Source organism: Acomys minous (assembly GCF_964271855.1).
Source record: "Acomys minous genome assembly, chromosome: 17".
Lineage (NCBI taxonomy): Eukaryota > Metazoa > Chordata > Mammalia > Rodentia > Muridae > Acomys > Acomys minous.
The window spans coordinates 43,918,626-44,062,804 of record NC_140500.1 but is presented as its reverse complement, the minus strand read 5'-3'; the positions used below and the strand labels follow the sequence as shown (position 1 = coordinate 44,062,804).

The window sequence follows — 144,179 nt, the reverse complement described above, 5'->3', positions numbered from 1 at the left end:
TTGGAAACAACCCAAACACCCATCAAGATGAGAGTGACGAGCAGATGGTACCTATCCATACAGCAGAATAAAGAAGCAAAGCACTGATTCAGTCAGGGTGGAGGTACACAATATTCTTTGGGGACGAAGATGTGGCTCACAATGGTAGAGCATCTATGTGTACAATGTGCTGGGTTTCATCCTCAGCAACAGACAGACACACACACACACACACACACATACACACACATACACTGAGAGAGAGAGACAGAGAGAGAGAGAGAGAGAGAGAGAGAGAGAGAGAGAGAGAGAGAGAGAGAGAGAGAGATGAGAGAAGGGAACAGACACAAAAAGTCACATAGTGTATGACTTCTTTTTTATGAAATACCCAGAACTGATAAATCTTCAAAGCCAAAAAAAGGAGATTAGCAGGTCCCAGAGCCTGCAGACAGTGGGGAACAGGAATGGGTAACTGCTTAAAAGGAGTTTGATTTTAGAGGTTGTTACAGATATGAAATATCCCCCGCACCCCGACAGCTTAGTATGCGGTGAAAATTCAGGAGGCTGTAGACTCCTTGGGATGTAGGCTATAGGGTGATAGTCATCTCTGCAACAGTATAACCTCTGTGCTCCCTGACCTGCAGGGGTGTGAACAAATGCCCGGCAAGCTTCTACTGCCACACAGCAGAGCTGCCATGCATTCCGTGATGGGCTGTTCCCTCTGAGGACAGAAGCCAAAGTACACCTCCACTCCCCTAGGTTGCTTCTTCTGTCAGGTATTTTTGGGAAGCATGGCTTGATGCAAGGCTTGTGGAAATGTTCCAGAGCCAGATGGAGGTGAAGGGTTCACAGCAGATATCAGCGAGCAGTACGCTTTTCCTAATGGTTAATTAGGGGCACTTGAGATGGCCAACAGGCAATGATGCTTGATCCCTAGAGCCACATAAAGGTGGAAGGAGAGAACCAATACAGCAGCCTGCCTCAGCCAAGTAGCCCATGAAAATATGAACAACTGTAGCTCTGAAGCTCACAACTCTCACCTACTTTCCACAGGCCCTGTTCTCAAGAAGCCTCAGAGAAGAGTAGGGCAGAAGACAGGCTGGCTCCATGAAGGCTGTGTCTGGACTGAGCCCAGAGACATCCCTCCCTAGAGCTGCTAGGGAGTAGCTCTTTGTCTTATTGCTAAGGGAGTTTTAGTGGCAATAAGATAAAGTTGAAAATAGATGAATCGACCCCAGATTAATGAGGGAAACAGGACACAGTGAACTGGAAACCGCTTTCCTCTTTCTCATTTCTACCCTAAGCAATCACCAGAGTCCCAGACACCACCCTACAAGTCCTCAGTGGGCTCTGTGGTCCTCCGGCATGTGCAACGTTCCACAGGTTTCCGGAATGTTCTCATGAGAAATTGCCAATAATCGGATGCCATAGACTATGTTTTGTTTAACTGTGCTTAGATTTGTTTAAGAAACAAAATTAGGAAGGAAAGGGACACTTTTTTTCCCCTCATTAAAGCTTGTGGGAATTGTTGGTATTCCAGCCTGGTCTCCAGAGACCTGTTTCTGCTCTGAGGAGTGTAAACACAGAACAGTCCAGCCAGCCACAGACAGACAGCCCAGAAGTCTGTCACAGCCTCCACCTAGGAATGTACAGACCCCAGAAGGCCTGCCTGCTCCCATATGCTGCCCAGGAAACTGCCCACAGTTCCTGGGCTGTGGGGCAACCTGTTTTTCTTTACAACAGCATGCTTTTTCTTCCCTGACACCAAGGAATTCTACATTTGAGGTCACAAAACAGAAGGTAGGTTGATCCACAGAGCTTCTCTGACTGGTGGAGAAAGTAGGGACCCTGACTACATATCCTTAGAATTTGCCTTTGAAACCACCAAGGGGGTCCCCATAGCACTGTCTGGTAACTGTCTATCTGCCGCCCCCCATCTTCAATATATATATGTAATTTTTCCAAAAGTAGGGAGATGATTCAGTGTGTAAAAGTGATTGCTAGGCCGGGTGTGGTGGAGCACGCCTTTAATCCCAGCACTCTTGGGAGGCAGAGGCAGGCGAATTGTCGAGAGCAATCTGGTCTACAAAGTGAGTCTAGGACAGCCAAGACTATACAGAGTCTCGGGGAAAAAAATTGCTGTGCACGTGTGAGAACACAAGTTTGAGTCCCTAGTTCGAATCCACATAAAATGTAGGCATCCAGCTCAAGCTATTGTGAAATCCCAGCATTCCTACAGGCAGAGAGGAAAAGGAAACAGAAGACTCCTCAGAAGTTCAAAGGTCAATTAGCCTGAGGTTCCCAGCAGAAAATTAAGGAAAGCCTGTATCAAACAAGGTTGAGGTGAAGGACCAACACTCAAGTCATCCTGTGACCTCCACATATGCACAATAGTGTATATACCCACATTCACACACATGAATGTACATGTACACACACACACACACACACACATAGGCACATAGGCACACACACATACATACAACATACACATAGACACACAATACACACACACAAAGTTCCTTTGTTTTTGTTGTTTTGTTTCTGCTTTTTGAGACCATGTCTGGGCTGGCTTGGAACTCACTTTTATAGACCAGACTACCATCAAACTTGCAGAACCTCCCACCCACCCACCCCGCCTCTGCCTTCTGAGTGCTGGGATTGGAGAGATTTCTTCAGTCCACCAATATAAGAGCAAGCAGGGTGGGGTAGCCAGTGTGAAGGGCTCAGAGCAAAGTATAAGACATGGTGACAGGCAAAATAAATGCTAGAGAATAGTCTTGGAGCTAGACACCGTGGTGGCAAACTCATATTCTTGGAGGGCATCGTTTATATCAGACAGAAATCATTTGCAGATGATGGGACCAAATTATCTGCACGTTATCAATCTTCCAAAAATTAGCACTGCATGTTCCTGAGCCCAGGCCCATACACCAAGTAAACAGTAAATCAGATCACAGTGTGGGGTCAGCAGGCATGTGTGGCAGAGGAGCAGTCAATCATTTTCAGCTTCCTGGGCCATATGGTCCCTGTTGCCACCATTCAGCTCAGTAGCAGATGCACCAGTTGCCACGCACACGAACGGGTGTGGCCGTGTTCCAACAGAATGCTATTGACAAAACATCCGCATGCAGCCCATGCCCAAAGCTTTGATGCCATCAGGCAGGACACTTGCAGGATGCTAGGGTAGCATCCAAAAGATGTGAGGTCATCCTTTGACTGTTTCCAGGTTTTTCTTAACATACAAATATGGAAACCAATACTCCTGCCCCACCCCCACCCTCCATTCTACAGGGAAGTGGGCCGAGCAAAGATGCCACGATCCACAGAAACAGCAAGAATCTTTGCTTTCTTGCCCCAGAGAAGATACACACTCCAGCAATCATTGGCCCGCCAGCAGACCAGTGAGCTGTCCCTTTTGATACCAGCAACCATGTGATCAGAACCAGGAGAGTGGGGGGCAGGCCCGAGGGGGAAAGGAAGGCAGCTATGTGGCCTGGGAATGTTTCCTTTCATTCCATGGGGATGAAAGACTTCATTCTTTTTCTCTCTTAGATAGAATGATTTTTCTCCCCAAACCCAACATAGCCATCTCTCAGGGCATCACAGCCATGCCAAGAGCGATGTAAATGAATGCCACTCCATACACAGCCCTGGCCCTTTAAGCAAGCTGTTGACTGTCTCTGGGGCTTGTGGCTGCTTTGAAATGGCACCTACAGCCAAGTCCAGTGGTGGCACACGCCTTTAATCCCAGCAATTGGGAGGCAGAGGCAGGCAGATCGCTGTGAGTTTGAGGCCAGCCTGGTCTACAAAGTTAGTCCAGGATAGCCAAGGCTACACAGAGAAACCCTGTCTCAAAAAAACCAAAAAGAAAAAGAAAAAGAAAAAAAAAAAAGGCACCCACTAAAGGTGTAAAGGGAGAATGTATGTACTTCTCTGTAAAGCAGCTCCTACTATGTGCCAGATGCTTGGTACCTTTCACCTCATTTCTGTAACCTCAGACCCCTGGGCACAAGGTCAAGGGCTAAGTCGGTTATCCAAGATCTCTGAGCAGAACATACAGTTCTCACTATTGAACCAGGCCCAATCTGAGCTCTTGCCATTTGGGGATTCATTTAACTCTCTAGCTACCCTGCGATACAGGGAGCCTCGCAATGAGTAGGCATCAGAATTGGGGGTGGGGTGGGGTTAAGCCCAGGCACTGCGCTATAGAGAACCTACATTTAATCCTCTGCTCACCTGTCTCCAAGAGCTTCCAGACCAGTGGGTTCTGGGTAGAACAGCACAGGCTGTCCACTCATAACAGGCCAGGAGCAGCCAAGCTGCCTGCATAACCTCCCCTAGATCCCCAGCATCCTGGCTCCCCTAGCCTGACCTTTCCAGCTCCACCCGACAGCAAAGCCCTTCCTCTGCCTTGGTCCCCTTCACCCTCCCTCTAAGGCTTCCCTGAGCCTAAGGGGGAAAGGTAGAGGGTAGATAAGAGACAGGAAGGGGAAAGAGCAGGGAGGGAAGAAAGGAAAGTAGGTGAGGAGAGGGAGGGGGCGGGGCCCTGAAGCAGCTGCCAGCCCTGCAGCCTGTAGGCGCAATGATGCTCAGAATGGGAGGGGACTCTCCATGTTCTCCAAACTCTTCTGACCCTCTGCAAGCTGAAACAGGCTATGTGATTTAAAAGGCTCCTAGTTAGTCCTAAGTGAGTGCTGTCCATCATGCCGCCAGGGTGGGACAAAAGGGCACGGGGGCGGGGGGCGGGGGGGGGGGGAGACGTGGAGATGGGGGGGGGACGAAGAGAAGTTGGGGAAAAGGAGGGAGGAAGTCATGGCAGAAGAGGAAGAGCTACATCTGAATTCAGCTGGAGCCCAGAGTCTCCAGCTCTTCCCTGCATTTCCTACAGGCCTGCTGCTCCGGCCCAGAGCACCCTGAACTTGCAAGGAGAGTCTGTGAGAGATGGGCAGCGGGGTTATTTAGAAAAGTGTTCCCGGACGGACACACCATGCACTCACTGCGCATCTCTGCCCTCCGGAGCCAGAGCTTTCCCTCATTCTGAAGGTGCGCCCCTCAGCCTGAACGGCAGGCAGATGCTACATTTCTAGTGCCCCAGGCAGTGAACAGTACAGCCAACTCACACCCAGATGCACAAGCCTCGGGCAGCACCAATCTAGCCAAGGCCACTTGGCCAAGAGCTGGTGGAGCTGGGGCTCCCGTCTGGCTCTCACTAGACACTGCAAAACCTCTCTTCCGCCAGGGGGACGCAGCCATCTGCTTTCCCTTCTGCCCTTGTAGAACCTCAAACGCTGGCCACTGGCCACGTACACAGCCTCCCAGCTCCAAGATCACAGGGCAGCAGCCGGGGCAGCCACACGTGGCCACGGGCTCCCTTCCGGCCCATCAACAGGGAAGTGAAACAGACAACCTCGGTTGTACCCTCTGGAGGAAAGGCAGCTTAACCCTGCTCCTCCCTTCCTGCCCACAGCAGGAGGCTAAAGAGAAGCCAGCTGGGCAGGGCCTGGACTACAAGCAGAGAAGGGGGCAGCTGAGGCCCTCGATCTAAGGAAACATTCTCTCTGGAGGCTGCAAGAGAGCAGCATGCTGCATCTGTCCCGGGGATACCGCTCAGCTCCTCCTATTCCTGACCTTGCATCTTAGACAGTGAAACATCCTAGAAGAAACCTCAAGAGGCATGTGTGAGCAGGGTACCAGTTGCGTGGCTTCCCACTGAAAAGGACCAGTGCGGAACTGGGAGTGGGCCAGCAGCATGCAGGGTACAGGGAAGGCTGCATTGCCAGGGGTGGGGGTGGGTGGGGGATGTAAGGTCCCTATGTGTATTCCCTGCACACACATACCCCTTCCCAAGCTGCAGCTGAACCACCTTTCCCAAATATGATGCTTAACCATTGTTCTCAGAGTGACTCATGGTAATAGGACGCTGGAAAGGCATCCATCCCTGGTGGTCAGTGCTGCCCCATGGGGCCCCTCCTTCCTCTGTGACCCAGCCACCTTGGTTCTGAGCTCTGGGGGAGGTTTTGCTTGCAGCATATGGTGTTTGCCTGGAGTACCCATCTCCCACATTAGATGTCACCTCCTCAGGGACACCTGTCCCAACCCTGTGGCAAGTCAGCTTCCATCTGCCCTGAGCCCCCTGTGGTCTCTCTCCTCCCATAGCTCTTCTCACAGATATCACCTTTCCTCAGCTCAGCTGTCAACCTTCACTGTCTCCCCTGGAGACTTTGTCACCAGAGCCATCGAGGAGGTCACATTCTGCCTGTAGTCCCCTAAGCCCCGCACCAGAGTCTGCCTTGCAGTGAGGATCAGCAACCACGAGGTGAATGAGCGACTGAAAGAGATCCCGGGACAGCATGGGTACCTGAGAAGCGACACGCCAAACATGGCAGGCAGCAAATGTCAAAGCTGAGCTTCCAAAGATGGATCCTGGTGCAGGCCGTGCCCTCTGACCTCTAGGTCTGCCTCTCGATATGCTGGCTTTGAGAAAAATCAAAGGAGTGTCACAGCTTGCCATGACCTTCCTCTATTTCAAGTGGACAGCTCATTAACTACTTCCCTGCTATGGGCAAGTCACACAGGCGCTCTGAGCCTTGGCTCCACCATCTGCAACGTGGAAGCATCCGTAGTTCTGCCCCTCTTGCAATCTTAAAAGATTATCTTGAGCTCGGGAGTGAAGTACAAGGAACTGTGTAATTGATTAAAGGTCTTGGCCATCTTTCCACTGAGAAGTGAGTCTATTTTATTCTTTCCTTGCTGTGCCTGTGGCTCTGTTAACTCACATGATATAGAAGACATGGTGAAAGGGGGGGCTCCAGGCTCACCTTTCAGGGAGGACAGCTTCCACTCCCTGTCTCCCAAAACTTAGTGTCCACTCTGTGAGGAAGCCCAAGAGCCTTAAGAAGGGATCCAGGTGGCAGAGAGCAGAGAGGGGAGAGCATGGCCAGTGCTGAGCCCGCAGATGGCAGCCATCACCAGATGGTCTGCTTGGGTGCCAGCTGTCCCAGGACACACTTCTGTCCCCACTCTACACCGCTCATGCCTGCAGGTTAGAACACTGAGAGTGAATTGAAAGCAATACATTTTAAGCCAATCAATTCTTGGGGGGAGGGGGGAGAAAGGAAAGGAAGCAGTGCAGCAACTGCAGATACTAACATTTCTCAGACTCATAAAGTTTTGTTTGTTTTTGAGTCCAGATCTCCTTAGGAAGCCCAGGATGGCCTTGAACCTACAATTCTCTTAGCTTCCTGAGTGCTGGGGGTACAGACGTGTGGCCCTACTCCCTACTCCTTAATATTTATTTCCAACTCAAGGCATTAGTGCTGGGGCCAGGCATGGAGGCACATGCCTTTAATCCCAGCACTCAGGAGGCAGAGGCAGGCGGATCGCTGTGAGTTCAAGGCCAGCCTGGCCTACAAAGCAAGTCCAGGACAGCCAAGACTACACAGAGAGACCCTGCCTTGGAAAACAAAACAAAAATAAAACAAAAACAAAATAAAACAAAACCAAGGCATCAATGCTCTCCATCAGGTGTTCTAGAAATACGGTGTGTGTTGGGGGGGGTAATAAATACTCCATGCATTCTATCTATTATGTTCCTTTAGAGAACCCTAACACACAGTTTGTATGTGTGCATATGTGCAATATAAGTTGCTGTCTAAAGAAAGAAAAGCATGATTCATCTCAAAACCATTTTTAACACATGAGGTGGCTGTCCAGAGTGGGACAGTTATGCCTGGAAAGTTATATTGAGGACGCCTTGGACATACATGCATGGAATCAGCAACGGAAGTGGTGCTGTAATCAACAAGTGATGTCTGCTAGGGAACGGAAAGGAGGGCAACTCTCTTTATATGGAGAGTGAGCAAATGCTTTACCCCAAGCTGGAACTCTGAGTAATAAACACAGACATTGGGATCATTGTGTAAACAATGGGGCTGTCCTCAGATGAGACACCCTGGTCATCTCACTTCCAAGCCACAAATGGAGTTCCCTCTGATACGGAGCTTAGAGGTAACCAAAATACGGGCTATCTGAACCCACAAACCCCTGAGACCTCGAACATTAATTCTTCTTTTAAGTACTCGGTTGCAGCATGTGGTTAGGCATGAAGAATTGTTCTGAAGAACACATTAAAAATTAATTAAAAGACTTGCCTCTAATATTTAATCTTTACCACCATGCACTCTGAGTGATGTATTCCCAGGTAGTGTGTCAGGTCCTTAGTAATTAAAAGAGAATGAGGGTGTGACTCAGCCCCTGGCTGAAACCTAGTCAGGAAACAGAATCAACTCTGAACCCAACCAGCCTGGGGCCAAGTTTTACCCACCCAGAAGAGTCCCATCCAGGTAGGAGGGCAGGTGCAGTGTAAGCCAAGGATAGCTTGGAGGAACTGAAGCTAGGACCAGCTCTGTTCAGTCATCCTTCCCTCTTCCCTCCAGGGATGGAGGTTGGGGAGGCAGCTGTGAGTTGTGGAAGGCTTCCCCAGGCTCTGTCATGGACTGAGAGCTTCCAGATTGTCTCACCCTGGGCGCATGTTTCTTCATGTGATAGTTGAGAAATTGAGGCCCAAGTTACAAACCAATGGGAGATTTAAGGTGGGCCTTCCTGGAAACTGCTTATGAACAGCATACTTGGCCATACACTCCCAGCCTGACCCCTCAGACATGATTCTGTGGGGTCAATTCCACTGTGAGGCCCTGACACATGCTCTACACTGTGTTTGGATCCCAACAATAACATCTGACCTGTACTAATGGGAGAAAGTACTTGGGCACGATGTCTGGCAAACAGTAAACGCTCAACACATGTTAGTTTGGCAATTCTTTTTCTGGATCCTCTGCACACTGGGAGGACTTTGCTAGGGTGTTAGACCCAGGCCCCCTCTTCAGTGTGCTCTCTGTACTGTCATCCTCTGGGGGAGCTCACACCATAGAAAAGTATCAGTTACTGCCTGTTGGGAATGCACTGTGCTGGGGAAGAGTCCTAACCAGAGACAGCTTTGGTATGGTCTGTAGGAAGAGAAATGTGGAGAAAATTGTTTCTTCCTAGCTTTCCTGCTCCTATATTCCATCATATAATGCACTGAGTTGAGGACCTGGGCATGGCTTTCTTTTATCTGGAGATGTCCATCATTAGGAAAGAGGGGAAAGACAGAGGACAGTTTTCATCAGGACACTTTTTACATGAAATACAGTTGCATGGGTTGGAAATATGGATCAGTTGATAAATGTTGGCCTAGCACACCCAAATGCCCCTGGAGCCATGCCCAACCCTGCATGCACGCTGTGGAATGGCGGCTTGCGCCTGTCATCCTAGAATGCAGGATACAGAGGCAGGAGGACCAGATGTTCAAGGTCATACTCAGACAATCTGAAAGGCACAGACCTTGTTTCAAAAAACTAGAGCAGCAGCTGTCCACCACCACCGCCACGGGGACATCGAAGGCTTTATGTGTCTAAAGGAAGGTGAAACCCTCAGCTTTGGGGTCAGTTGTCCAGAGCTGGCCTCAAGTGCCCACAGAATGTGGCTACAGGAGTGGCCAGCTGCGTGGTGAATGCTCAATGACCAGTGCCAATTGCTAAGACCTATATGTCACCGGAGCCCTCCTCAGACAGGGCTTGCAAGCCAACAGCAGACATTCAGGCTTGCTTAAGCAGAAAAGAACATGGGGGATTCAGCTTGCTCGCTTGCAGAGCCCCTAAAGGGATATGTCAGGAATCAGCTCACTCACAGAACCCCTGAAGGGATATGTGGGTCGCTAAGAAGCAACACAGGCAGCCACACGTGGCAGGGATGGCAGGGGTTGTCATTGTTCCCTGTCATCTGCTGGAATGCCCAGAGCCCAAACGAAGAGCTCAGCTATGCCTCCTACAAGGAGAGAATTCGGGAGCTACAGAGATCCACAGACAATCAACCTGATTGAAGTTCGAGGGGAGGATTGCCACATGGCATCTCATCCTTTAGCCTGGTGATGGCTGCCCAAGTGACTTGAGTCTGCTCCACCCAATTCTGGTCTTGGTTTAGACACTAAGCCCAGCTGGAGCGTGACATCAGGCCCCATCCCACAATCTCACCCACTCACCCGCCCTACTGCTCCGTCCCTCTGTCTGCCCTGCCAGCTCAATGTGGACTGAAGGACTCCCAAGGAAGAATGGCCTACCCCACCCAAACTCCCCTCACTACTGCCCTTGTCTGTGTTCTGTGCTGTCTTATAATGAGTCCAGGCTCCCACTAGGAACCCTGCCTCAGGGGTATAGTGCCCCACTCTCAAGCCCAAGCAAGACAGTGCAGCCTTCTCTATCATTTTGTGGGGAGTGGTTATTCCACATGGGCAACCTTCCCAAGGCTTATGCCCAAGAATTGTAGCTAGCAACCTTCCTATTCCTGTTCCTATTGTCCCTGCCATCTTTCCCCTTCTCCCAAGATATCAGAGGTGTGTGGGTGTGGGTGTGGGTGTGGGTGTGTGTATGTGTGCGTGCGTGTGTGTGTGTGTGTGTGTGTGTGAGCTCAGTAGTCGAGTGTTTATCATACATTTGTTTACAGAAGGGATATGTGCATATAGAGCTCAGAGCTCAGCAGTAAGTGTCTTCCTCATTCACTCCCCAACTTATTTTTTGAGACATGGTCTCTCCGTTAACCTAGAGCTTACCAAACCAGCTAGGCTGGCTCACCAACAAGGTCTAGGGATCCTTCTCCCTCTGCCCCCTACCTTGATGTCCCCAGCATTGGGGATTACATATGTGAGCTGCTACACCTGGCTTTTCCACGGTGCTATGGATATAAATGCCTGACCCCACCAAGCCATCTCCTCAGCCCTGTGTTCTGTGTTCAAATAGCTCTGTAATCTTCCAAATGTCCCTTCTGTTTGAGGTCTCGATACGGACCCATTATTGCTCAAGGATGCTGGCATTTGGTTTTAAATAACAAGGTTGGTGAGTTTTTACCGCAGGTCATCCTGGGCCCCTCTTTCTCTTGGGTCTCTGCCATGGTAAAGCTAGGGACTGGACCTTGGATATAGGCATTGTACATACATAGCAGGTGATACCTGGATGAATTAAGAAGAAAATAGGAATGACAGGTGGCAGTAGCCAGGACATAATTAATGGGTTGTCACTGCGGGCCCCTGGGGCTGAGTCCTGAAAGATAAGGATCTAGACAATTATCTATAAACTCCCATTCCTCACTGCCTGAGGGTCATTCTTTCTTTCTTTAAAAAATAATTATTTTTATTTTTAACTGGGGGGAGGTGGGGTGGTCACATAAGTACTGTTGCCCTTGGTGACCAGAAAAGGGCATCAGATCCCCCTGGGCTGGAGTTAAAGGCAGTTGTAAGTACTCCATTGGATGCTGGGAACCAGACTGGGGTCTTCTGCAAAAGCCGTAGGAGCTCCCAGACAATGCATCTCCTCTCCAACCCCACAGCATCCATCTCGACACTCACTGCAGCCTGTTCTGTCCCAGCTGGTCTGGCTTCTGTGTTCAAGCCATGGACAAGCACAAGGACCCCAGGACAGCAGCAAGAGCCACACTGTGTACAGCAAGCATGTGGCTTCCAGGGCAGCATGAGAAAGAGGACAGGGTTGATAGCACCTGCCACCCCAGGCCCTGTCCTCACACTCCAGGACTGTTGAGACACAAAACACACAGCTTCCAACAGCAGAGGCTGCTTCTCTGAACCGGAAGCTCCAAGGGCAGAGGGAAGACCATTTGCTGGGGGGGCCTTGATCCTTCTGCAGGCACCAACCGGAGACTACCTCACCCCAGCTCCGATGTTGCTTAGCACCCATGGTGACCCCTTGCTTGTAGGGATCCAACTCTACTTGTCATCACTCTGGTCAAGACTACTTATATCCAGATGGTCCCATTAGTAAGGACACCACCATACGGGTGGAGGGTGGAGCTCAGTGGTCCAGCGTTTGTCATGCACAAATCCCTAGGCTCCATCCTCAGACTCACATGAGACTGGGTGTGGTGGCGCACATCTGTAATTAGCACTCGGAGGGTGGAGGCAGGGGGATCAGAAGTTCTCAATCACTGTCTGCTACAAGGAGCAAAGTGCTCTAGCAAGCATGGCAAGCCTTGCCCTTCCTCCCTTCCCTTCTAAACCAGGGAATACATCTCCAAAGCAAGGTGAGTAAGGTCTATACCCTTATTTGGTTACTTTCTTAAGCCAGACTCATCCCTGAGGCTGACTACCAAGGTCCAGCTATCAAAGTATTGAAACCCAGCAACCAAAAGCCACCTTTGGGCTGCCCTAATTAACATGCCCAATCAAAACACACCACTACACCCGAGCTTATTCTTACAGACCTCCCGGTTGGTTTTCCTCTTAAAAATCACACCTCCAGGGCCATTTGCTGCTGTCTCCTGCCTGATAGAAATCGGCCATCCCTGCTTAGTAAAGGATCTCTCTGTGAAAATAAGTGTTTGAGTGTGGTTTGTGCCTAACCCAGGGTCCAGGAAGGAGCATCCCACTGTGTGGGGATCCCTTCATAGTGAGTTCAAGGTCAGCCTTGGGCTATAGGGGATGGCGTTTCAAAACAGTGGAAGGACACTGATCATATTGGGTCAAGGGCCTATGCTCAAAATGCCACATCTACGGAAAGGCCTTGGCTCATCCCTGACCCCTTGCAAGTCTGTTTCTTCATGGGAACACTGGGAATTGGGACAGAACCCTCACACAGACCTATCATGAAGATTAACTGTAATCACACATGGAAAAGGACTTAGCAACAGCACAACCAGTAAGGCTGCCGTCTCTGTCCTTACAGTCATACCTAATAGTCCTGAACCCTAAGACATTCATCCACACAACTCTCCAGGAAGCCACATAAGGGACTGCAGGGCTAAGTCGTGCCAGACCATCACCTCCTTCCTCTGCACCCCCCCCCTGCATTATACCCCCTCTCCCCCACCCCTGCGCACACCCTCATCTCCCTATCTCCCGTGCTTACAGGCGTGTAAAAGCGTTGTAAAAGCATTGGTAAAAAGCGGTTCCTAATTGCCGCCGGCTGCACGGGGAGGCTTTATCTCAGCCCTCCTCTGTGGGCCGCAGAGGCTCCGGGGGAGACGCTCAGAATGAGAGCAGCGTTCCCACACGGCTTCTACACTCACAAAGGGACTCTGCCAACAGACTTTCTCCCAGCCCCGCTAGGCGAGGCAGCCGCGCGCCAGAGGAATGCGCGGCCTCCCTGGCATGGCAGACATTCAAGCCAACCCACAAAGGCCTGTTAGGAAACCCGAGGAAGTACCCATCAGCCCAGAAGGAAATCTCATCACAACTGGGCTTGAGCGGATGCTCTGAGCCCTGCTCCGCAGCAGAATACAAGCAACCACACCTACACAAGTCTCATGGATTCACCTCACCAGCGGTTATTGAAAAGACCTTCGCAGGGGGTGAGATCCGGTGCAGCTGCGGGTCTCAACAGGTTGTATTTCTCTGCCTGGGGCTCATCTTGGCTGAGAACCAACACATCAAACGCGGAGGCTAAAGGGCAGGAAAAGATTGTGCTACTTTCTGCTGAAGCCGGGCCCTGCCAGCTCCTGCCGGGGAGTGACTTCCCAGGTGGCCTTTCTCTGCCTGCATTTTGTGTGGTCTTTTCAATATCTCACACAATTCAACTTTTTCCTGCCCAAAGTTAGAGGTGGAGCCGCCGAGCAGTAGGGCACTTCCCAGCAAACCTCAGAAATCCTAAGGCTTAAGGACAGGTTTGGGGGGCAGCTTGGAGATAGTGAGGAAAGTGTTCCCCTCCCCTAAGCAAGCTGTGAGGAGGGGAGCAAGCTGGCTGGCAAAAAGCTTACCCCTATTGCCCAGCCTGGTAAAGATACCCAGGCTCCCTGCAGCAATCAGAGAGTCCAAGAAGAAATTGAGGAACTAACTGCTATGGCATGTTCTAGAATATGAAGTATTCTGGAGGGTCTGAGGGAGCAGGTGGTAATGACTGTTGAAGAAGAAGTAGAGCGACAAATAAAGCCCAAGGAATCATGGGTTCCTGAATTTGAGGGAACACTCACTTCATTATCCTCTCGCCGCAGATACCAGCTGCCAAAGGGTGTGAGTTCATCTGAGTTAACTTCACCTGATGGAAAGTAATTTGTATTTTCTTTCATTTGGTCGCCTCTTTGGTTTGGTTTTTGGCTTGTTTCAGTTTTTGTTCTTGTTTGCTTGGCTGGTTTTCTTGTTGTTGTCTATTTGGTTTTAAGACAGTATATTATAGTCCAGGCTAGCCTCAGCCTCACACTGTAGCTGAAGATAACCTTGAATTTGTGATTTTTCTGCTTTTATCCCCTAAGTGCTGGGGTTACAGGTGTGCACTACCAAACTGCATTCATGTGGTGCTGGGCAAGCATCCCTAGGCCTCACTCAGCTGTGTGTGATCTGAGGGATTACCATGTGTTGTTAAAGTGACCCAGAGGACACTTAGCAGTCACAGGTGTACTGCACACTCCGCTCCACCTGCCCCTTTGAGGGGTATCGTCTAAGAGCGCACGCTGTAACCAAAGACCGGTGTCAACTAGGCGCATGGTGAGGAAGAGGTAGGGAGATGTGGGGAGCGAGCACAGAGAATACAGAGGACAAGGACGGGAACAGAACAAGGGGAAGGTGGTGACAGCCTGACAGAGAGAAGACATGTGTGGAGAAAGAAGAGGGAATTAGGGAAGAAGCCAGTAAATGCAGAGGTGTGCAGGCAAGAGACTGGGGGAGGGAGATGGAAGCAGGACCATCCACTGCAACCGAGAGACAGACAGACAGACAGACAGACAGACACAGTGACAAACAGAGGGAGACAGAAGGAAATGGCAGACCCAAGACTAAGGATGACATTTTCAATCTCATGTACATCAGTGATGCACCAGCTAACTTCTCTTCTGAGCACAGATCCCAGGCAGCAAAGATCTGGCCCGGCCACTACTCCAGATGTCCCACCGTCATACTGGAGTCAGAACCAAGAGTCAGGATAAGCTAAGGTCTCAGGCAGGACCCCAAGAATCCACCCCCTTTGAGGGGGCCCCAATGAAGTAGCTTTCCACCCCTCCTCAGATCTCCCATCTAAGTCCTCCCCAGCCAGCCCTACATATCTGGCCAGGACCTTCCCTGCAGGAATACACCAAGCTGTCTGAGGAGTCAAGATCCCTGGGAATCCTCCTAAGCTGGCCTGTACAGTCTCGCCATGGAAGCCAATGAAGAGATACAACAACAGCAGCAAAAACAAAACAAAACAAAAAATAAAACAGGGTCCAAAGCCACTGTGTTTGGAGCCCCTAGGATGCCAGAAGCCCCCAGATGATGGCCTGGGCTTACAAATGTCTGAGCCAGGCCCATTAAGGACATAGCTATTAAATCTTCCCAATCAGACTCTGAATCCCACCGCACAGCACAGTAGGAGCCATTAGCCTATTTTATAGTTGTGAAAACCGAGGCCTGGAGATGTCAGGGACTTGTCTAAGGTTCTAAAGCCAGCAGGCATAATTAGCAAGTTCACCCGCCACCGTGTTAGGAATCTGACATTCATTATCACAAGACCCTCCAGGTGAACAATAGGAGACCGCTCTTTTTTTCCTTGTGTGTGTGCAAATGTGCTCCTGTGTCTGTTGACATCAGATGGCTTCCTCTAGTGGGCTCCAGCTTATCATCTTAAAAGATTCATATTTGCTTTTATGTTATATGTGTGGCTCTGCATATTTATCTGTTCAGCACTTGCATGTAGAACCCAAGGAGAGGCCAGAAGAGAATGTCAGATCCCCCTGGAGCAGCCACGCAGGTGCTGGGAATCAGAGCCAGGGCCTTTGGAAGAGCAGCCAATGCTCTTAACCGCTGAGCCGCCTCTCAAGGTCTATCGCCTTATTTTTTATGACAAGGCCTCTTGTCGGTCCTGGAGCCCACCAACTCAGCTAGGATGGCCAGCCAGTGAGCCCCAGCATTCCTCCTGTGTTCATGTGCAGCACCCAGCTTTTGACATGGATGCAGGAGATCAGACATTGGTTCTTATCCTTCTGCATCAAGAACCTGATTAACTGAGCCATGTCCCCAACCTAGGACCCCTGTTTATAAACTGAGAGCAATAACAAGGGTCGTGACACACATCCAAGGGACCTTGTCACACTATACTCTGAAGTGTAGGTCCCTTCTCTGCATACCCCAAGCCCTAGGACATCCACATTTCTCACGGGGTCTCAGCCCTCAGGGCCCTGAGGTTCAGGTATGCCTTGGGTAGCAGAACCATCCTGGTCCACTTTCATTTTCACTAGCACCCACAGGCCAGGCACTCTGTATGTGGACTCTTTTGGGCCTCCTTAACAATTTTGGGACATTGGTGACATTATTAAATGACTGGGAGGACCTGTGCTGGAACTTCATGTGTCTGACACAAACAACCTGTGCTTCCACACTTGGGACTGCTGAATCGGCTACAGAGTCTCTGAGGTTTACAAGCCTCTTCAGCCCCAGTTCTGTTCAGACTTGGTAAACAGGGGGTTAATGGATCATGCCACCGCCACCACCCTTAAAGTCTGATGTTACTCAACTTGGGTCAGCAAGCATCAAAGGGGGCTTTGGGACCAGCATCTGTCCCAAATGCAGTGTCTGTACCAGGTGGATACTCATGGCCAGGGCACCTTCCTCCAGCCCATTTCCCATTTTGATACTGTTTGCTCTCTGTGACCTCCCATCCTGGTCAGCGACAGACTTGTGAAGCTGAAGACTCTCCCAGTCCCAGAAGAGCCCTGATAGGCCCCAAGGTAACCACTGCATCACCGCATGCCTCTGCCATGTGCTATATAGCTCAGGATGGACAATGATGGCTAGCCTTGATTGTCAATGTGAAGAGGTTTAGAATCACCATGGAAACAAACTCTGGGCATCATCTGTAAGGGGATTTCTGATTTAGGTTAACTGAGGTAGGAGGGCCCACTATAGGTAAGCAGCATTCCTTGGGCTCTCATATTGAGTAACATGGAGAAAGAGAGCTAATTACCAGTCTCTCTCTCTCCTCTCTCTCTCTCTCTCTCTCTCTCTCTCTCTCTCTCTCTCTCTCTCTCTCTCCTGACTGTGTATACAATGTGACCAGTTGCCTCAACCTCCTGTCTCCAGGACTTCCCTTCCATGGTGGACTGTGCTCAAAATAAACTATGGGCCAAAAATAAAACTACAATTCCTTAGGTTGTTTTGGTGTTTGTTTGTTTGTTTGTTTTTCCATAACAATGAAAACAGTCACCAGTACAGACACTTAACCCGAACAAGTGGGACACCAAGAGAATGTCCTCCTCCTCCTCCTCTCGTGGGCCTCTTTTCTCTGGCAGATGTAGGTTAGGGGTTGAAAGCATGAAGCTACACCACCTGCTTGCCTCCCTTCATAAAGGGAGAGACTAGAGCTAGAAAAGCATTCTAAAACCCAATGATGGCAGGCCAGCCGATCAGAGAAAACAGGCTCGATGTGGGGGCATGTGTGAGGCAGACAGCAGGCAGATCAGAGAAAACAGGCTCGCGGAGACATCCTTGGAGCGGCCGGATCATCCCTGCCTGACACGCACACTAGGGTACCAATTCGCCATGGCCTTTCAGTCTCTGACTGTTTACTGACCCCAATAAATGAGGGTCTGTGCCTTTATGCATCGGTAGTTATGATATACATTTAAATCTCAGCTCAGCCCCTCTCTGGCTGTGCGAACTCGTAGAAGCTTTGTGACTTCTCAGAGCCTGTTTTCTTTATCTATAAAATGGAATTATCCAAGTAGCTAAGGAAACCACAAATGTCCAAACGCTTGGCATATATACACACATATATTTAAATGGTCACTCTTATAATCAATCCACTTATTCCCATTCCAAAATCTATACATGTATACATGCTCACAGTTTGCTCCCAGCTTTGAGGGGGAGATGGGGAGGGGGCATGCAAATGAACCTAAGAGGAGAAGAGGCCCCTCAAGGGCTGTGAGTAACACTGAGAAGAGAGAAAAACAGAAGACTAAACTCTGAGTAACTAAAAGAGATGAGAAAGCATGTCTTGGCAGGGAATGCAAGGGCGCCCAGAGCCATAATTGACTGGGTCACAGCACACTCAGACCCTGGCTCCAGCCAGCAGGGCGCATGGAAGCCACGCTCTGCCTTTCTGGACAGGCAATATTCTGACTGCCTTAGCCTTCCTAATTGTGTTGTGTTCACAAATATATTTGTTTGAAGCAAGCAAATGTTTTACAGGCAGGAAACAGATCGCCTCCAAGAATTTATTTTGCTTTTTGGCGCTGGTGCACAGAGCTTAGCACTCATTATGCGCCCGTGTAAAACAGTATCAGAGTGCGCTGGCCTGAGTTAGCTTTTTAATTATATTTATTTTTTTCAGCTGCATTTCAGATCATGAACGAACTTGCTGGTGGCTCAATAAACCTGATTGGGTGAAACCTACCTCCCCTAAAATCCCTCTGTCAGGATTAAATGTTCTGAGAGAGCAGACAAACCTGTGATGGTGGGGGAGGGGTTTGAGGGCCATTATCCCTAATGGATGAGAGATGGGGTTAAGTCAGATCCCTGCTCTGAGGCCAGAAAAGTCCACAGAAACCAAATAGATTCGCTAGCTTGAAACTGAAATGAAATTTAAGTGGAGAGATGGAAAGACACATTGAAGACATATAGGACAAGATCACTGGGAGTCGCCATGGCCCGCTTGGACAGAAGCATCGCACTACCCAAGCGCCTGGCAGCCGCGTGGAGTGTGGTGCTTCTCTTTCACTGTACAGGCCTAGTCATGTGGTCCAGAGGTGCCGATCAGAACCCTTTAGCTTAATCCCAGCACTCGGAAGGCAGAGGCAGGCGGATCGCTGTGAGTTCGAGGCCAGCCTGGTCTACAAAGTGAGTCCAGGACAGCCAAGGCTACACAGAGAAACCCTGTCTCAAAAAAAAAAAAAAAAAAAAAAGAACCCTTTAGCGTTATGTTATTATGGTTCACATGTAATAAAAAAACGTCTCCTGTGCTTAAACACTTGGTCTCTGGAAGATTATGCTGTCTGGGGAGGCTGTGGTCTGGCTAGCTAAAAGCAGCCTCGGACGGTGGGCCTTGAAGCCAACATCCGGTTCCAGGTCTAGTCGGCCAAGATCGTTACCATGGCCCCGAGTTTCATCACCTACCTGGCTGTCGTTTCTTCACTACCATCATGGACTTGGCTTTGCTTGCATATTCTGTAGCAGCAGTAAGGACAGCAATTAACACACGCTACTAGAGGAAGAAGCAAACAGACCTGCAACGCAGCAGGACCTGCACCTGGAGACCAGAGGGTGTAGGCCACCATGTTGTAAGCCATGTGAACAGAGAGAAAGCAGAAGCCCAAGGGACAGGATGAGGACTCAGCTCAGGGCATAGAGTGCCTTCATAGAATGCTGAAAGCCCCTTGCTCTGTCCCCATGACTGCATGAGTCAGGCGCGGTGTGGCGCGTGCCTTAATCCCAGGGCTCAGGAGGTGGAGGCAGGAGAAACAGAAGATCAAGGTCACCCTTGGCTACATGCTAAATTTGTGGACAGGAGACCCTGTCACAAACAAACAATTTTTAAAAATTAACTTTTTTTTTAATACAAAACATAAAATCCAGCCCAAGGAAGAACACCGCTTTCATAGGCACATCTGAGCAGAGATTACAGGAGAGATTCCTCCAGAACGTTCTCAGCCTCCTGCATCCCTCACTACAGCCACCAAGGCACTCTGCCCCCCCTAGGTTAAATCCCCCTTCCTGCTCTACTGGCTCACATTGTTCTCTCATTTATACCCATACAAGGGAGAACTATGCAACCCAGCGAGCAGTGTGGTGGGAGAATATTTATCAACACAGAAAAAAAAAATGTACACGAGTCAAGGGCAGAGGCCAGAGGAGCACCAAACTGTAGGGCAGATGCTGTAGTAAGGAGAAGGACCACCTGCGCAGGGCCTCTACGCAAGTGGTGGAGAGGGTCCCTGGCTTGAGGCTGCTGCCAGAGGCCTCCTGATGGAGACGCTGTAAAAGCCTGTTTCTGCCTTCCCTTCCCCATGTTTTCCCAGTCCTGGCTGAAGAATGGTATCAGCACACCAGGGAGCAAGGTCACTGCCCTCCTTGTCAAGTTCTGTGGTCTGATTACAAAAGATTAGGCCAGCTCTTATTTTGATAGAAAGAGTCAGGTGACCAGAGTAGAACAGGTCTTACAGTTAAGGTCAAGTGTCTGCACACAACAAGGTTCAAAGCCATTGCCATTTGGAGCTGCTTATCTGAAAGCTTGTGAGAGGTACTTGGCCCTGCTCTAGGTTTCCTGGGAGGGGACCCAAAAATCCATGTTTTAACAAGCCTTCCAGGTAAGGCCAGTGCAACCTCAAGTTCAAGAACCTTAGAAAAATATAATGCCTCAAGACCCGGAACTTCCAAGTTAGCAAGAATGGCCAGGTTTCCCTGTTCCAAACACCGCTTTTTTAGAAGAACATCCAGACACACATACAGACAAGCCAATGACTGTAACAGTTATATGTCATTCCATATGTAAATTTAATCTTCTATAACTACTTGAGATAGGCTCAACTTATCAAGCCCTAAGCATCCTGCCACCTGGCATGTGTTCTATCACGTCTCTAGGTCCAAAAACACCTCCATATCCAGATGTTGTGGCTCTTGCACACTCATAGGCAAAGATAAAGGAGCAGGTGTCAGGGTGTGCCCAGCCTACCTCTCAGGAGTAACAGAGCTCAAAAAGTTGAAAGGAATGCCATCTGGACAGAGTTGTACCTGCCTCAAGCTCCCCTGTGCCAGGCCTTCCATCACCCACCTACTGTACTGTCAAAGGAGTGAGTGGCCCCTGCTTGCAGTCACCATGTGGTAACAGCTCAGGTTGCTGAAAACTCAGCCCTTCCCAGTTAGATTGGTAAAAAACTGCCATGTGAGCCCACACATGGGCCACTCCCTGGCCTGGCTGCACTGTATCCCACCCTGGGGCAGGCAACCCAGATTCCCTTATTATCACTGTGGGACAGACACCTATGGGTAAAGCCAATACCTGCAACACAGGGCACAATGTGGCTTAGAATGTATTCTTGCTCTGTTTCTGGCTTTTTCCACTGTTCCATGGGACACCTGCTTTTGTCCCATGATAGGCATCTTTGTGTAGAGGTGGCACCAGGCGGGTTCCTTCCCTAGGTAGTAGTGGCATGCCTCCCCCTCCCCCCACTTCTGTTTCATTGGTACCACCAGGCCCTACAGCCCACAATGCAGCAAGTGGGTTCAGAGCTACCAGTCACTGCCTCCTTGGTATGATTTTGCAGACCCAGAGAAGTAAGATCCCTACCCTGGGATCTCAGAGAAAAAAAAAAAAAAGCCTAATGCTTCCCTGGCTCTGAGCCTACCCGATCACCATGACTAACCTTCTAATTCTGGAAGATTGGAACTTACTGAGCAGTCTGCTTCCTCCAGAGTGCAGCCTATTCATTTCCTAAAGTGACCAGTCTACTGGGAAGCCGGCCAGGCAGGACCTTTGAAGTTCTCAACAACAAAAGGAGAAGAGAGAAGAGAGAGCACACTAGAGTCTCTGGGGACCATGAGGAAGAGGTGAGTTTGTGCCTGTGTTAAGAATAAAGCCTGGTGTGGTGGTGCACGCCTTTAATCCCGGTACATGGGAAGCAGAGGTAGGTGGACTGCAAGTTCGAGGCCAGCCTGGTCTATAGAGTGAGTTCCAGGACAGTCAGGGCTATATTGTCTTGAAAAACCCAATAAAATAAACTCAAAGATTGGATTACATCTAAAGGATTGGAAGCATACACACAGCTATTGCCTGTCTGCAGCCCAGAGCAGACATTGCCAATCAATTGCAACACTTGATTTTCACCAAGACCCAACCTCAGAGTCCCTTGTGTAACCCCAAGGGAGCTACTCACCATCTACAGGTGAACGTCCTTTGTCCTCCTTGGGGGCGGGGTGCTTGGGGAAGGTCTTTACCTTCTCCTGGGTACAGTGGCTGAGAGATTTCCCACCAAGGGGTCTGCACTGAGTCCTTCTGACTGCTAGAGATCTGCTCCTGGCACTGGGAATCTCTCAGCTGGCCATGTCCCACCCTCCTGTCAGAGCACAAGAGGTTAGAAGGCATCCCCCCTTCAGCAGACTCTTGAGTCACAGGTCCCTTGTTTTAATTCAAAGCATATGCAAAGGCCAGATGACAAAATTAATCACAGTGGGACTACTGTGCTTGAAGAAAGAGGTGACAATGGCCTGTCACTACTATATACCCAGCCTGTGCTGAAAGTCTCACTGAGAACTCTCAGGCTCTATGAACAGAGGAGAAATCTCAGCACTTCATGGACAGTAAGACGACATCCCAGAGGAGACTGGATGTCTAAAATTCACGCCACCAACAAGTGCAAGAGACCAGGACTCTGTCTCAGAATTGAACGGCCCTCATGCCCTCATAGGACACCTCTCCCGAAGGCACTTCCACCTTTCCCTCACTTCACAGGCTGTGCCCCATTAGCTCCTGCACCTTCATTTCTGGACCTAAAGTGTCGGCTTTTCACACCACCAAACTACCACTGTGAGAGTCCACTTTGATCTCGGATCTTCTCCTCCCCACCCCCACTAACCCATGTGGGTCGCTCACACCGTGAAGCTGAGGGCCTTCTCTTTCCCAACCTCGATGGCCTTGACTCCATCCACTTCTCCATCTCCCCTGCCGGTTCCTCCTTGCAGGCTACAACCAGTCCGCACTTGTCTATCAACTGTCCCTTCACTCGTCTCCCAGGCTTCACCTCTGTTACTACAGGCAAAGACTAACACCGCCTTTCTCAAATGTAAAGTGATGCTCTAAACTCTGTGGCTCTTAACTGTTCTGAGGCTTCCCAGGGATCCTCCAGGAGCTTCCAGCCTCCTCGCACAACTTATCAGACCCGTCCTAACCCGGCCCATTTGTCTTTCTTCTTCTCTCGGCTCTTTAGGATTCCCCGAGCAGAGTCCTATAAGAAGGAACGACTGTGTGTCCACGGTGCAGATGAGTGTGCAGGGGTCTCTGTTCCTCTGTCTCCCTGCCTTTGTACAAAGTTACCCCTCCATGGACCACTTTCCCTCCCTGCTTCATCCAGATAGCATCTCCCAGTGCCTTGGGTCTCCGTTAGCTCTCCCTTCCCCCTGTTCCTTCCTAGCACCAACAACCTGCATGGCAGGACTGTCCTTGAGGCTCTCAGCACCTGCCCTGCTGTTCCTACCACAGGGCCTTTGCTTCAGTGTGACTAAGGCCTGCTACCTGTACTCAAGAGGCCTGGGGGACCTACTAGCTGCTCAGTAAACAGCTGAAGCAGGAAGGAAAGGTGGTGGGGGGGGAGGGAAGGAGGGCAGGTGGGAGGGCTGCCCTGGCTCATCCTTGACCCCACACCATGATTACGGCAGCAGGAAGTTGGTCTTCTGACATCTTACTTTTCTGTCACTGTGACAAAATACCTGACAGACTTAAGGGAGAGAAGGTTTATTCTGAGCCATGGTTCGAGCTTTGTACACAGTCCGTGACGGAGGGGAAGCCATGACACAGCTCATGGCAGTGGAAGCCTGAGCGGGAACTCCTGGGATCTCAGCTAACCAGAATTCAGAGAGAACTTGGGTAATAATCAGAACGTAATAACGCAGGCTGGCCCCCTGCGACCACCTTCCACAGCCAGCCAGGCCCGCTTTCCTACAGGTGCCATGACCTTTTTGGAGCAGTACCACTAGCTGAGGAGCACATGTCCAAGCCCGTGGAGGACACAGCACGTGCAAGCCACAGCACCTGATCCACTCACATGGCTGACTGTACTGTATAGAACAGGATGAACCCTCTGAGCAAACCCGCTATAACTGAGCCGGCACAAACGCTGGCGAGGCCCAGAGCTATGTACTTCATCCATAGTCCCAGGTCCCTGTGCATCCCAGAGGTGCAAACATCTGTCCAACATACTGTCTGTCTGCAAGTTCCTTCTACTCGTTCCATATACAGAGCACATCTAATTCCCCAAGTTCAGCATTACCTTTAAAAAGTTTGTGTCTCCTCTCTAATCTGACATAGCGGGTTTATTCGTGGGTCCATCCAAACAGACCATAATGGGAAAAACAGCTCAGTGGACAGAATGCTTGCCTGGCATGCACAAAGCTCTATGTTCAATCCCCAGGGCTGCATAAAGAGAGCATGGTGGCGCAGCTCTTAAGAGGCCAAGGCTCGAGGATCAGAGGTTCAAGGTCATCCTTGGCTATATAGCAAGTTTTCAGGCAGCCTGGGCTACATGAAATTAGCTTAAAAAAAAAAAAAACCGTAATATTTACTGGGAACCGGAGCATCTTCCAGCATCCTTGGAACTTGCCAAGGTTAGCATCTAGCTAATGTGTGGGAAGTGGGTAGATGGGTGATAAGGAAGAAGGGAAGGAGACAAAACGGGAGGCAAGAGAGAGGGTTGTACGGAAGGGTAAGGTGACATGGCCCCAACTGGGAGAAAGCACACAGACAGAGGCAGAACCATGGCTCACGGCTGAAGCATGATGCCCTGTTGGCTGCAGTCCCTGGCCCAGCTTCTGGGCCGCAGCCCAGCCATTACTCCCAACCCATGTGACACATTGGCCTGGCAGGCTTGGCTGTGCCAGCTACTGTGACCAGACTTGCTCACACTGCAGAGCAGATCTGAGCTGGGCCACGTGGCCCATTGTACACTACTGCAAGCCTCTGTCCACCTCGAAAACTGGAGCAGAGACAGCCCTGAATAAAGCCATAGGAGATACCAGAAGGAAGAGCCTTCTCCACCACAGCAGCCCCACCCCCCCCCCGACCCCTCCTCCATTTGTTCTACCTCCTTCCTCTTCTCAGGCCCCAGCCCCACAGGAGCAAGGGGTAATGCAAGACTGTGTATGGCATCCCAGCAGCCTGGGTTCAAATCCATCTGCTGCCAGGCTAAGTGACCTCAGGCAAGGTCTTTAGGTTCTCTGTGCGGTCAGATTTCCCATAGGAGATGCCAGCATCCATGAAGGTCCCTGGTAATGAAAAGGTGTGTTATCTGGTGTCACGACTCCCAGCAATACTTGCCACATAGTTAGGGCTCCACAGGCACTAGTGCCACTACTGTCATCGCAATGTTGTTGTCTCTCACCCCAGAATGGAACCATGTAAGGAACTCGGAGGGTCCTGCACAATACACTCCAAAAACCTAGATCAAACCATGGGCAGTTGGAAGAACTTAACTGCCTTTGAGTGAAACGGTTTCACTGCTGGGAAAGAAAAGGCTCAGAGAGACCAAGCAACTTACCCAGGTCCACACAGCAAATTGGAGGCTAAGTTCCCACGTTTTCTAGTTCTAGACCTTAAACTTTTGGCGAGAGGCCAGCTGACGAACAGCTGTAGCAGCTGTAGGCTAAGGCCAACACTGTCTCATCACACACAGTCCTGACTAACTCCATGGGGCCTCCCAAGCCTTGCTGAGTGGTAAGAATAACTGATGAGCTGGGATGCTCAGAGTAGTTAATCATAATTAATTTAAAATTAACCTGAAATACTGATGCTTAGTGCCACTATGGAAAACTCATTCTGGAATGACTTGGGTACTTTTAAAAAATTATTTTGGCTTCATGATAGCTAAAAGCAGATCCAATGTTTCCAGAAAATAATGAGTATGAAAGCTGAGGTTTGCTCTGAAAGTATATGGCACACATCGAATCTAGAAGTTTGGTATGTAATGAGGAATGTAAGGTTGTCTTGCTGAAAACTGTGCTGGTGAGATGGCTCAGTAAGGGTGCTTGCTGTGCAAGCACGAGGACATGAGTTCAAATCCCCAGCATCCACATAAAAAGTTGCCCTAGAATTTGGGCAACTGAGATGGACAGATCCCAGGAGCTCACTGACCATGCTCGCGCGCACGCACACACACATACACCTATTATACAACATATTAATCATATGTTGAAAAGATCATATTGAGATATACTTGGTTAAATAAAGTGTTACTAAAAGCTCACCCATTTGGGGCATGTGGGGGTGGGTCTATGGAATATGATCATGTATATGAATCAGAATATGATCATGTGTATGAATTCGGAGTGTATGTAAGGCTGAGTACATGTGCCAAGGCCAGAGTTTGAGGTCATGTGTTCCTTGGTTTGCCTTATTTTTTTGAGGCAGGGTCTCTCACTAAACCTGGAGCTCATGGGTGGGCTAGGCTGTCTGGCCAGTGAGCTCCAGGGATCCCTTTGTCTCTGCCTCCCCAATGATGAGATCACAGATCTGTGCCTACTTTGTCATTTGGGTACCAGGGATCTGAACTCAGGTCCTCCTGTTCACACAACAAGCACTTTATGAACTCAGCCATCTCCTTAGCCTGTTTCTGATGTTTCCACCAGAAATTGAACCGATCCTGGTACCCACCGCATTTTTCTTCAGACAGATCTGGGCTTAGAGGGAGAAGGGGGCAGGAAGAAGGTGACTGGCTGGGCTTTCTTCCCAACTGCTGCAGGACATAGGGGCAAGGATTCTGTCTCCTTGGGAGGCAGTGGCCTGGCCCTGCCCTCTGACACTTCCTGAGCCAGGCGGGGAGGCAGCCCAGGATTAGCGCTAATTCTCTCCCCGGAGGCCTCAGAGAAGGTTAAGTGCCTGTGGAGCTTCCACAGCTGCCCAATTAAGCCTGAGAAGAGGAGAAGGACAGAGGAGGAGGACAAAGAGACAAGCTGCGATTCCGGGGAAACAGGAAGGAAGGGGGAGGCGGGAGGCTTATCTGAGTCCCCTTGAGAGGCAGTTTCCTTGCTGGCCAATGGGGTGCTCTCACCCTCCCCAAGCCTACTCAGGGGGCTGTGGTTATTCTGACTCCATCCTGTCCAGCTCTCTGCTCTGACTCCTCACTTGCCAGCTTTGGGAAGACACAGCAAGGATGTTGAAGCTGGCGTTGCCGTGGTCCTCGCCTGCCAGTGCTGAGGCTCCTAACCCAGGAAGGAGGATAGCCTAAGTCTCCCACTACACAGATTGGAAGACAGAGGCAAAGAAAATGTGGGTGGTCACGAAGGAGCTCACGACCATCTCCTAGAACAGTTCTGGCAGGAGAAGGGATGTTTGGATGCCAAACGCATACCCTTCCTTTTGGCTATCAAACTGTTGAAATAATGGGCTCCAAGGAATTGCAACTTCCTCCTGAACCTCATGCTGGAAGAAGGAAAAGGCTGGGCCTGGTGCCAGTCTGAGGGGTGTGCCTGTTTTCCAGGATGAAGTTTCTGACAGCCTGTTAGAATATCCCACAGGGGACACCAGAACCCAGCCAAGGACTGATCAATGAATGTGAGGGGGTGGGGGTGGGGGGCTAGGAGCCACCACCTTGACCAGGACTGCTTAGCTACGCAGGCCTCTCACCCTCTAGTTATTTAAACCTCATGTCAGGACCCTGAAGATGGAATTGGAGAATCACTGGGCCTCTTTATTTGTTCCTCTTGCCAATATGACCACAGCGAAGGAAAAAAAAAAAATCTCTTTTCTCCGCTTTCACTATCGCTGGTTTACTTGGCCTACTGGGGAAAGGGCAGGCCAAGAGAAGCTTCTGAGGGGTCCAGGGCTCAGGCTCACACCCTGAGCACCCCAATAATCTTTCCAGCCTAACCACACACTCATAAGTTGGAGCCATGGGGCTCTTGCTTCATGCTGCGATGCGCTGTGGAGCTGTTGTTTGATCCCCATCCATCTGCGGATGAGCATGAGGATGGAACTGAGAAGTGGTCTGTGTGGGCGGAGGGACTCTGGGGACATTTAGGGCAGTTTCACTCTGTTTCATTCCTTCAGGTGCTCACTGGGTGCTAACTGAGTGCCTTCTGTATGCAGCCACTGAAGATCCCACTGAGAATGAGCAACCCTCCCCCCCAGGCAAGCCCTGCCCTCATGCCACGTCCACTCACAAATCAGAGGGGAAGCGTGCATGCTCACACATGTGCGTAACAACCTCCAGGATGACAAGGTCGATGAAGCACCTAAGTGGCCAGTGCCTGCATATCAGCTGAGGCAAGAGGATGGCTGCAAGTTCCAGACTGTCTGGAATTCCAAGTTTGCCTAGGCTGCGGAGTGACACCAAGCCCCTCCCTACCCGTTCCCCTCCAAAAGACAGAGCTAAAGCTGAGGAAAAGCGAGAAGGCCAAGCAAGAGATAGTTAGGGGTTAATACGGGTGCACGGAGTGGTAAGCAGAGAAGAAGCGCTCTGCAAAGGCTTCCGTGAGGGAAGCATGCTCAGTGTTGTCATGGATCCCCACAAGAAGGGCCCCCACAAGAAGCACTAACAGTCCCCGCAGCATTATTCACAACAACCCTAAAGTAGAACCAAAGCAAAGACACCCACCCATGAATGGATAGACAAACCGGTACATCCATACCACAGAATATTATCTGGCCAAAAAAAAAAAAAAAGGGAATCAAGCACTGACTTATGATACAACATGGATAAATCTTCCAATGCCAAGAAGTGGTCACACACAGAAGGCCACAGCTTGCAGATGTACAGATGTCCAGAACAGCAAGTCTCCGAGCTTGCCTAGTACAGGGTGCTGAGAGTGACTGCAAATGGGGACTGGGTCCCCTGACGATCCTTGGTGGGATGGTACCGATCATTGCACAAGCCCACCCAGACGCTTCAACTCGGAGGACTTAGATAAATTAATTATAATCTCACTAAGGCTGAGAGAAACAGGAAAGAGACATTGAGCGGGGCTGCAGCGGAGCCAGCAAGCAGGAAGAGCAGCTGGGAGGCAGCGCTCCTGTGGCTGGACTGAGGCTGGAACTGGGAGCTCCTGCTTCCATCTTTTAAAGCTCGTCCGTCCATCTGCATTGGGGCAGCAGAGCGGGTCGTATGGGTTCTGGTGTCTGGATCGATCAGAATCCCTGCTGAGCTTGTGCTTCCAGCCATGAGCTCAAGACAAGTCATACCTTCTTTGGGCCTCTTTGAGCATCAGCTCACAGGGAGGCTGGCCTGAGAGCAGTCAGGGTGGAGCCGAGCAGGAAGGCACTGGCCATATATAAATCGGGAATCTAAATAAGAAAGGGCTGGTGAGATGGGAACTCATCCAGACAGGTCAGGTTCTCTGCCTGGCAGAGAACGTCCACTGCCCCATCCTGGCTCAGCCAAGAGCAAGCAACTGCTCCTCAGGCCTCTTAAGTGGGGCACACAAATCAGAAGCCAGGGGAGCTGATGAGAAAGTGTGCTCCACCAGCCCAATCAGAAGCAGATGCTGTCCACCGGGTCTCCAGGGGCTTGTGTACCTGGCCTGCTCACGTCATAGATGTTGAGGCCAGAATTTCCACATGTTTTTAAATCAAAGATTGTCAAGGAAACGAGCCTCCTGGGTCTGCCAGATGTTTGCCAGCTGGCTTCATGCCAGAAGTGGGAGGCTACAGATGATACCCAGTAGTAGTAGTAAGGCAGAGGGGATCTCCTGGATCACATAGGACTCTTTCCAAAGGGCCAAGTGGGCAGGCAGGCTGCAGAGCAGCCAAGGCTCTGCAGTCAGGTATACTAAACTCCAAGTTCATGGACTCCGCCTCTCTTAGCCTGGCCCTGAAGTAAAGGCAAAATCAAATCCCCAAACCTTGGTCCTCTCACTACGAACCGGCTGAGACATGGCTTACCGCCAATATCCTCAGAGCATATCTGCATGGGATTCTTACACAACAGTAGATCCGCAAAAAGACAAGTGACTAAACAGGGCTAGCAAAGCCCTTGGTTCCCCACAAGCCTGTACTATGCCACAGTTCTGGGGACCAGGAAGTACAGGACTTCCTTAAGGAACGTTCTTCCCTCCTTCCTAAGGCCAAGGCTCGGAGGAGGCCTGGAACATTCCTTAGCAAGTTTCCAGCCATGGGTCCTGGGTGGTTTAGTTTTAGGCATGATAGATTCCGGATTCATACAGTTCCTAGAATAGTGAGTCAGAGCCTGGGTCCTGGCAGCCCCCAAAAGCTAGGCTAAGCCATTATCTTCAGTATGCCAATTAAGTGTCTGTGATAAAGGTGCTTGCCACCAAGCTTGATGACCTAAATCCAATCCCTGGAACCCACATAGTGGAAAGAGAGAACCAACTCTCAAAATTCCCCCCTTGACCTCCAAATACACGCCATGACACATGTCCATACAACACATAAACACTGCATGAGTAATAAATAAACAATTTGAATAGTCTCTCAGGCATTGCCAAATGTTGGGAAGGGAGCATAGTCCTTCTTCTGTTTAAAACTAGAGCAATAATGGAATCACATCCATGTACATGGTCTAGTGAACATGCCTGAGATCCTGCCTCAAGTGTATCTTTGGGAACTTTGGGTGGGGACATTCATCCCAGAGCGTATCTGTATGGTCTTCACCACCAGAGGTCTCTTTATGGATGAGGCTCCTAGAACTCTTTAGTGTCCATCTTAGCTCAAGCCATGTGGGCACTCGGGGAAGTCCTCAAAGCCACACCCTGTTTTTTACTATTCTATTTCTATTGAGACAAGATCTCACTGTGTAGTCTTAACTGCCCTCAAGCTCCCTATGTACACCAGGCTGGCCTGGAACTCATAGAGATCCACCTACCTCTGCCTCCCAGGTTCTTTACTATTCTTATAAATTACAAAAATCAAAGTGGTGGTGCATGACTGTAGTGCCAGAACTGGGGAGGCTGAGGCAGGCAGATCTCTGAGTTGGAGGTCAGCCTGGTCTACAGAGCAAGCCCCAGGAAAGCCAGAGCTACACAGATAAACTCTGTGGAAAGAAAGGAAGGAAGGAAGGAAGGAAGGAAGGAAGGAAGAAAGAAAGAATGAAAGAACCAAACCAAAACAAACAGCAACAAAAAAACAAAAGCCAAAAACAAAACTCAAGGACTTTGGCCTGCTGTGGTGTGTGGGAGGCTGCCCCAGACCTGTTCTGAAGCGTAGAGGAATCTATGTCTGGGTAGCAGTGTGTTCCTGGGCACAGTGTGAACCTCCCTGACAGGACTTGCTTCATGTCCCTGCATGCTAAGCAATCATGGGTGACCTTGAGTCTCATCCTAGTCTCTGAATTCATGCTCTACCCCCAACCTCCATGTGAGAACTACAGAGGGGAATTCATACCCCACCTAGACCTGCCTCCCTCCCAGGAGCTCACACAGCTGTGGCTTTAATACTCTCAGGCCCATCCCCGGGAAGCCCTTAGCCATTGACCTGACAACATGACTCTGAGCTTCCAAACCCTTTGAAATCCTCACCATTTATTTGTGTTTGTCCCATCTGTTTCCTGTAGCAATGAGCTCCTGAAATGAAAACACCTGTGGATTTGAGGGCTGGGGGAGCAGAACAAGGTAGTGGCAGCTGGGGGACCCTGTCCGATAGACAGCTGGCTGGGAGAAAGCTCTTGGGAGGGTTGGCGGGTCTGAGAGAGCAGAAAAGATGGGAAGGGCGGGGGAGGCTTCTGGCATTGGCATGCATGGTGTTACACTTACTCAAGACAGAGGTAGATTTGCAGCTCTGTCTCCAGTTTCAGGACTCCTAAGCCCGTCTCTGGGGCTGAGATAGAAGAGCTGCCAAGAGCACACAGTCAGCAGCGTCCACCTCTTGAAGCATCGCTGCACTTCCTTCTCCGCCGCTACCACCCCAGACAGGTTGGTCCAGGGAACCAACATACATTTGACATGTCCCCCATATCCTCAGATACTGCAAAGGGTATCTATATCAGACACTGGGGAAAGTTCGCCTTTGACAAGTGTGGTAAGCACTTCCCCAAAAGGGTCCTCCCTAGCTAGCCACAGGGAGGACAAGTCACATAGGTCTTGCTGCTGTGCAGTGACCTCAGGAGTAGTGCGAAGTCTTCAGGTGTGGGGGAGCTCCTTGGCTGGTGACCCCTGGCACTCTTAAGGAGGGCCTGGCTGCTAAGCACTCATCAGGACACCATTCTGTCACTGTGTCCCCCTCTTCAACCTTCTCCATCTGTTCTGTCCCACATCCACAACCCGAAGCCGATCACCTCTGCTTTTCTTGCCTATAATTTAAGCCATTTATCTTCCTATCAATACTGCCACCACTCCCAGCTCCAGGCCAGGCTTCTGAACCTCCAAAGCCAAGAACAGACACACCTTGCTCTCAGAGTCTCTGCTTAGTCATCCCCTCCCCCAGGGGGTGAGTGCAGAACGTACAGGTGGCAGAAGGGAGGAAGTGTGGGGGGAGAAAAAAAGGAAAGAGAAAAAAAAAAAACCCACACACCAGGAACACAAACACATCTGATCACACCTCAAAAGTCATGTCCCACCCCACACCCACACCCACACCCAAAGTTACGTCAGCCCCTGTGAGGATGGCAGTGTCACAGAACACTGAAATACACCTGTGGGGATGTGTCAGCACATGAAAATCATCACTTGGGCAACAAGACAGTAGAGGTGAGATAGCCGCAGGCAAGAGATATCAGCTCTGCCTTGGGTGCCTCCCCCTCACTAGAAAGGGTAGCTCTTACTCACCGAAGGGCACAAGTTATCTCAACCTCTAACAGACTCATGCCAGCTGCTTTTAACCTGTATACAAAGAGATGCATTTCTTCCTGTTCCTCATGCTGTGACAAAACACCAGACATGGTGGCACACACCTTTGATCCCAGCACTAGGGAGGCAGAAGCAGGAGGAACTCTGCAAGTTCAAGGCCAGCCTGGTTTACAAAAGCAAATCCAGGATAGCCAAGGCTACACAGAGAAACCCTGTCCCCCAAAACGAAACAAAACAAAGCAAAACAAAATATGCCTGCAAAGCAACCTAAGGAAAGAAGGGCTCGTTTTGGCTTCCAGGGCAAGTGTACTGTCCATCTCTGTGGGGAAGGTGGGTGACAGGGGCTTGAGGCAGCTATAGTCAGGAAGCAGAGAGAGAAAGAGAGAGAGAGAGAGAGAGAGAGAGAGAGAGAGAGAGAGAGAGAGAGATTGTTATGGAGCTTTCTTTTCTGGACTTTAGCCTGTGGGATGGTTCTGCCTACCCATATTCTGTGTGAATCCTTTCTGCTCAGCTAAACCTCACAGATGTGCCCAGCAGTGTGTCTCCTAGGTGACTGTATGTCCCGTTAAGCTGACAATCAGGATTAAGCACCACATGTCCACTGCCTTGTATCCTGCCATAGTTGAGATATAAAAATGTCCCCAAAGGCCCACATAGTGAAGGCTTGATCGCCAGCTTGGGATTGGGAGATGCTAAGCCTTTATGAGAAAGCCTGAGAGAAGGCATCAGGAAGTCAGATCCTCTCCTTGCTCTCTCCGTTCCTGGCCACCATAGGAAGAACAGCTTCCTTAGATGCAAACTCCAGTAATGCTGCACAGCCTCACCACAGGGCTAAAGTAACAGAGCTGACAAAACTCCCAAACTATGATCTTTAATAATCTTTTTTTCCTTTTAACTCCATTACCTCTGGTCTTTTGCTATAATGAAGTAAAACTGACTAGCACATATCCCAAGACACCCAACTGTCAAAGGAAGTGGTAGACGAGACCAAAGCCCAGCATTACCTGGGGTGATAAAAGCTTTGTGGTGGTGGTGAGGGTGGTGGTGTGTATGTGTATGTACATACGTATATTCATGCCATAGTGCATATGTAGAAGTCTGAAGACAACCTCAGGTGTTGGTTCTTTTTTTTTTTTTTTTTTTTTTTTTTGGTTGGTTGGTTTTTGTTTTGTTTTGTTTTTTCAAGACCAGGTTTTGGTTCTTGTCTTCTAAGAACTGGTGTTTTGTTTGAGACACCTTTGTTGTCTGCCACTGTGTGTTTGAGGCTAGCTGGTCTACAAGCTTTCAGGAATTCTCCTGTCTCCACCCACCATCGCACCACAGGGACTCTGGAATAGGTGCATGCCACCATGCCTAGCTTTATGCATCTACTGGGGATATGAACTCAGGGCCTCATGCTTGTGCAGCAAGAGCCTTATCCACTGAGCCATCTCCCCTAGCCCAGTAGCAAGTGAGTCATCCCACCCTTCTCCCCTCTGAGGACGAACCTCTACAGCTTTTGAAAGTCACTTTGTCTATGAGACAGAGTCACCTTAGAAGGAACCAGGCCAGACATGGCAGTATCTGTTCAGCTAATCAAGGCTCCTCATCAGGAACATAGACAGCCTCTAAATCTGAGCTGCTTTGAATGGGAGCATTAAGGAGCCAGCTTTACCAATTCATCTTAAGAATATTGTAGAAATAATCTTGCCAGAGGTAGGAAGACTCCCAGGCAGCTTTTCCACGCCCCCTTAGAATGTGGTCCACAGCCTCACTGGACAGAGCAGTGGCAGCCAGCAATCCCCATCAGCAAGAAAAAGACAAATGCCTGAAGACTAGCCTATGGGCCTTGCCCCTGGTCCCAGCTAAGGAGACATTTCCGGTCTGTAGCTTACAAGACTGATGGCAGGTTCCTCCTGACACTAGGCCAACATGCCTACTTTCAAGGCCTATTGGCCTCATTTTAGCCAGCCCCTCAATGAGTCTTCTCCAGCTAGCTCTCTCGTGAGTCTTGGGCTTGGCTGCACACTAGTGCCCCTGGGGACCTTTTTAAAAAATCCCTGTACATGGGCTGTAAAGCAACTGAGCACATCAGAACTTCTGGCTGGGCTGCAGCCAGCAGCTCTAAGGGTCCCTGGGTGAGCTATGCTTACATTCAGCTGAGCTGAGACCTGCAGTCTAGCCCAGACTTCGCAACAACTTTCCTTGCGTGAGGAATGTTCCGTTCACTTGCAGACCTCAGATCCTGCAAGAAGGGGCCACCCATGCCCCTCACGGGACATGGCAAATGCCAGTGTGCCTTCCAGGCCATGGCATGCCCAGCAGTATATGAGTGGCCACAGAGCAGAGCAGGCTCTCTGTCCTTGTTTGCTGCATTGCTGGGAGCCCCATGAGGATTTCTGCCATCTCTGAAGAACCAGTGGCTCCCAGTGGGGAAGCTTCGAAGCAAAGCAGAAAGCCCTGTCGTGTCTAGGGCAGCAGGCCTTCAGTACAGCTCGGAGTCAGAGCCCGGGTCCCAACTCTTTCCATCAACCTCCAACAAGCCCCTGGGCCTTGCCCAAAGAAGCTCCATCATCTACCTACAAAAGAAACAGCAGAGGGAGAGAGGGAGAGAGGGAGAGAGGGAGAGAGGGAGAGAGAGAGAGAGAGAGAGAGAGAGAGAGAGAGAGAGAGAGAGAGAGAGAGAGAGAGAGAGAAGATGCTTTATTCTGGAGCCAAGTACAAGTGAGCATGGCCCCAAAACACAGATCCAGGCTTCCTCAAATGTCACACTCCAGTGACACAGAAGTTTATGGACTTTTCATAAAAACAAAGCAAAGCAAGCAGTAAACCAAGACACTTATCTCTTACATTTGGTGGGTACACCAGGTAGTCAGGTTATAGCAAAGCCCCGAAACTCCACTGTAGACTCCAATCCCAGCTGAGCCCTCTGCTTGTTGGAAACCAGAGGTCTGTTCAAACATTGCTAAGGATTTAGCCTATGCTCATAATGATGTTAGGTCACCTACAGAGAAGAGCAGTAAGTGGCTATTAGGGAAAACTAAAGATGCCCCAAGATAATTTGGCTTAGGACTTGTAACATTCCAACCTCTCTGCATCATTGAGTTTGTGGTCTGTCAATCAGTCTTTATAGTCACAGCTCCTTTCCAGGAACTCTGACTTAGAAGGGAGGGATGCAGGGAAGGAAAAATAGAGCCTTGCCGGTGATTATTTCCTAAAGATGCTCAGAGAAGGCCTCCCACCCCACCAGCTCTTATTGACATGTGGCCTTTCCACCTGCCATCAAAGGCAGACAGTGTTTTTGGTACCCAAGCCTGGGACACCTTCACGAGGTCAACACAAGGTTCAGCTTCTTTCTGCTTCCTTCTTGGGGTACCTGTTCTTAGCACCCCAATACTAGGCTGTGAGGAGGGATCAGCCACAGGCAGGGGCCGTGTGCAAACAAGCATGATGGAGAACATTGCACTCCCAGCACTTGGGAGGCCTCATGAGATAGCAAGGCCCACGCCTGCCTGGGCTACAGAAGAGACTCTAGTCTAGAAGCAATCTGGGAAGGGACAGGGAAAGGTGTTTGAGGCAGGTTTAAAAAAAAAATCACCTACTGTGCATGCCTACTGATGACCTGAGTTCAATTCTCAGAAGCCAAGGTGGAAGGAAAGAACCAACTCCTCAAAGCTGCATTTTGCACTCACACAAACACAAGTATACAAGAATAACGAATAAGGTTAAATTTTAAAAATTATGCAGGTGCTGTGGCTGCCAGCCCTCACCAGGCTTCAGCCATCACCAGACAACCACAGATGTCACAATGTCACTTGGGGCCCAGGAAGAAGCAGAGCGTCTCCGATCTGGCTAAACCACAACACAGGATAGATAATGTGCTCTCGGCTCTCAGCACCCTGCAGTTCAAGGCCAGGTCTGGCCAAACAGCATGACCCTGCCCCAAAAGAGATGAGAAGAGAAAGGAAAGGGGGCGACAGCAGAAGGAAAGGGGAGAAAGGAAAAGAAGGAAGGAGAAGTGGGGGGAAGGAAGAGAGATGACCACTCCCCAAATCTTCTGCAGTTTCTCCTAGCAACAGAAAACAGGCATTCAGGTTTCACAGTGGGCTCATGGCATTTGAAGCAGGGGAAGCCAGGGTCCCCAGACCCAGCAGGCACTCTACCTCATAGACAGGACCCTCCTTGGAGGAAGCCGAGGGCCCTGCCTATCTGGATGGCAGTGGGCATCCATCCAGGCCAGTACCCACACATGGTGACCTGTGTGTTGACATCTCCCTCTTCCTTGAGTAGGAGGAAGCTCAGCGAATGCAAACACTTGGGCTCAGTAGTCCCAGCAGAAATGTCACCAGACTGCGTGTTTGACTTGGCTCCCACCGTGTTGTTTTAGAAAAGGAACGCCTTGCCAGCGTTGAAATTTTTTTGGAAGACTTGGAATAAAAACCTGGAGGTGTATAAATACGTTTAGTTCCCCTACCCCCAATTACAGAAACAAACATGCTAAGATTTTTCTCTTGAAAACCAGACAGGCTAGTCCCAAGGGGCTCACAATGGATTGTGACAAAGATGACCTTGGGGGAAGTGGGGGACCCTGGCCAGCACATTCCAACCCCCACCACTCTCTATTGCCTGGAACGTACTAAGCTTCCAGATGACCCACCCAAGCCTCTGCTTCTTGAAACGCTGCAGCCCATCTGCAACCCAGAACAGCCCCTCCTGGCTGTGCGACGACCTTGGACTATTTCCTTGCTTCTCTCAGCCTCTGTTCTCTAAAACACCCTGCCTTAGAGCCTCATGGAGCAACCATCCAGCATCTGACATAGGTGGGCACATTCTAAGTCATTGCACTGGTCATCATTAACATTATTTTGTTTGGTGCTGCTGCTGCTGGTGGTGGTGGTGGTGGTGGTGGTGGTTTTCTATTTGAGGCTGTGGGGCTCACTCCCTGCCTATCATCTCAGGGGATCCCATTCAGCTTTTATATAAACCATCACCCCCCAACACCCTTTCTCTGCAAATCCATCCCCTGGCACAGGAGAGCCACAGGGCCAGAGACGGGAAGTGGCCTTGAGCCACAGCCTGCCTTTGAATGTAAATATTAGTGTTGGCCCAATCTGGAGCACTGCATGCAGAAAGAGCCAAAGCTGGAGCCTCTGAAGGCAGGCTGCCAGGAGCCACAGGGCAGAGGGAGCCCCTTAGCCTGGCCCTCTTATACTCATGGCTGCTCAAATGAGGATGGAGAGGAAAGAAGGCACTGGTACTGGCCGACTCCACAGCTCCCACCCACCCCAAGCATCCAGTGAGGCCTCAGGCAGGGGCTTGTCATCACAGTAGAATGAGAGCTGAGACTGAGGCCCAAGCTCAGGCTACTGGCCTTGACAGTGAGCTTCCCAGAGGGAGGTCAGTAGAGCCAAGGCCTGGACCAGAAGGAGAGAGGGAGGGAGGGAGGGAGGGAGGGAGGGAGGCAGCTTGCTGTTGCTGCTCCAGCTGAGGGACCCGCTGCAGCTATAATTATCTGCTTGTGCCAGGCAGAGGCAGAGAAACAAATGCCAAAGGCTTTGCGATGAGCCGCAGTGGGTCAGCTAGCCATAGCCAGCACGAGCCATCCCACTGTGGCCCCCGAAAGCTGCACATGGACAGGGAGGGCCATTGTCAATCTGGAACTCTAAGAGACTAGGGGACAGAGGGTCAGTTAAAGACTTATTATTTGGTTTGTCTTGAGGCAGGGTCTTGCTCTATAGGCCAGGATGGCCCCCAAAACACACAGTTCCTCTGCCTCGGCTCCTGAGGTACTGGGATCACAGCTCTCTGGTTCTCTTATCAATAGCTTGTCTCTAACGTACTCCCTGAGGACTCTGCAGGCCTCTCTACCTCTGCAGCCCGTTAAGGGAGGCAGAAGTTACAAGTGCAGACTTGGGATTGGATAAGGCTGGGTCTGCATTCAGTTACACTACTGCCTAGCTGTGTGACACAGAGCAAGTCCCCTAATCTCTCTGTGCTTTAGCTTCCTCGTCTTCAAAATGGAAACGAAGTGCATGTCTTCTGCTCCTCTCCCAGTGCAGCAGGACCAGGGCATCCTGGTCATGAGGAGGATGTTATCATACCCATTGGGTAAGATTTTGCAAGCAGCATCTCTAAAGGCCACATGCTCATGATGATGAATCAATGGCTATGCCCCTCAACACAGAAGCCATATGTGCAATGGAATACTATGCTGTAGTCAAAAAGGAAAAAAGAGTAGGCTAACCTTCACTATCTGACATAGAAGGATTCCTAGCAGAGGCTGAAGAGGAACAGCTCCTCATAAGACAGTCAGTGGGGTTGGAGTCATTTTTGGTCTCATCTTTTCCCTGTAGGTGATATACAGATATCCTTAATTGTGGCCAAGCATGATGGCCCACACAGCTCCAATCAAGTCATGCCTGGTCTGACTCCAACATCAGCATCCACTGCAAAAGTCTGTGGACATGGTAAGTCCCTTCTCAGCTCAGTTCCCTGCCAAACCCAGCAAGCGCTGCAACCCAGCGGAATCATGAGCTAACAGTGACAGATGAGCTGAGAGGCCAGGAGGGACAGCCAGCAAGCAGATCTATTTCCCAGCCCCGCATTCCAGCTGGGCGTACCCCCTCCCCCCCACCCCCCACTCCCAAAAAGACAAATTTCTCAGGCCTTGTGCTGGAGTCAGTTTATTCCCCACAGCCTCACGGATAAGGCTGAGGAAAGAGGCAGGCGGCACACCCCTCCACACAGCCCAGGGCATATCCTCACCTATTTATTTACGTTCACCTGCACATGCGTACACCATTGCCTATTGAAGCTCTGTCTTTTGGGGGGGGGTTGTTTTGTTTTGTTTGAGACAGAGTTTCTCTGTGTAGCCTGGGCTGTCCTAGACTCACTTTGTAGACCAGGCTGGCTTCGAACTCACAGAGATCCCCCTGCCTCTGCCTCCCTAGTGCTGGAATTAAAGGTGTGTGCCACCCCTGCCAGCTGAAGCTCTGTCTCTTAAGGGGGCCACATCACCTCCTCACACGGGAGCCAGGGGTATGCACTCAAATCGCATTAAATCATGGCACGTCCCCCCACCAGTCCCTGACGACTGAACCTCTGCACAGCTGGCCAGTGTCTACTAAAAGGAGGAAAAAAAATCCTTTCTCAAGAGCAGGGCTCTAAGGAAGCTCCCTGTTCCTAGCTTCTTGGTCCGGGTGCTTCAGTCACCTTCTGGAAGAAGTCAGAGCACAAGCCACCACAAGCCACAGTGTCTTCCAAAGCTGAGCTGTGGTGTGTCGCCATGTCAGGCATGGTCACTCGTAGTCCTTAGAGTCTCCTCTAAGAAAACCACCTGTATTTCTTTCCTCACTAGCTGGCAGCGTGGCCAGGGATAGGCTATTCCAGGCTAGACATATCTAAACTCCAGACCATGCCTCAGGCTTCTTAGACCAGTAGCTACCAAGGGGGCATCTGGAGACTATCAAGGTCTCTCTCTCTCTCTCTCTCTCTCTCTCTCTCTCTCTCTCTCTCTCTCTCTCTCTCTCTCTCTCTCTCTCTCTCTCTCTCTCTCTCTCTCTCTCTCTCTCTCTCTCTCTCTCTCTCTCTCTCTCTCTCTCTCTCTCTCTCTCTCTCTCTCTCTCTCTCTCTCTCTCTCTCTCTCTCTCTCTCTCTCTCTCTCTCTCTCTCTCTCTCTCTCTCGTGGTTTTGTTTTGTTTTGTTTTTCGAGACAAGGTTTCTCTGTGTAGCCTTGGCTGTCTTGGATTTGCTTTGTAGACCAGGCTGGCCTTGAACTCACAACAATCTGCCTGCCTCTGCCTCCCGAGTGCCGGGATTAAAGGTGTGTGCCACCATGCCCGGCTTCAAGGTCTCATACACCTCTAGCTCAGAACTAGTCGGCATGAGTTGTGCCCTCATCATCTCAGGCAGAGCAGGTCATATGGCTAAGCCCTCACCGGTGGGATAGGAGCTACACTCCGCCTATGAAATTTGCAGGAGAGGAGGAAGGAAGAATGGGTCAAGGTGTGGTCTATGCTCTGCAGCATGTGTGCTGCCCATGTGCAGAGGGCTATACAAGAGTAGCCAAAGCACGGTTTGTATGCTAAAATCCCACCAGGAAAAGAAAAATATCAATGCCCTGGAAAGATTGGATAGCCCATGCCACACATATGCAATGGAATAATACATAAGCAGTTAAAAAAGGCACAAGGCCTCCATTAGCTGAGTCAGCAAAACTCCTGACAAGCTAAATGCCAGAAGGCACAACAGAGCAGCTGCTAGCCCCAACGGCCATTTAAATTAAGCAGGATTACAGTTCTAGCATCAGTAGCAGTGACTGCCTAGTACACACACACACACACACACACACACACACACACACACACACACACGCGCATGTGCATGTGCCCCCCCACACACAGTAGCCCCTTCAGTATACTGGGCCATGCAGATGGAGGCAAGAATGTTCATGTGGAGAATCCCACCAGCAGCTGCTGCTCCTGCTCTCACAGCTCCTCCGCACTTGGCCGAGGCCCTGGGGCTGAGGCTGGGAACCTGACTCCCACTGTTCTGAATAGCTGAAGTTCCACGTCAGAACCTTAGTGCCTCATGACTTCCCCGGAGGTCCTAGATATCACATTTCCAAGCCCTCCACCCCCAGGGAATTAGGTGATTAGATATTAGGGCAGCTTCAGCCACCACCTTCTGGGGCAGCCCTGCTCTGAAGACTTCTCTGCCACCCTCCATCATCCCTTCTAAGCAGAGGGGTGGCTTAGTCTGTGTGGGATGCAGGGACCTGGCAGCTTTTGTGCAACTGGCACTGGCTGGTGACAGCTCTAGCCACTGAGGAGCCAGGAACCCTAAGGATCTGGGTCTGGTGTTGGCTTTGTTTTTTAACAATTAAACTTTATTGTACAACCCAACTAGCATACACAAGAAGGAAAAGAAAGGTTAAAGGGACAAAAGAGTGAACCTTTCGGTATCAGTTTCACTGGACGGGTCTTTAGGTGTCTCTCTGTCTTGTGTGTTGGTCCTGCCCGTTTGTTCTTTTCGAGCGCTCTCTTTTCGCCTCCACTTGTTGGTTTTGGTTTTGTTTTTGTTTTTTTGTTTTACTTTTTTAGTTATATGTAAAGGGCTGTCTCCTTCTCCCTTCTAGGGTCAATTAGGAAAACAATAGCCATGGTGGGGTTTTCAGGTCGGCTTCTTGAATTTTAAGCCCAGGAAGGCTCCAAACAGTCTGTCACAAGGTATTTATGGGGTGCCCCAAGGGTAAAGCCCGCCAAAATTGCTTTCACCTGTGACAAAGCTTAATCCCTGGGTCACAGAAAGTATCTTTCTAGCAAGGCACAGTGGCTCACACCTGTAATCCCAGCACTCAGGAGGCAGAGGCAGGCGCATCACTGTGAGTTCAAGGCCAGCCTAGTCTACAAAGTGAGTTCAGAACAGCTGAGGCTACACAGAGAAACCCTGTCTCAAAAGGGGGGGGGGGAGACAGAGAAACAGAGAGACAGAGAGACAGGAAGGAAGGAAGGAAGGAAGGAAGGAAGGAAGGAAGGATGAAAGAAAGAAAGGAAGGAAGGAAGAATCTTTCTTCCCATCATCTTCCCATGATGAGGGACAAGGGACAAGGGAGGATCCAGTCTTTCTGTAGCTTGTGGTGAAGTACCAAGTAAACCAGGTGTGGTCGCAGCACTCCTGAGGTGAAGGCAGAAGGACCAGAATGCAATGATCATCTTTGGCTATAAAGAAAGATTGAAGCTAGCCTGGGCTACATGAAGCCCTATCTTAGCTAGACAGCCAGCCAGACACTAATCCATCCCAAGACCTCCACCCTAATGACCCTCAAACTCTCCCTCCTCAGCCAGCCCCTCTTGGAAGTCAGCATGTTGGCATGTGGACACAGGAGCCAAACAAACCTTCAGTCCACAGCAGGTGGGACTTTGGGTATCGGCAAGATGGTTCCCCAGCCCAGGGGGACTGACTGCTGCCCTTACTGTGACTGAAAGCTCTGCTAGAACCCGAGGTGACCCCTGAGATCTGGTGCCCAGTCTCAAAGTAGTACCTTCCCAAAACCTCTCCTCCCCCAGCCAGCCCCCAAGGCTGAATTCAGAGCTGACACAAACCTGGAGTAGAGACCAATCTCTTCAGCATCACCTAGCTCCCTGGCTGCCCTCATCGTCAGGACCTCTGAGAGACCACTTCTGTGCTTGCCTGGGACCCGGCAGGTCTCCTGCTCCCCATGTGAGAAGCCTGATCCTGGGAGGGAGAACTGGCTTTCCCTCTCTCTTCTGCTCCTTGAGGGCTCCCCCCACTCTGGGCCATGCCTGACACCTACAGCTTTTGGGCCTGCCACAAGCTCCCCAAAGCACCTCCCGCGCCCACTCCAGCATCTTTTTTCCCCAGTGTAGGCCAAGCTGCCCACAATCGTCTTTATACATCTCTCCACTGGGCACACACAGCTCGTCCCTGCACAGCCTGCCCCACAGGGAACCTGGCCACAGCACCCGAACAAAACATCCATCGTTCCAAAAGCTAATTACAGAATATGTTACACATATAGAGTGCTGTCCCAGGGCACCACACAAACAGTGAACATCGTTACCCTTTTGGGCTCACATTCTGTTTGAGAGAGGCAGACTGGAACCAAGCAAAAGCAGGGCTGGTAATTCTAGCATTCAGGAGGCTGGGGCAAGTGGATCCAGAGTTCAAGGCCAGCCTCAGTAGCATTATCACCTTGTCTTAAAAAAAAAAAAAAAAAGCACAAAGGGGCCAGCTAGATGGCTCAGGTGGGTAAAGGTGCTTGCCAACAAGCCTGACAGCATGAGTTTGATTCCTGGGACCCACATAAGAGAGAACCAACTGCCCAAGACTGCCCGCAGCTATCCTCTGATGAGCACTCAACAAATGTGTTTACCCCAGTACACAAATAGTCATGTAATAGCTAGCTGCTTGGCTTTGTTATTGGTTTTGGTGGACAGGGAGAGTACAACGTTAGACTGCACATGGTAAGCGCTATGAAGGAAACTGTAAAGGGGGCCTGAGAGCAGAACAGGTGGGTGCAAGTGTCAATTTATATAGGTAGTGAAGGACAGGACTCAATGAGAAGGGGCAGATGGCTTATGAACTGCAGCCAGAGAGGTAGGGGAGTCGGGGGTGGGGGATGGGGGGGAGAGAGACAGAGAGACAGAGACAGAGACAGAGACACACAGAGAGAGACAGAGACAGAGAGAGAGGTGAAATACGAGTCAGGTGTGCTGACTCATACCTGTAACCCTGTAACCCCAGCACTCTGGGAGGCTGAGGCAGGATGATTGGCACAAGCTGTAGGCTGGTCTCAGAAGGGGATGTGACAGAGAGCATACAGATAGCAATAGAAAAAGCAGAAGGAACATCATCTGGGGCAAAGCCCTAACATGGGACACACCTGCTGTGCTCCAGAAAGAGCCAGGAGGTTGGAGGCCGGAGCAGAGAAAATGGGACCATATTGCAGCCAGGGGAACAAGGTGCTTACCAGGAAGGTGAAGTGACCAGGGCACTAAGGACCTTGCTGTCCACCATACACAGTGCTCTCTGTTTCTACTAGGCTTGGTGAAATAGGCCATCACTGGAAGATCAGATGTAGGGGAGAGAAATAGCCCCAGTTCCATTTAGTCGGGAAATCTTGGGCTGTTGTATTTAAAAGAAACAGAAGAGGCCAGGATGAAACAGGGAGGCCTCCTGGAACACAGCTGCCTCCCACCAGTGTGTGGAACCACCGAGAAGAAGGGAAACAGAGCCAGGAGGACACACCTACTTCTGGCATTGTGCCTGTAAGAAAGAAGCTGCCGTAGCCTTAGAGAGTATGAGTACCAAGCCCCAAGGTTTCAGCTGAGCTACAGAGATCAAGTTGCATTAGCTAAGATTCTGTCTGGGCTCGGCTCTGTTGCTATGATGGAATGCCTGAGGCTGGGAAATTTATAAAGAACAGAAGCACATATCTCAGCTGGGAAGTCCAGCAAAAAATCTACCTCCAGCAAGGGACCCTGTGCTATATATAAAATTTCATGGTGATAAAAGAAAGCGGATGGAAAAAGTCATGCACAGGCAAGCAACAGGCAGCTAAGGACCCCTTAACAATAAAGCGGCCCTCAACAGAAGTCAGGGAGGGTCTCCACATATTTCTGAGCAAGTCTCTTGAGTTTAAAACATTCCATCCTACAGAAAACTCCTTAAGCAGGATAAACAATTAAAAATCCTTCAGGAAGTCCCTGAAACTGAGCAGATTCACGAACCCCATTCCTGGCAGAGTAAGCAATAAAAAGACAAGAGATCCCCTCTGATGCAGAAGAGCAAAGCTGCAAAGTAGACTCAGACAGAGCCAGCTGTCTGGAGGAAGCAGAAACCAGCTGAGCCATCTGGAAGAAGTTTAGATCAGCTGAGGCACTGGGAAAGTATCTGTTAGCTGCCTGCAGGCTGAGCAGCATGATCCGGGTTTCTAGCTTTGTGGGCTGTCTGTCACCATGGTGGGGTGGGCCTTGAGTCATTTCTGCTCCTCTAAGTAACCCCAATAAAACTCGTTGGTTCTAGCGGGCAGTGGGGGTGCATGCCTTTAATTCTCACAGTAAGCAGAAGCAGGCAGATCTCTGTGAGTTTGAGGCCAGCCTGGTTTACAGAGAGAGAGTTCCAGGACAGCCAGAGAAACATGTCTTGAAAAAGTAAAAGCAAAAACAAAAACAAAACATTCATTGGTTCACCAAGTTAGACTTTGATGGTATCTGGACTTTGGTCTGTCATTGGGATCTCTATTTGGGGTGTGTAGACATGTGTATTGTGTCTTCCCAGGGAAAGTTGTGTTACACAAAAGCGGTGCAGACTGAGAATTGGGTCTCCAATGCCTGCACAGCATGAGTATGTGCAAACCAGAGAAGATAGCAACCTCGCTGTGTCCCAACAGGTGAAGTCTAATACAATACTGGCCCTTGGGTGGGAAGATTGAATCAGCAAGATGCTGAGGCAGGGCTCCCAGCCAGGCCCCTCCCTTCTCCCTGCCGAATCCAAGGCTGCTGATTGCACCATTGTTCCAGACATAGATGCAAAACAAAGCCCCATCACTTAGCAGGAACCATTATCTGTTATTGTCACTGGAGCTCTGAGGCCTCACTGGCGTCAGCTGGGTCATTCTTCCTTGAGTCATTCACGCTGTCTTAGGCAGGCAAGGGGCTAGGGACAGAAGCAGCTCCCAGAGGCAAACTGCTGAGATACTTCTGGCTTCCAGCGCACTTGCTCTCTCCCTGTGGCTTTCACACATGGTGACCTGGAGACAGCCTGGCCCCTTCCTGCCAGGGCTCTGAAAGACATACCACAAGACAGCTAGAGCCAGGTGGAAGCTTTGTCCTCATTCTAATCTGGTCTCTGGGGTCACATGTCATCACTTAATCACAGACATGGTTTACATTGTCTACAACAATTTCTGTCCCTCTGTGTCATCTGCCAAGTGAGGATGTGAGGATAGTATTAGTCTGCCTCAGAAGGCTGTTGTAGGCCAGTGAAATAGCTCAGTGGGTAAAGGTGCTTGCCAGTAGGCCTGATGACCATGTTCAATCTCTGTATTCCACAGTGAAATCCCTCAAAAAATGTCCTCTGACCTCCATATGCCTGCTGTGCTACATAGCCACACACCTACTCTAATAATAAATATATATGTATATATACTTATATACACATTTGTAATTTTTTTTCATTTAAAGGCTGAAGAAAGGATGTCATGAGGATTGAAGCATTTCTAGAATGTTCTACACATATTGAGTACTTTAAAAATGAGAGATCATTCCACACAGATCAAAGTCAAGAAACTCTTAATTAAACAACCTGCCTCCCCTTATCTCCCCCCCACACCTTTTCCACCTCTACCCCCTGCCTCAACTTCAGGGATCCTCCTGGGCTTGGCTTCCTTTTGTGGAGCCTCTGCAGGTGCCCTGTAGCCCTGGCAGGGTCTCTGAACCAAGCAGCACCTGGCTGGGGCTAAGAGCCCAACCCGCAGGTTTCCATGCACACCTCGCACACCTGGTGGCGGGTCAGGGTTAATTTACTCCTGGCTTGTTAGTGAATTCAATTGTGGAGCACCAGGCTCGGGCTTCCAGCCAAGTTCCCTGGCTCCCCTCGCAAGGAGCCGTGTCAGGAGAAGGGAAAATAATTAATCATTACAACAAGTGCTCCGGGAACATGACAACCCTCAAGCCCCAGCCTTGCAGCTGGGTGACATCCTGACATTTAAAACAGTTCCACACCCCTCCTGATGCTCAGGAGGCGTCATCCATCTGGCTTTGGAAGTCAGAGCTGGTAGCCTAGAGAGCACTCAGGCTACCTTGCCAGCTGTAGACACCACCTGCCCCAGGGTCCTGAGGAAAAAAAAAAACCAAACACTCATCATCTACCTGGCAGAAATGACATCACAGTGTGTCCCATGGTGACAATGTCAAGGTCTACCTCCCACCTGAGCATGACCTCTCTCCAACTCCCCGGATTCCATCCCTTCATATATTCCCCTACAAAATCCATTCACCCAACCACATCCTCTGCTCCATCCCTTCATCTCTTCACTCACCTACCAGTCCACCATCCATTCATCTATCTCTCCTTTCTCATGCCCCACCTATCTGCCCATCTACCCACCCACCCATCTAAACCAGTGCTTCTCAACCCATGTGTCGGGATCCCTTTGGCAAACCTCTATCTCAAAAGCAAAACAAACAAAAACATTATGATTCATAACACTAGCAAAATTACAGTTATGAAGTAGCAATGAAAATAGTTTTACCAAAAAAAAAAAAAAAAAAAGAAAAGAAAAAGAAAAAGAAAAAGAAAAAGAAAATAATTTTACAGCTCAGGTCACCACAGCATGAGGAACTGTATTAAAGGGTTGCATCACTAAGGAGGCTGAGAACCACTGCTCTATGTATTTCCTACTTCCACGGCCCCCATTCATTGAGCTGTTAACCTATGCATCCATCTACCCATCCATCCACCCATTTCCTCTGCCCCCATCTATTCATCCATCCCCCACCTCAGCGGTACCTCCACCTCCACCTACTGGTTTATCCACTCACCCTTCTCCCACCTCACTTGCCCCCAGCCCATCCACTCCCTTCTCTACCCATCACTTAATGAGTATGTACTTAGGCCAGTCACATATGTGTTAGTTTATGCAGAAAACATGTCAATTCATTAACTCAACCGGCCAACGCGTACAGAAGATTTAGGGTCTTATTTCTCTCCTCCCATGTCAATGTGTTCACTTGACAGTGACCTAGTGGTGTCATTTATTTATCTACTCAACAAGTATATTTGCACAGCCACTATTGGATCAAGTAGACAGAGATCTGATGTTTATTGAGCTCTTACTAATCATGGCAAAGCCTGATTCTAACACTTGGGGTGCTATGATGAGCCGGGTGAGCGGAGCGAAGTCCTTAGCCACAGAGAAGCTAAATAAAACAATGTACCTGTTCATAGACCACTGTTCAGAGGCCTGGGGAGTGCAGAGGTGTATGAAACTTTAGGGAAAACTCTCTTGAGATCATCAACAAGGGGACTTGAAATTCAAGCCACCTTAAATCCACCCTCTGTGACACTGGGTTGTGACTTCCTGTCAAGTGTCAGTTTCCTGTGGAACTGGGGCATTGACAGCACTTGCCATACAAAACTGATATATGGTGAAGACTGATAAAAGTAAGAGCAAGCTAAGTAGGCACTGGAGAGAGAGCAGTCCAGGTAGGCAGCAAGAGCAGCGAGAGCAAGGCCAGAGGCCCGGCAGTCTCCGGGCAGAGGCCAGCATGTGAAGGAACTAAAAGTAAACTACCGCCGCGGTTAAGGAAGGTCAAAGAGGAAAGGATGGGAAGAAAGGGGTCCTGAGAAAGATGGTGGACTTCCGTCTAGCTTCTCTTTCTCCTCCCAGGAGCCCAGAATCACAGGGGACCAGCCTAGAGATGCAAATTCTCGAACCCAGCCCAGCCCTGCTAAATGAGACTCTAGGGCTGGGATGCAGCGCGCGCACGAGCCAGCTCTGTAGATGACAGGTGACAGACCTTTGAGTCTGGGAGGTGGGTGGAGGCTGGGAAGTTTTGCGTGGGGGCAGAGGCGTGCCTGTCAACATACTAAAGTCGGTCACAAATCGTAAAAACCTATTACAAGGGCTTCGGGTGAGCACTGTCCTGCTTGCCCCTGGGAGAAGGGACAAGGTCAGGCCATTCACGGAGAAGACAGCCATCACCTTCCTGACCCCTCACTTCCGAAGGGGACCGCCCCCCCCCCTCCAGGGCACCAGGCGGAGGCCTTGCCAACTCTGACGTGGTGTTCTGCCCTCCCTCCCCCACCCGGCGCCTGTCACAGCAGGGCTGTCGCTGGAAACAATGCGCCTCCTGAGCGGCCCTGGCTGCGTCGGTGGCAGCAGCCCAGGCATCGCGATGACTCTCATTTCCTAGGAAACAGGGCGTCGCACTTGTACCTTTGCTGGGAGCCTCCGCATTTGGAGCCGTCATGTGACTTGGGGAGCTATTTTTAGCCTCCCCGAGCCCTGTGTTGTAGGAAGAATGATTTGATGAAAATACTAAACTCATTAAAAACCCTGGAGGGGGTGGGGGGAGGAAGAGAAAGGCATTGCAGGAGCCTGGAGGCTGCCACCTTCCAAATCGCAGATCTGGCTCAGGCTGAGCAGCACAGGGGTGGCTACAGCTGGGACCCGCCATTTCTGGGGTCTGTGCCTTAGGAGGAGGGTTGGTAGGGATTAACGACTCTTGCCTGGCACTGCTGGTCTTTGTAAGCCAGAGCAACGCTAGGTACTTCACCTACACCCAGGAAACACACATTGCTTAATTTTGCAAGGGAGGAAACTGAGGCCCACAGAGAGTAAAGACATACTTAGGCCAGGTGGAGTGGTGCACACCTGTAGTCCCAGCTAATCACGACTACAATGAAGCAGGGAACCCCAGGTTCAAGGCCAGCTGGGTTAGACAGTGAGTTTGAGGCCAGGCTAGGGAACATAGGCAAGACTCTTCAACTCAAGTGCTTAAAGGACTGAGCATCATTTGAACAGCAGAGTGCTTTCTTAGCATGTTCAAGGCTCCATCCTCACACCAAAAATGGGAGAAGAGTTTGGAGATAATTGCTATGCAAGCTCAAAGGGGCCTCAGGGCTCAAACCTATCTGCCTGGGTGCTCGGGCCTTTTCTTTCCCTCCTGCTACAGAGAGTCTTTTCCTGTGCCATTAAGTTGCTCCAAGCAGCAGACATAGCAGATTGTGTGTGTGTGTGTGCGTGTGCGTGTGCGTGTGCGTGTTGATACTTGGTTGGTTGGTTTAATTTTTTGTCCTGTTACACAGTGTGGACCTGAGGACTACCTTGAACTCCTAACTCCCCCCACTCAGGGCCCGGCATTATAAGCATGTGACTGTTCTCTTAGCCAGCTATAGTGGTAGAGCTAGCATCATGAGGGCCCATCCCCCAGGCTAACACCACTTAGTGTCTTCTATTCCTTGTCACTTATCATTGAGTGTGTCTCCTAGGGCCCACCACCCTGTTGCATGGAGCATACATACATCCGAGTCCCCCTTCCCCCCCCACAGCCCCTCCTCCCATCACCGCTCACCCCTTCACTGACACCCCAATGCCAAGATAGCTGAGTGGACCCCAGCATCCCAGCCAATAACACGCAGGCTAGAATCTTCCAAGAAGCCTGGGAGAAGCCTCCAGAGTGCAGACTGGTACTGGAAACACTCTGACTCCACATTTGATTTTACTGATGGCACCCACAGCTGATCCATTAGCGCAGCAAGGGTAGAGTATCACGAACCACGCCCTACTGTATGCAAAGAATGAACTTGGAGAAGTAGTCTAAAGGCACCACCAGAAAATGGCACAACTCAGATGCCAGGTCTTACGGCTGGCTGGGCAGGCAACTTGTCCTCCTCCTCGTCCCATAGAAAAGGGTGACTTATTTTTCCTTCTCCATCAGCTGAGCAGGACCTAGGGCTGCAGGGAAAAGTAACAGGTCAAGCAGCAGGCCAGTGACCTGGAGCCTAAGTACCGGAAGAAACCCAGCTGGTCCCAATCAGTGCCCCCATCTGCAGGATCAAACCAGCTCAGCATGGAGCTGCCATTGCTACAGAGAAGCTCAGCAGTTAAGCCAGCAGTCTACCGGAACCACAGGTGGGGGGGGATGTGGGGGATGCACAGCTGATGGTCCTCAGAATCATGCTCTGCTTTGGAAGAATGTGGAGTCCTTGGCACTCAGCTTTGTCCCTGAACCTTCACTGTTCCTCTGCATCTTAGCTTCCTAGAACCTGGAACCTTCTATCTGCAGTTTTTGGGGCGTCCACCATTCCCAGGAGCAGTCTCTAGCCTTACAGACACCAAAACAGAGGAGCCGAGACACAAACAGCTTGTGATGTCCTGGTGTATTAGTTAGGGTTTCTAGTACCACAATGAAACACCATGATGGGGAGGAAAAGGTTGATTTGGCTTACACTTCCATGCCGCCCACCGCTGTTCATCACTGAAGGAAGTCAGGACAGGAACTCAAACAGGGCAGAAATCCTGAGGCAGGAGCTGATACAGAGGCCTTGGAGGGGTGCTGCTTACTAGCTTGCTCAGCCTGCTTTCTTATAAATCCCAGGACCAACCAACCCAGGGATGGTACCACGCACAATGGGCTGGGCCCTTCCTCCATCAACCACTAATTAAGACAATTCCTTACAGTCAGATCTTAGGGAGACTTTTTTTTTTTTCAGTTGAGGTGCCCTCCTTTCAGATTCCTCTACCTTGTGTCAAGTTGATCATATAACTAACTATCCAGCACACGTAGGCTCTCCTGTGTCTTTGAGTCCCCAGGATAAGAACTGTAGCCAGGATCAGCAGTGAGAGCCGGAGAAGCATTTCAGGGTAGACTACTATGCTGACTACAAGGCCCACATGGTCCCTGCTGCCACGACCTGAAGAAACATCAAATGTTGTCTCCATTCTTAAGATGCAGATGAAGAGATGCTAACTATAACCCCAGCGACTGGGGCAGTGGTTCCCGGAGCTGGGCTGTGGTCCCTGACCTACTGCACCCTCTACCCCGGAATCCACCAGGTGCTCTAAATGCAGCAGACGGCACAAGTGTCCAGCCCCCTCTGCCCATCTGGTCCCCCCCTCTGCCCTCGCCCTCCACCCACCCAGAAGAGTCCAGCATTCCCCTGCTGTGGTCTGGGGCATACCACCAGAAGAGCATCCAACTTGCTGTAGCCACAGCCTGGCTTTAGGACCTGTATGTCCTGGACCTCTCACCCAATGCTGTGCGCAGCACCCAGGGCTGCACAGAACTTCTCCTCAGCTCTAGAGACTCTCCTGATGACATCTGGATACCAGGCTGAAGGTTGCATTGCAGATTAGGACAAAGCAGACCCAGGGGTGTCTCTAACTCTCTAGATATTCCCGGGTCCCAGGGGAGCCCCTCCAGTAATTTCTTTCTCTGGCTCCCCAACCTGCTGTAGCTGGGCATGTACAGAGCTGACACACCCATGCATGTCCTAGGACAGTGTGTCTGTGGGTTTCCATCCAAGAGGGGGATGGCTGCTAGAGTCCCTTCCTTGGATTCCAGATGCTTCTCTTCAGCTCTGTAGGGGACCTTGCTCTCCCTTCACAATTGGCATTATGAGACTTTCTTTCTTCTTTTCTTTCTTTCTTTCTTTCTTTCTTTCTTTCTTTCTTTCTTTCTTTCTTTCTTTCTTGTTTGAAAAAAGCTCATAGCCCAGGCTGTCCTGGGACCAGCAAGCCTCCTGCCTCAGGATCTTGGGATGTTTTAGGACTCTAGTGTCATTGGTGATCAACAGGTTTGGACGTTGTCCCATGACTTGAACACTAGAAATCTTCTGTCCTCTTTTTTTTTTAATCTGTTTTCTTCATTCATTACTCTTCCTCCTGACAATTAAGCATTAGAAAGAGGAGGAGGAAGAGGAAGAGGAGGAGGAGGAGGTTAAATACCCAGCCAGTGAGTGGTGCCTGCTCTCCCCTCCTTCCTGCATTTTCCCCACACCCTTTCCTGATTTCATGAGCGCCTCTGAAATAAATATTTGTTATCACACATTTACCTCAGGCGCTTCTGAGGGCTCTGTGTCTAACACACGATGGCTCCCTCTCATCCAATCCTTCCTGCTATGGTCAGGATCTCTTTGCAAGCTGCCATTGTATGAGCAAAAATAGTTCCCATGGGCCTCAGCTTCCATCTCTAGAAGACATGTCTCTCAGTCAGCAGACACTGGCAGGATAATCTTATGGGTCCAGTTGCTGCCATCAGCTTCGTCTCAGGAGTCAAAAGGCCCTAAATGTGAAAAAAAAAATCCTTTCCCTCAGGTTCACAATGGCCCAGCCCCATACAAATGCCTTCACAGGTCCCACCTCAGCACTGCTGACACCCTTAAGCCGCCTCCTCCCCTTCCTCCAGATAGAACAGCCCTCACAAGGAGATGAAGTCCTTTTTGATGAAGACACAACAGTCTTTGTGCAGCCAAGATCCCAAGCCAGAGAATGGCAGGAATTAAGAGCCTGCTGACCCTTGACCTACCCTCAAGCCACCCAGCAGCCCTTGCCTGCTGGTATAGAGTTAAGAGGGAACCTGCCCATCTCAGTCAAGTGACTCTTGTCATTATTTCATCAATGACAGTAGATGAAGTAAAAGAAGAGCTAAGGGGAAACAGGTTATGTCACAGAAGTCGGCTGCCCATCCCTTTCTTATTCTGGGATAAAACAGTTCACCTCCCTGACCCTCAGGCTCTTCATCACCTAGCCAGAGTCATGGAGAGGGCCGAGGCTTGTACACTATGACCTGATTTCCCTGTGACTGCCAGAACCAGGACCTGGATCCAATCGATCAGAAACTAGGTCCTCTCAGCATACCTGTAACACAGATACCACACAATCCTGCAGACGACATCTTCAATATCAGCAATTTTCAATTACATTTCTAGAAGTTTCCAGGTGTGTCTAGAAACAACGAAACGGGATCTGGATACTTTTGCCATGGAATTGGCTTAGATTCCTGGCTTAGAAATCAGAGCACAGAGTGCCAGCTCTCCCTACCACTTCCTTGTAGGGATGGATGAGGCGTCTACTTCTAACCGACTCAGAGGGGTTAAGTGACTGCCCTAGGTCACAGCAAGGCTGGTAAGCAGCCAAGCCAGATCAAACTCTTGGCAAACCATCTCCACTTCACAACCCTCATTTGACAGACAAGGAACAAAAGGTTCCGTGATTTTTAAGTATCACAAGGTCAGCAGTGTGAGTACCATGGATGGGATTGTGTTTTGCCACAAAACCCATGCCCAGGTCTTAACCCCCAGAATGTGACCTTATTAGAACAAGCATTTTTGCCGAGGGAAGCAAATCAACATAATGTCTGTAGATGGATCTCCAGCAACTATGACTGACCTCCTGATAAAAAGGGCACAGAGTGGGAATGAGATGTGCTCATGGAAGAGCCCCATATCCCAGCCAGGGCCCACTAAGGCCATCAGACCCTCTTACATCCTCAAGAGGCCAGTTGCTCAGCTGACACCTTACTGATTGTTGTTCAGTCTCTAAACCATGAGGTGACACAGGGCCAAAGTGGTAGCTCCTGGATATAGTAGTTCCTTCTAGAAGCCTGATGATAGAAAGACAGGTTGCAGGGCCAGGCAGTGGGCACACATCTTTAATCCCAGTGCTTGCTCGGGAGGCAGAGGCAGGCAGTTCGAGGCCAGCCTGGTCTAAAGAGTGAGTTCCGGCCAGGTGTGGTGGTTTTAATTCCAGCACTCAGAAGGCAGAAGCAGGTGAATTAATGCGAGTTTGAGGCCAGCCTGGTCTACAAAGCGAGTTCAAAACAGCTAGAGCTACACAGAAAAACCCTGTCTTGAAAAACAAAACAAAAACAAAACAAAAATAAAAAAAAGAGTGAGTTCCAGGACAGCCAAGGCTACACAGAGAAACCCTATCTCAAAACATTTTAAAAAGAGAGAAAGAAAGACAGACAGACAGACAGACAGAAAGAAAGAAAGAAAGAAAGAAAGAAAGCAAGAAGGAAAGAAGGAAAAAAGGGCAGGAGAGATGGCTCAGAGGTTAAGAGCATTGTCTGTTCTTCCAAGGGTCCTGAGTTCAATTCCCAGCCACCACATGGTGGCTCACAACCATTTATGAGATCTGGTGCCCTCTTCCGGTGTGCAGTTGTACATGTAGTCAGAACACTGTATATGTAATATATAAATACATTTTTAGAAAAAGAAAAAGAAAGAAAAGAACAGAGGTTGCCAGGTGTGGTGGTGCATGCCTTTAATCCCAGAGGCAGGCAGATCGCTGTGAGTTCGAGGCCAGCCTAGTCTCCAAAGCGAATCTAAGACAGCCAAGACTACAAAATAAAATAAAATAAAATAAAAATAAAAAATAAAAAATAAAAAGCTACAAACAAACAAAGCAAAACAAAGGAACACAGATGGCAAATAAGAGCCTAATCCTTCTCAGTTATGTTCCCCACTGGCATCCTGGTGCATTCTGGGAAGGCTTCTTGGAGAAAAGCCATCTTGAGGGTATAAAGTACCAGCTGAAAGATGGTGAAGGAGTGCCCTCCACAGTGGGGCATCTTGGGGCCCAGGAGACCTGCCCAGAGGACACAGCAATTTAGGAATGGCACCCAGAGACCAAAGCCTGGCCTGGAGCTGTGGCTGGACAGAGCAAGGCAGACTTAAGGGTGGCCTCTTCATGCAGCTGGCAGGCCTTTGGACATCATCCTGGGGGCAGTGGGGAGCCGGCTGCTCTCTGCTCTGAGCCGAGCCTGTCACCTCAGCAGGAGGTCTCTAGAATGGTTCACACAGTGGCCAGGCCCTCCTCTTCAGGAGCAGGAAGAGCGGAAATGGTGGGTTTGCGCTCGGCAGGAGAGCAACTGTCTTTACAAAGCCCCCTCCAGCCTGCAAATGAAAGGCTTCTGCTGTGAGTCCCACCCTGCGGCCCTTAGAAAGTGTCTTTGCTGCCAAGAGCCAAGAGTGTTTTCAAATAAAGACAGGCTCGTGCAGGGCTGCGAGCGCGCTCTTCCCATTGGCAGCCTGTGACCCCTGGGCTCTCAGGCACATCTGCGAGGGTCAGGTGTGGCCTCCCTTCCATCCCTGGCTTATACATCAAGGTGTTTTCCTTATGGCCCCTGGGGCCACAGGCTAGAAAGAGTTGCTACTGGCAGGGGAGACAGAGACCAGAGGACACAACTAGGTGCCATTTCACTGTGGCCTCCGCCTCCTCCTCAGAAGAAAGCCAATCCACTCGGTGTCTCCAAAAGTCTAGTTTTGTTGAGGCAAAGTCTCACTCTGTATAGACCAGGATACCCTTTAACTTCCTACATAGCCCAAGCTAGCTTTGAACTCATCTTGCCTTTGTTCCTTGAAAGCCACCATGCCTGCCCGGAAAGTTTTTGCTATTTTCCTGCTAGATTCAAAAAGCCACACCACAAGCTGGGCGGTGGTGGCGCACACCTTTAATCCCAGCACTCGGGAGGCAGAGGCTGGCGGATCGATGTGAGTTCAAGGCTAGCCTGGTCTACAAAGTAAGTCCAGGACAGCCAAGGCTACACAGAGAAACCTTGTTTCAAAAAGTAAAAAAGCAACAAACAAACAAAAAAGCCACACCACACTTTTTCGAAGAGTCCCTGTCCACTCCCGTTCCCACTAAGTCACTCCAACCTCTCATCTGGTGTGTCTCCCTGATTGCCACGCAGCTACATAAGCAACAAAGGCCAAGGACTCTCAGACCAGGAGACCTGTAGGGGAGGAGCTGAGGAGAAACACCCCATCACCATCACTTTTCTCTCTCTTCCCACTCCCCTACTCCAAGGCCTGTTTAGCTCTTCACTAGGAGCTTAAGTTGTCTTTAAACCTTAAGACTCTGCAAGTGGAGGCTGTTGTGACAAGAGCCCAGGCAGGAAGGTCATCGGGACAGGAAAAGCCTTGGCTTGTTAGAGGAAACCCTCTCAGCCTACGGTGCTCCATGTGGGACAAACAGGACAGAGCAGCACTCAGAATAGGAGAGGAAAATGATACAAAGCGGAAGTTCGGAAGCCAAGGAAAGGAACGTTGAGGGAGTGTGTGTGCGCGTGCGTGTGTGCGTGTGTGCAGGCAGCTGCTGGGGAAGAATGCTCAGGGAAACTTTTGGTTGCTGGGTGAGGCATGCCCCTGGGGAACAGCCAGGCCCTTAGGGTTCCCACAGGGGTCTGAGACAGCCTATCTCACAGATACTGTGAAGCCTAGAAGAGGCGGATTCCAGAAACGGGCCAGGCCTGAAGATAAGCAGGGCTCCCCCAGGAGATGACTGTCCCACGGTGTCCCTGAGGAGAGAAGGCCGCAGGCCCTGACATCACACACCTGGCTTAGAACAGAGCCCCGCCTCCCCCCCCCCCACCCCCCCAGGGAGCCTTAAAGGATGGATGACGTCCTCTGAGGCAGCTCCGGTGAGGAAGTGCTCTCCATGGGGCTGGTGCTCATCTTAACCTTGGAAGAGGCACGGTTTGAGACCCTGCGTCCCTCCAGGTCAGCAGGTTGGCAATCCTACAGAGTAGCCTGATCTTTACAGACCTAGATTAAGGCCAGGACACTGATCAGAGGAGTAAGAAAGGAAAAAACAAAACAAAAAGCCCCTCAAGGATAGGAAGCCAGGGATAGGGAGAGACAGACAGCCTGCAGGACGGAGAGAGGTGTGGGCGGATGGACCCACAGGGAGAGGAAAGGGCTGCTCCCTGTGGTGGAGCAAGAGACGGTGTCTGCTAGAGGGAGGTGGGGGCAGGGCAGGAAAGGAGAGAGTGAGCAAAGTAGGTGAGAGGGCAGGGAGAAAGAGAAGGAAGGCGGGGCTGAGGGGCCACATAAGAGAAAGATTCTGCTCCGGACATTCAACTGTTCAGACAGCAGGCTCTTGAGTCTGAGGCCAAAGCTATTACGAGGTTGCAGCTGACAACCATGGGCGGCCCTGCAGGCTGAAGTGCAGGGGTTGGCTCTGTGTGGGGAGGGCAGAAGATAAAACACCCAAGCCCCAGTTGTTCACTTCTGACAGAGTGTCCTAGCCAGGGCTGCGCCACCCTCCTTTCTGGAATGCCATTTCCAAGGGACACAGCCCTGCCACCAAACTGCGCCGAGCCAGATGTGGACCACAGAGAAGCTACGGGGAGGCAGAAGATCAGCTCCAATTTCACGTCCATCCGTCCTGCCACGGAGTGGAAGGAAAGGTAACTTCTGGGCAGCAAACGAAGGAGAGAGGGCGTCTGTGTGGGGGTGTCCCGTGCCTCCTGCGACTTGGAATTTTCCATCTCTAAGGAAAGAAGAAACAGTGAGGTAGTCCCAGGGAGCGGCGGCGAGCACTGGGTGCAGGGGCAAGAGGCACCGGGGCCTGTAGTATCGATGCATCACTCTAGGACCAGGAGCCAGTCAGTCCCGGCTTGGCCATCGCTACTTCAACTCCCTGTGCAGTGGGGAGAGGGGAGGTGCTGACTGCAGGAAGATGAAGGGTGTGGCCTGGAGGATCAAACATGGAAGAGGTTAACGGGAGGGCCTTTTGGCCTGAACCACCAGTGGGCCCAGGTGTTACGAATTCACCCCAGGTCAGCTGTCATCTACTCTAGGAGCCCCTGCCCTAGGCTCTGCTGCTGAGCTCAACCCCTTCCTTTTCCCATTTGGGGTATGGAGCAGGTGGCTGTCACCATATCCATGTTGAAGAGGAAATGTCTGGCTACAGGACTCTACTTAAAATGCCCTGGGTCCCCCAGACACAGTAAGGAGACACAGGGAGGCTCTAAGCTGTTCCCTGAGGCCTAGCAGTGCAGGCTCTTCTGACTGGCTTATCAGTCAGGGTCTGGAGAACCAGCACTGGACTTCCAGCTTTAGGCACAAGAGGGGAGTAAGCCGGGCTCCTCTCAGTCATCCCTGCATTCTGAGGAGGGCGGAGGGAGTGCCTCCAGGAAAATGGAAATGCAGTGTGGCCCTGGAGGCCGACCCCCACAGGAGGAAGTCCTGACTGAAGAGTGGAGAAGGCTGGGCAGCTGGTGAGGCTTCTGGACTTTCTGCCAGGAGGATGCCGGCCAAGAAGTAAGGCATGTGTGCATATGTGTGTGTGTGTGTGTGTGTGTGTGTGTGTGTGTGTGTGTGTCTATTGTATAAGCACATAACATGTGGGTGTGAAGTGAACCTATGTGTGGTCTATGATGATTGTGGGGTGTGGAGGTGTGAGTGTGTAGGTGAGGGTGGCCCTGTGGACAGGCAGGCAAGGGCTGAGGAAGGAGGGACTGAGAGGAAGGAGTGGAGCCACAGGAAGGGAGAAAGAAACAATGGGAGAAAAGAAGGGGAAGAGCTCCGGGTTACAGGGCCATGGAGAATCCTCCTAGGACATCAGGGTGGTCTCAGAGGAAACCTCCCAAGTTTCCCCCTGGCCCTCTCTGTGGGCACCTGCCCGTATGGCGATCTGACAGACTCCGGTGTGCATGCCCTGGCCTCCCCTGCCCTGCCTGCCCCTACTCATGAGACACAGGGGGGCTGCAATGGGGACCACTGGTTCTTGACGTGTTGAAGATCACGGTAAGCCATGTTTTCAGTTCTATGTTTCCACCAGAGGCTTGCTCCTACTTCATTTGAATACTGTAAGGACTCAGGGTGTCTCCATTAGAGGACAGCCGGGCTGATGGTCAGTGCGTGCGTGTATTGTGGTGACTAACTGGCTGTGAGTGGGGCTAACCCGGCCGCTGAGAGAAGCTTGTTGACAATGAATGAAGCTCAAGGGAACCCTCTGGCTTCACTTCACGCTTAACGCTTTCCTCAAAGATGGCGGTGGTGACGGGGTAGCTGAACGACATGTTCCGGTCAGCGTGACGCCCTCTGACACGGGACACAGGGCTATTCTAGGGGTTGCATAAGTTGCTTTTCAGGAACTTGGAGGCAGCTTAAGCTGGTTAAAACTGGGGAGCCTTCCCTTGAGCCTAGGCCAGTGGCTGAAGAGCCTTTCACATCAAAGGGCCAGAAGTCCACTGTCAAGCGTGTGAACGTGAATGCCTCCGGCTCTGAACACACATCCTGTGAAGAGCCACGAAGCTCCAGATGCTCAGAACGTCACTTTCTTATCAATACCTTCCCCACGTCTCAGCCTTCCCTGCTTCTACGTTCTGCAAATCCAAGGAGACAGTGTGAGCCCTATGCTCTGTTTCCACACACACTGGACAGCTGGAGAGTAGATTACTTTGGGCTGGCAAGGTGGCTCAGAGGGTAAAGGTGTCTATCTATACACAGGCAATAAACAATTTGAAAATGACACTTACAGATCAATTCCACTTTACACCAGCCTCAGAAATGACTAAAATGGGCCAGCAAGATGGCTTAGCAGGTTAAGGCACCTGCTTCCAAGGCTGGCCACCCAGGTGGTCCTATGGCCTCCACATGCATCATGTGGTGTACACACACACACACACACACACACACACACACACACACACACACACACCTCTAGCAGTTAACACACTTCATAGCAAGCAAAACAGCCCTATGCCAGTGACACTGTGACTAGAGTAAGCCTGACCGACCACCTAAAGGATGAGTCAGTCAGGAGGCTGACTTAGTGTCAACGTGACTGACTTGATGACAGTGGGTCAGGTGGTTTGGTTGCCTAAAACCTCATACTGACTGATAGACAGATAGATGGATGGATAGATGACTGACAGACTGAATTTGATCTCCTGAAAGTGCCCAGTAACAAACTTGACTGATGGCTTGGTGGCTGTGACTGACAGGATAGCAGGCTTGGGGGTGGGGGCTGGGAGATTGTATCTTTCACACTGATTGTATGACTGTATGTGTGCCCTGAGGCTTGTCTTCCCATCTTGTTACTGATTGGCCGGGTGACCTACCAGGCCACAGATGGTGGCTGCCTGAGGTGATGTAACAAACAGAGAGGGACTGTGCCCATCTGACAGGCCTGACCACTTACTTGCCTTAGTTACTGAAAAGTGATCACATGGCTATCCTGCCTCATCTGCCTGGCTGGTACCTCATGGTGTGAGTGTTTGTGCCTGACTGGATAGCTGTGACAGGAAAACTGAGTCCAGCTGTGACATACTATCCTAGGGACTAACTGGCTAGACTAGATGGCTGACTGCGTCTTTGTAGTTGTCTGGGTGACTGACGCCTACTGGCTGGCAGCTGGATGTTGACTAACTGACTAGCTGACAGATTGAGATGCCCAGAAAACCTGATTACTGTAGTACCGACGCACAGTGTTAGTGGCTGTGTCAGGCCGAAATAGGCAACTTCTGGCAGATTGATATTGGCTGGGTGTCTGACTGATCCTAGACAGGAGCAGCCATGACTGAGTGTCCCTGACAATGTGGCCAAGTCTGGCTGTCATGTGGCAGCCAAGTGCTTGCCAGGGTATGCTAATGGGCAGACTGGTTGATGTTGGCCAGGCAACTGGCTAGCTGGTTGTGACTCATAGTGCAAGCGGCCGTGCCTTGCTGTGTGGGCCTGGCTATGTGTCAGAGTCTGACTGTGAGACAATGGCAGGCTGACTGACTTTTCCTGGCTGGCTGCTTCCAGGTTGGCCTGTAAACACAGCCTCTACCCTTCCCAGAACTATTAGAGAATTGAATGGGAGCTGGCCCAGTCTGAGGGGACAGAGCAGCTTCTGTGGAAGGAAGAGGGAGGCAGGAGCTGCTAGAGGGAGAACAGGAACAGGCCCAGCCCTGGAAAGTTCTCTACATCATCCTTGTAGGGGCCAGGTCACTGGCACACATCCTCTTAGCTATGTTTTTGGCTCAGGTCTTACAAGGCCTCTGTTTGCAGGCAATGTGGGGAGGGGATGCGGGGAGCCTGTAAAAACACTGAGCCAGTAACTCACCGACAAGACTCCAATTATAGGGGCTAGGGGTGTTGGGGTGGGAGTAGGCACAGACCCGCCGACTGCCGTTTATGGGGTTTGGATTAGAGCCAGACACTGCCCTAGAAACTTCAGGCCTTGTAATGCAGGGCTGGGGAAACTTTAGGGAGATGAAATGTGTCTGACAGTCACACCTCTGTTACGATGCCATTTTATAGCCGAGGAAACAGAGGCTCATAGGCCTGAAAGGCCCAGGGCATTGTCTCAGACCCAGGCCATCTGGGGCTGGGCTGACCCTCTGGATCCCTGACAAGTGTCAGCCCCAGCCCTCTCCTCACCCCTGCAGAGGTACTGACAGTGGGATCTCCTCACCCCTGCAGAAGTACTGACAGTGGGATCTCCTCACCCCTGCAGAGGTACTGACAGTGGGCTCTCCTCACCCCTGCAGAGGTACTGACAGTGGGATCTCCTCATCCTTGCAGAGGTACTGACAGTGGGATCTCCTCATCCTTGCAGAGGTACTGACAGTGGGATCTCCTCACCCCTGCAGAGGAACCGACAGTGGGCTTCTTCTCCTCACCTCTGCAAAGGTACTGACAGTGGGCCTCCAGGGTAGTCAGTCACACAGGCAAGCAAGTCGCCCCACTTTTCAACCTCAGCCTCATGATCTTCAAAAGGGCTAATTTTAGGATGTGATTGGCAGAACTCTTGGCCTTACCCTTACTGAATATGTACCTCAGTTTCCTCCCCCACAAAAGGAATGGCACTTCTGTGAACCTGCAGTGAGAGGAAAACATACCCCAGATGCATTGTTTTTCTCTCTGCCATGGCAGCATACCTAATAATGGCTTAAGAGAGGAAAGGTTTCTTTTGACTCCTGGGTCAGAAAATAGAGCCGGCCGAGGTGGGGAAAGCACAGCTCCTTATTCTGTCTCCACAGTCAGGAAGCAGGAAAAGGTAAATGCTAGTGGGCAGTTGCTTCCTGCTGTCTCCTTCTTTATTCAGTCCAGGCCTCCAGTCCATAGCGAGGTGCCACCCACTTTCAGTGTGGATCTTTCCTCAGTTAAACCTCCTTGGAAATAGCCAGTGGTGTGTCTCCTAGGTGATTCCAAACCCAGTCATGTTGACAAAGAAAATGAACTGTCGCACTAGAAAAAGCTTCAACTCAGTTGTCCGGCCCAGGACACCATCAAGATGTTGTTAATTTTCCACGATTATTAAGCCTCATCCCGCTGGGCGTGGTGGAACATGTCTTTAATCCCATCACTTGGGAGGCAGAGACAGGTGGATCACTGTGAGTTCAAGACCAGCCTGGTCTACAAAGTGAGTCTAGGACAGAGAGACCCTGTCTTGATAAAAACAAAAACAAAAACAAAACAAAACCAAAGCCTCATCCCTCAGGTGGTCCATTAGGGTTAATGTCTGTCCTCATAAAAGGGGACATTTATAAACCAGTGTGCTCATACACCTGCAATTTCAGCACTCAGGAGGAGAAACAGAATGTCAAAGTTATCTGACATAATTGGGTTCAAGAGTTCAAACCCAACCAGGCACGGTGGTTTGCACCCATAATCCCAGCACTCAGGAGGCAGATGCCAGGTGGATCTCCGTGAGTTTGAGGCCAGCCTGGTCTACAAAGCAAGTCCAGGACAGCCAAGGCTACACAGAGAAACCTTGTCTTAAAAACAAAAAACAAAAACAAACAAACAAACAAAAAACAAAAAATAAAAGAGTTCAAAGCCAGCCTGGGACCTAAGAGACTGAAAAAACAAGACACAAAACTAATCAAACAAAGGCACAGGGTGAATGGACATTTAGACAGGGAGAAGACAGTGTGAAGTCACAGGCACAGGATGCCTATCTATGCCATAGGAGACGGGGACAGCTCCTTCCCTGTAGCCTCTTGGGACCCAGGCCTTCTGTCAGACTTCAGCTTCCAGAACCAGGGACAAAAGATGACAGCTGTGTTTTTTAACACCCACAGGTTTCACAGCAGTCCTGGTGAACAAATGCAGCGGGAGGTGGAGACTCCTCAGCCTCAGACAGGTCAATTGAGACTGGCCAGAGGCCTCTTTGGGCCCCAGAGGGCAGGCAGCTGCTCTTACTAACTCACAGGCTCCCCGAGCTCGTTCCACCGGGAACTCTCTTCTGGGGAAGCTGGGGTCAAGCCAATCAAATGTGGATTCAATTATGGCTTGGAGAGAAGCACATGGGGTCATAGGTGAGATGACATCAGCAGGGACAAAGCCAGGACTTTGCTGTGATGACTGTGCTGGCAAAGTGGTCGAGCTGCCACCAAGGCTGCAGAGCAGGGCACAAAGGAGAAAAGTCATGGAGAGACGGGCCTGGAGATGAGAGATGGTGGCTTATGCAGTGCTGGGACAGGAACGCTGAGGCAGGGGCATCACACTAGTTCCCGGATAGCTGAGGCCACAGAGTTTGAGTGAAACCTGGGCTACACAGTGACTTTGAAGCCAGCCTGAGCTATAGTGAGTGATACAGTATGATGGAATGCACAGTGTTAGGCTCGCTAAGAGTCCAGCGTGAATTCCAGGCCAGCTTGGGCTATATAATATGAGACCCAGTAGGGTATGTACGTGGCTATCCCCTCATACCAGGCCACATGTGGCAACCACAGCTCTGTAAAGCATGTGGGAACTGAGGCGACCGTGAATCTGTTCGCTATTAAAATTGGTCTAGTTTTCCCCTCCATTTACCCGAGGAAGCTCATGTTACACAGAAAGGTTAATTACCCCCAACTTCCAAAGGTCCTCTGTTGCCAGCTTCGGATCTATTTTCTGCAGGAGGATCCCGTGAATTCCACATTTAAAGCTGTAGGCTTAGTGAAATTGCTCTCTGGTTCTGACAGACCCCAGATGTAGACACCACCCAGATGGGCCATGCAACTGAGGCTCCCCAGACACCACTTCAAGCCAACCCAAGCAACTACAGCATGAGCTTGGTGTTCCTCAGAGTGTGTGTGTGTGTGTGTGTGTGTGTGTGTGTGTGTGTGTGTGTGTGTGTATACACACGAACACGCGCATGCGTACTGGAGAGAGGATAGCTTCTGCTGGTTTTCCTCAGGAGCTGTCCACTTTTGTTTTTTTCTTTTTGACAAGGTCTTGCTGTCCTGCTGCCTAGCAGCTCGCCAAGTAGGCTAGGCTGGCTAGCCAGCGATGCTCCTCACCTGCCAGGGAACCTCCCACCTCTGCCTCCCCAGCACTGGCATTACAGAGGTGTGCCACCATGCCCAAGGCGTTTCATTTCCAGTGTGTTCACTGCAAATGTGTGAAGGTCAGCATTGGTTTTTGCACCCTGTCCTAATGTGCAGTCTCCCTGAACTTGTGTCCATGTTCATTTATATGACAGGGTTGGGGTTTTGTTTGTTTTGTGGGGGTTTTGTTGTTGTTGTTTCTTTTTTTAAGAATGCTTTGATGTAAAAGATGATGCCATGCTTTCAGGTACAGTGGCACATGCCTTTAACTCCAGCACTCGGGAGGCAGAGCCGAGCGGATCTTTGTGAGTTCGAAGCCAGCCTTGTCTACAAAGCAAGTCCAGGACAGCCAAGGCTACACAGAGAAACCCTGTCTCAGAAAAAAAAATGTCATGTTTAAGGACAGATAATTTTACTTCTTCCTTTCCTATCTGGTTGTCGTTTATTGCATCTTCCTACCTAATTCCTGGTGAGAAACCCAGTAGGGATGAACTGGTAGAAGCAGGCATCCTTGGAGCACTGATCCTGAGTCTGTCTTTGAGCCAGGTGACTGCTGCCTGTGGTCTTACACAGATGCTCTTTGTCAAGTTGTGGAAGCTCCTTACCATGTCTAGCCTGATGCGCTATCATCAGGAAAGTGGACATTAGGTGTTGGTTTTTTGTTTTTCAATAGTCCTTATACTGGTAAAGATGGATTTCTGTTTGTTTCATGCCTGATGCCCATGGAGGCCTGGCAAGGGCATCAGACCCCCTGGAACCAGAGTTACAGATGGTTGTGAGCTGCCATGTGGGTGCTGGGAATTGAACCCTGGTCCTCTGGAAGAGCAGCCAGGGCTCTTAGACTGCTGAGCCCTCTCTCCAGACCCTGTTTTTAAAGCAAAGCAAAGCAACAACAGAATAAAAACCACAGGTCAGGGGAGAAAGGAAGGGAAACACCAAGAAAATATTTGAAGCTAAAAAGTGGATGGGTGGGCTGCCGCCGCCTTGAGAAAGCCAAACACTAAACCAGCTTACAAGAACCCAAGAACCAGTGAAATTCCCCATCTATGGGGAGGAGAGGGCTGGAGAAGATGTTCAGATCTGCTTCTTGGCCTATGCCTCCCCCATGGCTCACTGGCAAACACAGAGTGGGGCTTGGACGCTTACCATTGGGGCCTAGAGAAAGACGCATCAAAGTAAGATGCATCTGTGTGCTGCGCTTCCTGGATGAGAGCCAGGGTCTCTAGCACATTCTGGTACCTGTGCAGCATACTCTTCAGACCTTGCTGGTCCAAGGAAGGACAGCCCAGCTCAGGGAGGCCTTCCTCTAAGCCTGCCTCAGTCACCTAGTGCTTAGCCACTTTCCTCATTACCGTGACAGAACAGCAACAGCAGCAACTTGAGGAAGGAAAAGACTCAGGCCCACAGTTGGGGAAGTCCATGCTGGTGGGGAAGTCAAGATGACAGGAGCTTGAGGCAGGCGGTCTCATGTGTCTGCAGCCAGGGGGCAGAATCCAAGACCCCAGACACAAGATGGTTCCACCCATATCAGTTAGACCAACCCAGAAGCTCCCTTATAGACAGGCCTAGTGTGGCATCTCGATGGTGATTCTGAGGCTTAACAGGTTGGCAATCAAAATTAGTTAACCATCACACCTATGGCAGTCTCTAAAATAGGCCTGGGTTGTCAAAGGTCCCCTGCCTGGGAATCTTCTCCGCCAGGTTAGAGGAACTGATTGTGTCACCAAGGAAAGTCTCAAGGTCGACACCACAGACTTCGCCACTGCTTTGCTCGTGGGACTTGCTTTGTTTTGTAGACAATGTTTCACTAACCCAAACTGGCCTAGAATTCAGTCTGTAGTCGAGGCTGGCCTTGAACTCGTGATCCTCCTGCTTCCACTGCCCAAGTGCTGGGATTACAGGCAGCCACACGCCACCACTCCTGGTTCTGAGGGACAATCTTATGTGAATAGACTGACTTGATCCACACAATGAACCCCGCCCCCCCCACTAAGTGTGTTTCTTCCCTCATCTTTGCACAGTTTTCTTCAGTAATTCCCAGAAGCTTCAAACCTGTTCCTTATTGCTTCATAAAAACCAGTCACCAGGTCTTTCTTTGAATATGTTTGCTGTTATAATCCCATTCATAAGCATGGCGTTAAGATGGGTTTTCTTCTTTCAGTCTGGTTACTGAGTTTGTTTTATGAACTCAATGATCAAGGGGAGAAAGGAAGATTTTCTTTACCCTACATCTTGGGTTAACAATTTTTTGTTTTATTTTGTTTAAGGTAGGGTTTCTCTGTGTGGCTGTGACTGTCCTGGAACTTGGCTCTGTAGACCATGCTGGCTTGGTACTCATAGAGATCCACCTGCTTTGCCTCCCAAACTCTGGGATTAAAGGAGTGTGCCACTGCCTTAGTCAGTATTAGCGAATATTTCTCCCTCTCCACCTAGGCAAGTTCAAAAGCAGCCACCATTCTCGAACTTTTTAACACAAGCACTTGAGGAGATAGAAAAAAAAGTGTCCTTTGGAGACCTTGGGTTTTGATCCTGGAATACACCTTGAATTTGCATGTCACCCCCACTCTACTATTCTGTTAACATTACCACCTTCCCCTGGGGTGAAGCAAGCCCCGCAGAGCCACCTGGCTTGGGCAGTGTTCATGGCGGTAGGATTCCCTGATCCTAATGTCTCTTCCCTGACGCAGTCTTTAGAAGGCAGGTCTAGGGTGGGGAGGGGTTTTCACAGGCACTGAGGTGGATGGTCATGGTCTTCTGCCAGTGTCTCACCTGCTGTCAGAAAGGCTGGTGGAGTGGGGAAGCACTTGCTTAAAGCTGCAGTGTGACCAAAATGAGAGCGTCTGGAGGGCCTTGTTGACAGCTAAGGCAAGCAGACAACCAGCGTATTCTGAACATCTGCCAGGAGGAAGGAATTCATGAGGTCATGAAGCTTCGGAAATATCGAAACACCCCACAAAGCAAGGATTGCAAAGGTGCAATGCTTTCCACTAAATCACACAAAGAAGCAGTGTCTATCTAGTACTTGGGCTCAACAAGCTTGCCCTTGCTCTGCTCACTAAAGCCTTCCCCAGCATTCTATTAGTAGGTGGTTTTGTTTTAAAAATAGCTGGATGAGGGGCCAGGCATGGTGGCGCATGCCTTTAATCCCAGGACTTGAGAGACAGAGGCAGGCAGATTGCTGTGAGTTCGAGGCCAGCCTAGTCTACAAAGCCAGTCTAGGACAATCAAGGCTCTACAGAGAAACCTTGCCTCAAAAAAAAAAAAAAAAAAAAAAAAAAAAAAAAAAGCCAGGATGGGGCTGGAGAAATGACTCAGCGGCTAAGATCACTGTCTGTTCTTTCAAAGGTCCTGAGTTCAATTCCCAGCAACCATATGGTGGCTCACAACCATCTACAATATGATCTGATGCCCACTTCTGGCTTGCAGGGGTACAAGCAGGCAGAGCACTGTATACATAATAAATAAATTATATATATATATATATATATATATATATATATATATATATATATAGAGAGAGAGAGAGAGAGAGAGAGAGAGAGAGAGAGAGAGAGAGAGAGAGAGCGTGCCAGGTGAAGAAAGGGGAATGGTTCTTCTTCTGCAGGACTTTTCAGAATGTTGGCTGCTCTAGCAGTTACCGTCCTACTTCACGCTTACGGGTAGGCTGGGAGGTGGCTTGATTGGTGCAGTGCTTGTCTAGCATGCATGGAGCCTTGAGTTCAACCCTCAGCAACTCCTGTGGGTTAATCTTCCATGGTTCTATGATGGCAGGTACTTAGATTGCTAACGCCTCTTCAGAATTATAAAGGGGGAGAGAAGGTTAACAGAATGGAGTCCCAAGAAGAATGAAATGACGACGTCATCTGCAGAAAAATGGATGGAAGTGGAGGTCACGTCAAGCAATATAAACTGGACCCAGAAAGAAACGCATTGCATGTTTTCTCTCATGTGGAGAGAAACATATTAAATTTGTGGAATGTAGTTTACACAGACACAGACACACAGACACACACATACACACGCACTAGAAGAGGGACTGTTTGGGAAGAGGGTTAGTGCAGGAGCTCTGAAAACAGACATACAACCTGCTGCTATCACCCAGAGGCCAAGGGACATGGAGGCAGAGGCAGACAGGATATGAGAGCCGGAGGATGGAAAGGAGTACTATAAAATGCTGTCCTTTAGACATGGTGTGTCTGGGGCAATCATAAACACAGCAGCTGGGACAAGGGGTAGGGTAGCTAACAGAAGAAAGAGGTCAGCAGGAATGGGAGGGAATAAAAGTGGCGGGGGCACCAAAACACACTATATATCAGAAACCTCAAAAACTTAAAACTAATTTTTTTTTAATGTTTCAAAAAAGTCATTACAAAACCCATCGCTTTGTTCAACAAATACACACTGGTAAGAAACCAAACCCTGTCTCAAACAAAACAAAACAAAAACGAAATAAAACCAGGAACACTGACAACCAGACCAAAAATTAACAAGACAATGAAGATCATTGAAAACTCAAACTTTTAATGGAAAGCCACACTGGATATAACGCTGTGGCCACAGAAATACAGAGCAGCTGTCAAAGCCTCCCCCGGATTAACCAACTGCTCCTGCCTCAGGGCCAGGAAAAATACTACCAGCTAAAAAAGCACATTACACCAATCGTAAAACAAGCTCTTGTATCAGTGAAGATAAGAATGCAAATTCAGAACTCACTTCTCAGGGCATCAGCTACTGACCTGGCAAACGACCAAGGCCAGAGTGCAAATTCTGTTTTAGCAAAGACAACATGCCTGTGAGGCTGACTTGGCCAAGATCACTCAATCCTTGGAGGTGAGTCTCTCTTAGCTCCATCTACTCCACAAGGGCTTCCTTCACTTTCAGCAGTGACATCCATCCATTCAGTGATCTGGCTTGTGATTTATGGCTGAGACTAACACCTTGGGTTGGTCCTGCCCAGGACTACATGGTGGCACTGAGGACTGCAAGGCCCTTGGGTCAAGAGTCTGGGGTTGCCCTTGAGGATGCGGGGCTCAATCTTGGCAGTACCAGGAATCTTCCAATCTGGCTATGTTCTAGAGGGAGTTGGGTTCTTTGAAGAGTGAGGTTCTGGGTATTTTTCCCTTCTTGAATCCTCCAAGCCTCTTGGCTGGCCTCCTTGGCTGCCTAGCTTCAGTGACTCAAATGTTGACTAAAAAAAATGAGTGAGTTCTGCCCAGGGCGGAAATAACAAATGTATTCTACATTAGGAAAACATGGGTCTGTGTTGGCAAAGTCTGGCTCTAAATTCAGTTCTGTAAAAAGTAAGGGATTGACTAGTGATGTCTCCTATGAGCACATGATGAGGAGCTGTAGCAGGCTACGTGCCTGCCCTGCAGGTCTAGGTCAAAGGCACCTGTAACGAGGTCTGGTGGTGACAGCTTAAAATCCTAGCTTCTCTAGAGGCCAGAGCACGAGGATCCAAAGTTCAAAATTTGTCTGGAAAATCTGGAGAAACCATCTAAAAAATAAAACTTCAAAAAATGGTCTGGGAACACAACTCAGCAGAACTTGCCTGGCATGTACAAGATGTTCAACCTCCAGCACCAGAGGGCTATGAGAGCATCGGTATTGTAGTCTACTGTCGTGTCTATTTCCCTCTCCATCTGCACTGTGAACACATGGCCAAAACTAAAGCCCTGATACCTTCCTTATAGAACCACTCCACCCACCCGCCCCTGTGATTAATGCTAAGCAGATCACTACCTGTATACTTTTCACTTCTCTGTCTGCCTATACCCCATAGTGTATTTCAGTGTATTCTGTGTGTATTCCAGGGTTGACCTATGGCCTTTCTAGAAAAAAATCAGAGCCTTTCCTGTAAGACCATCGTTCCCTTCTAGACTAGGCTACGGCTTCCTTTAATATCTAGCAAACAGGGCTTGGCTGAAGTTACCAGCCTGCCTCTAGGAATGCTCTGCATCTGTCTTGCTTTTATTTCCAAGGTGAAGGGGCAACTGGCTTCTGCTCCAGGCAAGAGTTGGCTGGTCAGGTGCTGCCTGCCTTTTAACACTCTGGCTTTGTGCAATTCCCTGGCAAGATGTTCTCAGGTCAGGACAGCTAGTGTCCATGAAAAATTTAGCTGAGCAGCAGCTTTGGCCTCTTAGACCACAAAGTCAATAATCTTTTCCTGCAGCCTAGTGCTCAAACATGTCACAGAGGTTCCAGTCACCCAGGTGTTCCACTACCACTATTAGCGTGGATCCCCACAAAGGACCTGCAAGTCCCTCAAAAAGCATGGGATGAGGGAACAGAGAACTTTTCTGCACCATTGGGTAAGCGTTTCTTCAAGGCAAGCCTCTGTTTGCACTGTTCCCTTCAATGTCAGCTCAAGCGCAGAGCCAGACAAGGAGTCCTCAGGATGAATCCTCAAGGCAGGCCCCAAGCAGCAGCAGGGAAGCAGCCAGCACTGCTTCTGGGGCTCGTGGACTAGGCGTGGTGCTTCACTCCATCCAGTTACAACAGGCTTAACGAGCTCTGGCAAGAGCAGGGGTTGTCCCAGGGCTTTCAAACACTCGAAGACACTTCCAGTTCCTTCCTTTAGATCACCATAGCCTATCTGAAAGGAGCACAGACACTTTCTTCCAAATTTTGATTTTTTCTTGTACTATGTGATCTGCACACTAAGACATCAAAATGACTTCAGCTAGCTGTGGTAACTCAAGTACTGAAGGAAATATGCTTTCTATTCCCCCTGGAAACATGGGGGGTGAGGGGGGGGGGAAATGAAACTATACTTTTCTAAGGGCTAAAATCTATGGAACAACAAAAATCATCTCCAATGTAAATTTTACTATTTTATTTGTGAAAAAACTACAAGCAGAATTCATAAATAGACATTTCTATTTAAAGCAGGAAAATGATAAAGTGGCTTCTAATAACATAGTCGTGCACATGCCAATAACAGGAATATATTAACATCTTTTATTTGCTAGACAAAGAGCAGTGTCCAATATAAATTTCCCCCAAACATTTAAGACCTGTGAATTTCTGACCAGTTCACAAAACCACCGACACTTTAGCATGAAGAGAAAACAAACCTAACAGACTGTCAGCTCTAAGACGGACGGAGCAGAAACTTCCAAAGCGTTATACAAGCCATCTTTCTGGGCAAATGGAAAATAGAGCTCGTATAAGACATTAACAAAAGTTCACAAGGGAAGATTATGTTCTGACATACTTAACAAGCATTCGCTATCTGTCTCCAACAAACAAAGCTAAGGAAATAATGTAACCATCTTTACACAGTAAATTAAGGTTACAAGTCATACACAAGAACAGAACTGCTTGCGCGTTAGAAACTGTTCAGCTCCATTGTCACACTCTAAATGTTGGCTCTTAAACCATTTTCGGTAACATACAAGCAAAGGTTATTATATATTCAGCAATTAATAAATTCTCAATAATTTAAGATACGGTAGCTTTAAAATGTAGACTGAGAATGGTCTTCGTAAGGCAGGCGAGACATCTTAGTGGAGCTAAACTCACAGAAGCTTCTGCCAATGTTTTGAAGCATCCAGATCCAAGCTAAAAGGTTTTGATTAAAATATTTTCATGGGTGTCAAGATGTCTTTTTATTATCCCTCCCAACTGCATGACTCGGGCAGAGCATGTCAGGTCAGCTCTGTGCGTGTGCACATGAGTGTGAAAGAGCACATACTCACCATACGGGAAATCTGCAAGCCTTAACACTGTGCTTTTTGTTTTAATCTGCTTTCTGTGCCACTGAATACCAAGTATATCTGGTCCTCTTAATGTCTCTTTATAAGCTACACTAGTGTTTTTACCCACTGAGTAGTAGGGCAAACTGTAAATGTAGGAAGCTAATAGGAATTCCATTTCCAGAATGCATGCCTGAGGATGTCATCGTGTAGCACCTAGCACCTCTCCACCCCAACAGCGTCCCTGACAGCTGTGACAGGGCGGCTGGGAACATCTGATTGCTTAGACTCCGCCACTGCAGATTCTGCCTCAAGGCAAGCTCACTCCACCTGTTCTGAAGCGGTCCTTCCCTCCCTTCACCTCTCAATTTTTTATTTTATCACGGAGGCAAAACTGAAAAACCAAGACACTGGCGATGAATGAATTAGTAGCCCATGAGGAGCTGGCAAATCAGCCTTTTCCACTAATCTAGGGGGTCCAATCACTTTACATGAAACTCATTTTGAAAAAGTACACAGTGTTTCTGAACAAAGTGCATACCAACACTTATTGGTTCAAAGAGCAGTGCAATCCACATGAATTTGGTGGCATTTAATTTTTTTTAAAAAGTTAATTAAAAAACTTAGCAATTCCTTATACCTCTGGAAAATAAATATGGCTGACTAATTAACCCTCCCTGAGACCCTTAATAAAAGGAATATTAAAACTTTAGAAGGAATGTCTTTGCAATACCCCACTAATATTAAAATGTGGATTTAAAATTCATAGTCAAATCACTATGTATTAATATATTCTGATGCTTACAGAAAGCACCTGATTTCCTTTGGTTCATTAATAAATACTTTAAAAAGGTATTTAAAAAGGTAAGTACAGCTTGCATCCCAGACACAAGCACCGTTTTAAAAAGAGGGGAGCATTGTCCATGCGTCTGAGAACAGGAGCCCATTGACAAATAGCACTGCCTTTGCGGACAGAACTACGGCGCATCAAATGACTGGTTTTAATGTAAATGTGAATGGAACCGTTCCTGTTGGCTACTCAATTCAAGCTGTTAATGTTCTTAACTTGTTGCCTCCACAGATAGAAATCAGTTCTGTTATTAAGCAAACCTGGTTCTTAACACCAAGATGTGGTGTCTTCTTACAAGCTCTCCCAAGAGTCCTTAGAGTGTGATAAAATAAAGGAAGGTTAACACCACGTTCTCATGCTTAAAGTGACTTAAGGACTACAAACTCAGTGGATATGAAGGTAAAGTCAGATAGAGATACCCTGAATCTAAGAGCAAAGCAGAACCACCCGAGCTTGAGGTGAGATAGGGTGATAAATTGTTATCAGTGGCCTTTGATTATCCCCTGCCTGCCCCCCCCCCCCGCCCCCAATGGTAAAAAGTGAAAAGAAAAATTTGAAAGTTCAGTCAAAGCTTTCTCTTGTTGAGAAGACAAAGACCACCTATATATTCACTCTCCTGGGAGGTGAGCTTTTCCTGCAATTCGCATATGCAGGCCTTTCCCACACAAGGAGCTGAGAAATCACTTCAGAGATTGGAAGAGCTCTGTGTCAGATTTGGGTGTGTGGTTGATAACCCTTGTTTAGTAAAATGAACCACAGTAGGTTTTAAGAAGAAAACAAACTATCAACTGCATTGGTAGAGTGAGGATTTGGAAGGGGTGGGGGAGGGGAGGGGCAAACAGGCCATGATCACAAAATCCACCACTGCAGTATCACAGGGGAAGTAGACACAGGACTGCTTCCCTACTTGGTGAGGATTAAAAATGCACTACCGCAACCCTAGAACTAAGAGACAGCTGCTAGATATACCTCAGGCATGAGCAGAGGTCTGGAAAAAGGCCGGAATTCGAGATACAGAACACCATATTTTCATGAGTGCTTAATAAAAACAGCAACATTAACATGTAACCATAATTTACACGAATACTTGGCATTCTGGAGCTAGTTTTGTTACTTCCGAATGGTCAAAGCCCTCCAACTGAACCACTTGTGATTTGTCAATTATCCCATCGCAAATGCAGGCTATCTGGAGCAGTCTTTAAATTTGAGATCACATTTTTTAAAAAATATATTTTTTATATCATCCAGTACTCTTAAAGACAGATGAGAGAGTCAAGTTCCCATGTAGGTTGGAACATACTTCATGTAAGACTGATTTTAATTATATTTCAGCACTTTCATAGAAGGGACTGTCCCAGATCTGTGTCAACTGTTCAATGTTGTATTCACTTCACAGTGTATCAAGCACCAGCGTTGCCATGGATTGGTTTCAAATAACCCTTTATATATAATTTTATATTTATATATATAGTTATATCAAAACTGATAGTACAGAGTATAGCTGGAAGAAAGAACTAAATTTAAGAGGATATGCTGACAGGATGGAGTCTGTGAACACAATAAATAAAAGTTCCCTCCCACCCCCAACCCTCTTCAACAAAACAGAAACCAGAAAACCAGTTGTAATGTACATGGAAAATTGTGCACAGCAGATTTTTTTTATATAAAAAGTAGATTCAGGAGCACATCCAATTATAAATGATTGTTAGGAAAATCATATAAAACAATGGAATACATAAAAGTGTCAAGAGTAACTGTCAGGGTACGAAATTCCTTGGTAGCCAGATGCCCACAGCAAGCAGAACCTTTCCTGGTAGCATCACTACAAGGTCGTCCACAGAAGACTCTCCAGGGCGCAAGCAGCATGGGCAGGTGGAGGGTTTGAATCTCATACCCTGATTCATAGTTTCACAATTCCATGTGCAATTTCAGAAAGATTCATCATTTACTGCTGACATATCGCCCTTTGGCGTGGAGGAGCGGGAGGAGCCTTTGTCTGTGCTCTCTGACCCCGAGCTGCTCTGGTTCTGCTGTTCTGACCCTGCACTGGAGGTCACTGTGGAGGAGGATGTAGAGGAGGAGCGAGTCTTTTCCTTAAAGTCTGTGATAATGACGGTGACGTTGCCCACAGTTACTGCCAACTGCTGTGCGGTGCTCCTGTCCACGTTCTTCAGCCGGGGCCTGAAACATACCAAGGAAGCCACTTAAGAAGTGACAACATCAACATGAGCCTTCCTAGTCCTCTGCCCGCGGACCTAAGCTGCCCAGTAGCTGCGTTGACCGCTTTACAGTAAGAGAAATCACCACCAAGCAGCATAGCTTTTGACCATGGATGATGAGCCAGTTCAAGATGGTCCAAAAAAGGTCAGCAGCCTGACCTCTAGCATCTCTTTCCTAAAGTCTGTAAGTGTGCAGTAACCCTGGGCTTTTGACTATGATTAAAATCAACAACACTTAATAGTTCCCTATAGTTATCGTACCTTGAGATGTGATTCGTTTCGCTGGTCTTTGTTGTAGCGTTAGCAGACTGTATACTGTTAGCTTCACTGGGAGGATCTTTCAGAATATCAGACTTTGGTCTAAAAGGGTAAAGCAAAGACCCAGAAAAATACAATCACTAAAAATCTCTTATCCAACTGCAAAATAATATGCCACACGTAGTACCCAGAAACTTACTTTGTTTTCTTGTTGGTGTTTTTCTTGGTGACACTGGGGCTAATGTCCTTGTCTTTCTCAGGTTTCTCTTTGTCTGGCTTTTCCACCTTCTCCTTCTTCTCCTTCTTAGGGGGAGGTGGAGTGGCATACTGCTGTGCCACCTGCTGTGCCACCAGCTGAGAATTGATGCGAGGTTTCCTACAACATTCAACACAAGACACAGCATTAGCCACTTGGTACTTTCATGATTTTGTTCCTCTACAGTGTTCCAATGTTGTGTGTGTAACTTTAAAATGAGATGCCACATGCACTTGTGGTACACATGTACACAGCCCTATGCAATCACCTTACATAAGTTTATAGGGGTGCTAAAAATGCTTCTTTTGAGCCGTCATGATTATAGTGACAGCTCTCAAATACGTCCGCTGCACAGGGCTAATCTCGTTTTATTAAATGGACACTGGTAATCCCCTGAAAAGAGAATGAAATAAGAAGTGTGACATTCACATTCACTCCTCAATCTAATTATTCCAACTGGTGCCTGCTCCCCTGCAGCTGTGATTGGCATGGACAACACATATAGGGCAATAAAAGGTAACTGTGGTTCATACATACTCCCAAGGGAATGGATGAAGTCACTGAAAAAAAACTCAAGACAAGTGATACATTGACTATGCTGTAACAGCCACGTCTGCGCCCATCTCCAGCTGACACAGCCTCTCTCATTGTGGCAAACACTTTCTCAATACAGGACCATTCATTCACAGACCCAAACTAGGGGGGAGGAATGCTAGCCAATGTTTCTACACACAGAATCCCCTCCTCTGCAGTCACATAACACATATCCTAAGGGAGGTAATTTCCAAGCTATGACAAGGCAAGTGGTGCAGCCAACATGGGAATACAGGGCAGGGGGATGGCTTGTGTCCAGGTAGAGATGGTTGGGATGAAATGTTATTGACCACTATTGACCTTGATAGAGGAAACTGTGCATGTGATGCTTGGGTGAGACAGGACACCTGTTAATGCTAGTATGAAAATTTCCTAGCTAGTCGGTTCCAAATCCCAAATGGGAACATTCAAATGGGTTCTTAGTAACGTGAAGCAACTGGCTGCTAGAACATAGCCAAGCTGGCCGGAGAAAATGTCCTAAGGAGAGGACCTGGATGGAACAGCACTGCCTTCTCACTTAGTTCCAATATTTCCTCATGCAAGACATGCTGACTGCTAAGCAAACATACGTACTGGGGAATCCCTTGACACAGAGAAAGAGGACAGATGCTTATAGCTCCAGTAAAGATACAATGAAAAGAATGCATACTATCAGCCTCTAACAACGCAGGCCTTGATCATGAAACCTGAAAGGACAGTTCTCTATGTCAAGGATTAAGTCACAAGATTGCTCTAGATCAGTGTTGCTCAGCCTTTCTAATGCTAAGACCCTTTAATACAGTTCCTCCCGTTGTAGTGACCCCCCCAAAAACAAAATTATTTTTGTTGCTACTTCATAATTGTAATTTTGCTAGTGTTATGAATCATAGTGTAAAAAATCTGACATGCAACCATGACAGGGCTGTTTGACAGGCCCAAAGGGGTGGTGACCCACAGGTTGACAACCATTGCACTAGATGAATGTACTGAGTGTACTAAGGCTTTGCCTCCAACTCCAAACATCCAAACCTTCATCTTTAGGCAAAAAGGTGCTGTTAATTTTAACAACCAAGCATCTAACATACTCCTTCAAAGTGGAATATAGCTGCAAAGACACAGATAAAAAATATAGATACAAAGATATATGTGGATACAGATGCAAAGACAATATAAAAACATTGTAGAGACATAAAAGGAACAGAATCCAACATTTGCAGGGATTATTATCAAGCAGTATAAATCAGTCTTGTGAAAGTTGCCATATACTTTAACCTATACACAAGGTATCAAAAGTAATGTCAGTGCTGGGGGTGTAGTGTGCTTTCCCTATATACACCAAGCCCTGGAGTAGATCCCTAGCACTGCTGTTAAACCTAATGAATTTGAGGCCAGTCGGAGCTACATGAGGTATTGTGTGCAAAAGCACCTTGACTTGAGGGTCCTTTCAATTAAGCCTACTGCAAAGAAAATGAACACAAGGTCAAACACTCCATATAGACAGAACCACAGGCACCCAGAGGCCCCATACTAAACCCAAGTTTTGTGGTGTCCTTTACCAGGCTACACTTTATACCTCTCCATGACAAGTAAAAAGAGCAAATAAGTCACCAGGCAAAAAGAGGTTGCATATGTGCGGTAAGGTCTCCACTCTGCTGAATTTCAAGTTATCCATTCCTACAGATCAAGGCTGCAAAGATGAGGAACCTGCAGGCAGTCAGGAATGGCAGTGGAGAGAAGAGCTTGGGTGAGGGTAGGGTTGTGGGCAGAATTTGGGGAATCAGAACAGAGATTTAAGTATCATGGAGATGAGAAATGGAGTCATTTTTGTGCAAGACACCTAAGTGTGCTAATGTCATCTTATAGAAGGAAAAGCAGAGATGGACAGCGACAGAGAAAGGGAGCTCTTGAACCTTCTAGCCACCTGTGAAGACCAGGTGCACCTAACAGCATAGCTAGCCTCTAGCTCTCTGGCTTCTCTAGGATGCAGAATCCAGGCAAGGCCAGCCTGCTGAACTACTCACACGCTGCAAGTCAATAGGTAAGATGTCTAAACACTTGTGCCAATGTTAGGCAATTGACACGTCAGGAAGTATGTTCTGATTCTTCAGCACAGGCAACAAGCTTCATTACAGACAGGACAAAATTCATACATGCAAAGAATAAATGGTGGCCCATTCATCCTATCATAGACACAACAGTACATGGGCAGGTAATGGTATGCTGTGTTATACAAGCCAAAAGGAATTAAAATTGGTTAGCATGCTATGAAAATTGACCCAGCTTCTGGACTGGGGAGATGGCTCAGTAGTTAAGAGCACTGGCTACTCTTCCAGGGGGCCTGAGTTCACTTCCCAGTATCCACACAGCAGCTCATTAACTTTATAAATCTAGTTCCAAGGGATATATATGGCACTCTCACACAGGCATATGTAGACAAAACACCAATGCATATGAAAAAATAAATCATTAAAATTGACCCAGCTTCTAAAAGCACTGATATTTATGCTATGTTCTGTATGTGTGGCTCTATGGTGTCCCTAAATGACAGTTACCTTATAAGCAACCCATCACTCTCTTTTCCCCACCCAAACCCTACACAGTGACAACACTTGCTACAAACTAACTGCCCCAACCCACCCCAAATTTGTGATGTTATAGAGCAATTTCATGACCTATGGAATGTGAAAACCTAGAATGGTATGCCTGTGAGAAGCACTGATTGTCCCCGCCCCCATTCCAAAAATACGGGTATGCCAAGCCTGAAAGAACTTATGTGCAGCTATTCTTCCTGTAGACGAAAAGGCTTAACAACAGATGGGAATCACAGTACATCCACTGTACTACGGGCACTGAACAGACCAAACACTTTTGCAAACTAAAACTATGTTGTTTTTGTTTTTCAAGACAGGGTTTCTCTGTGTAACCTTGGTTGTCCTAGACTCCCTTTGTAGAGCAGTATAACCTTGAACTCACAGTGATCAATGTGCCTTCCAAGTGCTGGGATTAGAGGCGTGTGCACGGCTTCAACTTTAGTTTTTTACTAATTTATTTTATTTGCATTGGTGTTTTGCCTGTATGTATGTCTGTGAGAGTGTGTCGAATCCTCTGGATCTGGAATTACAGACAGTTGTGGGCCACCATGTGGGTGCTAGGAATTGTCCTCAGGACCTCAGGAAGAGCAGCCAGAGCTCTTAACCGCTGAGCCATCTGTCCAAGTCTGCAAATACAATTTTATAAATCAAACACAATTACTAGAAAATAGTTTATATAGATAACATATTTTCTTTATATAAAGAAAACATTTCTCAGCTGGGTGTGGTGGCCCACACCTGTAACCACAGCCCTCAGGGAGGCAGGGGCCGGAGCATCGCTGTGAGTTCGAGGCCAGCAAACAACAACAAAACCCAAATGAAAGGGGGAAGGGAGGGAGAGGAGGGGGAAGAGATAGTGAGAATGAAAGTGAATGAATATTGTTCTCTGCAAACGTGCCTGGTTAAAGCCATACTGAATGAACTAAGTAAGTGTCATGAGCTGGTTGTCCACTCCAGCAACAGCACCCACACATATGAATGGCCCTGGCTCTTAGCCAGCACAATTTTGTTTTCTCTTGAATTAACCTGATTTCTGATCCCACTGTACCTTAAGTACCAAACAGCCTATAAGACTCATGACTTCGTATTAAAACCAGCTACGACACAAGGGTAATTTAAAATCTCTACCATATTTGACTGTGACCCTTCCTTGGAGTATCAATTTTCTGCTTTCCTCCTTTAAAAACTCTCTATAGTTCCCTCTGTATTAAATAGCAGTTCCTTCTTCCACTAACAACTTTCTTCAATCGTTCAATTTCTTCCCGCCAGGTGTGGTGGTGCACACCTTTAATCCCAGTGCTGGGGGTGGGGTGGGGTGGTGGTGAGGCAGGCAGATTGCTTTGAGTTGGAGGCTAGCCTGGTCTACAAAGCGAGTCTAGGACAGCCAAGGGTACACAGAGAGACCCTGTCTCGAAAAACCGAAAAGAAAGAAATTGTACACCCATTCTAAATTATTCAAGAAGAGTCACTGTGCTCTGTAAAACCGTTTTCAAACTCTAACTACTGAATTAGAAACCTTTTCTTGCCACATATGCATTTTTAATGTGTATTAGTGTTTTGCATGTGTGTCTGTGAAAGGTGTCAGATCTTGGGGTTACAGACAGTTTTGAGCTGTCACGTGGGTGCTGGGAATTGAACTCAGGTCCTTTGGAAGAACAGTCAGTGGTCCTAACCACCGAGCCATGTTTCCAGCCCCTTGTCACACATCTTTAATCCCAGCATTCAGAAGGCAGAGGCAGGCAGATCTCTGAGTACGAGGCCAGCCTGGTCTACAGAGTAAGTTCCAGAAGAGCCAGGATTAAGATTACACAGAGAAACTCTATCTAGAAAAACAAAACATTTTTATCCTTCATTTCTCCTATTGCCTTACAGGTAACACGTAAAAGTGTACAGCTGGGTGTCCCGGCACTGGGGAAGCTCTGAATTTGAGGCCAGCCTGATCTACATACCAAATTCCAGGAGACCCAGAATGCAGACTAAAGTAAAGACAGTTTTTGGGCTACTCAGGTTCTGTTATGGAACTTCAGTAAATTATGTTAGAGCAGAGTAGAATCACAGCTAAATTAATTTGGCTTAAGTCATAATAAAAATGAGATTTTTTTTTAAAAAGTTCATTTAGCTCTAGTCATAAAATATGTGCACATGCAGCAAAATAAAAATGGCTGGTAGGGACTGAAGAGATGGCTCAGGGGTTAAGAGGACTGGTTGCTCTTCCAGAGAACTGGGGTTCAATTCCCAGCACCCACATGGCAGCTCACAATTGCCAGGCTCTGTAACTCCAGGATCTGACTATCTCAAACAGACAAACCACCAATGTACATAAAATAAAAATAATTAATTAATTAAAAACCACTGCTGGTAAAAAAAAAAAAAAGAAAGAAAGAAAGAAAAGAAAAGAAAAAAAAAAGAATGCAGTCGGCCCCACAATTTCAGCTTCAGATATGGAGGGAGGGGGAGGAGAAGAGAAAAGTATGTTCCTGCAAGGAAGCCAATACCCACCCTGCCCTGGGATATGAAGACACAAACCCATTAGGCTATCTACCAACAACAGCACCAAGGAGCCTCTCCTCAACAGAGCTGTCAACTTCCCTGTACATTTCTCTGAGCATCTGGGGTTTGCAGACATCATTTTTAAACAGGATGCCTTCAGGGGAGGCCATGGGCTTCACATATACCACATACACATTATTACATGTCCTTCAGGTCAGCCACAGCCACAGATTTCCACGGCTAAGAAAACAGCAGGTGGCCGGGTGTGCTGGCACTTGCTTTTAATCCCAGCACCAGGAAGGCAGAGGCTAGTGGATCACTGTGAGCTCGAGGCCAGCCTGGTCTACAAGGAGGAACCCTGTCTCGAAAGAAAGAAAAAGAAAAAAGAAACAGTAGGTGACTGGTCAATTCAAAGCTGTCATTCTGAATACCTGAAATGTCTTCTAGGCTCTAAAACACACTATTTGGGTACCAGAAAGTAGAATTATAATTTTTCTACAACTGAGAAATTCAATAATCATTTTAAGAATGCTACAAGTGGTTCAAACTCTGGAAAACAAATACCAACTTATAGACCAGTATGATAACCTGCAGCCAAATGTCTTAGCCTTGAGGTGCAGGCAAGGCTTGCAGCTTTACATTGTCAGCAAGTCATTTAGCCTATTTTTTACAGTAAGCTGTAATATGTTAAAAACATTATACAGTGAGTTGGATGTAATCAGAATCTTTTTCTTCCATAGGGGATGCAAAACTACCTTTTAAACTACAAGGACTCTAGGCAAATAGTTTCAGATGCAAATAAACCTAATAAATCAAGTCTCCCTCCAAGAAACAAGACATTAAAGCAATCCAATCTGCTGTGCAAATTACTTCATAGTTGTCGGAGACCCTATTTAAAAATCTACGTAACCATTCTGAAATTATAGTTCATTTCACTAAAATAAATACTTGTAAAACACAAAGAACCTGTAATTCTTCCAATATAAAAGGCATTAAGGCAGCTTAAGGTCTAGTACTCATCCAGCTACCTTCTACGGGGGATGGTTAAAGTAAGAGAAGTGCTAACTTAGATTTATTACGGTATCAATCTTTTCGTTTCCCTCAAACCTAACCCTTAAAATTACCCCCAAACTTAAGTACAAGGAAACAACAGCTGTGAGAAGGTAATTTATGATTAAATGTTCATGCTATAATGGCTTTTAAATCACTGGTAATTAACACACTCTACTTAAAACCTCTGCTACAGTTGGATGCTTACAGAAGGGACTCTTAACTTCTGGGTGTGACACTAGCAGCTTTTGTTAAACTCTTTGCACACTACCTTATCCCAGGTTGCTCATTCACATAAACCCAAACTACACTGGGCTTTGTATATTCTGGACAATTATCTTCCCTCATCTGTTTGCTTACCTTCTATCCCTTAGCTTCTTCCCTTTACACCCAAGCTCAAAGCCACTTGTTTTCTCGTCTCTCTAGGCAAGTAATCCGTGGCTAGGTTTTAGGTAGCTTCAAACCACCCTGGCACATATCTGCTAACAATACTTTGTTAGCTTATTTTTTTCTCTTCTAGATTATGAATAACTCTAAGTCAGTATCAACTTTTTCAATTAAACTCCCAAACCTGCTTTTAATAAGTCTGACAGGAGCTCAGTGCTTACTTCAAGAATATGTACACACTCTTAAGTGGTGCAATAGATGCTATATCAGCATGGAGCATATCTCTGTATTATAATGCTATTATACTTAATTGCCTGGGTCTCAGAACAGACCTTTTTAGGACCTTTGTATAACTGACTCATCTTCTATCTTGCTATTCTTTAGCAGAAAGCACGGAATACTAAGTTCTTCAAAAAGTTGCTTTCCATGAGGAGAGTCTGCATAGTGCTGAGCTCTCAACATACCATGTCTCAGGAATGGGACCAGTTCAAGTAGACTTTAACTGAAATTTATACTTTTCCACTAAACCACTTTAGCTTGAGAAGGAAAATGAACAGAAGGAGGTGAAAGAGAAGGAAGCAAAGAACTGTACACCATTTTTAAAGGGAAGCAAAGTTTACAGAAACCCCAGCAGTATTTCCAAGTGCTTCTAATCCTCCACCTTCCCAACTGTCTCAAATATACAAACTATTCAAGCACATTTCCATTTTTGCTCACATGAGTAGACTGATTTGTGCACTCTGTTCTACAGCATCATATATCCAGGGCCAAGGGGCAAAAAAAAGAAAAGCCTTAGGAAGGTGAAATCCTTCAGGAAATGTTAGTAGTTCTGTTTCTCTGGCAAAGAGAAAATAAAGGTCTACAGATAGAGAGACAGAGACCCCAAAAGCATGGTAAGAAAAACCACACTATCACAAGTTATGTAATCTGGCTTCCTACACCACCAAGAAGATCTCCAATTGGACAACTATAGCTAAGCCCTTCACTTATGAAAAGGGATATTTGGATAAACTGGAATATTATATTGCATATATAGCTGTAATCGTCTAGATACAACATTTTAACTCAGTATTTACTTCAAATCCAGTAGCTGTCCCTAGCATCAAAGCAATTCCACTTTCATTCCTTTTCTTTTTAAACACATACTTACTTTTATTTTATGTGCATTGGTGTTTTGTCTGCATGTGTTGTCTGTGTGAGGGTATCAGATCATGGAGCTACAGATAGTTGTGAGTTGCCACGTGGGGCTGGGATTTGAACCATGTCTTCTGGAAGAGTATTCAGTGCTCTTAACCCCTAAGCCATCTTTCCAGCCCCACCCCCACCCTCCCACTTTCATTCTTGATCAAGTGTCTTAATGGGCTTTGGATTCTCCATACTCCACAAATGATTGAAAAGTCTGTATGCAAAGAACTTTTCTATATTCTTAAATAACTACCAACAAACTTTTTGCAAAAACTGCTAAAATAACTCATCAATTTTCAAAGGCTACTTGTTTTTTATTTACAGCAAAGTTACAATGACAGCATGGCTCTCATATAATCCCTCAATGTTACCATGTCGTGTAGACACAAGACAGTGATCTGAACTGGAACACCTATCTATACAGTACTATATAGTGCCATCTATATGATACTGGTCACCAAACAACATCCTCTGAAACCTCCCCGTTCTCCTTATTCAAGTCTCCTTTTTTTTTTTTTTTGTTTTGTTTGTTTGAGGGTCCAAATGAGGTCCTCATATCACATTTTTCTGTTTTTACTTCTTCCCCTCTGCCTTCTTAGTCTCTCTCATGGCTATGCAACTTGTAAAGGGTTGCTTTCTAGAAAGACCCCTGGGTTGGGGCTAGAGAGAAGGCTCTGTAGTTAATAGCACTTGCTGCATTATTGGTAGAGAGCTTCTTGACTTTTTACAAATGTGCTGTTCCTCTTCAAACTTTTAGTCACTGACTGAGTATCCAAATGTGGATTCTCATCAAACTGCTGCACAGACACAGATGACCTGGGATTTGTGATCTTCCTGTCCGGTTCTCTAGAGTGCTGGGATTACACCTCTAGACCTGGCTCCTTTTATCCACTGAAATTCTCTCCCATTTACATATTATTCTATTCTTTCTAGGAGTTTGAATCTGTTTTATTTCACTGGATATACAGTTGGTTTTTTGGTTGGTTTTTTTTTTTTTTTGCTTTTTGAAAAATTTCTTCCCTATGACTTCTCTAGCTTTTTCCTTCTGTTCTTTCAACAAACCCCATCCTTCTGAGTGAGTGTTCCAAAGTCTACAAGTTAATAAATACCAAATGTCATTAGATCATCTAGCATTCTTATGCAGAACATTCAAAGACCACCTAGAGAAAAGGTAAGAACATCCTAGTTAAGCTGGAGGTACAGGTGATAAATGAGCCTTCTACTCCAGGTAGCATGAGCACAATCAGAGGCTGATGCTTGTGTATGCCAAGGAGCTTGAATATTGGCGGCGCTGATCTACAGCATTGACCAAATACCTCTAATACCCAGGAATACTGTGTTCCAAGGGCATACTCAATCATCACACACAGGTAGAAATGCCAAAAGGACTAAAGATAGACTTCCGCTACATTAACTGTTCTCTAAATATAAAAATTGCTTTTTAGAATCTCGTGTGTGTGTGTGTGTGTGTGTGTGTGTGTGTGTGTGTGTGTGTGTGTGAGAGAGAGAGAGAGAGAGAGAGAGAGAGAGAGAACAAAGAACAACAACATTCTTAAGAAACTGAAGCTTTTTTCCCTTCAGGAATAAGGGCTCACAAGCCAAGACTTAGTTCATTTGCCTTGAAAAGCAAACAGCCTGTTGGGGGGTGGGCTGGGGGTGGGGGACAGTCTTCAGTCTCTCTACAGCTCAGGGCTAAAGGATAGCAAAACTCCAAAACTACTCATCCTTAAGCGCTGCCATTCACTCAAAAGCGGTTTTAAAAAACAACCACCACCACCACCACCAAAAAACACGGGGAAAGACAGTGTAGGCTGCAACTTTGCTTGACTTGGTTCACCATTCTGTTTTCAGAGGGAAGGAAAGAAGGAAGGAAGGAAGGGCGGGCGGACATCTTTCTATATTGCCCAGGCTGGCCATGAGTACTTAGGCAACTCCTGCTAGTAGCTGGAAGTACAGGTGTGCCTGATCATGCGAACCTTTCAAATGTACAGCCTAAGACGCTGCACCATAAGTACACAGCAGAGTGATTAGCATCTCCTATCTTTTGTACTTCTTTCTCTGACACTTCTCTCCCCAGCTCCTTCACACCACAGATCTGATGTATAGATTCACCTTCCTTCCAGTTTAATGTACATGAACGAATGGCATAACATATGCTTTTCAAGTGCATATACATCTACTTGCACTGAACTTGGTCTCTGAGCTCCATCCAGTCACGTGCCTGTTGTGTACCCAATCTCCTTTGATAGACATTTATGCCTTTTCCAGGTTTCAGCTAAAATGAAGAAAGCTGAAATGAGCACCAACTATAAATCTTTGTGGACATATGTTTTCGTTTCTCCTAGCTAGAGCTCTATGGCAAGTCTACATCCAGTTTTTTGAGAAGCTGCCAATTTTTTTTTCCAGCATGATTATGTCATTTTCACACTCTCTCTCCAGCACAGCCTGAACACTATGATGGTTCTCCATCCACCAACACTGGATGTTAGCAGTCTTTTGATTTAGGCCATTCACGTGGATGTTCAGTAGCACTTCCAAATGGGGTTTTGTTTTTTAGTTTTAGAGACATAGTCCCATGTAGCCCAGACCAGCAATGAACCCCTAATCCTCTCTTCATAGGCAGCTTCATAAGTTTCATAGGCTTAAACATGCAATCCTGATAGCTACTGTGTTTCTGAGCATTATAGCACTACAGGAACAGCATGGCACTTGTGAAGATCAAGATGACTGACTGCCAATTTAACACTTAAAGCTGAATGATGAGAAGCTATAGTGCTGCTTCTATTTTTGTGTTTCAAGTAAATAGTGTATAATAGAGACGCTATACAGTCACAATCACGTACACAAGTGTATGGAGACAGGTCATGTGCAAAGTCACCTTCTATTGCTCTCCACCTTATGTTCTAACACAGGCTACTTTGTGCCCCCTGGGTTTTCCTGTCTGTTTCCTAGGAGATTACAGGCATGAACGCTGCATTGGGCTTTTTATCAGTTAAAAAGTAAACCAGAAGCCTACTGAATTATATGCCTAGAGAATTTGACATAAGTTCAAAGTACTCAGAAAGCAAAAGGTATTTTGTTGTTGTTGTTGTTTCAGTAGCTATTATTAAATACAAACCAGAACCACTTGCTGAGTGTGGTGACATACACCTTGAGAGACATAGGCAAGTGGATCTCTGAATTTGAGGCCAAGATGGCCAGGGCTGTTACATAGAGAAACCTTGTCTTGAAAATCAAAGATAAGGGTGGTGGTATAGGCCTTTAATTCCAGCATGGGGGTGGGGAGGTAAGGATGGACGGACAGTCCTGCATGCAAGAAAGGAAGGAAAGGAAGACAGACAAGAGCTTAAAAACAACAGCACAACTTAGAGCATTGCAGTTTTGCAAGATCTATCAAGCAACACTTGAAAATTAGGCAGCTGTTGGGAGGCAGAGGCAGGCGGATCTCTGCGGGTTCAGAGGCCAGCCTGGAGAGTTCAGGACAGCCAAGGCTACACAGAGAAACTCTGTTTCAAAAAGAAAAGGAAAGGAAAGGAAAAAAGAAAGAAGAGAAATTAGGCAGCTGGCTAAGAAGAATTAAGTGTGCGTTTTATATAGAGGCTTGCAAAATTGGTGAAATAGATGGAGACACAGCAGACAGCTGACAAGCACAGAAAAGATGGCAAGGCATTTCAGATGACAGACAAAATCTTAAGGGGTTCAGTGAACTAAAACAACAGATTCAAAACCTGACAATACAATGCAAAAAAAAAAAAAAAAAAAAAAAGGACAGCAATCTGCTTGATGTAGCTCTTTTGCTTTTTCTGGAGACAATTCTACCTCTTCTGCTAGCATGCTAGGATTAGAGACATCTACCCATCAGCTTTGGCTGTTAAGTGTTCTAGTGGGAACAATAATAGTTACCAGGAAAACCAAAGTGTAGTCCTACTCTATCAGTTTACAGATGAATTTTAACAAGAAACTACACCCCTTCAGTTATCAGTTTCTCTGCCTATTAAAAAGGGAAAGATACCTGTCCTACTCTTCTAGCAGAGCTGAGAATATAATGCTGAAACAAATGAAGTAAGCATGTTTGTTCATAAAGCATTATTACGTTTTAAAGCTTTTTCTTAATGAAACTAACTATTTCCCTCCAGGTTTCAGACAAATGTCTAAGAGAGTTTATGCTGTAGAAAAAAAAAATACTGCAATCATGCAAAAGACACGCCTTAACTGCCACCACATTACTGCACACCTGTTATCCTGCCACAGAGGAGGCTGAATCACAGGCCAGTCTGCACTATTCAGCAAGTTTCAAGTTAGCTAGTCAGATACAAACCAAGACCTAGTCTCCTAACAAAACATACAAATTACTACATATTCCATATTTTTTGTGTTGTTAAATGTCATGTGCAAACTAATGTATCCCTTCCTGACTATTTCAATCTGCTCAGTAAGGTTACTAAGGTGGAGCCCACAGCACTGTCCAAATAGGACAGAAATGATACTACCCTCAAGTGTGCCACCTGTTATACCAGCAGCTGTCATGATTGATGCTGTTTATTTTAAGTCTTGTGCACTGGCAGTCAGCTCTCTTTCTTGAAGAGGTGAAAAACAACACTAGGGTTAGAATAGGATTCTTTCAGAAGCAGATCATGGCTGTGAAATCTACTGTTGATCACTAATTCAGAACCTCAACTTTCTCCCCTTCCTTTGTGTGCTGGGGAATCAAACCCTGCTCTTTAAAGTTATTTTGTTAGCTATTTCAGGAGGGGAAAAATCACTTTGAAAATTTAATAATCAAGTCAGTCATCTATAAATATGAAATATTTTCTTGTGGAAACCACAACATAGTAAACTCTTACTTTCAAACAGCCAGGAATATATTTTTAATTGGCAGAAATATGGGTGGAGGTATGAGGATTAACCATTAAAATCTGAACTTGTCACCTGGGAGGCAGATCCCTGTGAGTTCGAGGCCAGCCTGGTCTGCAAAGTGAGTCTAGGCCAGCCAAGGCTACACAGAGAAAAACCAAAACGAACAAACAAACAAATTGAATTTCCTAGCATTTTAGGCATTAAGCAGTTTATTCCAAAGGAACATGAAAGCATAAAGTAGATAATTTACAAGAGAACTGTGAGCTCTGAGTAGAATGCATGTAGCCCTATCTGGTTTAGAAGGTTAGCTTCAAACTATTTACAGAGATCTACCTGCCTCTGCTTCCCAAGTGCTGGGAGTAAAGGTACGTGGCAGCACTCTAAGCTTCAACCCATAATTTTACTCATCTTCCTCTGCTCCTATAGAATGACAACACCACAGCCACCCCAATTAACAAGGTTTTGGGAAAACTGAGCCAACTCTCCCCCCCAAAGACTTTGGAAAATGTGAGCATGTTAATTTTACTAATGAGGTGAGCCAGTGGTCTGACCTGAGGAGAAAGGAACAAATATCAATAGACTCCACCAGGCTTTTCAAATCACAAACGCAACTTGGTTGGATGGAAGGCTAACGCCCAACCCACTTCTGTCTCTCTGGGTCAAATAGATCCTGTCTGGACTTCCAGTGATGCAGTTGTAAGTAGACAAGCACCTCAAAGCATAAACAAAGCTTCATGTATAGGCAGAATTTAATTCAGTTGGTATTGTGAAAATATCTACAGGTGAGGTTAATTCAATGGGTTCTAAAAAACCACATCTCACAAATTTTCTAAAACTTAGCTTAGCTTTGGTAATTATAATCTGACTTTACTAGCCACGAGGAAAGGATGCTGGGAGCCAAACTCAGTCTGCCCTCTGAACCAACTGAGCTACTTTACAGCCCCACACTTACTGACCTGAGAACCTTGATTTTTACATGCTTTCACACTCATCATCAAAATTCTATCAAATTGCTTTTGGCTTCTGTGTGTGTCTAACTAACAAAGCCTAAACATGAGTCTTTGCAGGGAGAACAGTACTGCCCTAAAGCATTACAGCTCACTGTTTTCTTCTTTCCTAGGAATGGGTTACCATCAAAAGATGCTAAGATAGTGGAGCCTTGTGATATACATGTCCAGCATTCTGGAAGCTGAGGCAAGAGGGTGATGCGTTCAAGGTTAACCTCAGTTATGCATGATACTTGCAGACTCTTGTCTCAGAAAGTTCGGAATGTATGGGTGGTGACCAGTGACTCAAAATTGAAGACTGGTTCAAAACTTCAAGCTTGTGCAGTCCTAGCTCTCACAAGCAAACAGCCAATGGACAAGACCCCAAAAAAGTCCTTGTCCCAGTCAGCAAGTAAAGGGGAGGGGGGGGGCCTCCTAAGAGACCAGTAGGTTGTAGACATACAACCTCATATAGCAGTCACTCAGATGGAAGGACCTTGTTTTCAACAGGGGAAATTCTGATCCCCTTAGCTGATGAATGAGCCTATGTTTTCTAATGATTATGAAAAGGCCATGTGGTATGAAAGATCAAGAGAGGCAATGGAAGGTAGCAAAGGGTATAAGGAAGGATATAGAAAAAGAAAAGGGTAATATAAAGAGGCATGAGGGCAATGGGTTTGAAGGCCAACCAGACTCAGATTCTGGTGAGGATTGGGGGTAGGGTGTTTGAAAGGAGCTGCCATCTTCTCACCTACTTCCCTTGTAGAGAAAGACAGGAGTTACCAGATTTTCCTTATGAAGAGGACTCAAGACCTCAATCACAGTCTAGACCAAAATCTCCAAAGGGCCCCATCAACTTCTTCCTTCAAGGCAGAGTGAGATAAGGCTCCAGGAAGGCCAAGGCTAGAGAGATAAGAGGAAGAATTGTATTGCCAGTGAAGAAGATAGTTGTGGGTGACACAAAGGAGAAGAGTTAGTCTCGGGATGAACAGAAGTCTGATTCAAAAACTGAAATACTTGTGTCTTACACTAAAGTAGCACTGATGAAGACTTGGAGGTTGAAACCAACAAGATCATCATATCAGAATAGATATTTTTAGAATTTGAGAGTTGAATCAGCAGTTAAAGCTGTAGTTGAATGGGGTGGTGGGTTTGGTGGGCAGGTGATAAAAGCACATTTCTACAAATTAGATGAATTCAGGGTCTTGGATATGTCAGAACAAATTTAATTTTAAAGCAAAAGTCAACTGCATGGTCCTCATATAGCCTGCAGTCTGAGCAATTAAACAGGCATCTGCTTCAACAGCAGTTGGGTGTACTAAGATCTATGTTGATGGACACCCCCCTTTTTTGAGACAGGGGTTCTCTGTGTAGCTTTGCCTGTCCTGGACTCACTCTGTAGACCAGGCTGGTCTCAAACTCACATATCCTCCTGCCTCTGCCTCAAGTGGTGGGATTAAAGGCGTGCGCCACCAGGCCTGGCGATGGACCCCCTTTTTAATCGTATGGCTTTTAAATGTAGTATTAAAAAGTTCCAAATGTCTTTAAGTTTGCGTTACAGCTCCAGGATAGTATCATATAGTATCATTAAGGAACATCGCCAGAAGTAGGAAGCTGCCTTTATGCTAAAGTGGCTGGACACAGTGGTTTTAAAGTCACTGTCATTTCATAGTAAGACACCCCCCCCACACACACACACAGAGATGAATAAACTTGTTTTTATAGACAACTAGGAATTCTCCTGTGCCTGCGCTCTCTTAATGGGTAAGTGCAGGACCAATTGCTAAAACTTTCCCAGTTCATGAGAGTTGTACCCCAGAATGTTCAAAGACTAAAAGGTCTGACATGCTTTTTTCATTGGACCAGGCATCAGTTTTCCACACAATGGCGCACGCTCCTATTTCTATTAATACTTCTAATTGTGACTGAAACGCTGATGATTTTAACATGTGGCACCAGTTCACAGCTCAAGGACAGGTAACAAGCATACCTCAGCAGGACAGACTGAGTACAATTATAGTAAATATAGTAAAGCAAGTAGATGTGGTGACACATACTCATAATTCCAACACGTCAGAGGTACAGGCAGAAGGATGAAAAAACTAGTCAACCTGAGGCCACCCTGAAAAACACACCTCAGTCATCCATTATCAGGTCTTAAGCACCGTGTCTAGGTGTGAAAACCATGCTTTCACATCCTTAGCAACGTAGTAGGCTTGCTTACTCCAGTTTTACCACCCGTAAGATGGCTAAGTATGACAATTCCTTAATTTTATCATGGGGTCACTACTGTATTTTTGGTCTGCAACTAATCAAAATACCATCATGTGGCAATCTAGCTAACTCTAGTTCATGACCTCTTCAAATATTCAATCAAAAAATTTCAGTATTCTTTCTTTAAATCAGCGGATCAGCAAACTTTTTCTATAATGAGCCATGCAAAATCCTCAAATACAGCAATGAGACAAAACTCAAGAACATTTAGTAGACAGCTACTACTAAATGTAAAAGCCACACACGAGTTCTTAGGCTCTACAAACAAAAGCTACAGTCTGTGGTTTGTCTACTAGAATCTAGACTTTAAGGTGTTCTCTCATACTAAAGCAAACTTCAAACTTTCCTGGTGCTTGCATTTCAAAAAGACTAATGATTACGTTGTTCTACAAACAAATCTTAATTAAAAACAAAACAACACCAAGCAATAAAACTTCTAAAGTAGAGTCACTGCTTTTTCAGAGAAAAGGTTTGCTATTCCTTCCAAAGTTTAACACTTGTACACCCCAGCAGAGCCATGTAGAACAAAGGCACAATTCTGTCAAAGAAAAAGATGCCAATCTGTTTCAAGCAGGGTATTAGAAGCAAGAAGGTCTGAATGTTTCTTTAACATACATACAATACACAAATACATCCTCCATTTCTCATGTTAAAGCTTAATACCTAAGGTAACTGTCAAATGACAGGCAGAGCCCTCAAGGAGGAAGTGAGGTCTCTATTTTAGGACAATTCCAAGAAGCCAGTGAAATGGTTTCTAAAGCAAACTCCAGTTTTCCTTGTTTAATTTGCCTTAAGACAGTTTTTTTGTCTGTCTCTAAAATTATAGACCCATTAATCTTCTTGGTAAGATTCTTTCCCCCAATAAAAGCTTGTCATTAAATGTCTTTTCTCAAGTGAAAATATCACTTGCAGGTGCTTGAAATCAGTCTGGTGGGCCAATCAATGACTCGGAATACCCCCACAGGAAAAATAACAGGATCAAGCTTCATCAGCCACAAATGGAGAGGCAGGTCCTGTGAAATCAGATAGCTTTGCTTTCACTTGGCTACAAAGTCTCCCACTTAGTGGCTGAGGACATTTGGGGAAGACTTGATTTTCCTCTGGTGAGTCATCTGCTGGAGGTAAGGTGTCAAGCTAGAGCCTTGTAATCCAAATAATATAGAGAAACCATTCACCAGAGGACCTGCTGACACAAAACTAGAAACGGAATGAAATGTGTGTGTGTGCCCTAAGGAAAAGCAAGTTATAGGAAACTTTATTTTCACATAACTATGGCTATTACAACTTCTGATAAAACTATATAGTACTTTAAAGTGAAGCAAAAAGTGACAGAATAAAGACTAAAGGTTTAAAACAGTTGAAACAAAACTGTTTGAGTTTATTTCATGATTCAACTCCATTTTTGCCTCAGGAAAGGGTAAAATGATGAGCGAGCGCGCGTGCACAGACACACACATACACGGGTTGGGTGGGTGGGGGTAGGGAAGATTCAAAATTTTTAAAAATCATTACCAGTGTGGAGAAATGGCTCAGTAAGGTGTTTGCCACTAAGTCTCATCTGAGTTTGATCCCCAAGGCCTACATGGTGTAAGGAAAAGGCTGATTCTGCGAGTTCTCATCTGACCTCAAAATATTATCTCTCTCTCTCTCTCTCACAAACACACACACAAATTAATTAAAATGCAATAAAAAGCCATTAGCAAGGAGTTGGAGAGATGGCTTGGTGGTTAAACACTTGTTTTCCTTGCAGAGGACCCAGGTTCAGTTCCCAGCACCACATGGCAGCTCACAGCCATCTTTAACTCCAGTTCCAGGGGATCTGATGTCCTCTGTTGACCCTTGGGTGCTGGCCATGCAAGAGATGTACATACATACACACATACTAGGCAAAAACACTCATAAATTTTTGAAGTCATTACCAAAAAGACTGAGGTAGGGTTGAAGAGGGTGGGAGATTTCAGCAACTGATATCCTTGGGGGGGGGGGGGATTCATTTTTCCATGTGCTTGAAAAAATTTGGGTAGCACCACTAAGAATACAAGCCACGTTGGTACAAGTGACTGAAGAAATGTATCTTTTTGTTTTCTTTTGGTTTTTGAGACAGGTTTTCTCTGTGTAGCCTTGGCTGTCCTGGATTCCCTTTGTGGACCAGGCTGGCCTCAAACTCACAGAGATCTACCTGCCTCTGCCTCCCAAGTGCTGGGATTAAAGGCATGTGCCAAGAAATGTATCTTTTAGGGAGTCATTTTTTGTCAATGTGGGGAAGCTGTTGAATAAAAGACAGAAGGGAAGCTCTTATAAGGGCCCAGTAATAGAAACCAGATAAGTGGTAGATGTTCAAGTATGCCAACTATACCCATAGAGGGTGAAGAGCAGAGAGCTGCAGGAAAAGCTTCCATTTTTATGACCTAGAGAGCCACCATCACCAAAGATAACTAAATCTTGTCCTCAAATTCTTAGTCACTTAATACACTGCATCAGCCAACACTGCTACAGAGATTCTGGCTTAGACCATGCTTTCTGGCGCTTACTCGCTAAACAAGATTTTAGGCTTTCTGCAAGGCACTGATTAGCAAAGACTGTGACTGTCCCTGTGCATTTAATGGGCAAAAATACAAAACTATCTTCTCTCAGATTTTTTGGGAAGTGTTTTTGCTGTGAGATTAGCCATGTTTTGGTATTCTGTTCACCTCTAAATGTGAGCCCCCCCACCCCCACCCCCACCCCGCCAAAAAACCCCAACTTTCTAAGGTCTTGCCTTTTGGGAAAGGGAGTCCATGCAAAATCTTCTCTGTGCTCCAGGTTGGCCTTGAATTTCTGTCTGGACCTCCAGAACACTGGCTTTACAACAGTGTGTGCTAACATGCTCAGATAAGAAAGGGGAGAAGGGATTCGCTTTAGAGTTTGTCAAAGTCCTTTAGTATTTTTAATCTTTAGATACAGTGGTCTGGCTGTAATTCCTGACGATTAACTAACTTCCTTTAATATTCACTTGATTTTCTTAAGTGGAAGCATACTACAAAAAGTCTAGAGACAATTCTCAGACTCATCTGCTATTAATAAGCAAGCACCAGACCTAATAAACAAGTGGTCTGCCAAGCAATTTAGAATTTTAAAGGTTTAGGTGATCTCCATCTCTTAAAAAACAAATAACTAAGGCAAATCTTAGCTGCAGTAGGCATTGGGGATCATTTGGTAATAACTGCTTTTTAAAATAATCACTATTCATAAACATTGGTTATTTCCCCTCCATCAGGTTGTCCCATTTAGCCTATCATTTAGGCAGCAGGATCTTTCAGCCAAGCCTAATGCCACAATGCCATACTCCTCTAATGCCTTTCTTCCCTCAAGCATGAGAGACACAATGGGGGGTGGAGGTTTGACTGCATCCAGTCAAAACCAAACATGGCAGCCATGTCTCTTTCCCACTTCCACTCCACAAAGCCCCTGGTCAAAGGAGCTATATCTTAGCTCTCAGGTTTATGTGGTTCTGCACATGCATTTGTACACTTTCTGTCCTGTTGCTGTGTGCTTTACATGATTCCTGCACTCACTCAATGTTCAGTGCTACTCAAGCATGATGCAGATGCTGAGAAGACAATGGCAGGTGAAAACAGGCACATCATGGGGAGGTGCACACCTTTAATCCTAGCACATGGGAGGCAGGGGCAGGTGGATCTTTGTGAGTTCGAGGCCAGACTGGTCTACAAAGAGTCCAGGGCTGTTACACAGAGAAACCCTGCCTCGAAAAGCCAAACCAGGGTGGCTAACTAAGTGCAGAGCCCAGACATAAGGAATGGCAGATATAGAGATATATATCTAACACCACAGTTGGAAGCGTAAAATGTCTCTTTCTGGGTAAGTTAAATGTTTCAATAACCACGACTAAGCAACATGCACACAAGTTCTTCAAAGTAATGAGTCATCTCCAAGTTGTCTTCTGACCTTATACACTATCCTGTGACACATACATTCCTGCCCCATGTGTTTAAAAAACAAACACAACTACTTATCAAGTATGTATATATGTATATTTCTCCTTAAGGGGAAAACCTGAGTGGGACTCAGTCCACTTGAGCTACTATGACCCTCAGACTGAGTATCTTATAAACAGAAATTTATCTCAGTTCCTTCTGGAAGTCTAAGCCCCTTAGATCAAGAAATCAGGTTTGCTGTCTGATGAAAGCTCATTTATCAAAGACAGGGCTTTCTGTATGTCCTAATATGGGGAAAGAAGGAAAAAGAAAATAAGGAAAAGGGATCTCTTAGGGGGCATAAAAGGACATAAAATCCCATCATGAGAAGAATAGGCTCTCGTGACTTTATCACCTTCCCAGACCTCATTCTTGACACCTACACACTGGAGATTAGATAGCAACATTTGGATTTTGAGGGACATAAACAGTACAGAGGCTAGCAACAGTAATGACTTCTCTTCAAAATACTCCAAGAAGCTGAAAAAAGGCTAAAGTAGTAAGGCATATCTCCAAAGTAGAGAAGGGATACTTTCCAACTCAATAAAAACAATCCCAATTCTTTTTGGTTTTTGAGACAGGGTTTCTTGGTGTTGCCTTGGCTGTCCTGGAACTCGCATCTATCTGCCAGCATCAACCTCTGAGTTGATTAAAGGCATGCCACCACACGTGGCAACAATCCTTCTTAACTGAGCTAAAAACCCTGAATAGAAACTTGACCAAAAGCTACAAAGGGGCAGCAAATACTTATCATTAGTTATTCAAAAAATAAAAATTCAAACCACAAGGAAGTTTTGCAATCCACCCACTCAAAGGACTACAATAAGACAACACACAAAGTCCCGATTAAGAAAAAGAAACTGAAACTCTGATGTATTGGTAGCAGTGATGTAAGAATGGTAAGACTGCACTCAGGAGGCAGAGGGAGCAAGTGGATCTCTGTGAGTTCAAGGCCAGCCTGGTCTACAAAGTAAGCCAAGACTACACAGAGAAACCCTGTCTCGAAAAATCAAAAAAAGAAATAAAAACGAAAAACCAAGGGAAAAGGGGAAAACAAAAACAAAAAAACCAAATCCATCTACTTACAAATGCAGGAAATGTGGTTTACCCAGGTAACAAATTACAAAGCAGTAAAACAAATGAAGTATTGATATAACACAACAAAGGAAACAACCCTCTGCACTGTGCTGAACAAAAAAACTGCATGTTTGATTCTACTGGGTATTTCTGTGGAAAGTAAGAAGTCAACAGTTGCCCTGGGACAGGAGGAAGGATTGCCAACAGCCACAAGAGAATTTTTGAGGGTGATGTTTTAGAAAGAAACAGGACTAAGGTGGAGACTGCACAGCTAAATAAAAATCACTAAAAATGGAGCTGTTTAACACAATTTGCATGTACTGTAAATTATTCTATTAAAAAAATCTGTTAAATGGACACTGTTGCAAGCTGATCTTCTAGAAGATTTTAACACAAAAGCCAACTTAATTTTCAAACATTCTTATATTTCATACTTGTATACAACCGCCTACATTTTTAGATACAAATTATAGATAAGATTAATAGAAATTTCTCAGTGTAGATTTTTTTTGTTTAAAGCATAAGGTTTAGAACATCATCATATAGCATGCATAGTTCAGTCTTTTAGTAAGGTCCAAGAAAATGCTATTTAAAAACCCATACACAGGCCAGGTGTGGTGGCGCAAGTGCCTTTAATCCCAGTACTCAGGAGGCAGAGGCAGGCCGACTGCTTTGAGTTCGAGGCCGGCCTGGTCTACAAAGCAAGTCCAAGATGGCCAAGATAAGAGAAACCCTGTCTCACAAAGCAAACAAACAAACAAATAAATAAATAACCAACCGACCTGTAAGATGGCTTAGCAGGTAGGAACACTTGTTTCAAAAGCCTGATGGCCTGAGTTAATGGTTCCCAGAACCCACATAGTAGGGGTATAGAGAACAGACTCCAGAGCCATCTAGAAGAGCCATGGCATGCATGTGTGACTCTTGCAATAACAACAACAACAAAAAGAATCTTTAAAAAACAAAAGTCAGCCAGGTGTGATAGTGCACCTCTTTAATCTCAGGAGGCAGAGGCAGGTGGGATATCTGTAAGTTCAAGGCCAGCCTGGTCTACAAAAGGAGTCTAGAATAGGCAAGGTTATGCAGAGAAACCCTGTCTTGAAAAACCAAAAAGTAAAACAAAAGAAAAATCTTTCAGCTTTGTGCTCAAAGGAGGCAGCAGTGCAACTTACTTCAGTCATCACAGATCTGGGTTCATCCAATACCAGTAGCCATCAGCATGTTACCCTAGTTCAACTCCCACAAGAACAAAGTCATGCACCAGAGGCAAGGTTAGCACCATATTCACCTTGGTCCCCAAGATGGGTCCCCTGAGTTTATCTCCAAGAAAGGCTGGTGATCATACCACCAAGACAACCAATGACTCAAACAGGCCTGAGGATTACAGTGAAACTAACCATTCAGAACTGATAGGCCCAGATTGAGGTGGTACCTTCTGCCTCTCTCCTCATCACCAAAGCTCTTAAGGCATCACCAAAAGACAAAAGCAGCAGAACATTAAACACAGTGGAAATATCACTTTTGATGAGACTGTCAACACTGCAGTGTTCACAGTTAATTTTCTGGAACTATTAAGGAGATCTTGGGTAATGCATGCCATCTTAAGGGCAGCAATGTGGATGGCAGCCACCATCCTAATGACATCAACACTGGTGCAGTAGAAGCAACAAGAGAAAATTTCTCAATAGAAAGCCAGCTAAATAGACCAAAAGGAAGCAAAATGTACTACCTAGTGAGTTGCTACTAAAGAATTCTTGTATCTAGACTTTATAAGCAAGACACACTACAAGACAGAGAAATATACACACCATGTGATGATTATACACAAAACCAGGGAAACAGAATCATGCCATTTCTGCAAATTAACACTAAGAAAAATAGTTTATGAGTTTTCTGCAGTGGTTTTCACAAAGGCAGTGTGGAATTACAATTTTCAAGATAAAGATTTCACCCTATTATGAAGACAGATCAGGGCATAGCTCTTGTATCTCTGTGGAATACCAACAGGTGGTATATAGTCTGAGGGTGAATTAGGTTTAAGTACTGCAACAAATTAATCTTATGAACAGAAAGCTTTTCCTGAACACAAATAGACCAAAGAAATTTGCTGAAAACCAATCATTAATTATTAGATTTCTAGGCAAAGGTGGAAGGGGTGGTAATGATAGATTCAGCACCAACAATTCTCACAAGCAAGCTAAAACATTTCTGGCTGTCCTGGACTTACCCTGTAGACCAGGCTGGCCACCAACTCACAGAGATCTGCCTGCCTCTGCCTCTTGAGTACTGAGAATGAAAGGCATGCTCCACCATGCCCAGCTCTTAATAAGATTTAAATAATCGAGATTTGGACCCAATACCAAAGAGGTATTCTATAGAATGCCTCAGTAATTTTCACTTTTTAGTATTCAAAAAATTCTAAAGTTTTATGTGTAAAATATTTTAAAAACTTCTTTCAGGATAGCAAGATGGCTCAGTCAATAAAGGCATTTGCTGCCAAGCTTGACCTAAGTTTGATTCCTAGGACACACACAGTGGCAGGGGAGAAATTGTGCCTAGCTGTTATGAAATATATGCCTTCCATGGTTCTAAAAGACAGGTAAAACAGAAAATGGGGAGAAGGGAAACAGGTACATTTTGTCTTTTTTTTTTTTTTCCAGAGCTGAGGACCGAACCCAGGGCCAGCGCTCTACCACTGAGCTAAATCCCCAACCCGGGAAACAGGTACATTACTTCATTTCCACCTGTCCAAGGAATAAAACATTCTGAGGCATAGAGGACTGAGACCATGGAAACAGTTGTAATTCCATGAGCAACTGCTCCAGTCACGTCCCTAATGACTGGTTTGCCTCGTAGGGTCACTTCATGAGGAGGCAGAGTAGTCAGATCCAGATGCAACTTGATTCAGTTCCATCACCTTAAGTGAGAAGGTCAGTCCTTAATCTCACTGCATTTTAGTTTCCTTGTATAAGGGTTGGATAATCTCTAGGGTTTGTTTTCAGAAATTTTCAAGAAGAAACAGCATAACCAAAGGCAACGGTCTTAGTTACTGCTGTGTTGCACCTTAAAAAAAGAAAGCATTTAATTGGGGGCTTGCTTAAGGTACAGAGGGTTACAAATAGTCCATAAGCATCAGGGCGGGGAGCATGGCAGTAATAGCTTACAACCTGATCTGTGGGGGTGTGGGGTGTTGGGTGTTGGGTGTGGGTGGCTGGCATATGCTTTAGAAAGCTCAATGCCCGTTATGACACACCTCCTCCAACAAGGCCATTCCTCCTACTCCTTCCTAAACAGTCCACCATTTCATAACATTCAAACATATGAGCCTATTGGGGACTGTTCTCATTCAAACCACCAAAACTAAAGAACTCTGGCTTTCCTTTGCTTTGTAGTAAGATGCAATTTTTGTTACAGCATGGGGACTTGACTCCACATGAATTTCCCAGTAAGGCGCAGGCTTTAGGTAAAGAAGTAAAATGCTAAAAAAAAAACTGAGAAGAAAACAATACCAAGGCCCATCATATTCAATTGTTGAAATCTGGTAATTAAAAAAAAAATTATTAAAAGCAGCCAGAGCTGGGCTTAGTGTACAGGCCTTTAACCCCAGCACTCAGGAGATAGATGTGGTTATAGCTCTGTGAATTCAAGGCCAGCCTGGTCTACACAGTGAGGTCCAAGATAGCTAGAGCTACATAGTGAGACCCTGTCTCCAAGGGAGTGGGGAGGGGGGACACACGTGCCTTTAATTCCAGCACTTAGGCTACACACACAGAAGCCTTAAAAAAACAAGAAAAATGGAAAGGGAGCAGCCAGATTAAACAAGACCTTTATTGTAAAGGTCATTAACAACTTCTCCAAAACAGAAGAGGAAAAGAAGACAATGGAGCAACTGAAAATATTGAACAGGGACAGCAAATTAGAAGCTTCAAACACTTTTATGAATCTAAAACAGACTACAGGAACTTTGGAAGAGATGGGTTGGTCTTCAGAGTTTAAAGCAAAGACACTCTGACCTAGCAATTGCATTTCTAGGTATATACCCGAGACTTAAAAAGCCTATCTCCACACAAAACTATGTATATCAACATTAACTGGAGCATCATTCCTAAGTCACAAAGTACACACGGGGCCGGGCGTAGTGGCGCAGGCCTTTAATCCCAGCACTTGGAAGAGGCAGGCGGGTCTCTGTGAGTTCAAGACCCGCCTGGTTTACAAAGAGAGTCCAGGACAGCCAAGGTTATCACAGAGAAACCTTGTCTCAAAAAACGAACAAACAAAACAAAGCCCACAGGGGTATTACCTAACACATGGATAAAGAAACTACAGTCTTACTATACAGAAATGAAGCAACAAAGAGACGTGTGGTATGTGAGCTGTATCTTACTAATACTACAGCCAGAAATAATGTTCCCAGTACCCACCAGATACTTCCCAACTGCCTCTATTTCCAGTTCCAGGGGATGTGGTAGCCACTGAAGACTCCTGCATACATGTGGTACATAAACTTGCATGCATACAGAATGTAAATAAAACTTTAAAAAATAAGACAGCAACAGACCTATCAGGTAAGAAGTAAAAGGAAACTACACAGGCAGAATTAAGATATTACCAGCTAGACACAAAGGAAAGGAGACAACAAATGTGAAAAATGGCTTGTTTTGTTAGATGTTGAAAATATTTTCTAAAATAATTTACTTACAGCAAAAAAGGCTAGGTGCTTGCTCTTGCTGATTAAACATACATACAAATAAATGCATGACACAACTGCACAAGGCCAGGAGAAAGAATTGCTGAAATAATATCAAAGTCTGTACGGTACATGGGGGGGGGGGGGAATATCAACAATTTAAACAATGATGTTAACAAGAGAATGTGGGAAGGCGAAGGATGGAAGACTGGGTGTGGCAGATGGACTATGCCTCTAATCCCAGCATTGCTGGAGACAACGGCAGAAAAATCAGGAGTTCCAGGCCAACCTAAAGAAATGTAAAGATAAACTATGTCCATGGATTAGAACAGTGAAATACTTGTTTTCTTACATTCTTTGAAAATATAGTCAGTGCACTATAATACAAGTCCTAATATGTCCTTTATGTAGGATTTTGCAGGTTGAACCTAAAATTTATTATGGAATAACAGATGGAGAAACACAGTCAAATTAACTGAGAACAAACCAAATTAACTGAAAATGAACCAAGGTAGAAGAGTCATATGTCTTGATTTCAAGATGTTATAAAGCTACATGAAGTAAAACTACAAAATTAATAGAAAGATAGACGAATCAATATACCACAAAAACCATTCAAAAGGCTGGGTGCTGGTGACACATGCCTTTAGACCTACCACACACTCTTGGGAGGCAGAGGCAAATTGATCTCTGAGTTCCAGGCCACCCTGGTCCTGGGTGTCTAGGACAGCCAGGGCTGTTAAACAGAGAAACCCTGTCTCGAAAAGGCTTTAAAACAAAAACACACACATGGACAGATGAGAATATGGGGAGAGGGGGAGGGCGGGAGACTTTACTAAGATCATAGAGGTTGTTAGAAACAGCTTAGAACTAGCTGGGCTCCATGGCCCATGCCTGTAATCCCAGCACTCTGGAAGGCAGGGGCCTCTCTTTAAGTTCGAGGCCTAGAATCCAGGATAGCCAAGGCTACAGAGAAACCCTGTCTCCAAAAATAAAAAATAAAAAAAAAAAAACAACCCAAAACAAAACAGCTTAGAATTCTTCTATGTGGGGCTGGAGAGATGGCTCAGAGGTTAAGAGGTTAAGAGCAATGACTGCTCTTACAGAGATCCTGAGTTCAATTCCCAGCAACCACATGGTGACTCACAACCATCTGTAATGTAATCTGATGCGTTCTTCTGTCCTGCAGGTGTACGTGCAAACAGAGCACTGTATACATTATTTTAAAAATAATTCTTATATGTGCTGCTAAGGGTTTTAAATTTATAGTAACTTGGGTGGTTTTTTGTTGTTGGTAATGATGCTGTTTTAAATTAAACCTATCCTACGGATTCTAGTCTCTAGTATTTACTCAAGAGAAAGGAAAAACATAAGGAGCCACACAGTGAGTGGTGGTGCCAAGCCCAGAATCTCAAAGACAGAGGAAGGTGGATCTCTGGGTTCCAGGCCAGTCTGGGCCTACACAGAAAAAACGTCTTCAAACACCAAGAGAAAAAAGAAAAGAGTAAGGCCACAGACAGAAAGACTTGTCTAAGGTTATACATAACAGGTTTTTACTGTAAGGGCTAGAAACTGAAAACTAAAATAACCATCATATAGGGAATTGATTTGCAGATAAGCCACATAGTAGGCTGTTATTTAACAATTTAAACTTAGGCTTAAATTGTTAGATCTGGGATTGAAAAGAACAAGAACAAAAACTTTAATGGGGGCAAAAAAAAAAAAAAAAAAAAAGATGACCATTATCTTCAATGTAGAGGATTCTCAGACTGCGTTTTTGTTTGTTTGTTTGTTTGTTGAGACAGGGTTTTCTGTATGTGTAACCTTGGCTGTCCTGGACTCACTTTGTAGACCAGGCTGGCTTCGAGCTCACAGAGAGATCCTTTGCCTTCCAAATGCTAGGATTAAAGGCGTGCACCACCATGCCCAGCCCACCAAATGTTCTGTTTCACCTGATTTTAGTATGCTTGGTTTTGTTTCGGGACTAATACTGAAATCACACATTAGACCACAAAACTTCTCTTAGACAAGTTTTACTATTTATCAGCTTTTACAATCTGAAGCTTAAGTAAATTGCGCATGATGACTCACATTGTGATCCCAGAATTCAGGAGGCCAGATTGGGCTACATCAGCCTGGGCTCTCATGAGACACCAAGTAAACATGAAATTGATGAACAAATTAAAATAAATAAAAATCATAAAATTAAAGCCTATTTGTTTAATACAGTTTGAGAAGATGCATACTAAAAGCACTATAAGTAGATCATTTTTTGTACAGCAAAATATTTTCTCACTAGCTTGTTAAATATTTCTTGAGTTAATTTTTACTGGCAACAGATCCTAACATTTTTAAGCTGTCAATTTAGTGTCAAAACCACCATTACCATCACACACACATAGCCCACCCCACACAGTACACCACCACCCATCTTTTCAGAAATCATCCACACTGCAAAGCTTTCGCGGAAGCCTGGACTCAAGTGATGGTTTAAAGAGATCATGGTTGCCAGAGTCTGGCAGCACTGAAGCTTCATGCACTTGCGGGTCACCATGCAACTTTCCATATTCAACAGAACAGGAATTAATCTTCCTACTCTTCTTCACACCAGTATCTGGTCCAAATGGTTTTCTAGGCACAAGAAAATGAAAACCAAACAAACACAGCCAGCCTGAGTTTATTCAAACGTCAACTGTTGTGCTTGGCAGGAAGGTAGGTGCTGTAATCCCGGCACCAGGAAAGAGTTTGAGGGGGGAGGGGGACAGAGTAGAAGACAGCCTGGCATACAGAGTAAAGCCCTGTGTACCAAAAGGCGAAACAAAAGCCCTACAAGTTTGTTTCCTGTAACGGAGTTTCCTCAACCTGGGCTCACAGAGGAGAAGGGTATGACAACTTTCATGTCTGTTGAATCAAGAAATGCCAGGTGTAAAGGAAAGAAAAGTCTACTTTCTTTGCCAAAAGCGTTCGTCCAATTCCAACTTGTTTTCTTTTAAGGGGGTTTTGAGAAGGAGGTGATTAAAAGACTAAACCTAATGATTAAAATAAATCTGAGGAAATTCCACATCACACAAGTGGAAACTGGCTGCTGTTCTTCTGTGCTCACCCTTCTATCTCTGTTGTGCTAACTCTGAATGGAAATAGAACTCAGAACAAGGATTAAGGCTGTCACCATTCACACGCAACAAACACAGCCAACGGAGCCTGCTAAACTGAAGGGGGACACACATCTACACACCACAGATGCTCGCTCTAGCCCATCTGCTCATTTAAGAAAATGCCAATGCCACAGCAATACTACAGTGTAATTTTCGTTTCTTAAAAGAAAAAATAATCCAGACAAATTTATAACCCACAACTTGCAATCTTAAAAGAAAGATAGTAAATCTGCCTCAGATTACCAAAGTTTCAAACTGGTGAGGTCAGCTCACTCTTGAAACCCCAGCATTTGGAAAGTTGAGGTGAGCTGCTCTGAGTTCCAGCTAACCTGGCCTGGGCTAGAGAGGGGCCCTGCCTTCATAATAACTCAAACATTACAAAATTTCTGAGAGATCGCTTCTGTAATTTAGCATAAATGTTTACTTCCATTACTTAAAAAATTAGTTTGCCTATTGGTAACTGATGAATATTTTTAAAATACAGCAAACCCTTTTATAAAAACTTTTCACCAAAATCTTTTTACCACAATGCATTGGGGAACAAAATGTTCTTTCTACTCATGAAACTCACATTAGGTCAAATAATTCTGAAAGCATTAATAAACAATTTAGAGATTTCATTTATAATACAGTGCCAAAGCGCTGAAAGGAAAGACCTAGAATTTCCCCACCTGGCAGGAAATGACAGTACCTAAAATCACTACTTAGTTGAAGAGCTCTAGTTCACTCTTGAAAACCCCCATAGTAAAAGAACAACCATTAGGAGCCACTTGGAATGCTCCCGGACTGCAAAATTTCTGAAGAAAGCACAGGTTTCAAGTTCTTGTTGAATCTAATCTACCTTTACCTTCACTCTAAGCCATTTTCAGGATCCAGACAGACCATCCAGTCCCTGCTTGCCCAGTTTGTATCAAGCAAGCTGAGTTGAGAACACCCGTGAAGGGCCTGCCTTCTTAAAGCAGCTGGCTATTTTATAATCAACTGTATGTAGCTGTGGGCAGAAAAGCAGGGATGCACTTGTAAGGGAAGTATGAACCCAGGTACAGTCTATGTGAAAAGTAAAGCCAGAAACAGAAGTAAGGATTAGACTATGGCAGCCCAGCATGGAAGTGATGCCTTCAATTTCAGCACAGGCAAACACAGGAGGATCTGAGTTCAAGGACAGCCAGGGCTACACTGTCTCAAAACATGGCAATATTTCCAAGTCATTCATCTAGTTTTGTGTTGCAGGATGAGTGTGTGCCCTGCTAGTGTGTGCTTGCTAGAGATAAAACTCACACCCCGCACAAGTACTACAGACTGCATTCTCAGGCTTTGTTTGGTTCTTTCAGGATGGCTCTCAGGTTCAGCTAAATTTGAACTTGCTACTTAGGTCTCCCAGACTGGCCTCCAACTTTTCATCTTTGTTTCAACTTCATGAGTGCTGGAACCACAGGAATGTGCCTCCACACCTAACTCTGTAGAAGTGACCTTCATTCACATTGTGTTATGATGACTCTTTGTTTGTTTGTTTGTTTGTTTTTGTTTATTGCTGAGCCTGCAGTGAACCAAATACTAACAAATTCTGGTCGTGTCAGTGTTACTGAGGAGTCTCCTGTTTCAATGTTGTGTAAAAAAGTACTCCGCAATTATTGGCTGGCTAATAAATAAGCTGACTGGCCCAGTGTGGTGTCCCATGCCTTTAATCCCAGCACAAGGGAGGCAGAGGCAGGTGGATCGCTGTGAATTCAAGGCCAGCCTGGTCTACAAAAGCCAAGTCCAGGACAGCCAGGACTGTTACACAGACAAATCCTGTCTCAAAAAACCTAAAAAATTAAAATAAAAAATAAAGTAAATAAATAAGCTAACTGGGTAGACAGAGGAGCCAGTAGGCAGGACTTCTGTTACCAGTCTGAGGGTCCCAGGGAAAGAGAAAAGGGAAGGAGGTTGCCATGTCATGGGGAGGAGTCGCCATGGAGACAAGGATGGAGCAGGTGTCCAGGGTGAGACTAGAGGACAGGTAATGGAGCACATGGCTGGGAAGTAGGTCAGGCTAGCACAGTCAAGTTAGAACAGATCGAAATCAGCTCAGATTATGATGCGTGAACCTTATTAACAAATGTAACACGTCTCCATCTCGTTATTTAGGAGCTAGAGCAGGCATAGAAATAAAACCTTAATTCCAACATAATTCAGCGTTTTACAACTGAAAATATCAGGCGAGCATGGTGGTATACACCTTTAATCCCACCACTTGGGAGAGGTAGGCTGATCTCTCTGAGTTCGAGGCCAGCCTGGTCTACTAAGAGAGTTCCAGGACAACCTGGGCTATTACAGAGAAACCCAGCCTCGAAAAAAAGAAAGAAAACAAAGAAACAAAAGCTGAAAATATCAATTTACATAGAGATTTAGCCAACACATGACATAATTATCCTTAAGGGAGAAAAGCATTTATGTAAGAGAAGAGAATAATGGATTATGCTCTATAATGTACAGTCAAGAATACAAAAGCCACAGTTAGTAGCCTGCTCTGGAAGATTTAACAACTGTCTGCCCCAAGGATTCAAGCTGAACACAGGGGTGGAAATCCAGTCCAGACAATTATGCAAGTATAAGTGGGCCTGGGATGTCCCTTGGTGATGGAGTCTGCCCTGAGCCAAAGTATATGTTGCAGGGCTGGCCATATAGTGGCATAAAGAACATGTTCAATGAACACTGGTCACTGTGACCAAGAAATGCATACTAAAGGCAAGAGAGCCTTGCAGAGTGAGATCAACCAGTTAGTTATTGCGTAGACAAGGTATACGCTCTCTATATTTTGGGAAGTTATCTCCCAGAGATTGGACTTGGTAAAAACTAGTATCAAGGTCAATGAGTTGATACAGGTAGAGGGTCTTGCAAAATACATTGAATTTTTTAAAAATGCAATGAAGATCATTAAGGCAACAGAATATTAGAAAAGAATGAGAAATTAGTATGTTGACTGCCATGGTGGGTGGGATTCTAATGTTTCTAAACTGTGGTTACACAGATGGTAGAGACAAAAAATAGGCTATTTTTATGAAGCAAGAAAGACCAAGTACGATTGCACTTTTAAAACAAGCTTGGATTAGGAATATTAAACCACAACCCTCACTTCCTTATCTATTAACGACCACATACCTTTATGTACACCACTTCCTTATCTATTAAAGGGCCACATACCTTTATGTACTAGATCTACCAGCCTCTGCCTCCCCCAGTGCTGGGATTAAAGATGTGTACCACAAGACCTACCTTTAAGAAAGGTAGGACAGCAGAGTGTGGTGGAGCACACCTTTAATCTCAGCACTCAGAGAGGCAGAGGCAGATAGACGGATCTCTGTGAGTCCAGCCTGGTTTACATATCTCTAAGACAGCCAGTGCTACACAGAGAAGCCCTGCCTCGGGAACAAAACAAAAGCAGCTGGGTGCATGCCTTTACATTCAGGACTCAGGAGGCAAAGGCAGGCGGTTTGGTTAGGTGTGAGTTTGAGACCAGCCTGGTCTACACAGCTAGTCTAGAACAGCTAAGACTACACAGAGAAGCCCTGTCTTAAAAATAAAATAAATGAGGAAGGATGTGTAAGTGAAAGGTTTGGTAACAAAATCAGAAAACTGTTCAGTTACATATAAACACTCCAATATTTGTACCAGCTAAAATTATGTAAGTACTTATTCATACATCACTGGAGGAACACATTAGAAATCATTTTCCCTACATTATTTTAGACAAATATTTTGGCATCACAGCATTTAAGAGGAACATTTAAGACCCGTCTCAGAAAACCACAATAAATCAGAAAATATACACAGTCAACATAAGATAATGTGTGTGCAGTCTCAGGATCTCCCTTCAAAAAGAGAAACTCTAAAAAAACAATTATACTACATCAAACTTTAAAAGTCAATCAGGATGGGTTTGTTTCAAACTCTTCAGTGGGTGGATGGGAAGAGCAAAACAATGGCAAATTCCATTAATCGGGAAGATCAGTAGCGATGGGTTCTTTGTATATGGTGTGATGGGTGCCATGTTTAAGAAAAGTTTACAGTCCGCTGTATCTATAAGACAGGTAAACAGAAGAGGATGCATTTGCCAACCCATGAGCTGGTTGTTTACTGACATACATTATGTCCTAGAATAGACAAGGACAATCTGGATATCACCTTGACATCCTCAGTAACTGAAGGAACTGGACACAGAGCCAGAAAACACATAGGACAGTAGCTTGTCTACCTGACTTTGGCCAGGTGACAAATGCTTTCCACTGCACCATATACCTACCTGCACTGTTCACAAAATCATTGCTGCTTGCTGATTTTAATGATAGCATAAAACGTTCTTTCAAAGAATTGTGTAATTTTCTAAGTCAACCAAGAACACAGTTGATTTCAAGGCAGAAAATACTATACACTCTCAGTCTGTTCTTGTTTTGTTTGAGACAGGGTTTCCTTGTGTAGCCTTGGTAGGTCTGGACTCTTTGTAGACCAGGCTAGCCTCAAACTCAGAGACCCACCTAACTCTGCTTTCTGACAGCTGCCTGATTTTCAGATGTTGCTTGATAGATTTTGTAAAACTGTACTGCTCAAAGTTGTGCTGTTGTGTTAAGCTTTTTGCCTATCTGTCTTCCTTCCTTTCTTGCACGTCTCCCACCCAATGCTGGGATTAAAGGTTTACTCTACCACACTCTATACGCCATCTTGGTTTTAACAAGCCCTGGCTATCTTGGCCTCAAATTCGGAGGTCCTGCTTGCCTGTGTCTCCCAAGTGCTGGGATTAAAGATGCATGTCACCACACTCAGCAAGTGGGTTTTGTTTTGTTTTTAGTAATAATTACCCCCCTCCAAAAGTGTGTGCCACCACACTCGGCCCTTTCACTCTGTTTTAAAAGGTATTTCTCCAAGAGTCAGGATGAGAAGGATAAGAAACACTGTTAAGAAAAAGAAACATGGGAATAAGTAAAATAAATCTCTTAATCTATACAGTATTAACTGCACATACAGGCTCTGTAATTAGGCTTTTTTCCAAGATTTTTGAACAAGCATTATAATACTGCTCTCTTCTAATTGATATAGCCCTGGAAAGGGGTGGACAGTTGTGAAGATGCAGGTTAAAGTTTTCCAAATACTTTGTACATGCTAATTGGTCCATTTAGTTTCATCAACTTTCATCAACTCTATCCTACTGAAATAAAACCTAGGAAGTTATTTTTCTATGCAGCAGCTTCTACAACTCCAAGGCTTTGAGTATTAACACTAAAGGGAAAAAAAGACTTAACTGATATGCATAGTACACAGCACTGCACAAATAAGATAATGTTTCAGAATATGCCCTTACATATCATTTTCTAAGCATTTTCTAGACCTATTTACAGACCCACAGAAAACTGCACAAGTATGCCATGGTTCCTTGTAATCACATTTTAGCTTCTGTGCAATATACACCTTCCTTATGTGATGCAGCATTCTCAGATTATGATTAAAAAGTCAAAGTATCAACTTTGGGAAAAAAAATTGGGCCGGGCATGGTGGCTCACACCTTTAATCCCAGACCAGCCTGGTCTACAAGGAGTCCAGGACAGCCAAGGCTAACACAGAGAAACAAAGGGAAGGAAGGAAGGAAACTGAAAATGATTTATGCTCCACAAAAGCAACAGTAAGCCAAGGTTTAATTATTATATAAAAACAATACACTGCTGGGCAGTGGTGGCGCATGCCTATAATCCCAGCACTTGGGGGGCAGAAACAGGTGGATCTCTGTGAGTTCGAGGTCAGCCTGGTCTACAAAGTGAGTCTAGGACAGTCAAGGCTACACAGAGAAACCCAGTCTCGAAAAAAACCAACCAAACAAGCCCAACAAAAACCAAAAACCAATAGATCTACCTGGTTAGTATGCAAACTAGCTTTTGTCCCTAATAAAGGTAAAATCAAGGTACACCAAGAATTTTAAGATAAGCTCATGGGGGGGAAAAGATAAACTTGATTTATTATCCTCAAGGATTTGATTACTATGCCTAGTTTACATACCTCTATGCTCTGAGTTCCAAAATAAGCTGAAGAAGCCCTAAAATGAACCAGCAATTCCAAGATGAGTTACCCAGACCAGCAGCATGACACTGCCTGAGAACCCATAAGAAGCCAAGTTCTGAGCCCTACTTCACAATAGCTTAATAAAGACTCTAGGGACTAAGACTCAGCAATGTCTTTATAAAACAAGTCTTACAGGGGTTCCACATGCTAAGGTCTGAGAAACATGAAGCTACAAATATTCAGAATAATCATACTCAAGACTTCCCTTGCACACAAATCTGATCTTCAATGGAAGGTTTGAGTAAAGTGTTGACTAAAAATTTGAGTCTTGGTCCTTCTAGAATACAATTTACAATAAGACAGGATTTTCACTTTACTCTTACAAATAAGGAATCCGAAAATATGAAGTATTCTCAAAGCGTCTTAAATGTATCTAAAGTGAGCCATATCAAAGGTTTGAAATCTTTGATTCATACAGCATACCTTCCCATATAGTACTGCCATCTACCCCATTTTGTCATTATGAACAACAACAACAACCTCATATTACAACACAGTACCAGACAAAGTATACTCAAGCATTTGTGGTCCAATGAATACATTCTTCAGAAACATTAACTTCTACTGGTGACAATAAGTGTTTGTATTTTTGTTTGGTCTCTTAATGGATTCTAGAGTCCTCCCTCTCGCACTCTGTGACCCTCTGGTTTCTCTGTGTAGTCCTGACTGTCCTGGAACGCAGAGATCAGCCTGCTTCTGCCTCCCAAGTGCTGAGATTAATAAAGGCATGTACTACTATTGGCCAACTAGTTTATCTTTTTTGGGGGGGGGGGTACTCGAACAGTAAAAAGTAATAGCTTGTAAAGATGGCCCAGGTATTATGAGCACTGGATGCTTTTCCAAAGGACTTACATTTGACTCACCACCTAGTGGCTCACAACCATCTCTAATTCTAGTTCTAGGGATCCAGCACCCTCTTCAGGCCTCCATAGGCACCCATATAGTGCACACATACACAGTCAGCATACCTACACACTGAAGAAGGAAAAAACAAAACAAAACTTCTAGAGGAGCCGATTTGGTTTCCCAGAATCTACAACCTTATTTGTAACTCCATCTCCAGGTGACTCTCTAACCTCTATGGGCACTTATACTATGTGCATATAGCCACACATCCACCCACAAAATTAAAAATTTAAGAATAACTTACTAATAATTTACAAGGTGCTAATGTAATATTGCAGCGAGTACACAGCTACCATGTTTAAGGCATTCAAAATTATAACTGAGCATGAATAGTGGTCCGGCTCAACTATACTTTAGTCTTCATCCACTGTCTACTTTGTAACAGATTTGCTAAGTTGGGCCAATCAATCATGTTGCCATGACTGTTAGACAGCAATGACCCAGAAATTGGCCAAGAAGTCTGAATCTTGCAATAAGTCAGTCTAAATGGCACCTAAAGGGTTATGGATTTGTTTGGGGGCTTAAAGTAGCTTGAGTTGACTTCTAGCCTGGTGAGGTGGCGTGCACCTGTAATCACAGCACTCTGGGAGGCAGAGGCAGGTGGATCACAAGTCTGAAGCTAGCTGGTCTACAAGGCAGCCAAGGCTAAACAGAGAAACCCTGTCCCAAAAAACCAAAACCAAAACCAAAATTTTAAAAAGTCTGACTTCTAGCAACAGACTATTCTTTTAGTACCTGTGGTAGCAAAGCCTGAGTTTTTGTAAAAGAGCTAGGAAACCTCACAACATAAGAGTGACATCTGAGCTGTTCTTAGAAAGCAGTCATCCAGTTTGTTTTCTCTCTATGACTAACCACCACATTTTAAGATTCATCATGCTGAGGAAACTGGCATTCCTTTAATCACTTGTCCTTCCAAAGGCCAAAGTTTCTTAACTGTATTCTTCGTGCTCTTTAATTATACAGAAAAACGCATTGACTTTTAACTCAGATGCTTCCATGTTGCTGCTGGGTTTTTGTTTGTTTTGGTCCAACCACAAGAGAAAACAGATATTCTAAATTGGTTAAGAAGAAACGAGAAAGCAGTATCTAACCTTGATTTAAAATTTCACCTGTTAAACTAGGTGTGGTGGTGCATACCTTTAATCCCAGCACTTGGGAGGCAGAGGCAGACAGATCCCTGTGAGTTGGAGGTTAGCCTGGTTTTCAAAGTTTTCAAACGTTCAGGACAGCCAAGATAACACAGAGAAACCCTGTCTCAGAAAAAATAAACAATTCACCTGTTTATCTTATGATTCCACCTCTGGATTTCTGAGTAACACTATAGCATATCTACAACTGCTATAATTTATTGAGTTCATTTTTGCCAACACAGTATTAAATCACTGCATGGAAATATAAATATAGCTAAATAAAGTGACTATATCAAAACTTCAACAGAATACAAGTACTCAAAATTATAACAAAACAGTGAACAAAGGATACAAAAGGTCAACAAACTACCTACGTGTAGGAGGCATAAAATTGTGATAGACATGTATAATGGCTTCCAACATTGGTCAGTGCTCTTTGACCATCTGTAAGCTGCATTAGGTGCCCATTTACAAACAAGCAATCTGCCTCTTCAAAACTGGTTTATGCCATACAATCAAGCCCTTGCTTCTTTCCAGACTTTCCAATGACTTCTGGCTGCTAAGACCACCACCAGGACTAAGAAAATACTTATAACAGTTGATATCAAAGTGTGCTACAAAGCACCACAGTCCAAAAGCACTCAAGAACTACTTTAAATGCACTACTTCCTGTCTCCAAGGCTCATCTTACATTTAAGTCCCAGTGCTTGTTTAGAAAACAAAACCAGAAAAACAGGAAAACAGGACTATTGCTTCTAGGGCACACTTCATAAAAAATGATGTTCACCTAACTCAGAAACTTTAAACATTCAAGGAGAAAAGTACTCATATATGAAAGAACATTTACAAGAACTTAAAACTGGGGCTGGGTGGGAGGTGTTGCTCTACCACAAATTAGTCATGGCTTTTAATCCCCAGCACTACAAACAGCCAAAAGAACTATTCCTCCAAGTCTTTATTTGCTCTATACAGCCAATATCTATAAACCCCTAGGAAGTGCTGGGCTTTATTACTATAATAAACACAGGGAAACAAAACTATAAAAGCCAACGCCCTGCCCTCCAACAAGGTGACAATAGTGGTAGATAGGTAATCAAACACACACACAGCTGAAATATATACATGCATGATAGAATGGTTACAAAAAGGCTTCATGGAAGGTTCTGGAAGACAAACATGTCAGCTGGAACACAAAAAGGGAAAGTCCTTAAAAAGGAGGGCGGGCTAGAGAGATGGCTCGATGGTTAAGAGCACTGAATGCTCTTCCAGGTCCTTGAGTTTAATTCCCAGCAACCACATAGTGGCTCACTACCATCTATAATGTGATCTGATGCTCTGTGCTACAGATAAAGCACTCATATACAATAAATAAACAAACAAACAAACAAATAAATAAATAAAACTTAAAAAGGAGGGCAGGTATGGCACACACCTTTAATCCAATCCAGCACTTTGGAGGTATAGGCAGGTAATAATCTCTGAGACAGCCAGGGCTACACACACACACCTATCTTGAGGGTAAAAGGTGAGAGGGGAGAAGGCTGGAGAGATCGCTCTGGTTAAGAGCACGGGCTGCATGTCCAAACGACCCCAGTTGAATTACCAGCATCCACATGGGAGCTTACTGGAGTCTGTAACTCCAGTTCCAGGGGACCCAACACTCTCACACAACCCCACATGCAGGCAAAACACCAATGCATATAAAAGAAAAATAAATAGCTAGAGAGATGGCTCAGCGGTTAAGAGCACTGGCTGCTCTTCCAAAGGTCCTGAGTTCCATTCCCAGCAACCACATGGTGCCTCACAACCATCTATAATGAAATCTGGTGCCCTCTTATGGCATGCAGGCATACATGCAGGCAAAACACTATATTTAATAAATAAATCTTAAAAAGAAATTATAAGGAAAAAAAAGAAGAGAAATACATGAAGTGAAACATCTCAAGCCACACTCAGAAAACACTGAACAGTTTGGTATAGAACAAACATGCTCTCTCTGGACACATGAAGTGGTTGTATTCTGCTTACAGAAATTCTGAAGATGGACACAGGAAAAGACCAAACCACAAAATCCTTGAAATATTCAGGATTTAGATTTCCTCCTAAAAAGCAATGTGAACCAGGAGAAAATGTGAAGCAGGATCTGTGTGGCACCTTTGGGAAGCATTGTCTGAACTCAGCTTTTGAACTGCCTTTAAGCTATTCAAATGCAGAACCAGGTGCATTTGTTTTTCTCCTTTCTTCCCCCCCCACCCCCCTTTGAGGCAGGGCTTCTCTATGTAGCCTTGGCTGTCCTGGACTCACTTTGTAGACCAGGCTGTCCTCGAACTCACAGTGATCTACATGCCTCTGCCTCCCTAGTACTGGGATTAAGGACTTGCGCCACCATGCCAGGCTGTATTTGTTTTTCTTATGTATACAAGCATGAAGGTTATGAGGGAATAATGATATTAATAATAGTAGTAGTAGTAGTAGTAGTAGTAGTAGTAGTAGTAGTAGTAGTAGTAGTAGTAGTAGTAGTATGCCAGGCGGCAGTAGCGTACGCCTTTAATCACAGCACTCGGAAAAAGGCAGAGGCAGGTGGATCTCTGTAAGTTGAGGCCAGCCTGGTCTACAAAGCTAGTTACAGGATTCAAAAGGTTAAGATCCAGTTGTGGTCCACTAATCCAGGCAAATATTGAGTTATAAACCAGCATAAACCAGTCTATACAACCAATCTTACATTAAAAAACAATGAGGCCTTGTCTTCAAGCAAGAGACTGCTTCCAGTTTAAACAATCATCTTTTCCACCCCCAGACAGGGTTTGTGTTACCCTTGGCTGTCATGGACTCACTTTGTAGACCAGGCTGGCCTCAAACAAACAGTGTTGGGATTAAAAGCAAGCACCGCCACCACCAGGCTCATCAACTTTTCTGTGCTCCATCATCATGCCATGGCCATCACTGCAGTCATCTCATTTGGCTTTTCCCATCACTGGGTACTGCATGATGCTCTGATCTTTTCATTCAAGATTCTTGAAAGTGGAGTCCTTGGCTGGGGACCGTGGCACACACCTGTAATCCCAGCACTCAGGAGGCAAGGTAGGCATCTCTGAGTTTGAGGCCAGCCTGGTCTATAAAGCCAATACAGGACAGCCAAGACTACACAGAGAAACCCTAGCTTGAACCAGGTGCAGCATTTGATGAGCTAGCAAGGCAGTGCTGGAGACCTTGCCAGAGGGAAGAGCAACTCAGCTACCTCTGAGGTCCAGGGCTTTGGGTTGGTCCACTCTAACATCTAGCCCATCAATGATCTGCTGGAGCAGCAAAAGGGCCCATCCTGCACATTAAGTATAGGTTAAGTGCAGCAGAAGCCAAAGGCCTCAAACAACTCATTGCAATGGACATTTGCAAGTAAAGATACGTGGACTGCGGGACACACTACAGCTTCCATGACAAAATTTTTTCTATCTTATTTTATTTGGGAAGGGGGTTGTGAGGGCGGAGGGAGGATAAGACACTGACGTGTTGTGGTGGCCCATACGTTTAAGCAAAGACAAGAGTATCTCAGATATCCTGGCCTACATAGTAGATTCTGTCTTCAGAATAAAAGAGCAGGGGCACACTTTAATCCCAGCACTTGCGAGGCAGAGGCAGGCAAATCACTGTGAGTTTGAGGCTAGCTGGTCTACAAAGTAAGTCTAGTCTAGCCAAGGCTCACAGAGAAAACCTGTCTCAAAAAACCAAAAAGAGCAGAGATAGTCTAAGGGCAGATGCTCAAAGAGGGAGCACTCAGATGGCCTGAAAATAAAATAGCACTGGTAAAATAGCAAGACCTGCTCACAGCAACATGGTTGAATCATCAGCCAAACAGTGAACAAAACTAATAGCCAATGTTAAACATGAGGCAGTCAGTATACAGGGAGTTTTTGGGAATGTTCTCCAACCTCACGAAGAATCTGGAACACCAAGTTACAAATGCACTCTCACTTTATGGAAATTCATCAAGCCTTTAAACTTGTACACTACAAACAGGTAATGTAGTCACAACTTCAAGAGAGCAAAGACAATACCATGAGGAGAAAAAAGAAAAAAACAACAACAAACAAACAAACAAACCAGGCTAGAGTCAACAGACTGTTATCAGCTCAAGTCCAGAACTCTATTACTCTAAGAAAGGGGCAGGTTCTGGTAGCTCCTTTGGTAAGCTGCTGCCACTGGAAGACTTCTAAACCCTGCAGTTCTTCGGCAGTTACTGAAGTGCATAATAAATATATGCCACAAAAACAGTTCAGAAATACAGCAGTGTATAATTTCCTATCCTATTTTAAAAAATAAAATAGCGGGGCTGGAGAGATGGCTCAGAGGTTAAGAACATTGCTTGTTCTTCCAAAGGTCCTGAGTTCCATTCCCAGGAACCACATGGAGGCTCACAACCATCTATAATGAGATCTGGTGCCCTCTTCTGGTATGCAGGCAAAACACTGTATACTAAATAAACAAATCTTTAAAATCACAAGGGGCTGGGGGTGGTGGTGCACACCTTTAATCCCAGCACTCCAGAGGCAGAGGCAGGCGGATTGCTGGGAGTTTCAAGGCCAGCCAGGTGAATCCAGGACAGCCAAGGCTACAGAGATCTGTAGAGATAGCTCAGTGGTTAAAAGCACTGACTGCTCTTCCAGAGGAGCCAGGTTGATTCTCAGCATGTACACATGGCAGCTCACAACTGTCTGAACTCCAAGATCTAACACCCACAGGCATACCTGCAGGCAAAGCACCAATGCACATAAAATAAAAACAATTACTTATTATTTTTGAAATCACAGGAAAGGCTAGGAGTAGTGGCACACATCTTTAATCCTAGCACTTGGGAGGCAGAGGCAAACAGATTGCTCTGAGTTCAAGGCCAGCCTTGTCTATGACAGCCAAGGATACACAGAGAAACCCTGTCTCAAAAAAAAAAAAAAAAAGAAAGAAAGAAAGAAAAGAAAAAAGAAAAAGAAAAGAAAAAAAGAAAGAAAGAAAGAAAGAAAAAGAAAATCACAGGATATTAACTGGTCTGTGTTTAGTATACAACATACATGAATACCCTAGGACCCCAATACTAGCAATGTAATCATGATCGACTAAGAAAGCTAAACACACATAAACAGTCAGAACTCACTCTCCTCTGGCTCCAAAAGCAAGCATCACCATACCTAAAAAGGGACATGCACAGAGTAGCACTGCCCATCTGTAGGTAGAGTCTCTACTGTCACTCCTCTATGTTCCTCATAACCACACCCTTCAGGGTACCTGTCACTAGTTGAAATGGTCTGTTTCCTCTTCCCTCTCCATAGTACTTCAAGCTCCGTGAGAATAGGAACTTTGCCTGTCTTTGCACCACTGTGCATGCACACAGAGCCCAGACAATAAAAACTTGTCAAATGACCACAACTACCCAAGTAAATTACTTTATTTAAGGACACCAAGTATATCTAAGATCAAGTCAGTACCAATGAATCATTAAGTTCAATATAATAACAAAACAAATTCCTCAACTTCTATTAGGAATAAACCTGAGAGCCAGGCGTGGTGGCGCACACCTTTAATCCCAGCAGTCGAGAGGCAGAAGCCAGCCTGGTCTACAAAGCAAGTCCAGGACAGCCAAGGCTACACAGAGAAACCCTGTCTCAAAAAACCAAAAAATAAAATAAAATAAAAATAAAAGAGGAAACGTGCAAACTCTCAACTTTGAAAGGTGCATTCAGCTTGAAAGATTTGGTGAAGTCTGATTTTGGGAGAATAGAGGGAATTTTCTTTTTAATAGTTTATTATTTTATGTACATTGGTGCTTTGCTTGCATGTATGTCAGGTTGCTGTGAGCTGCCCTATGGTTGCTGGGAATTGAACCCAAGTCCTCTGGAAGAGGAGCCAGTGCTCTTAACCACCAAGCCCTCTTTCCAGCCCTCCGGAATTTTCCTCATTCTCCCCCCGCCCCCCCTTTCTGCTTTGTTTTTTTGAGACAGAGTTTCTCTGTGTAATAGCTCTGGCTGTCCTGGAATTCACTCTGTAGTTCAGATTGGCCTCAAACTCACAGAAAGCCACCTGCCTCTGCCTCCTAAGTGCTGGGATTAAAGGCAGGGCCACCACCACCACCAGCCCAATGTTTTTATGAAAGACAAATGCCATAATGAAGCCAATGTGACTCAAGGTGCAAAACCACAGTTATGGATTCTCAGGAAATATAGGTAAGAGGCCTAGAGTCTTGTTATCTGAAATGTCCTGCCAAATGCTCTTAAAAGGTTCCAGTAAGCATCATAACCATATATTATGGGGGGGGGGGCGCGGGGGTTTCTAAAAACTTCTGTTGCAATTAGTAATTTTTCAAAGAACTGAATTAATCAGGGTATCTTTATAAGGGAAGTCCAAAGTTACAAATCTAAAACTCCAAAGCTCTCAAAGGAGGAACACATTTTATATACAACAGTCACTTCTCTGACTCGTCCAATTCAATACCCTCAGTATCTTTTCTATAAAGCTCATTATTCTCTACAACTGTAGTAGTCAGAGGAAAAAAAAATGTTTCTTCTTTCTACTGTCCACAAAGTTCTAAAGACAGTATAAACGTTTCACAGTTATAGTTATTTAAGCAACCAGGGATTAAATAAGACCTTCAATTCAACACTGAGATAAAATATGTAGATAAGGATGTCACAAGCATGTGCATGTACAAACTGCAGATACAGGGACGGTCAGGACAGGCACAGTAGAAAGACCCAACTTCTCAAAGTGGTCATCCTCTGCCCTTCACACATGCTATGTGATGAGTGTGTTAGCCAGGCATGGTAGTGCACGCAGGGGCAGACAGATCACTGTGAGTTCAAGGCCAGCTTGGTCTACAAAGTGAGCCCAGGACAGGCAAGACTAACACTGAGAAACCCTGTCTTAAAGACAAAAACAAAAACCCCCGAATGTTAAAGAAAAGTAAAATCTGGAGACAACAACAACAAGTTCTAAATCTACATGCTCTAAAACTTGGAATGTGGTGACAGCTGCACTCTTTCAAACGACTAAGAAAAAAAATCACTTAATTGAACTCATGATGACTGAATGTTATGATATGTAAAGTATGCCCCCAATACTAAAAGCACAAAAATAAATAAGTAAGTAAGTAAGTAAATAAATAAGCCCAGCACAGTGGTTATGAGCACTTGAGGCTAGATTGCCAGCATCTACATCAGGCAGCTAATTCCAGCTTGTCCAAGGAATCTGATGCCTTTGCTCACCTGTACATACATACCTGCACACAAGTATTTTCTGAAAAATCAGCTAAGGACTAGAGAATGGAAAATGGTTAGAAAAGTAATTATAGATTGGAGAGGGCCAGATTTAATGGCACACACCTGCAATACCAGAACTAGTGAGACTAGCAAGTGCATCAGGCCAGGAGTTCAAAGCCAGCCTAGGCTATTCTGGACCCTGTCTCAAAAGAAATACAAACTCAACATGTTCTTCATAATTATGCCTAAAATCTCTCTTAGCCCAGCAGGATCATTCAGGAATAATGAATGAGCAAATGTATAAAGAGCTCATCTGCCCCCAGACCACCTCAATAAAGTAAGTATATAAATATTTATGCATTTTTCCTTTGGGGCTTTTCTGTCCCTAGGACTCTGTTCTATGCTACTCCACAAAAAAAGTCCCTATTCTAAAATAATTCACTTCTACCTGGAGTTTTTTTTTGGGGGGGGGGGGCTACTGTGTAGCCTTAGCTGTCCTGGACTTGCTTTTCTAGACCAGGCTGGCACCACCATGCCTGGCTTCTACCTGCACATTTAAAAATACTACCACATATGGAAACAGAAGTAAAAAGCTGGCAGATGATTTTGTACAAATTAGTTTTCCTTTTCCAAAAGAAATGGGGGAATGGTTCCTTCTAATTGATTCCTAAGTCAGACTGTTCCCATCCTACTTTGGCAGTCTTTACAGCTTGGATTAGTTACCTGAGTACATGTTCTGCCATCTTTCTAGAATACCGCCCCCCTTCAGCAGTATCTTTCATATTCTAGGAATTTCATAAATGCTCTTTAGATGATGGGTAATATTTTCCTACTTAAATTAAGGACCACCAACGCTATTTACAAAGGGCAAATAGCTCTGTATCCTACTGGAATACCACTAATTCAAAGCTGTTCTCCTGGATTGACTGGTTGATGCCAGCAGCAATAAAGGCAAGAGTAATCAACAACTCCACAATAACTACTGGCCAGCCAACCAGATAAGGCTCTTTAAACACTAGCTCAGAGCAACAAAACCATGTGTCAGCAAACATACTATTCCAAAATATGCCAGTTTTCATCTATTAACCAGCACTCAACCGCAACCATCAAGCTTGCTTTAAATTTTAGGGACCTGACTTTAATGCCCGGTACTGCAAAAACAAACCAAATTAAGTTTTCTACTGCCACCTGATTAATACTATGCAAGGGAAAATGGCAAATTCCTATGAAATTTTGGAGGTAAAAAACTATTTACAAGAGGCTGGGTGTGGTGGTGCACGCCTTTAAATCCCTGAACTAGAAGGCAGAGGCAGGCAGATCAGAGTTGGAGGCCAGCCTGGTCTACAAAGTGAGTTCAAGACAGCCAAGGCTACAGAGACACTATCTCAAAAAACAAAACAAATTATTTACAAGAAAAAGGCTCAAGAAGAAATATGACAGCCAATATCCCAGAGAAGTCAAGTGAAGGGCTACAGTGGCTAGAAAAGCATGAACACTGATCATGTTTGCTTCTTCATATAAACCCATGAGTATCACAGAAAACTAAGCATGTCACTTGCTTTCCACTTACTGATGACTTCTGAACAGATCTGAAACATTAAAGGATTGATGACAGCAACCAAAACTGAACAAGCTCTGTCCAAAAAGAGTATCATGAACTGGTATTTTAAAAGTCTCACACCTGTGAAATCTGTATTCAAGCCTGCTGAATGACTCAACTGCATGAAAAGCCTGAAAGATAGTACTTCATTCTTTTTCTGAATTGATAGACTCTCAAATATCCTAACATGCCAATTTATTCCTTTAAAATTTCACTGCTATCATCTGTGGCTCTGAAAACTTTAAACAAAATCTTAAACCAACACCTCTCACTCACTTCCAAAAAGTTGGTGAGTCAGGTTTTTCAATAAAAGTTTCACTGAAAGTAAAAACTGAAAAGCATTTCAATATGAGATAATTATTCCCAGCACTACATCAGATGCAAGCTTTGAGTTTATCTTTAGTTTCTCTTCACCAGCAAGGTTCTTACTAGCTTCCTGGTCATTACTTGAACATCAGCTACACTAACACTCAAAGCAAAACCACAATAAAGAGCTTTGGCCTCGGTGGGATTCTACATGTAAAAAAAACATTACTCATAAATAATATTCAGCTACTACTGATTTAAGTATCTAAACTTTCATGCTGCATTATGGAGCCCCCAATTTTAGACAGCAGAGCAAAACCCACAAAAATGGGTTTTCCATTTAACTAAATGTATTTACTAGATACAGAAAATTGAGGAGAACTTACTTAATAAAATCTACTAGCTGGGTGCAGTGACACTGGTTCTACAATCCCAGCACCCAGGAGGCTTGAGTTTTGATTCAAAGGTCTCATTTCTTAAGAGTTAGTGTCATTCACAAACATTCAGCAACTGAGGCAACTCATTCTTGTTACAGACTGGCAGGTGATCCTTGATCTCAGGTGTAAGTAAAGCAATGAGACCCTGCCGAGTCCCGTCCCTCAGAGCATCCAGGTGGAACTACAGTCCCAACTGGACACCACCAATTCAGAAGCAAGCACCTGCTGAAATGAAACTTTTGACCTTCAACCTCTCTTGAAGGGTCCTAAGCTGACTCTCACTTTCACGTATGCTCTAAAGACAGTACCTTTAAGGGAGAGCAAGAACACTAACTTAACCATTAGCAACAGAAAGAAATTCAAAATAAAAGTTAAGACACCTGCAAGACTATAAAGTCAGTTTTTACATTTTACCCAAGTCTATTTTAATGTTACCTCAACAGTAGCTCCAATTCATCTGCTATCATATGCAGCCAACCACTCTTATCAATACAAAAGAAACTCTTTCAAAACCATTAACAAACTTCAAAAGTCTATTCACCTCAATATCTCACACTTCACCATTCTGCATAAGCGAATAACAAAAAGGACATCAGGATCTTGCATCAGGAGCAAGCGCCCACCAAATGCACTTTTCCATCCACTATGTATGGCAAGTGCAAACAAGAAGAGATATTTGTAACTAAGAACAGAAAAAGGGCCAACCCAGTCTTATTGTACTACCATATCACCATTAAACCCAGGGGGAAAAACTAATTCGGGACAAATTAAAACCACTCTGCACATGGCAAAAAACAAAAGGTCTAAAGTCCAACTCATAGCAATATCGCCACTGCCTCTCTCCCCTCTGGGAGCCAGTACCTACAAGCCAAAGGATGCCAAGTGTCAAATAAATCCAGTGTCTTTTCTGAAACAAGAGGAAAACATGGGAAAATTCCCTCCCATAAATCCTTTATTTTGGCACGAGGCACGGCACCCAACTAGAAATGGCACACTACGGAACCACAGCGCCCATCCCCAGATGCAAAAGAGGGTCGTAATCAACAAGTTGGCAAGAGGGCGATCAATAATAATAAAAGTACGACTCACTCCTCTCTCCTCCGCCCTCCGCGCAATAAATCAATAAAGCCAAAACAAGTCTTTCAACAAAAGCTAACACACACGTCTTTCAGTACCTGGTGGAGGTGCCTTTCCGCACATCGCAGATGCTGCATTTAAAGGCTTCGGCGCTGTTCCTGAAGGTGCAGACGCTACAATCCCAAAAGCCTTCGTCTGCCGCAGGTTTTGCTTGTCTTTTTGGCCTTCCGAGGAGCAGGGAACCGAGGGGATGATGGAGAGAGGAGAGAAAACAGGAGCTGGTGAGCCGTCGTCATTTCACAGGAATCCGACGCTGGAAACTTCTCGGGGCGACCACCCATCCACCCCACTGGCGGATACCCGGGTGAGAGGCCGACCGGTAGCGCGGAGCCGGGCGCCCCCTTCGGCCCCGGGCACCGAGCGTCTGGCGGCGGCGACGGCGGCTCACGCGGGGCCGCGCCGAGCGCAGGAAGCGGGCCGACTCGTGGGCGCGAGCGCGGGGCGGCGGGGGCGCGGCGCGGGCCGCGGGGCCGGATCCCGAAGGCGGCGGGCAGCCGGGACGGCCGGGCGGCGGCGCGGAGGGGGCCGGCGCCGCGCGCTGCCCGCCCCTGCTCGCGCCCTCCCGCCCGCCCCACCTGGTTAAATCTCCCTTTGTCTGGGCGGAGCGGCGACGGCGGAGGGCGGCTGAGGAGGAGCCGCCATGGCTGCGGCGCGCACGGCCGCCGGCCCGAGCGGAGCGACACCGCCTCCCTCCGCCCCCGGGTCTCCATCTTAGCGTGCCTCCCCCGCGCGGCCGCTCCGGCCTAGTCGCCGGCGTCCCCGCCCGCCGCGGCCGCCCTCCCCTTCCGCCCCCTCGGCGCCCGGCAGGTACCTGGTCGGGCTCTTCTTGTCGCCCATGGTCATGGACGTGCTGGCCCCCGGCGCCCCACAGCTGCGCGCGCCGCCGCTCAGAGGAGAAGTGCGGTCCGCAGCGTCGCGGAGCGGCCCCCGCCCTCCCGCGCCGCCCGCCCGCCCTCCGCCGCTGGGCTCGAGCTCTGGCCACCACCGCCGCCGCCGCCGCTGCCGCCGCCAGTCTCCGGACGAGACTAGTCCCCGCCAGCGCCGCCTCCGCCGAGTGACTGACGAGGGGCGGCGCCGGGCGCCGCGCGTCATGCACCGGGCAGCCAATAGGAGGGCGACGACCAGCGCCGCGGGGGCGTGGCGGGGCGCGCGGGAGGGCGGGGCGCCGCGGGAGGGGGCGGGGCGGCCGGCGTGCGTGCCCGGGAGTGTGTGCGCGCGGGGGGCGCGCGTGCCTGCCGGTGGCCCCCGCGGCCCCGGCGCGTCTGAGCGTGCGAGCCCGGCGGGGAGCACGTGGCCGTGCCCGCGAGCCCCCGCGGCTCTGTGGCGGCCCCCACTCGCAGCCGAGCCCTATGCGGGCGCTACTGGGACTCTAGCCCCGCAGCCGCTCCGCTGAAGTAGTTCCGCGCAGTTTGCGCGCGCCGCGGGGGGCTGCGCCTCGAGGCCCGCGTTTCCCGCACTGCCGCTTCTGCCACGCGGGGCTTTGTGGCCGCCTTTCCCGAGCGGCCCTCCCCGGCGACATCCAGCCCCGCACCCTCCTGGGCCGGGGCGCCGGAGGGAACTCTGGAGAGGGTGTGGCGGAGCCTCGGGCCCCCGCAGATGAAATAGGGCGTTTCCCCGGGGAAGTTGCTGTTCAGATCCAGGCGACCACATGCCTGCTTTCCAACCTCGTGTCGCGACTCTTGCCTCTGCGAAATGAGGCTCCTCACGCACTTCCCAGGGAGGGCACCGTGGATGAAAACCACACTAACCTGTATCCCGCACTTAGGAAGTACCTGGGCCCGACTCCGTTCCCGTCTGCGTCCTGAGGTTGGGAGGTGGGGGAAGATCGGTACCCCCTCACTTTCTGCCCTGCTCCTAACGTGCTCTGTCCACTGGGTTTTGTGACTTGGGGCCGTCTATCCCCAGGCACTGGCAAAGAACCATAGGGGAATGTCTGAAAATTAAAGGAAGCCCCAGGTTGTGGGGGGGGGGGGCGGGAAGGAACGGGACCAGCAGCTGATCCCGAAAGGTGGGGGCGGGGATGGGGTGTGGGGGACAGATAAGAGCAAGTCCAGGCTCTGGTTGACGTGCAAACTCAAAGAGTAGGCTCTTATCGGGACTGGCTCTTGGGAGAAGAGCAAAGCTGGAGACCAGCTGAAGCTCCCCGAGAGCGGGAAGCAGGAAGTCCTGGGACTGAAGGGAGAGAATGGAAGAGGGAGGCTATGTGACCAAGATAAGCTTGATCAGCACTAGCTGTCCTCCAGGCGGGCACACCCAGCAAGGCCAGCTACACTGTTCAGCAACGGTCAGAAGCCTTCCAGACCTGGGCCGCTTCGGAGGAGAAGGAGAAAGAGGAGGGAGATGGAATCCCAGGGGCAAAGAGGCCAGAGATAGCCAAGGAATGTGTATGTTAAGACATGGCCCAGGGCCAGCAGCCTTGGCCTCTAGGGTCGGCCTGGCATGCTTCCAGCATTCTGCCCCTAGTGCATTTAAAAAAAAAAATCACTATGGAAGGCTGCAGCTCAGTTCCTGCCTAGACAACCAGGAGGTCCTGGGTTAGATTCCCCGAGCACTGGGTAAATACACGAAGAACAAGTAAAAGAATAAATAATCTCCCTGAAAACCTCATCATGAGAAGGTTGGTGGGATCCACAGGTCATAGAAAGGACACTGCCTTTATTATTTATGTAGACGTAAATCACGAACTGTTCTGGCACCTCAGCGCAGATAGTCAAGGCCTCGACTGCACATGGTAGGTGAAGGCGTTCCAAGGTCCTCACCAGCCCAGTGCAGTGCAGCCGGGTGCAGCCCAGCCTCCACCCAAAGTCATTATTTCAACTCTGATCAGCCAAGGTTGGTTCTCTCTCTTCATGGACTCCCTGGGGTCATGTGGTATGACTGAGCAGAACTTTTTCCTACCCGTGGTCTTGTGGTAGGTAAGCCCTGCCACTGAGTTACATTCCCTGGCAGGCACCACTGACTCAACAGAGTATCTTTGCTGTCCTTCCGTTCCGTTGCCCACATCCAAGGTCACGCTCCGTTCTTTGCTTAATCATGTAGAATCCCACTGTACTCACACCATCGTCTATCCATAAGACTTTTTTCTTTTTCTGCATCTGTCCTGTGTTAACAAGCTTTTCAAACAAGCTCATTTCTAGCAACTTACCAAGAGACAGCAGAATCCTATTCCGTTATTGTTTCAGGAATTCTGATTTTATTCGGTTGTGGGAAATGAGACTCTCAGAAATGTCTTTCTAGTTCCAGGGACACCCTACCCCTAGATTTTGGAGGCCGTGCTCCCTGGCAGGGTGGCTGTAGGCAGACAACACTGCATCTCTAGAGTGGGGAATTTGAACTTGAACTGGGTGGCTAGCAGACTTTTCCTCCAGGCATTGCAAGTGAGAGGTGACAGTCCTCCTTGGTCCCCTGATTACTATCTTGAACTTATGCTCAACAAAAAAGGGATGACAGGAATGGTGCAGCTCAACTTTTAATCCCGGCACCCAGCAGCGGAGCCATATGGATCTCTGAATTAAAAGTTAGTCTGGCCGGGCCTGGTGGCGCACGCCTTTAATCCCAGCACTCGGGAGGCAGAGGCAGGCGGATCGCTGTGAGTTCGAGGCCAGCCTGGTCTACAAAGTGAGTCCAGGATGGCCAAGGCTACACAGAGAAACCCTGTCTCGAAAAAAAAAAAGTTAGTCTGGTCTATATAGAGAGTTCCAAGCCAGCCAGGGTTTCATAGACCCTGTCTCAAAAAAAAAAAAAAAAGATAAAATAAAAAGGGAAAGACAGAGGGAGAACACTGGAATATGCCAAAGGATCTGGAAATTGTCAGTGTAGCTTGCTTTTGTCTTAAAAATTTGCTTCTGTTACCCTCAAACTGGGTTAGCCTGAATGCTCACTAAAGCTAGGACTTTGAACCTGAAAATACCCAGTGAAGACGTGATAAACAAGTGAGAGAGGCAAGCCTGAATCCAGATACCTCAAGGCTTGCCCCAGGCCCTCTCATATTACCCTAAAGGCCTGAGTCTCCGGTGGCAGTCTAGGCTGAGGTTTACAGTGAACCAGGAGGCTCAATGTGAGATTGCTTTCCTGTGCCCAAGGAAAGTACCACCAACAGATGGTTCTTAGGAAAACCTGTTTTTTATGTGAGCTTATTTTCTTCACATTTTTCTTCTCTTAGATGGTCAGTTCATTTCGGCATCCCTTCTTTCTTGTTTTGTCTATGTTAGGGGGGTTTGTGTTTTGGTTTTGGTTTTGTGAGATGGGTTTCTCTTGTGTAGCCTTGGCTGTCCTGAACTCACTTTATAGATCATGCTGGCCTTGAGCTCACAGAGATCCACCTGCCTCTGCCTCCCAAGTGCTGGAATTATTAAAGGTGTGTGCTTGTTTTTTGGATACAGTCTCATATAGTCCAGGTTGGCCTAGAACTCATGGACTTCCTAACACCACCTCCCAACTGCTGAGATCACAGATTTGTGTCCTATTGCTGCTTATCCTGACTTTAATAGACTAATAGCAATAGATATTGTTGTGGTTAATTTAGAAGGCCTAAGAAACGTTTATTATTAGCCCTATAATTATTATTATGGTGGTATTTTCTAACCCACTATCAATCAATAAAAACACAGATGCCTGTTATATTTTAAAATAGCCGTAATTAACCTGGGGCAGGGCAAATATTAATCCCCTAAACTACTTTCCATATTGGGACAGGTATCCCATACCCTGCCCTAATCCCATGTCATCTGCTGCTAATATTATTTATTTATTTATTTATTTTTGGTTTTTCAAGACAGGGTCTCTCTGTGTTAGCCTTGGCTGTCCTGGACTGACTTTGTAGACCAGGCTGGCTTTGAATTCACAGCGATCCGCCTGCCTCTACCAGGATTAAAGGCATGCACCACCACACCTGGCACTGCTTCTAATAATTTCTATGGAGCTACCTCCCACCCATAATCCCAAATACTTGCTAATGGTAGTAGATTTCCTTAAAATTCATTCAGATGGCCGCCAGTTCTAATGCTTGCTTAGTTCCCTAACTCTCCCTGGTGTTTTCGTGTACTGAGATTTCAATGTCTTCTTTCTTTCTTTTCTTTTACCAGGTTGTTTCATCTCAGTTAGGTAAAAGAAGTCTAAATTTTAGTCTACTTTGAGGTGGTGATAATAATAATAATCGTCGTTGTCATCATCATCATCATCATCACGGTTTCCCAAGACAGGGTTTCTGTTGTAGCCCTGGCTGTCCTGGACTTGCTTTGCAGACCAGCTGGCCTGGAACTCACAGAGATCTGCCAGCCTCTGCCTCCTGAGTGCTGAGGTTAAAGGAGTGTGCCACCACACCCAGCCTCAATGTCTTTAAAGAACCTTTCCAGGCCAGTGTGATAGAAGGGAAGAGGAGGGCAAAAAAAGGATCAACAGGTGACTGGAAAAGGCAGCCAAAAATGACAGAGACTTAGGATGCTTAAGATTTCAATCATAATGACTAGCAATTAGTGCGCTGCTTTGCATAGAATTATTCCTTTAGGGGGTTAGAGAAAATTGTTTCTTGGAGGGACCAGCCACCTGGAGTATCTCAGGAAATGAGCAGAACAGAACTGGAATCCCTTAAGGACCCAGGGCATGCGCTGATGTCACTGGGCACACCTAAAGCATCATGCCAGAGGCAGGACCAGCTCCCAAAGCAGAAGCCCAAAGCCAGAGGCAGGTGGCGCATCCCTGAGCACCTGCGTTGAGGCTTAGCCAGATTTTGCAGTATCACCTGTGTGAATGTCATCAGAAAGGTTGATCTGCAGCTCACACAGCAGGAAAAGGCACGAATCACAACTGTGCCGGTGCTGAGAACCTTAAACGTGGCAAACACACATTCCCATACCCACACACCTTTAATCCTAGCACTCAGGAGGTAGAGGCAGGCAGATCGCTGTGAGTTTGAGGCCAGCCTGGTCTACAAAGCGAGTATAGGACCGTCAAGGCTACACAGAGAGACCCTCTATCGAAAAAAGAAAAGAAAAAAAAAAAATGAAAAGAAGGCTGAAAGTGCAGCTCAATCAGTAGAGTGCTTGCCTAGCATACTGGAGGCCCTGCATTCAGTCTCCTGTACTATATAAATCTGACATGATGGCTCAGACCTATAAGCCCAGTACTAGGGAGGTGAGGCCAAAGGACCAGAAATTCAAAGTCCTCTTCAAACTATATAGTGAGTTCAAAGCCAGCCTGGGCTGCATGAGACCCTATGTCAAAAAAAAAAAAAAGTTCGTGCACACACGAAAGGAGTCAGATCTGAAAAAATAAGTCAAAGACTAGGGAGAAATATTTACAGAATCCATAGATTATAAAGGATTTCTATCCGGATGAGAACATGAGCAGAAGATGCAGACAGACATTTGACCAGGAGGTACAGAGACGGCACAACATCAGCATTCTGTGGGGAACCCACACACGCGTTAAAACCACAGCAATATATCCCTGAGCCTCAGACTGACTGAAGTCAAAAAACCCAGCAATGCCAAGTGCAGGGGAGGATGTGGCACTACCCTCCTCCAATCACAGTGGGAGTGCAATATGGTACATTTCCTCTGGAAAAAACAGATTGGCGGTTTCTTACCAAGTTAAACACACACTTGCCGTGCGAGCCAGCAATCCCACTCCTAGGAATTCACCAAGAGACGGGGAGGCATATGTTCACAAAAAACATTATACTTAGATGCTTAAAGCTGCTTTTTCATTGCCACTGGAATCTGGCAGCAATCCAAATGCCCTGAGTGGGTAGATCATTAACACATTGTGGTACATCCACTGCATGGAATACTACTCAGCAGTTAAAAGGACAAACTGTTGCCCAGGCGACGGGGATAAATAACAAACACTTTATTCTAAGTGAGAGAAGCCACTCTCCAAAGACGAGTTAGCTGTGTGGTTCCACTTAAGATTTTTCTGGAAAAAGGAGAACTGGGCAATTTCTTAAGAGTCAGTGATAGATGAAGGCCTATTGATCTGCTGTATCAGGTGGCTGAAAAGAAGTCATGGAGGACCTTAAAAGTGGCATGAGTGACCAGTACTCGAGTTTAAGGGGCAGAGCCCCATGGCCACAATCATCCCATGGCCACAGTCATCCGTTGGATAGACAGGCCCCATGTGCCTCAGAGATGAATGGCAGGAGACATTTGGCTCCCGGAGCTGCTTAAACAACAGTTGGGTAGCCGTGTTTCTGTCAGTGACAGGCACTGCCATGCTCAGAATGCTCCTAGAACTTTTCCTGACACTTAGGTTAAGACCCAGAGCCGGGCGTGGTGACACACGCCTTTAATTCCAGCACTCTGGAGGCAGAGGCAGGCAGATCTCTGAGTCCAAGGCCAGCCTGGTCTACAAAGCAAGTCAAGGACAGTCAGGGCTACACAGAGAAACCCTGCCTTGAAAAACCAAAATAAAAGGACCCAGAATCTTGTGTATACAGCTTCAGCCCCGCCCTCAGCTTGACTGCAGCCATGCAAGGGCCTTGCTGTTGTCTGCCAAGCACAGACCCCCTAAGGCCCTTCTGTCTGTTCACTACTGGATCTCTCTCTAGCTCCAAAGCTACCCAGTGTCCTGGTGCCTGCTAAATCCCTCTTCAAAAAATCCTTAAGTATCTTACATAGCATGAGCTCAAGTCAGCAACACCCTTCAAAGTGCTACATTTCCCCTTAGCTGATTAAGCCTGAACCTGCCCCCAACACCTTACACCAGAGTTAATGCCTGCCTGCCTGCCTGCTGGGGGTCAACTAGAACTTAATTTTTATGGGAACAACATCTCTCCTTTCTTCCGTTTATATCTGTAGTGTCTAGACTAGAGTAGAAAAGGTCCCCGTACACAGTACATACTCAGAAATAATGGAAGGCAAGACAAAAATGTGTTTATATCTGCTTCTCTCTTAAAGCCTCAAACAATCCAGTGAGTTAAGAACCACCATTACTGAGCCACAGAAATGGTTCAACAGACAAAAGCACTTGCCTTGCAAGTCTGTGGGTCTGAGGTAGATGCTCAGAACACACACAAAAGCTAGACACTGTGGCTCCCATGAGTAACTCCAGAGCTCCTATTTGGAGATGGGAGGTGGAGATAAAAGATTCAACTGGAAGTTCTCTCACATGCTGTGTAGCAGCAGAAATAACAAGAGACCCTGCCTTAAAAACAATGTGGAGCCAGGCGGTGGTGGCGCATGCCTTTAATCCCAGCAACTTGGGAGGCAGAGGCAGGCGGATCGCTGTGAGTTCAAGGCCAGCCTGGTCTACAAAGTGAGTCCAGGACAGTCAAGGTTACACAGAGAAACCCTGTCTCAAAACAAACAAACAAACAAAACAATGTAGATGAGCCTTGTGGTGGTAGCACACACCTTTGATCCACTCGGTAGGCAGAGGCAGGCCAATCTCTGTGAGTTCAAGGCCAGCTGGTCTACAAGGAGAGTTCCAGGAGACCCAGGGCTACACAGAGAAGCCTTGTCTGTAAAACAAAAAACAAAAAAACAAAAAAACAAAAAAACACACACAAAAAAAACCACAATGTGGATTAGAGAATGGATTCTTGAAAAGGTATCCTCTGACGTAAACTTGTTTATAGTTTTATAGTGAATGTATTTATGCTTGCTCTCTCTCCTCTCCCTCCCTCCCCCTCTCTCCCCTCCATCCCGCCTCTTCCTCTGCACCTCTCCTGCTCTGTCTCTTCCTCTCCCTTCTGCCTTTGCCTCTTCCTCTCCTTCCCTTCTCGTATACAACTTAAAAGGAAATAAGAATTGCTGTCACTTCATTAGATAATTGAGCAAACTGATTTGCTTGAAGTCAGGACAGAGTCTAAATTGCACCCAGCCTCTGATCCCTGGCTTTGTTGCCATTGTCTCCTCCCTGTGTCTCCTCAGAAACATCACAAAGAACCAGATTGTTTTGAAGGTCCCTTAGGAATGCAGCCACATGCCAAAGTCCAGTGGATCCTTTCTAACAGAAGAGTCTGAACCCTGTCTTGAAAAAAAAACAAAAAACAGAACAAAACAAAAACAAATAAACAAACAAAAAACAGAAGAGTCTGTATATGTGTCTGTGATTTCTCCGATCCCTGCTGTCCCGCTGAGTCGATCCCTAACTCACACAAGGTCTCAGCAGTCCTCTTCAGGTCAAATCCACAAGTATTGGGGCTGGAAGAGTTGGCTCAATGGTTAAGAGTATGCATAAAAGCTGGGCGGTGGTGGCACCCACCTGTGAACCCAGCACTTAGGAGGCAGAGGCAGGTGGATCTAGCTGTGAGTTCAAGGCCAGCCTGATCTACAGAGATAGTTTTAGGACAGCCAGGGCTATACAAAGAAACCCTGTCTCAAAAAACCAAATTGAAGCTGGGTGTGGTGGTACACTCCTGTAATCCCAGCACTCAGGGACTTAGAGGCCGGCAGATCTCTGTGAGTTTGAGTCCAGCCTGGTCTACAAAGAAAGTTCAGAAAAGCCAAGGCTATACAGAGAAACCCTGTCTCGAAAACAAGCAAGCAAGCAAACAAACAAACAAACAAAAAGTAACCATTGCTCTTGCAGGGGACCAATACCCACCTACAGGCACTCATTACATAATTTAAAATAAATCTTATAGACATCATGTTTTCTGATCCTGGTAAACCTGGGTTGTGAGCCTGTATTGAGCTGCCACATATGCTGGGCCCCGTGGAATAAACAGGGCACTTTGTGCCACTTGTTTTGGCCCTGTGATGTACAGTGGTCACTTCCCCATTTGATACTCTATTTCCCCTCCCTTAGAATCAGAGTCATTACACGCTGAGGACAGAGTGAAGAGGTAAGACATTTCAGTTAGTTCAGGGCACTGTTCCTCACATCATCCTGCTCCTCACTTTGACCAACCTATGTGAACCTCCAATGTGCCCCTTGTCAGGTTGCAGACAGCTGGCTCCAGCAGGGTATGTGACATAAGCAAGGAACTTCCCACTGACCTGAGTTTATAGCCAGGCCCACAACATCCTGCTTTCTGCTTGCTGACTCTTCCTACCACAACAGAATGGAAACCCTATAAATCAAACATCCTTCCAGCCAATAGTGCACCGTGCTCATTACAATCGCTGCTGTTGGGCCAGTGAGATGGCTCAGCAAGTAAAGGGCCTTTCTGTGCAAGTCTGGTGACCTGAGCTCAAGCCCTGAAGCCAACCTGAGGTGGAAAATGGGAACTGACCCCAAGTTGTGCTGGCTTCCACGTGTGTACTGTAGTATGCCTGTCCCGTGCTCCGCCTCCATCATGCACAGTATACACAGCAATAAAATATAAAAATTAAGTTGAGTGTAGTGGCACCCACCTTTAATCCCAGTACTCGGGAGGCAGATCTCTGTGAGTTTGAGGCCAGCCTGGTCTACAAAGTGAGTCTAGGACAGCCAAGGCAACACAGAGAAATCTGTCTGGAAAAAAACAAAAAAAGAGCCAGGCATGTTGTCGCAAACCTGTAAGCCCCGCACTCTGGAAGGCAGAGACAGGTGGATTGCTGTGAGCTCACGTCCAGCCTGGTCTACAAAGTTAGTCCAGGACATCCAAGGCTACACAGAGAAACTCTGTCTCAAAAAAGCCACAAGTAGCTGGGCATGGTGGCACATGCCTTTAATCCCAAGCACTCAGAAAGAAGAGGCAGGTGGATTTTTGTGAATTCGAGGCCAGTCTGGTCTACAAAGTGAGTCCAGGCATCCAAGGCTATTATACAAAGAAACCATGTCTCGAAAAAACAAACAAACAAACAAATAAAAAACAAAAACAAAAACAGAAAAGAAAGAAAAATCCATAAATAAATAAAACAAAGCATATAATATTGGGGTCTATTTACATGGTATGGGGCTTTCATCTCCATATAGTTGTGTTGAAGACCTCACTCTTGCCACCTTAGAATGTGATGCATTTGGGGGTGGCATCTTTAGAAGTAATTAAATTAATATAAAGCCAATAAGGTAGAACAAGCAAGCTCCCCCACTGCCGTTAATTTATGTTATTATTATTATTATTATTATTATTATTATTATTATTATTATTATTATTATTATTATTATTTTGAGTCAAGGTCTCATTGTGTAGCTTTGGCTGGCCTGGAACTTGCTATGTAGACCAAGCTGGCCTTGAACTCATTGAGATCTGCTTGCCTCTGCTTCCTGCGTGCTGGGATCAAAGGTGTAGACACATGTTCATCATATGCTCTTCACGCATGTACAACACACACACACACACACACACACACACACACACACACACAGAGTCAAGCATGGTAGCACATGCCTGAAATCCCATCATACACTGAATTCCAGGCCTGGGTAACAAAACAAGAGCCTGTTTCAAGAAAACAAAACCAAAAAGGAAAGAGAGAAGGTGAGAGAGAGAGAAGGAAGTGATTGAGGAGAAAGACAAGGAAGAAGATGAGAAGGAGGAGGGGGAAGACAATGAAGAGGATAAAAGGAGGAGGAGGGGGAGGACAATGAAGAGGATAAAAGGAGGAGGAGGGGGAGGACAATGAAGAGGATAAAAGGAGGAGGAGGGGGAGGACAATGAAGAGGATAAAAGGAGGAGGAGGGGGAGGACAATGAAGAGGATAAAAGGAGGAGGAGGGGAGGACAATGAAGAGGATAAAAGGAGGAGGAGGGGAGGACAATGAAGAGGATAAAAGGAGGAGGAGGGGAGGACAATGAAGAGGATAAAAGGGGGGAGGACAATGAAGAGGATAAAAGGGGGGAGGACAATGAAGAGGATAAAAGGAGGAGGGGGAGGACTGTATGGAAGAAGAGGAAACATCTGGACACACTCAGAGATCTCAAAAGTCTACCCGTGAAGGAATGGCCTTCCGAGGGTGTTTCTGTCATGAGAGGCCGCAGCTGCCAAACACCTTCAATCTAGACTTCCCGCTGTGAGAACCCATTTCTGTTCCTTAAGTGTTTGCTCTGTGGTGTTTTGTTACAGTTCTGAGTTTGTGGGTAGACATGCCCCTGGGGTCAGTAACCCTCAAAGATGACAGGGTTTGCTCAGGCAGGTGCTAAGCACATGAGGTTTCGTTTTATTTTGGCAGACTCTCTCTGTGTAGTCCGAGCCGGGCTCCAACTCCCTTTTAAAAAGTTAACTGTGTCTGTCTGTGTGTGGCGTATATGGGTCCAGGTGTGCTAAGGGTTGCACGTGGAGGTCACAGAAGAACTTGCAGGAATGCATTCTCTCTGTCTACCTTGCGGGTTCTGGGGAAGGACCTTGAATTTTTAGGTTTATCAGCAAGTATCTTTACCAACTGAGCCATCTTGATTTTTTTTAAATCTTTGTGTATGTGCACATGAGTCTGTGAATGTGCATACGTGTGCGGGCACCCACAGAGGTCAGAAGAGGGCTTCCTACCCCTTGGCGCTGGGGCAAATGGGACTTGTGAGCCACCTGAGGTAGGTCTTAGGATCCCTCTAGTCCTTGTGACCAAGTGCTCTTAGCTGTTGCGCCAAACCTCCAGCCCCTGGGCTTAAACTGAGGTGGTGATGATTTTAATCTCAGCACTTGAGAGGCAGATGCAGGTGGATCTCTGAGTTCCAGGACAATTAGGGCTATGCTGTCTTTAAAAAAAGAAAAAAAATGTTTTAAGTTAAAAGAAAAAAAAAAGAAAGAAAGAAAGAAGAAGAAAGGAAGGAAAAGAAAACTTGGGCGTGGGCGTGGTGGCACACACCTTTAATCCCAGCACTTGGGAGGCAGAGGCAGGCAGATATGAGTTCGAGGCCAGCCTGGTCTACAGAGTGAATCTGGGACAGCCAAGGCTACACAGAGAGACCCTGTCTCAACCCCTCCCCCCCAAAACAAACAAACAGAAAAGGAAATGTCACCCTCCTGCCTTGGGTTCTCTAGTGGTGGAATCCGTATCACTACTAAGCCCTGCATACTTAGTGTGTTTTTATCACAGTGGATACTGACAATAACCCTGTGAGGCAGATTCTATCACGATGCCCTTGTTATAAATAAAGAAACTAAAGCCAAAATAAATGGGAGATGAGGAGGGAGGGAGAAAGGAGAATGGATCATTTGTCCTGAGTCACATATGCTGAAAGTAACTAGGCCAGGGGCTGAATCCCGTTGCCTGGGCTCTGAAGGTTCTCGGAAGTCAGCTGTGGTCAATCCCTGATCGTAGCTCAAAGGAGGAACTGGAGGGCACACACTCTTGGTGTCCCACATCCACGCAGCCAGCCAGCTTATGGTGAAACCAGAATTTCAAGTTCTCTGAAGTCACCACACACCAGAGGCCTGGAACTCTTTAAGAATGCTGAATGGTTAGCTAGAGGAAGGCGAAAGGCCCAATTTGAAGGAGCAAGGGCAAAAAAAAAAAAAAAAAAATCTATGAATCAGGGGCTGGCCAGATGGCTCAGTGGGTAAAAGGCACTTGACATGCAGGTCTGATGACCTGAGTTTGATCCCCAGAACGAACACACACACACACACACACACACACACACACACACACACTGTCTGTCTGTCTGTCTGTCTGTCTCTCTCTCTCTCTCTCTCTCTCTCTCTCTCTCTCTCTCTCTCTCTCTCTCTGAAGCCATGGGACAGGTTTACAGGGGAAAGAGGAACCTGAGCTAGGAGAGGAGCTGGTACAACTGAGCCTGAATCTGGGAAGGCTTTAAAAGAGGAGAAGGTGCCAAGCACAGGACTTTGAAGGGCGCCTTGCTGTTTGCTCCCTCTACAGTCCCTCTTCATGCCAAGAAACAGACAATAAAGTCCAGCCCAAGATCACACACAAGCAGAGACTCATTCAAACTGAGTGTAACTCACTTCCTTCTCACTTTTAATTTGAGAGTTCACAGGCATGCTTGAAGTCCCTGCTGTGTGTCCCATGCCAGGGACTGGCAGTACTGGGATAAAGCGTGCTGCAGATGATGTGTAGGCTTGGGTGGCTGGATCCAGCAGTGAGAGGTCAAGCTGGCCTGGGAGCAGACAGAGGCAGCTGGGTGACCACCAGGTGAAGGTGGTTGCAACTCTCCTCTCATCACCCCTGACTTAGCAGACTGGCCTGTTCCCAGTCACAGGACAGAAGGGGGTGGGGGGGGGGTCAACAAGTTCTGGGAAGAAGGAAGGCCTTTTTCCAGACAAGAAAACAATCCCCAGGCACTGGGGAAGGAGGGAAGGTGGGGAGTGCAGAGGCGTTGGGGAGGAGAGGGGCGGGCAAACAGCAAGACCCTGGAGGAAGCAGTTTATGTAGAAGAAGCCAAAGGCTGCTGACTCAGAGCTTGCAGAAGGCTCTGCCCTGGGGGTGGGGCTCTGCCAAGACCACTGTCTGGCTCTTAGCGACCAAGAAACACACCAGTAATATCTCTACGGCAACGAGTGGTGAGCAGACGCCCCCGAGGCCAGGTAGACACTCCTCTCCACCCTGGGACTGAACCAGAATTGAGGTCACACCAAGAAGCAAGAGGACAATAAGGAGAGAAATTTCTAGCAAGTGGAGCTACTTGTTGTATCAGAGGATCTGAATGTGAATGAGAAGTCAGGACTAGGTGGGGTGACCCACACAGTGACCCACAGAGGCATGTCAGCAGGAGGAGCCCAACTGCACATACAGCATGGTGACATGGAGCGCTGGCTCGGCATTGCAAGGCAATCCATGTGCTAAAACCTGGTACACGTGTGGAGTGGCAGAGACAAGAGAGCAGAGCACTCTCAGTCTGGCCCTAGAGCATATTTATTTTTAGTTTATGTGCATTGGTGTTTTGTTGGAGTTACAGACAGTTGTGAGCTGCCATGTGGGTGCTGGGAATTGAACCTGGGTCCTCTGGAAAAAGAGTCAGTGCTCTTAACCACTGAGCTATCTCTTCACCACCACCACCACCCCCAGAGCATCTTATGAACCATAATACAAGGTTGATCCCACTTTGAACACAGTAGCAGATGATTCACTGTTATAATCAGTTGAAGATGCAGGACTCACGCTGAGTTTTTAAAGTCCCTTGGACAACACCGTGAACAGATGCACGTGGTTTGGGGGTCAGCATGTGAAAGGGAGCAGAAAATCAGTAAAGAAAGAAACAGCAAAGAACCGAAAAGGAAGGTGAAGGGTTCATGCTGAAACTCTCTTGGGTTGATGGGAGATTGGGTTTCAGGGGAAAGCAAAGGGAAAAGAGGGGTGACTGATAGCGGTATTAGCAGAGATGGAATCAAGAGAAGATGTTCAGAGGCGGAGTCTATGAGTTGAATTGTTGGGATGACAATTTTGATTAGGGCCGAGGGGCTGCAGGAGAGTATTTGTCTGACATAATAAAGCCCTGGGCTCAAATGGAAGGCACACCACACCACACAGTTTTGATATGTCATTTAGAATTCAAGTGACAACAGGATGATAATAACATTGACAAAGATGAGCCTGCTGACCCCACCCATGCACAAAAAAGCCCTGTGCAAACCATGAGAGAATGCATTACTTATCATGCTCTCAGTGAAGACCGCAAGCCCCATCCTTTTCTCTTGTTTGTGGCAACTTGAGGATGCAAACAGTGCCACCAGCCCTTTGCCACAAGGAACATCCGGTAAGAAACAAGAGGCTGACTACCTTCCATATGTCCTTTTAGGAGAGGGGAAAACTTCTCTAATTAGGCGCAGAAAAATTCCCCCCTTGCGTCTTATCGGAAGAGTCGTATGTCAATTATCAAGAATTTAACAACAGCCCTGGAGCCCACGGGCGGCTCCATTTCTACAAGATGCTGTGCACATGCTGGCACATAAAAACAGAACACTATTGCCAGGCGTGGTTGCGCACACCTTTAGTCCCAGCATGCAGGAGGCAGGCAGGTGGATTGCTGTGTGTTCGAGGCCAGCCTGATCAACAAAGTGAGTTGAGGACTGCCAAGGCTACATAAAGAAACCCTGTCTTGAAAAACTTTAAAAAATAAATGGATAAACTTAGTCAATAAGGACAATAGGACAGACTGGGTTGATGATATACAAAAGTTAACTGAGGGCAAGTTCTGTGCCTGAACTACAGCAGGGATTCAAGCACAAAGAAGGAAAATGAGCCAAACATACAGACCCTACAGAACATTCTATGCAAGGGAGGATCTCCAGAGAAGGTCTAGCTTAATTACAGAATGTTGGTTTTGGATCCAGAGGCCTGCACTCGAATTCCAGCCTTGCTACTCACTCTTTCTGTGGACTTCAGTGGAGGCTTCTTAACTACTCATGGCCTTGGCTGAATGGACAGGTCAGAAAGCCCACCCTCCAGGGATGACAGAGGGCTACCGGGAAAGGGCAGGCACACAAAGCTCCCATACAATCACACAATCTTGGCCAAGGCAGCTACTCCGTGGCTAATGGAGCAAAAGGGTGCCACCCAGAAAGCTCTAGAAAGGAAATGTAAAGCTGGAGATGACCAAGACAAAAGGACACTGACGCCAAGTCACCAGAGGACCCATCATTGGATGGAGCAGAAGAGGACTGAAAAAAAAAATGTCCCCTGGAGTGAGCCACTAGAAAGCCATTGTCCTCTCTTGACCTTGGACTGGAGTTCTGGACTAGGGAGCTTATAAGAAGGATCATCCAGCAGGACTCAAATCCAAGATGCCTGGCTGGCAGCAAGGGCTCTGTTCTGACAATTCCCCTCTATATGATGCCTCAGAAGCACTCATTTGGGACTACATTGGTAGTTCTGTTGTTGTTGTTGTTTTGTTTTTTGAGACAGAGTTTCTCTGTGTAGCCTTGGCTGTCCTGGATTCACTTTGTAAACCAGGCTAGCCTCGAACTCACAGCGATCCACCTGCCTCTGCCTCCTGAGTGCTGGGATTAAAGGCGTTCATGAATAAAGGCCTGGGCTTAGTGCTGAATGGTGCTTGCTCATAACCCTGGCACAAGGGAAGTAGAGACCGAGGATCTGGTGTTGAAAGGACATCTTCTGTTACACAGTGAGTGATGTGGGTCTGGATGCATAAGATTGGAGGAGAGGAGAAGGGAGGAGACAGGAGGGAAGAGAAAAGAATGGAGAAGGGAGGTGAGGAGAGGAGAAAAGAAGAGAGGAGAGAGGAGGAGAGGGGAAAGGATGGGAAGAGAAGAAAGGGAAAAGAGAGAAAAGGGGAACAGAGAGGAGGGGAGGGAGGGAAAGGAGGGAGGGGAGGGAGGGGAGGGAGGGGAGGGAGGGAGGGGGAGGGGAGGGAGGGGAGGGAGTTCAGAAAACTGAACAGCAGGATTTTTTTTTGTGAATAAAGAAAATGTAGCTGTTTCCTTACCTTTTGTCTTTTGGCCTTTAACTGAGAAGTCATATTTCCAGGTTCTGTGTCACAACATTGTGGAGAGTTTCTGTTTGCACTAACATTTTATTGCTATGTGGCTCCTTTTCTGTCTGACAAATTCCTCAAAAATAAATAGCAAAGAAGCAAACAAAAAGAGATTTCAAACAACATATGTGCTCCAGCCCTTCCCTCTGGATACTGTTGGAGGCAAAGTTGTGGGACTAGAAAAACTGTAGAAACAGTGGAATCTAGGAAAGCTAGAAAACCATGGAGTCTGGCAAATCCTCTTTTAATAAATGACAACAGTTCCTTTGGTAATATGGAGCATGTTGATCAGGGCTGTCGGGAAAAGCCTGATAGTTTGCCTTTTGCAGAATTGTCTCTGGGCAATCCAAGTGCAGGCAGAGCCTAAGTAAGGTCAATTTTACGACCTCCTTCCTGCCACCCCACCCCCTCTGATCTCTTTTAGCTCCCCAGTGCCTGACCCTTCATCCCTAGCAACAACTGCAGCTGCTACTGTTTCCTGACTCTGGTGGGGAATGTGGGCTTGGGGCCAGGTCTACTGTCCAAGGCTCCCTATGGAAGATGCTAGAAGGAAGCAGCACATTCTCTCTCACCATCAGTGACCTTTGCAGAGCATCTGGATTGCAACATGCATGGTCCAAAGGTCTATCTATCCTGGATGTGTCTGCACCTGGCTTGGGTATTCAAATGAAGCTGACCTTAAAACCCAGCACTGGGCCCTTAATCTGGTATTCAGGCAGAGGGTTGGATGTCAAATATGAATATGGATTTGACATCCTCTAACAGCCTGCTGGGACTAACAGGATGCATATTAACCACTGGCAAACCAACTCCTTAAACACTGTGCCCTTCTCCCCAGCATGCACACTTTTTCTGGATCCAATAGGATCTTTGAATAGGATCCATAGGATCCAGGCTATCCCTTGCATCCCTGCTTACAGTGGTAGACATGCTACGGAGGTGATTTCTCATACTGGGAGAGGCGAAGGAGATGGCATCTTGTCCTTAGTCCATCTCAGGATTCTGTGCCCAAAATTGGGAGAGGAAAGCAATGTGGCATACAGGAAGAGAAGTGAGTTCTCAGGTGTCACCAGCTCTTGGGTCACAGCCTCTTCTTGGGTGGGTGGGTGGGTATGTTGGGTGTGGTTGATAGAAGACAGAGCTGGCCTGGTATGGTAATATAGGGGTAAATTAAACCACCCGATTCCTGGGCACAGGCCTGGGGCTGATCCTTCTGATTCTAGAAGAGGCTTCAAGATAGAACGAGTTTGATTCTATCTGACAGGTATTTATTAAGGTAGTGTCTTGATGGCACTGACACACAATGTTCTGAGTGTTAGTGGGTGGGGCCCTGTGTAGACTATTATGGGAAAAAAAATAGAAGATTTGACTAGAATGCTTAATAAAAGTTTTGTAGTAAGAATAGAGACGTAGCTCAGTTGGTAGAGTGCCTACCTAGCATGTGCGAAGCCCTGGGTACCACATAATCTGCAGTGCTGCACAAACTAGGTGTGTAGTGCCAGCCTACAATCGCCGGACTGAGGATGTAGAGGCAGGAAAATCCAAAGTCTGAGATCATCCTTGGCTAGACAGTGACTTTGAGGCCAGCCTGGGTTATGTGAGACTGTTTCTAAGATAGTGGCTCCCAACCAGTGGGTGGCAACCCCTTTTCAGGAGTCAAATGTGAGATATCTTGCATATCAGATATTTAGGATTCATAACAGTAGCGAAATTTGTTAATTATAAAGTGGCAGTGAAAACGATTTCATAGCTGGGGGTCAGCACAACAGGAGAAACTGTATCAAAGGGCTGAAGCATTAGCAAGATTGAGAATCCCTGGCTCTAAACTAAGGGGCTGAGGTCAGAGGGGGAAAAATAATCAAATAAGAGCAAGGCTTCCCTCACTTAAAACCAAGTTTGGAGCAACCGGTACACCTACACACCTTCCGTGGTGAGACGAAGGCTTCACCAGCGAAAGACAAGGCGGCTCCCAAGATCAAGCCCTCAAAATCATTATGTAACCCACAGGCTATCAAGGCAAAAGAGACAATAGGTTGACAGTGATCACTTCTGAAGTGAGTCACATATGTTATGGTGATGCCCAAGTCCACTCCCCAAGGGACGTTTAGCAAGAGTCAGTAGCTCAGGCTAGGAACCTTAGGTCTAGGCTAGCAGGCACTGTGCGGAAACACAGTGTGATTTGGATTTGAGACCTGGAGTATGCTCAGAACGCATCCAGTCATGAGCCTGGCATGAGGCGCTAGGAGAGCTGGAAAGCAACACTGGCACTGGGTCTGTGCTCCATGGGGAGGGCATCATGGCGACTTCCGTTTCCACACCGATGGCTCTCTCACACCTCTCCCCTCGTGGCGATCTTAAAAGGCAGTGAGTGCTTGGATCCATTTGAGTTTAGCAAATCCACTCGAGTGGTGATGCAGATGGCTGACAGTGGGGGATAAAAAAACATGAGAACTTTCACAGTTGAGAACTGACCGATCAAGGCCGTGGCAGAGAACAAGGAGATGCTGTCAAAAGCCTAGTGGGGGCATGGTGGTAGGCCTGTAATTTCCAGCCTTAAAGGGGGAAGACAGGGACCCTCCAGAATCTTCAGGGACCCTGGCCATACTGATGAGCTCCAGGGTTAACTGAGAGACATTGACTCAATGAAAAAAGGGGGAAGAGTGATTGAGGATTACCTGACATCACCTTTCGGCTTCCACATTCATGTACCCCGACCCCCCCATACACGCATGCACACATGTCCACAACACTTGTAAAGATGCATGCACACACGCAAGTCATACAAACGTAGGGGGGAAAAGGGAGAGAGAGAAAAAATAAGGACAGAGGCCACTAACATCCACAGACCGTCACCAAAGTCTCAGACTGGAAGGGAACATGCAGAGAAAGCATTTAATAAGGGGCAAAGGTCAAAGGTTAGGGTTTGTGTGTGGCTACGAGGGCAGAAAATGAAGGGACACAGAGGAGGAGCCAGTGAGCTAGAAAGAAAAAAATAACTGTGCTCACTTAATGGGAAGTTCACTGTAAAGACGGGAGCACAGGGGCTGCAGAG

At 46.7% G+C, this 144,179-nt stretch overlaps 1 protein-coding gene and 1 long non-coding RNA gene across 2 annotated transcripts; both read right to left on the bottom strand.

Annotated features, from left to right (window-relative positions):
* Positions 1-71,284: 71,284 nt before the first annotated feature.
* RYBP (RING1 and YY1 binding protein) lies at positions 71,285-124,834 on the bottom strand. Its single transcript, XM_084764918.1, has 5 exons — positions 124,686-124,834; positions 123,913-124,038; positions 75,688-75,864; positions 75,492-75,590; positions 71,285-75,192 (listed from the first exon to the last, which is right to left on the bottom strand). Exons 1-5 carry the CDS (start codon positions 124,715-124,717, stop codon positions 74,940-74,942), a joined length of 687 nt encoding a protein of 228 aa, XP_084621044.1. The 5' UTR covers positions 124,718-124,834; the 3' UTR covers positions 71,285-74,939.
* Positions 109,497-123,903, bottom strand: LOC311587758. The gene is made up of 3 exons (XR_014775961.1): positions 123,231-123,903; positions 109,569-115,393; positions 109,497-109,525 (listed from the first exon to the last, which is right to left on the bottom strand). It is a non-coding gene; the product is annotated as an uncharacterized lncRNA (long non-coding RNA).
* Positions 124,835-144,179: the final 19,345 nt, after the last annotated feature.

Bases quoted from the DNA above. Each gene is read 5' to 3' on its own strand.
- RYBP (XM_084764918.1), bottom strand. From the start codon at position 124,717: ATGACCATGGGCGACAAGAAGAGCCCGACCAG. The intron at 124,039-124,685 runs GTACCTGCCGGG...GCTCCTCGGAAG, and splicing joins GACAAGAAGAGCCCGACCAG to GCCAAAAAGACAAGCAAAAC. The intron at 75,193-75,491 runs GTACGATAACTA...GGTATGTTTCAG, and splicing joins GAAACGAATCACATCTCAAG to GCCCCGGCTGAAGAACGTGG.